General features: G+C 44.6%; 1 protein-coding gene and 2 long non-coding RNA genes across 3 annotated transcripts; 2 read left to right on the top strand and 1 right to left on the bottom strand.

The window, feature by feature from the left end:
- Positions 1-20709: 20709 nt before the first annotated feature.
- Positions 20710-99399, bottom strand: LOC120995080 (pregnancy-specific beta-1-glycoprotein 5-like). Its single transcript, XM_040424073.1, has 8 exons — positions 99296-99399; positions 80437-80800; positions 55147-55413; positions 54591-54848; positions 33982-34116; positions 31494-31543; positions 29268-29300; positions 20710-21002 (listed from the first exon to the last, which is right to left on the bottom strand). The coding sequence occupies exons 2-8, from the start codon at positions 80777-80779 to the stop codon at positions 20955-20957; spliced, it is 1134 nt and encodes a 377-aa protein (XP_040280007.1). The 5' UTR covers positions 80780-80800; positions 99296-99399; the 3' UTR covers positions 20710-20954.
- On the top strand, positions 57712-58194 carry LOC120995093. Its single transcript, XR_005777525.1, has 2 exons — positions 57712-57761; positions 58016-58194. It is a non-coding gene; the product is annotated as an uncharacterized LOC120995093 (long non-coding RNA).
- Positions 76131-79315, top strand: LOC120995088. The gene is made up of 3 exons (XR_005777524.1): positions 76131-76263; positions 77306-77311; positions 79303-79315. It is a non-coding gene; the product is annotated as an uncharacterized LOC120995088 (long non-coding RNA).
- Positions 99400-122666: the final 23267 nt, after the last annotated feature.

The following is a 122666-nucleotide window of genomic DNA, read 5'->3' as shown; positions in this document are numbered from 1 at the left end:
TGATTAATGGTAAAATCCTTGACAGTTTAGGGCAGTGAAATCACTAATGGTAAAGTCCCTGGTTGTCTTGGGTGAATTACCTTGCCAGACTCCTGCAATGTCCCCTGCACTCATCATACAGATGTATTTATGTCTCTTGCGTACATATCATCAACATATGCTACAATGCTTTACAGATGTCATCACTCACAGTGCCCAGTGGGGCTCACAATCTACACTCCCTGTCAGTTTGTCTTTAAAATGTGAATGGAAACAGAGGAAACCCAAGCAAACATTCGGAAAACATACAAACTTAATGCCAATCTTGATCGGATCCTAAGCCAGGACCGGATCACATGCACTGCCTTATCATGCTAGTATTCTGGTTTAATCCTGAGACATCTGTACCTGAAGGCAGTGGAGGGTGGAAGTCCAGATGATGTCAGTGTTGAGCAGTTTGGCCAATCCTGCGATCGCCCGCCTCATAAGGTAGAGGCGGGCAACCCAGTGAATCTTGTATGTCCACCAGGCTGGAGAGTTCTGGGGAAGCAGCACATGACCCCACGACTCTGATGCCTACTGTACTTCTAAGGGGGATGTAAGATGGTTTTTTAATTAGATTTCCTTTATTGTCGCAGGGGGTTAGGCCTAAGAAAGTAGCAGCTATGATCCGTTTTAAGGAATTTATTAAGCAAGGCTAAATTGGGGGCGACACATACTAAATTGATGTGCCAGTTCTGGATTTAAGAAACCCATTGCTGAGGAATCGCCATCTGTACTTAGGAGTATGAAATGTACAATCATGGATGAAACTCAAACTATAGACAAGTCTCGAAGACAAACCATTTCTTGCATGCCCTTTTTGCAATGTGTTTTTAGCTTTTCTTTTTTTTTTTTTTTTTTTTTTTTTTTTTATTAACCATTTTTTCAGGCATTTTTCCTATAGGATTCTCGGTGGAAGTTGAAAAATCTTTCCCAAAACTCCTTTTTTAAGCATACATTAAAAAAAATGCTAAAACACTGCAGCACAAAAGGCATTTTAGTTTTCCTTCAAAATCACAATCAGTTTATTTGGCCAAATAAGTTTGCACTTACAAGGAATTTGACTTTGCAATTGCTTGACAGACACAAACAAAACAGTACAAGGACAGACAGTATGGATAGTGCAGGGCAAGGACAGCATGTACGTTTTAGTGGCAATAAACAGGGAGAAGTGTTTGTTTTCAGTTCTATGCTGTAATGCTTTCAAGTCATAGCAGCTTTAACGTGGTTCTGCATTAAAGGGATTCTGTCATGACATTTGAGGCCTATAACCTAAACATATGAACAGGTCCCTACTAATAACCTGAATCCGAAACTGTCCTTATTAAATGTGCCTGTGGCTCTATTAGCTCATAAAACAGGTTTTTATAACCTGTCATTCACCTACCTAAGGTGCCCAAGGGGACGTCGCTTCATACAGGGTGCCCAGCTGCAGCCATCTTCGTCTGGTGCCCAGCACCGCCTTCCCACTAGAAATCGCCGCCCTCCCTTTCTATAGAGCCGCCTTCCTCACCTCAGCACCGCCTCCGAAATCGTCCGCTCCCTCAGCCAGATCCCGTGCGGCTGTGAGAGGATGGCTGCAATAGGGCGGTCAAGGCAGGTTTGAGCGAAGTGCGCCAGACAGCGCATGCGCACTTCGCTCAACAAGGCTGCTGCAGGAGTCCGCACGGGCACATCAGGTTATACCTAGTGCGCACGCGCGGGATCTGGCTGAGGGAGCGGACGATTTCGGAGGCGGTGCTGAGGTGAGGGAGGCGGCGCTGAGGTGAGGAAGGCAGCACTATAGAAAGGGAGGGCGGCGATTTCTAGTGGGAAGGTGGCGCTGGGCACCAGACGAAGATGGCTGCAGCCGGGCACCCTGTATGAAGCGACGTCCCCTTGGGCACCTTAGGTAGGTGAATGACAGGTTATAAAAACCTGTTTTATGAGCTAATAGAGCCACAGGCACATTTAATAAGGACAGTTTCAGTTTCAGGTTATTAATAGGGACCTGGCCATATGTTTAGGTTATAGGCCTCAAATGTCATGACAGAATCCCTTTAAGCAAGACAACTGCCTGAGGGAAAAGGCTGTTCCTGTGCCTTGAAGTTTTAGTAGCCACTGAACGGTATCTCACTCCTGGAGGCAGAGGCTGGAAGATGGAGTGAGCAGGGTGAGATGGGTCTGAGGCAATCTTAGCCGCTCTCTTTCTGCACCTGCCAGCGTGAAGATCCTGCAGAGAAGGTAAGCTACAGCCAATTATCCTTTCCGCTGTTCGGATGATGCGCTGCAGTCTTACCTTTTCTAATACTGGGCAGGAGCCGAACCATACAGTCATAGATGATGTCATGATGGATTCGATGATCGCGGTGTAGAACTGCACCATACATTTTTGTGGTAGGCCAACTTTTTCAGCTGCCGTAGGTGGTACATCCTCTGTTGCGCTTTCTTGATGATGGAGACAGTATTGTTGTTCCATTTTAGGTTGTTGGAAATTGTGCTCCCAAAAACTTGAATGACTCTCTTCTTTTTACTGAATACTTAGAATAGGTGTTTTTCTTTTTAGCAGTTTTTTTTTAACTAAGCCTAAACAAAAATGCTTAAACACAGAAAAACAGCATGCCAAAAATGCTTTGTAATGAGTTTCAGAATTTGTTATAGACTTTTCAGTAATAGGAAAAAGAAGGTGGAAAAAAACACAGCAAAAACTGCACGAAAAGTAGCAAAAATGCCAAAAAAATTCTGTGTGAAAGCTGTCTAAAAGAAGCCTAACAGGTGATGCTGGACATGACCCTGAGAAGTTTTCATCCAAAAAATAAATGTTTCCATTCACTTAGATTATGCAGAGATTTTTAAAGCTTAGTTAGAAAAAGTACGTATGTTGCATTATGTACAGTATAATAAATAATTTTTCTTTTACCTCGATTACGATGCCTAACAAATAATCGTAGTGTCAGAAGTCTGAATCTACCAGGTTTAAAGGAGTTCTCTGTCATATTTTCAGTGTGCTTACCCTAAATGTGTGATCGGAACAGGTCCTACCCCTGGGACTCCCACAATAAACTGAAATAAAGGGTTGAAGCACTCGCCAGAGAACAGCAGCCCCTTCACTGCATCATACAAGAGCCGTATCCGTACCAGTGTTGTGTGCCAGGGGCTCAGCCCCATTCACTTGAATGGGTGGTGTTGCATTACCAGGCTCAGTCTAAATTTTTTAAAGAACCTACTTCATTTTTGTTTTGCTGTTGATGTGGGACTTCGCCCTGATCCAACACTGATGGACTTACAATAGGTCTTCATTATAATATCCTAAAACACTAATTACAATTGTTGCTATTGCCCTTTTTGTTTGCCTTTTTAGAGCATATAGATATAATAGAGAGCCGGGGCGTAGCTAAAGGCTCATCCCCCCCCCCCCCCCCCCCCCTTCCCTCAGTGCTTTGTGGCCAGGGGCAGGGAAGCACAAACCTTTGTGCCATCCAAGGCACCCCCCCCATGCCAAATTCTTGACCTAACCCCTTCCCTCCAGCCAGAGGTGTAACTTGACCAGGATGCATTTTCTATAATACCAGTGTCTTCTTATGCAGCACAAGGGTCTTTGGGCCCCCTCAGGCTCCTGGGCACGGTAGTGACTGCTACCTCTGCACCCCCTATAGCTACGCCCCTGATAGAGAGGGATCTGTCCCTCTGGACTCCCTTATGTTATCCAGTTCAGAGAACCACTGCAAAGAGCCAATCCTGTTCTGAAGCCCTCATCATTGGTATACCATACTCCTGCATTCGGTAGGATATCCAGATTTCGGCAGCTGTCCAGCATTCCCGGGTGGCTGAGGTATGTCCCGATTCCTACTGTATCTGCATCCTGAGTGTAGAGATATGTTATATGCTGTGTATGGCCTATTGGGGTCTCACTACTTAGATATTGGTACAACTGTATTATTGCAACTCGTTGGTTGTAGTTCTTATAGCGGCCACATGTGTAATGGCAGCTAAGATGTACACCTAATAAAATGTCTGCTACTAACTACAGTGTGTGAGCATCTGGAGCAGGACCAACTAATAGAACACCGAGGATCCCGTCAGCTCCCTGCTTCACTGCTCACTGACCTGTGCTCTTCACAGCAGGAGGCGCATTGAGTTTCCTTGGTGTTGGGGAAAGCGTAATGGGCTCCCTTTTTTTCAAGGGCAAAACTACTATGTGGGGGCACTAAGGGCAGGTCTACACCTCCAATTAGGCCAGGTGAGGCGATCGCTAGAGATAAGTGGGAAATTAGCGCTTCCATTGTGGAAGCGATCCTCTCTCTATGTTCAACTGTATCGCCGACAACAATACAGTTGGATGATGCTGTGGGGCACTGGAGAGGCTTCCCCTGTCGCGGTGTTCCCTCTGATAGGACTAAGGTCTAGTGCCTGTAGCTTATCAGAGGCCAGCGCAGGCGGCATGGCATGGAGGTAAGTATGCGAGTTTATTGGCACCATCATGCTGTTTGGCCAACATGGGAAAGGGAAGAGAGCAGCACTATGGGGACATCTACTGGAGGCACTATATAGAGGCATTATATACTGGCACACATTATGAGGGCACTATGGGGAAGGGGGGAGAGGAGCACTACAGGGGAATTATATAGGGGCATTCTATACTGGCACACATTATAGGGGCACTATGGGGAAGGGGGAAAGGAGCATTATGGGGGTTATCTACTGGGGTACTATGGGGGCATTACCTCAACTGGGGGCATAAAGGGTTTTTGTACTGGCTTATAAGGGGGCATTTTTATAAGGGGGCATTTTCTATTATCACACATAAGGAGACTTATTGCCACTGGGGGACATTATAGTGGCTTTATTACTACTGGTGGACTATGGGGAAAATGAATATTAGTATGTGCACTATGGGAGTATTATTACTTCTGGGGCACAGTGGGGACATTAGTGCTGTTGGGAGCACTGTAGGGGCACTATTACTAGTAAGTGCGCTCTGCATGAGAATTATTACTATTGGTGGGACTTTTGTGGGGCACTATTACTGTGGGGGCACCCTGGCACATTATCAGTTTAGCCCAATTATTTTATGTGGACATTATGTTTACACTATTAGTGTCAGGGACACTATTTTTTGTGCACAGTTATTTTTGTAGATAGTGTCTATAGACCTGGATTTTCAAATCAATCTGCAAAAAGAAAAAAATTGCTCCATAAATTGCACCAAAGAACTGTAAAGTGACAAAAAGAAACATATTAGTATTCATAACCATTCATTGGGAAATGTTCTCTGTCCAAGTGTCATCATCTATGCCTGAGCATAATTAGCAAATCAATTGGGAAGGTATTGAAAGACCGCTAGTAGCATGGTGTGGTAGAAAATATGAAGGTGATGTATAGGGCAAACTGAAAAGTATGTATTAGCATCATAGTCCTACTAGAAAGGAAAAAGGTTAGACCAGGGAAATGCAAGATCAACATCAACAAGTACATTATCAACTTGCCTTGTTAGCTAATTTCTAGCTCTCTTGCAAAAGATCAGATAGCTAGTTCTAGCTAAAAGCAGGCAGATTTTTTACTTGACAATGAACTCGTTCTACTCATCTGCATACTTTACCTAAAGTGCATAAAAATTCTTACATGAATTATCCAGTGTAAGGTCTACAACTGCCCAGCTGTGTGAGCTTCTTAAAGTGACGATACATAACTAATCAATGTATTAGATTACAGCAGGGATGGCCAACCTACGGCTCTCCAGCTGTTGTAAAACTACAATTCCCACCATGCCCTGCTGTAGGCTGATAGTTGTAGGCAGTCTGGGCATGCTGGGAGTTGTAGTTTTGTAACAGCTGGAGAGCCACAAGTTGGCCATCTCTGGACTCTAGAGAGTTTGTGCTTATGAAGGTGGCTCCGAGTAGAAAGACTACTGTGTCAGGCGTTAGATGTGATGTCTGAGTGGTTCTCCTTTAAAGAAACAGTCACAGACTGCGTTGGTTGAAATAGAAAACTTTTACTTTTCCATTTTTCAAACATTTATTGATAACAGTTCTTAGTTGACGGACAGAAGCTTGATAGTTGCAGTTCACTCTAGTTGCCACTGTATCTTGAATGTTTCAGGAAATACTTCAGCAGTCTTCAGAAGACAACCACTATATCTATATCTCTAGCTCACCAGTCTCTTTTAGCTTCATACTGTAGATGTCTTCAGGTTGGCATTTTCTTTACGCAAATGCTGACATCACACTGTTTTTTAGAACCTGGTGGGAGTAAATAACTGAAATTCCATTTTATAACACAACTTGCTGTGCATGCACAGGAAGAGAGACACTTCTGCTCTGACCCCATCTTTAAGATACTTTCCCACCAGATCTCTCCTATCACACCCCCATTCAGTCCACCTTGTCTCAAGGCTGAACCACCCAGACCAAACTATAGGTCTCAGGACAGCCAACCTGCTGCTACACACTGGTCACCCATCTAGGCTGTCATACACAACCCTTCCTGACTCAACTGTAGACACCCCTGGGTTTAACACTACCCAACTTGCATTGGCTCTCTCTTAAGCTGATGTCTCTCATAGCCTCAACAGACCTCTCAGAACTTATCTATCTCCAGGCTGCTGGCTCACTGTCTGCTCTGACTGATACTAAAGGCCTCCCATGATGATGTCAGGATGACAGCACTGACCTGTGTGACAGGTGACCTAGTGTGCAGCATCTGTGCAGGCCCCATTTCACATGTTTTGACCTCCAGCCCAACATCTTCTATGCCGTAGAAAAATGCTCCAGTGTCTCATCCCACTGGCTGACTGGGAACTTAAAGTAGCCCTGATTTTTTTTTTTTAAAGTGGTCCCATGTTGTAGGTTGGTCCAAATTGACAGAAGATGGGGCAACAGAAGTGTCCAGCAATGCCGTAGTGCAGATCAAAATACCATCCCAGCAGATCCAAAAACAAAAATGCTGCACAAAATACTACCTCAGCAGAACCAAATACCACAGTGCAGCCTACATTTATTAATGCTGAGAGCAACAGATCTTTACGTACCTGTCTGATGTCCCAGAAGAAGGCTTGGGTGGCCCTCTGGGCATCGGTCCACCAAGAAATTTACCTGTAGGATCTATGGCCAGTACACCCATGGATGCTCCACAGCAAATAAACCCACTCTGGCCTCAAGTTCACTGATGCTCCTCCAATAGACAAGCCCCAAGACTAAAACATCTCTCAGGCCAATTGCCATTGACTCCACACATGGACCATCCACAACGAGCCACTTGTGACCAAGAAAAACCTTTTATGAGCTCTTCTCTGCCGCTTCTATTATCATTGCGGTGAAGACCTCCAGGCTCAGAACACTGTCCAATAATCACAAAAGTAAAATAACTGCAATACCACATGTGCCATTTACCTGATAGCCTGCCGATTACAATATGTGAGTTGCAACTCAAATGAAATAAAAACACGAGTGAGGAAGCATATTATTTATATACACTCACCTAAAGAATTATTAGGAACACCTGTTCTATTTCTCATTAATGCAATTATCTAGTCAACCAATCACATGGCAATTGCTTCAATGCATTTAGGGGGGTGGTCCTGGTCAAGACAATCTCCTGAACTCCAAACTGAATGTCAGAATGGGAAAGAAAGGTGATTTAAGCAATTTTGAGCGTGGCATGGTTGTTGGTGCCAGATGGGCCGGTCTGAGTATTTCACAATCTGCTCAGTTACTGGGATTTTCACGCACAACCATTTCTAGGATTTACAAAGAATGGTGTGAAAAGGGAAAAACATCCAGTATGCAGCAGTCCTGTGGGCAAAAATGCCTTGCGGATGCTAGAGGTCAGAGGAGAATGGGCCGACTGATTCAAGCTGATAGAAGAGCAACGTTGACTGAAATAACCACTCGTTACAACCGAGGTATGCAGCAAAGCATTTGTGAAGCCACAACACGCACAAACTTGAGGCGGATGGGCTGCAACAGCAGAAGACCCCACCGGGTACCACTCATCTCCACTACAAATAGGAAAAAGAGGCTACAATTTGCACAAGCTCACCAAAATTGGACTGTTGAAGACTGGAAAAATGTTGCCTGGTCTGATGAGTCTCGATTTCTGTTGAGACATTCAAATGGTAGAGTCCGAATCTGGCGTAAACAGAATGAGAACATGTATCCATCCTCTGATGGCTACTTCCAGCAGGATAATGCACCATGTCACAAAGCTCGAATCATTTCAAATTAGTTTCTTGAACATGACAATGAGTTCACTGTACTAAAATGGCCCCCACAGTCACCAGATCTCAACCCAATAGAGCATCTTTGGGATGTGGTGGAACAGGAGCTTCGTGCCCTGGATGTGCATCCCTCAAATCTCCATCAACTGCAAGATGCTATCCTATCAATATGGGCCAACATTTCTAAAGAATGCTATCAGCACCTTGTTGAATCAATGCCATGTAGAATTAAGGCAGTTCTGAAGGCAAAAGGGGGTCCAAACACCGTATTAGTATGGTGTTCCTAATAATTCTTTAGGTGAGTGTATATATATTTATGGGAATGGGAAATGTTCTTTTTATTGTATACTAGCAGGATGACTCTGCTTTAGAGTTGAGCGGACACCAGGATGTTCGGGTTCGGCAGGTTCGGCTGAACTTGAAAAAAAAGTTCGGGTTCGGGAGCCGAACTTGACCCGAACTTGAACCTGAACACCATTGAAGTCAATGAGGACCCAAACTTTTGGCCACTAAAATGGCTCTAAAATAGCCCTGGAAAGAGCTAGGGGGCTGAAAAAGGCAGCAACATGTGCTTAAGAGCATGACAAATGCTCTGCAAACAAATGTGGATAGGGAAAAAAAAAATAGAAATGTAGGAGGAAGAGGTTACGGAGGCGGTGAATGGGTGGATGTGGCCGTGTAGGCTCACGTGGCGGTCTAGGTGGAAGCGGCGGCGAAGGAGAAATAGGTAGCCAACACAGATGTGTGTTATTTTGCATTTTTACATAGGGGTATCCCTCAAAATATTGGGACATATAAAAATAAAAAACAAGGATGGATGGTTGACACTGTTAGAACTGTCTATTCTGCACAAGGTACAGACAAGTCCTGAGGGATCCAAGCCTGGTTCATTTTAATGAACGTGAGCTTGTCCACATTGGCTGAGGACAGGCGGCTGCGTCTGTCTGTAATGACGCCTCCTGCCGTTCTAAACACACGTTCAGAGAGTACACTGGCTGCAGGACAGCACCTCCAAGGCATACAGGGCAAGCTCTGGCCATGTGGACAATTTGGAGACCCAGAAGTTGAATGGGGCAGAACCATCAGTCAGTACGTGTAGTCATGTGCACAGGTACTGTTCCACCATGTTGTTCAAATGCTGCCTCCTGCTAACACGCTCCATATCAGCAGTTGGGGCCGGTTGTTGCGGCGAGGTGACAAAGCTTTTCCACATGTCAGCCATGCTAACCCTGCCTACTGAGGTGCTGGCGCTGACACAGCTGCGTTGGCGATCTCTTCCTCCTCCCCTGCCTTCACCTTGTGCTTCCACTTGTCCCCCGGCGTCAGTCGGGAATGCTCTCAGGAGCGTGTCTACCAGCGTGCGCCTGTAGTCGCGCATCTTCCGATCACGCTCCAGTGAGGGAATTAAGGACGGCACATTGTCTTTGTAACGGGGATCCAGCAGCAGGGTCGGCACCACCTGTAAGGCGACCTAGGGCGCAATTTAGCAGGGGGCGTGGGCCCCGTGCGGTTTAAAAAAAAAATGCGTTGCCGCAAGTTCTTTTTTTTAAGCACGGCGGCGGGCGCAGCCTGAAGAGAGGGACTCACAGTCACAGGAGGGAAGCGCCTCTAATGTAGCGTGGCCGAGCTCTGTTCGGTCCGCGGTACAGGAGCTTTTGTTTCCTGTACCCGGCCGGACTGACAGGAAGTGCCAGAGCTCGGCCACGCTACACTAGATGTGAGGGGGAATGAGAGTGACAAGGGAGGGGGAGGAGTAAATGAGAGTGACAAGGGAGTGGGGGGGGATGAGAGTGACAAGGGAGGGGGGGAGTAAATGAGAGTGACAAGGGGGGGAGTAAATGAGAGTGACAAGGGAGGGGGGGAGTAAATGAGAGTGACAAGGGGGGGAGTAAATGAGAGTGACAAGGGGGGAGTAAATGAGAGTGACAAGGGGGGAGTAAATGAGAGTGACAAGGGGGGAGTAAATGAGAGTGACAAAAGAGGGGGGGAGTAAATGAGAGTGACAAGGGAGGGGGGGAGTAAATAAGAGTGACAAGGGAGGGGGGAGTAAATGAGAGTGACAAGGGAGGGGGGGAGTAAATGAGAGTGACAAGGGAGGGGGGGAGTAAATGAGAGTGACAAGGGAGGGGGGGAGTAAATGAGAGTGACAAGGAAGTGGGGGGGAATGAGAGTGACAAGGGAGGGGGGAGTAAATGAGAGTGACAAGGGAGGGGGGGAGTAAATGAGAGTGACAAGGGGGGAGTAAATGAGAGTGACAAGGGAGGGGTGGGAGTAAAGGAGAGTGACAAGGGAGGGGGGAGTAAATGAGAGTGACAAGGGACGGGGGGAGTAAATGAGAGTGACAAGGGGGGGAGTAAATGAGAGTGACAAAAGAGGGGGGGAGTAAATGAGAGTGACAAGGGGGGGGAGTAAATGAGAGTGACAAGGAAGGGGGGGGAGTAAATGAGAGTGACAAGGGGGGGGGGAGTAAATGAGAGTGACAAGGGGGGGAGTAAATGAGAGTGACAAGGAAGGAGGGGAGTAAATGAGAGTGACAAGGGGGGGGGGGGTAAATGAGAGTGACAAGGGAGGGGGGGAGTAAATGAGAGTGACAAGGGAGGGGGGGAGTAAATGAGAGTGACAAGGGAGTGGGGGAGAAGAGAGTGACAAGGGAGGGAGGGGGAAGAAGAGAGTGACAAGGGAGGGAGGGGGGGGAGTAAATGAGAGTGACAAGGGAGGGGGGGAGTAAATGAGAGTGACAAGGGGGGGAGTAAATGAGAGTGACAAAGGAGGGGGGGAGTAAATGAGAGTGACAAGGGAGGGGGGAGTAAATGAGAGTGACAAGGGAGGGGGGGAGTAAATGAGAGTGACAAGGGGGGAGTAAATGAGAGTGACAAGGGAGGGGTGGGAGTAAAGGAGAGTGACAAGGGAGGGGGGAGTAAATGAGAGTGACAAGGGACGGGGGAGTAAATGAGAGTGACAAGGGGGGGAGTAAATGAAAGTGACAAAAGAGGGGGGGGGGAGTAAATGAGAGTGACAAGGGGGAGAGTAAATGAGAGTGACAAGGAAGGGGGGGGGGGTAAATGAGAGTGACAAGGAAGGGGGGGGGAGTAAATGAGAGTGACAAGGGGGGGGAGTAAATAAGAGTGACAAGGGGGGGGGGAGTAAATGAGAGTGACAAGGAAGGGGGGGGAGTAAATGAGAGTGACAAGGGAGGGGGGGAGTAAATGAGAGTGACAAGGGAGTGGGGGAGAAGAGAGTGACAAGGGAGGGAGGGGGAAGAAGAGAGTGACAAGGGAGGGAGGGGGAAGAAGAGAGTGACAAGGGAGGGAGGGGGGGAGAAGAGAGTGACAAGGGAGTCCCCAGAGCCAGACTGCAGCCAGAGACCAGATCATCTTATTGTCCTGGTGGTAAGTAGACAATGCAATATGTTTATTATGTAATTGTTTAGTTATTAATACTACATTGGAAACTAATTTACCTCACATTAAGGCTCCATTCATATGTCCGCAACGCGTTTTGCGGATACACGGAGCCACAGATCCGCAAAACACGGAAAGCGGCAATGTGCGTTCCACATTTTGCGGACCGCACATTGCAGGCACTAATTGAATATGCCTGTTCTTGTCCGCAATTGCGGACAAGAATAGGACATGTTCTATTTTTTTGCGGAACGGAAGTGCGGACCCGGAAATGCGGATCCGCAATTCCGTCTCCGGGCAGCACATCGTGCTGCCCCATAGGTATGAATGGGTCCGCAATTCCGTTCTGCAAAATGCAGAACGAAATTGCGGACGTGTGAATGGAGCCTAAAAGGACACTATAGTCCCAGAACCACTACAGTTTAATGTAGTGGTACTGGTGTCTATAGCATGTTCCTGCAGAGAACAGACACTGTGCAGTACTGGTGTTAAAGGAGCACTATAGTGCCAGGAAAACAAACTCATTTTCCTGGCACTATATAGTTGTTAGGAGTGGGGCGTCCTCGTGTCCCCGTCCCACTGGGCTGAAGGGGTTAAAACCCCTTCAGCCACTTACCTTTCTCCAGCGCCGGCACTGGGAACTCTTCTCCCCGATCCTCCTCTCTGCTGCGCATGCGCACGCATTCAAAACTATGTTCCGCGTCTTCCCACTGTAATTTTCACAATGAGAATCGCGGAAGCACCTCTAGCGGCTGTTAGGGAGACAGCTACAAGAAGCTTGATTAACCCTAAGGGAAACATAGCAGTTCTTTTAATTTAAATGCTGAGAAAGGGGTGGAACATATGTAATGCCATGATATGGGCAGATCATCTGATAAGGGGGGGGGGGGGGGTCGGGGCCGCAATTTTTATCTTGCCTAGGGCGGCAAAAATCCTTTCACCGGCCCTCTCCAGCAGGGTGGCCACCCAGTAGTCAGCACACGTTAAAATGTGGGCTACTCTGCAGTCGTTTGCGCAGGCACTGCAGCATGTAGTCGCTCATGTGTGCCAGGCTGCCCAGAGGTAAGGACAAGCTGTCCTCTGTGGGAGGCGTATCGTCTGCGTCCTCCGTATCCCCCCCAGCCACGCACCAGTGATGGGCCCGAGCTGCGTTGGATGCCACCCCGCTGTGAACATGCTTCATCCCCATCCTCCTCCTCCTCCAGTAGTGGGCCCTGGCTGGCCAAATATGTACCTGGCCTCTGCTGTTGCAAAAATCCTCTTTCTGAGCCACTTTTAAAAGACTGGCCTGAAAGTGTTAGAGATGACCCCTCTTCCTCCTCCTTGTCCTGGACTACATCCTCTTCCATCATCGCCCTAAGTGTTTTCTCAAGGAGACATAGAAGTGGTATTGTAACGCTGATAACGGCGTCATCGCCACTGGCCATGTTGGTGGAGTACTCGAAACAGCGCAACAGGGCACACAGGTCTCGCATGGAGGCCCAGTCATTGGTGGTGAAGTGGTGCTGTTCCGCAGTGCGACTGACTCGTGCGTGCTGCAGCTGAAACTCCACTATGGCCTGCTGCTGCTCGCACAGTCTCTCCAGCATGTGCAAGGTGGAGTTCCACCTTGTGGGCGGTGAGCGGGAAGGCCGAAGTTATGCTGTAGAGCAGACAGCCGAGCGTTGGCATGATGAGAATGCCGGAAGCGCGCACAGACGGCCCGCACTTTATGCAGCAGGTCTGACATGTCGGGGTAGTTGTGAATGAATTTCTGCACCACCAAATTCAGCACATGCGCCAGGCAAGGGATGTGCGTCAAACCGGCTAGTCCCAGAGCTGAAACGAGATTTCGCCCATTATCGCACACCACCAGGCCGGGCTTGAGGCTCACTGGCAGCAACCACTCGTCGTCTGTTGTTCTATACCCCGCCACAACTCCTGCGCGGTGTGGGGCCTGTCCCCCAAACACATCAGTTTCAGAACGGCCTGCTGACGTTTACCCCTGGCTGTGCTAAAGTTGGTGGTGAAGGTCTGTCGCTGACCAGATGAGGAGGTGGTAGAAGAGGAGGAGGAAGCCGAGTAGGAAGAGGAGGCAACAGGAGGCAAAGAATGATGCCCTGCAATCCTTGGCGGCGGAAGGACGTGCGCCAAACAGCTCTCCGCCTAGGGCCCAGCCGCCACTACATTTACCCAGTGTGCAGTTAGGGAGATATAGCGTCCCTGGCCGTGCTTACTGGTCCACGTATCTGTGGTTAGGTGGACCTTGCCACAGATGGCGTTGCGCAGTGCACACTTGATTTTATCCGATACTTGGTTGTGCAGGGAGGGCACGGCTCTCCTGGAGAAGTAGTGGCGGCTGGGAATGACGTACTGTGGGACAGCAAGCGACATGAGCTGTTTGAAGCTGTCCGTCTCCACCAGCCTGAATGACAGCATTTCAAAGGCCAACAGTTTAGAAATGCTGGCATTCAGGGCCAGGGATCGAGGGTGACTAGGTGGGAATTTACACTTTCTCTCAAAACTTTCTCCCCTCCCCCTCTCAGACCAAAATCCTCATGCGTTCTCAACCATTCTTTCTTCAATAGCCCCTCCAGTCCATAAACAAGCACACCCTTGGAGGAACCTCAAATATCTCTCTATTCACACACTCGCTGACTCCGCTGTCCACCATATCTTCCCTTCATGACGCTGACACAGCTGCAGCCTTCTACAACAGTGTTTCCCAACCAGTGTACCTCCAGCTGTTGCAAAACTACAACTCCCAGCATGCCCGCACAGCCAAAGGCTGTCCGGGCATGCTGGGAGTTGTAGTTTTGCAACAGCTGGAGGCACACTGGTTGGGAAACACTGTTCTACAACACAACCACAATTAGTTCAGCTCATGCCTCAGTCATCCCCTCCCATACCTGAACCTGTGAAATCATCACATGAAAACAAACTGTTCTCCACTTCAGATCTGTACTCACCTCCTCTAAACAGGACTACTTCACTACTCTCATATCATCTCTTTCCCACAACCCCAACTAATTGTTTAATGCTCTGCAACTCTCTACTTTATCCTCTGGTGCCCCTTTCCAAATCCCTCATCTCTCCTGAGAACTCTGCCTTATATTTCAAATATAAAATTGACAAAATCCAGAAAGCTTCAACCAACAACCCTGCAACCCATCTACAAAACCACTCAGTGCTCTTTCCACAACCCAATTTACCACCTGTTTCCTTTATCCAATCCTATCCTACCTCATCCCCAACCTCACCACTATAGTTATCCCTGTCCTAACCCACCTCTTAAACCTATTGCTAACCACTGGTGTCCTCCCTTCCTCTTTTAAACATGCCACCATCACACCCATACTCAAAAAGCCCTCCCTGAACTGATCCTCTTTATCTAGCTATCACCCCATCTCACTACTCCCATTTGCATCAAAACTCCTAGAACAACCCCCCTCACCTTTTGATCCACTACAATCCAGCTTCCTACCCAATCACTCAACTGAAGCTGCCCTAACCAAAGTCAGCAACGATCTGCTAGCTGCCAAAGCACATCGTCATTACTCTATACTCCTTCTTGACCTGTCCTTTGTCTTTGACACTGCCTTTGATGTTGCAGACCATATCATCCCTCGGTATTAGAGACCTGGCCCTCTCCTGGATCTCCTCGTACCTCACCAACAGAACCTTCATGATTTCCTATTCATACAACACTTCCTGTCACGCTCTCCCTCTGTTGGCGTCCCTCAATGCTCTGTGCAGGGTCTCCCAACATTCTGCAGCTTATAGAGTCCCATGGCTTACAATATCACCTCTGTACTGAAGACGCTGAAATCTACCTCTCTGGCCCAGATGTCACTTCTCTTCTATCTAGAATCCGAATGTGTCTATCAGCTATATCTTCATTCTTCTCCTCCGCTTCTTATAAGTCAACACAGAGAAAACAGAATTCATCATCTTTCCACCATGTCACTTGGCTCCCATACCAGACCTATCCATTACAGTTAAAGGGGTTTTCTGGGTTCAGAGCTGAACCCAGACATAGCCTCTTCACTCATTTAGCATGTCTGAGTGGACCATTGGAGCATTTCTTGCTCCGATGCTCGCCCTGTGCTGCATAGCACAGAGCAAGGTCTGTTTTCTTTACTGCCGGTGACATACTGGGCTTCACATGAGTATGCTAGGAGAAGACTTCACTAGTACAAATTGGCATTCTATAGCCTTGCCCTAGGCTGTTTTAGAGCCTAGAGCAGTGCTATAGACCACCTATTTGTGCCAGCTGTCACTGGTATCACTGCTAGGTGGAAGCTTTTGCCTAGACTAGGGAGTATGTAAACAAAATAGACCTTTGCCTGCACTATGCAGCGCAGGGCAAGGGGGAGCATTCGAGCAAGAAATGCTCTGATGCTTCACTGAGACATGCTAAATGAGTGAAGAAGACATGCTGAACACAGTTCAAAACTTCAAAGTTCTGTGTTCAGCACCAAAGACAACACATTGAACATGTCAAATAGCTGTGTATCACAGGGAACGATCCCGCTTGTTGTTGCAAATTTCTGTGTTGATAACTTTTGAACCACAAGAGCTATTGCAAATCTGATTGTGGCAATCGATTTCTGATATGCTACATGACCCCTTTCCCATTGGAAAAAATTTGCCCATGATCTAATATGGCGGCTTTCAAGATGGGGGCCATGTTCCGGACATAGTCTAAAAGATAGGTCCCCTCATCCAGTACTTGCTAGGGTATTCAGATATTTAATTTTCCCTTTCATTTCTGAAATAAAAGGATGCCCTGCGACTTTTGACTAACCCTGTATAGTAGGATGTTGGGTAATTAATTATCATAGAAGAAATTCCCCCTACTGTATATCTAAAAGGCACATAGCAAAATAGGAAACATAGGAACATGACCAGTGTTTCGTAAGTCTGAAACGCTGCAAAAGCCATATATAAACGTTCTATTCACACGCGATCACACAATCACACGTTCAGGCTATGGATTCTTTTAGAGCAACAAGGTGGACTTATAAAGTTAATATAGAAAATTGTAAGGCAGCTCTCACCTGCAGTGGTTGAATCACCTATGGTGCACGGATGCCGCACCTGGATGCGGTGAAAATCCAGAGAACAAAGAAGAGAAATCCGGCTCACTTCAGGTGAAGTATAATAGCTTTTTATTTCAGCGAAGTAAAATCCGTAAGCAAGTGTACATGAATCAATCGACGCGTTTCAGACCTCTTAGGTATGTGGGTCCTTCCTCATGACAAACATGTGCATGAAATGGGAGCACCTCCTTATGTATCCCAGACTAACCCCAGGTTAATGAGTATCACCTGGGAGGAGGAGACACAAGGGGGTGTTCCCATGCAAATTGACAAAGCTAAAAAAACTTTTAGACCAAAATCAAAGCAAACGTGAAAAAGAGACTGAGGTATAAATGCTGCCATTATAACAATAATCATAGTAATGGGTAAAAATCAAAATTCAAAGAGAGCAATAGTCATAGGGTCAATGCATATACAAAAAAGAAAAGAAAACGCCATGATCTCATGTCAATATTGTAAGATGAGATCATGGCGTTTGTTGAGCCCATAAGGCTGGCGAGATCCTAGCTGGAAGATCCAGAAGGCCTCCCTGTTAAGGAGTTTCCTTCTATGATCTCCCCCCCTAGGCGGCAAATAAACCCTTTCTATACCTTTGACTTGTAAATGGGACACATCTCCTGCATGTGCAATTGCAAAATGCAGGCTGGCTGCAGAAACATTCCGGTCTTTATAATGTGGCACATCGGATATGTGTCTGCGGATCCGATTTTTTAACGGATTGGTGGTGCAGCCCACATATAGCAAAGAGCACATTGTACATGTGATAAGATAAACCACATGTTTGGTGTAAGATTGGATGTTATATACTTTTCCATTAGTCATGGATTTGAACGTTTTCTCAGTGGTCATGTGGTGACAACAAATACATTTTATGTGTCCACATTTAAAGTTACCTTTATGTTGTAACCAAGTGGCTTGTGATTTTTTTCCCTCTGAGAAAAATCTAGGTCTGATAATGTTGCCTAGGGTGGGTGCTCTCTTGGCCACACACTTAATTCCGTTAGACACAATATCAGACCAGTCGCCATCAAAATTGAGTACGTGAAAATATTTTTTCATAATTTTACATGACAGAAAATTCTTGGCTGTATTGTGTAACGAAATAAGTTGCTTGTTTGCTGTGGTCAGTATCCGCTGGTTGTCTAGATACCGTGGACTGTTTGGGAAAAATGAGGGACTGTCTGTTCATTTTTGAAACCATTTTGGTGGCATGTTGTATATTCATGCGTGAATAGTCCCTGCGTAACAATCTTTCAGTTATATTAGAAGCTTCCCTTTCAAAAGCCTTCTGATCGGAACAATTCCGGCGGGCACGTATCAATTCACCCTTGGGGATACTGTGGATGGTGTGGGAGTAATATAGTATTCCCAGCAAGTTGTTTCCGGTGGGTAAACGTGTTAACTTTGTGGGCGGAGACCTCCCCCCTCAGGCACAGATCCAAAAACTGGATCTCAGTTTGATGAGTGTGAAAAACAAATTGTATGCAGTCCACCTTGGAATTGAAATATTCCATGAGCTCCGGTATGGACGCCACATCGCCAGACCATACCATCAGCAGGTCGTCGATGTAGCGTCCATACCAGAGCAGGCAGTCCAGGAGTGGAGAGGTGTCGATGAGGAGAAAGTGGCCCTCCCACCATGCCATAAATATATTTGCAATGGAGGGAGAGAACTTGGCCCCCATCGACACCCCCGACACCTGGAGATAAAAATTCTCACCAAACAAAAAATAATTGTGCCAGAGGAGGAAGTCCACCACCTGAACAACATACTCCGTGAAAGTTAATATTTACCCAAAAAAAGTGCAGTGCTAACAAACAAAAAAAAACAGACAAAGCGAGACAAAGTAAAAATAACGTGCACAAACAGTAAGAGTAAAATAAATGGGAGAAAATACAGTAATAAGAAGCTTACTGTCCCCGGGAGAAGGGGAAGAAATGGGTACCCGTCAGCTAGGCTGTGACTCTCACATGGTGTAACACTAAAATATGTCCATGCAACATGGTTTTCAGTTTCCTAACAGCGTCATGATTGCACCATGTGGTCGTACCCTAAGAGACTTGCTGAAAGGGCTCATGCACACAACCGTATATATTGTGCGGTCTGCAAAACACAGATCCGCAAAAAATACGGATGGCGTCCGTGTCCATTCCATATTTTGTGGAACGGAATCGCCAGCCCCTAATAGAACAGTCCTATCCTTGTCTGTAATACGGACAATAATAGGACATGTTCTGTTTTTTTGTGGAACGGACATACGGAAACGGAATGCACACAGAGTACCTTCCGTTTTTATTGCAGACCCGCATACGGTCCACAAAAAAACCCAGAATGGACATGGAAAGAAAGGAAACTTGTAATCAGAAAATGATGTATTGTTTAGGCTATTTTCACACTCGCAAACAACAAATTCAGCTCACCCTGTATGTCGCATTCCCAGCGCACGGATCCAACCAGGTAGGTCTTGTGTTAGCAGTAAAAAAGGAAGCTTGATCCAGCACTTGATGAAAATTGATCACATACAGTGGACCCCTCTGCACACTGGTCACCCTTTAGTTAACATGTTTCGACCACTTTTTGGTCTTGGTGTGCAGAGGGGTCCACTGTATGTGATCAATTTTCATCAATAAAGCTGGAGCAACTATCCCACAAGTGATGGATCAAGCTTCCTTTTTTACTACTTTCACACTCGCGTTTGGTGCGGATCCTTCATGGATCTGCACAGACGGATCCGTTCAGATAATACAACCGTCTGCATCCGTTCAGAACGGATCAGTTTGTATTATCTTTAACATAGCCAAGACGGATCAGTCTTGAACACCATTGAAAGTCAATGGAGGACGGATCAGTTTTCTATTGTGTCATAGAAAATGGATCCATCCCCATTGACTTACATTGTGTGTCAGAACGGATCCGTTTGGCTCAGTTTCGTCAGACGGACACCAAAATGCTGCAGCGTTTTGGTGTCCACCTCCAAAGCGGAATGGAGACGGAACGGAGGCAAACTGATGCATTCTGATCCTTTTCCATTCAGAATGCATTAGGGCAAAACTGATCCGTTTTGGACCACTTGTGAGAGCCCTGATTAGATCCCACAAACGGAAAGCCAAAACACCAGTGTGAAAGTAGCCTTAAATCAATCCTGAAGTTTTTGCACTGGCCAATGAGCCTAATAACAGGCATCACTTCTTGGTCTGTACAGATCACTTTTTAAAGGCTATGTATACCTTTGGGGGTGTTTTAAAAAAAATAATATTGCATCATATTCATTTTGAAATACAAATCTTTCAGTTAGCCTTTATTAAAAATGTTGAACCCTTGTCTCTGTGCAGCCTTGAGATTCTCTAGTAGTAGGCTCTGTATTTTTACTGATTTCCATCAGGCAGCTCAGCTGACAGCTCCTTATCTCTCACTTCTCATTTTAGCTCAATTCTCATCTTACTTATTGTGTTTAATTATTCAATTAGTTGTTTATGACCATTTGTTAATTTAGAGGCAAGGTTTATTAGATGACCAGTGCAAAGTGAAAGTACCATTCACACAGATAGAAAAACAGTCAGCCCTTTGTAACAAAATGGCTCAATATTTTTCAAAAAGACCAATTGAAAAAAATGATGTTTAGCCCAAAATAAGTAAAATGCAATCATAAACAAATTGCCCCCAAAGGTGTACATAGCCTTTAAGCAATCATATCATTATTATCACATGCAGGATTGCAATGACAGATATCACCTCTGTATAGGTAACACAGGATCCACCATTTATAATGGGTAATATCCCAGCTTAACTACTCCCTCCTGACCTCTGTACAGGTCACAGAGCATGCCTACAAAACTCTCCCATAGAAGTCAGTGTGTCCCCTCCAGACTATTGCGTCTATAGCCCATGGGGCTGCCGTAAAGCATAAATATCACATTAAGAACAGCTCACACAAGATGGTGGTCCCCATAATCATGTACAGGAAAAATAATAAAAAATTTACAATCAGAAAATAAAATGAATGTAGAAAAAAAATAGTCACCATCTGGTTTTAACTGTCAGAAAAAAATCTAGGTTACATATTTCCTTTTAACTGTTCCTTAGCCTATACAAGTAAAATGAAGTGACGGCTTTCTAGACCCACATATGACTTGGGAAGACGATGGTGGTCAGGGTGGACTCCAGTCAGTGTTCAGATTTGGCTCCGGTCATCATTAACTTCTGCGAATACATATAATACATACTGTATATTGTTGTACGAGAGCGATGGTAGTCTCTTATGGTTTCATTTCTGTGTATATGTCCTCAGTTGTAGACTGCAAACCCTGTAAGATAAGCTTGTAGAAATTATTAACCCCTTAAGGACACAGACAATTTTTATTTATTTTTTTAACTTGCAATTCAAAGGCAATAACTAGAGATGAGCGAATTTCTTAAAAGTTCGATTTGGCTGATTAGCTGAATTTCGTCACGAACCACATTTTTTTAAAGTAGCGACTGCAACTACAGGGAGCTGCGATAGCGCCGCCTCTGTCATTGTACCCGTCAGATGCCGCATTCATACACGACAGCATCGCCGGCGGATGGCGGCATCTGAGTGTAAAGTTAACAATGAAAAAAATTAAATCAAACTTACCGCCTCCATTTGCTCGCGATGGGCCAGCCGCCGCCATCTTGCTTGAAGATCTGAGCCGAAAACCGGTGCGGCGCGAGATTACGTCATCACGTCGGCTGGCGTGGTGATGTATGACGTCATCACGCCGGCCAGCGTGATGATGTAATCTCGCGCCACATGAGATTTGAATTTTTTGTTTTTTTATACTATAGGGTGGGCCATTTATATGGATACACCTTAATAAAATGGGAATGGTTGGTGATATTAACTTCCTGTTTGTGGCACATTAGTATATGTGAGGGGGGGAAACTTTTTCAAGATGGGTGGTGACCATGGCGGCCATTTTGAAGTCGGCCATTTTGAATCCAACTTTTGTTTTTTCAATAGGAAGAGGGTCATGTGACACATCAAACTTATTGGGAATTTCACAAGAAAAACAATGGTGTGCTTGGTTTTAACGTAACTTTATTCTTTCATGAGTTATTTACAAGTTTCTGACCACTTATAAAATGTGTTCAATGTGCTGCCCATTGTGTTGGATTGTCAATGCAACCCTCTTCTCCCACTCTTCACACACTGATAGCAACACCGCAGGAGAAATGCTAGCACAGGCTTCCAGTATCCGTAGTTTCAGGTGCTGCACATCTCGTATCTTCACAGCATAGACAATTGCCTTCAGATGACCCCAAAGATAAAAGTCTAAGGGGGTCAGATCGAGAGACCTTGGGGGCCATTCAACTGGCCCACGACGACCAATCCACTTTCCAGGAAACTGTTCATCTAGGAATGCTCGGACCTGACACCCATAATGTGGTGGTGCACCATCTTGCTGGAAAAACTCAGGGAACGTGCCAGCTTCAGTGCATAAAGAGGGAAACACATCATCATGTGGCAATTTCGCATATCCAGTGGCCTTGAGGTTTCCATTGATGAAGAATGGCCCCACTATCTTTGTACCCCATATACCACACCATACCATCAATTTTTTTGTCCCAACAGTCTTGGAGGGATCTATCCAATGTGGGTTAGTGTCAGACCAATAGTGGTGGTTTTGTTTGTTAACTTCACCATTCACATAAAAGTTTGCCTCATCACTGAACAAAATCTTCTGCGTAAACTGAGGGTCCTGTTCCAATTTTTGTTTTGCCCATTCTGCAAATTCAGTGCGCCGATCTGGGTCATCCTCGTTGAGATGCTGCAGTAGCTGGAGTTTGTAAGGGTGCCATTTGTGAGTAGCTAATATCCGCCGAAGGGATGTTCGACTAATGCCACTCTCCAGTGACATGCGGCGAGTGCTACCCTGTGGGCTCTTGCTGAATGAAGCTAGGACAGCCACTGATGTTTCTTCATTAGAGACAGATTTCATGCGTCCACATTTTGGCAAATCCAACACTGAACCAGTTTCACGAAACTTAGCAAGCAGTTTGCTAACTGTAGCATGGGAGATGAGTGGTCTCGTAGGGTGTCTTGCATTGAAATCTGCTGCAATGACCCGGTTACTGCGTTCACCAGACATCAACACAATTTCTATCCGCTCCTCACGTGTTAACCTCGGCGACATGTCAATGGCTGTAAACAAAGAGAAACTTGTAAATAACTCATGAAAGAATAAAGTTAAGTTAAAACCAAGCACACCATTGTTTTTCGTGTGAAATTCCCAATAAGTTTGATGTGTCACATGCCCTCTTCCTATTGAAAAAACAAAAGTTGGATTCAAAATAACCGACTTCAAAATGGCCGCCATGGTCACCACCCATCTTGAAAAGTTTCCTCCCTCCCATATACTAATGTGCCACAAACAGGAAGTTAATATCACCAACCATTCCCATTTTATTAAGGTGTATCCATATAAATGGCCCACCCTGTATTTTAGGTTAAATCGATTCGCTGAGACAAAGCACGAGGAAATTCAGTTTCTAGGCAAATCGAATTTATCCTGAAATTCGGATCGAATTCCACTTTGTGGGATTTGGATTCGATTCGCTCATCTCTAGCCATAACCTTTTTATTTTTCCATTGTGATAGCTATATGAGCACTTGTTTTGTTTTTTTGCTGGTTGAGTTGTATTTTATCTTTGTATTGTATATTTTGTAAGTGACATAACTTCACTTTTCAGGTCAGCACGATTATGGCAATGCCAAAATTATATATATATTTTATGTTTTTATGTCAACTGAGCTGTGTGGGGGCTTGTTTTTCACTGGACAAGTTGTATTTTTCATTGTCGCTATCTTAGGGTACATACGACTTTTTGATCACCTTTTATTGCGTTTCTTGTGAGGCTGAATGAACAAAAAAGAGCAATTTTACCACTATTTAATATTCATTGGGATAAACAATGTGGTCATTTTATTGTATGGGTCATTATGGATGACTCAGTTGTATATAATTTATTATTTTTTTACATAAAGAAGTAAAATAAAGACATTTTCTTTCTTAATTTTTTATTTTTCCAAATACTTTTAAAATCTTGTTTTCTCTTGGACATACAATCCTCTAATTGCCCATATAATACAACACTTCTGTACTGCATTGTATCATGTCAGTTACAATAAAACTGACATAATGCTTATTAAGTCCTTCCAAAGGCAGGGCCTTATAGGCATCCATACAAAGCAGGCCTTCGGCCCATTCTTAGGCCTCAGGCTGTCATAGCAAACCCTTGCATCGCAGGGACTGCAGCTAGATGGAGTGAGAGTGTGAGCCCTCTCTAACCACTTACGGTAGATGCCGTGGTCAGCATTGACCATGACATTTAAAGCGTTAAATCACAATATATCAGAGTTTTCTCTCATCCTGGCCAATAAAGCGAGGTGCCAGCTTTGTAACTCAACTGGCATCTGCAAGTGGTATCACAAGCATAGCTCCTGGGCCTGTACCATCACAGAACCATAATAGTACATCAGTGAGCATTAACTACTTTCCCACCACAATTTACTATTGTGGCAAAGAACGGGAAGGGGTTAACAAATTAGCACTAAAACCACAAAAGTCTAAAACCTGAGATAAAGTGTAAAATACTTAAAGAACAACCCTTTGTTCTGGCTAATGAAGGGGAGTCCCTGTGTCCATACAACCTAATAGGACACGTACAGAGGGACTGTCCAGAGTGGACAAGTGGAAGGCTGAAAAGTCAGCCTGAATTTGTGGGAGGGGCATATTACCTTTTTAAGCTCCAGCCCCCAGCTCCTCAGGGCGCTTCTGTTCACACGCTGGATAGGTAGTACCACAGCTGCTGCCGCCTTGTACGTCGCAGTTTTCTCCCCAGGGAAGGTATCGTATGCAGGCACTTCTTGTTCCCTACACTGGGCTCCCCGAGCAGCAGGCTCCGGCTTCCGGCTTCCGGTCACGAGGTCGGCGTGCGTTCCAGCTTGGAGCGCACGCCGGAATTCACTCTAGGCCAGGCGGTCTCTCCACGGTCAGGCGGCTTCAGGACAGGTAAGCGCTGTCCCCATAAGCTATTTCCCCCCCACAGGAGCCCTCCGACCCGGGCCCCCATGTTTCAGGCTTCCGGTCGCGGGTCCGGCGTGCGTTCCAGCGTGGAACGCACGCCGATATCTGCTCTCAGACCCGGTCCCCGCTACCCACACACGGCTCGTCCCGCAGTTTACCCCCAACCATGACGCAACCAACTACTACTAAGCCCACCACTCATGTCACAGCTACCACATAACTCCCCCCAAGCCATCTTCACATGTCTCCCGGCTCTGGGGGAGGCCGGCGCGTGCGTTCCAGCATGGAACGCACGTCAGATAAACCACTACCCCACATATGGTATAGGTAGGGGTGTCCGCACGTCAATATTCGCTCCAGAGCCGAGCGCTTCGCCTCGCTCATGCGGCGGCGGGATGGGCAGGGTACGGCCTGCTGGTCACCCCCTCCACAGGGCTTCACCCGTCTCGTCCTCTGGCTTGGGCGCAGTCGCAAGGCCGCCGTGCGTTCCAGCGTGGAGCGCACGCCGGAACCCTCGTCCAGGCCTAGGCTTCCGGTCACATGACCAGCCTGCGTTCCAGCATGGAGCGCACGCCGGAATCCTCGCACAGGCCTGGGCTTCCGGTCTAATGCTCGGCGTGCGTTCCAGCGTGGAGCGCACGCCGGAATCCTCACTCAGGCCCGGCAGCTCTAATCGGCCAGGCGGCTCCAAGGCAGGTAGGCTCTGTCCCCACTGGGTTGCCCCTTACAGGAGTCTCCGGGCCCCATGTCCCGGGCTTCTGTTGATCGAGCTAGCGTGCGTTCCAGCGTGGAACGCACGCCGATAGCTGCTCCCACATCAGGGTCTCCCCCTCCACAGGGCTTCACCCGTCCCGTCCTCTGGCTGGAGTTGTTTGGCGTGGAACGCACGTCAGACAAGTCCATATACGAAGTAGGCAGGGGTGTCTAGCTCCTGAGCAACAACTGTTCATGTCTTTAAGCCGCCTTTTTTTAAATTGTGGGCACAAAAAAAAAGCGCACACCCGCCGTACCGTGGTGGGATGAAGAAAAAGTTATCCTCTGTCCCCACTCTTAGGGGATCAGGGAGAGGGCTCCTGGGTCCCCGTTAGTCCTGGTAGGGCACTAGATTTAGTTCTGAGGCCGAAGAGAGCTGGGGGTCTCACCAGGTGTAGGTTAGGTCTTTATCGCACCCCATACGCGATCATCCGTCACTAATCGTTCACTGCAATAATCTGTCGGCCTTACTATTAGGTCTACGGCCCCCAGACTGGCACCCCCGTCAAAACAGGCCACACGCGGCAAGCAGGGGTATCTAGCCCCTGGGCAACGACGGCTCATGCCCACGGACAAAAAAAAAAAAGAATAAAAAATATATACAATGAAATCGGTAGGTTCCAATCACCAGCCATTTCATACGCACTCCCGCCGTGCCGCAGCAGGAGGAAGGCAAGTCATCCTCGGTTCCTCATTTAGGGGGAGGGCCCCGGGTTCCCTGCTGGGTGGAAGGGACCTAGTTTCAGCTCGGCGTTCAAAGAAACCGGGGTCTCACCACGAGTGGGCCAGGTCTTCATTGCACGCCATACCCATTCAGCGGTCACTAAACGCTCACTGCAGTCATCTATTCTATGGTGGCAACAGTGCCATGGGTTATATGTATGTACTTCACGTTATATGCTGCTGTCTCATCTACTAGTTCGCCAGGCTCACACCTACTTCTGTCTCCTGGATCACCCAGGCTCACACCTACTTCTGTCTCCTGGTTCGCCCAGGCTCATACCTGCCTCTGTCTCCTGGTTCGCCCAGGCTCATACCTGCCTCTGTCTCCTGGTTCGCCCAGGCTCATACCTGCCTCTGTCTCTTGGTTCGCCCAGGCTCATACCTGCCTCTGTCTCCTGGTTCGCCCAGGCTCATACCTGCCTCTGTCTCCTGGTTCGCCCAGGCTCATACCTGCCTCTGTCTCCTGGTTCGCCCAGGCTCATACCTGCCTCTGTCTCCTGGTTCGCCCAGGCTCATACCTGCCTCTGTCTCCTGGTTCGCCCAGGCTCATACCTGTCCCTGTCTCCTGGTTCGCCCAGGTTCATTCCTACTTCTGCCTCCTGGATCGCCCAGGCACGCACCTACCTCTGCCTCCTGGATCGCCCAGGCACGCACCTACCTCTGTCTCCTGGTTCGTCCAGGCTCATACCTACCTCTGTCTCCTGGTTCGTCCAGGCTCATACCTACCTCTGCCTCCTGGATCGCCCAGGCACGCACCTACCTCTGCCTCCTGGATCGCCCAGGCACGCACCTACCTCTGCCTCCTGGATCGCCCAGGCACGCACCTACCTCTGCCTCCTGGATCGCCCAGGCACGCACCTACCTCTGCCTCCTGGATCGCCCAGGCACGCACCTACCTCTGCCTCCTGGATCGCCCAGGCATGCACCTACCTCTGCCTCCTGGATCGCCCAGGCACGCACCTACCTCTGCCTCCTGGATCGCCCAGGCACGCAACTACCTCTGTCTCCTGGTTCGTCCAGGCTCATACCTACCTCTGCCTCCTGGATCGCCCAGGCACGCACCTTCTTCTGTCTCCTAGATCACCCAGGCTCACACCTACTTCTGTCTCCTGGATCACCCAGGCTCTCACCTACTTCTGTCTCCTGGATCACCCAGGCTCACACCTACTTCTGTCTCCTGGATCACCCAGGCTCACACCTTCTTCTGTCTCCTGGATCGCCCAGTCCCGTCACCCTCCTCAGTTATGTTCTCTTTTCCTTCCGAACCTTATGATTTGCCCTCTCAGGAACGTGTCCTGATCGTTCACTTATGCGACATTTGGATCAAGGTCAGGTGACCCAACACATTGATACAGGTAGTAACCTCTAAGCCAGGTACGTTGCCCAGACCGACTCAAACCTTCTCGTAGGCACCAGTCGTACTACGATCCGATCTCATATCCCTCATTGCTCACGCCAGGAACCTGGTTCAGCACTCCCTCTCCCCCAATACCATCAGGAACTACCAAGCCGGTGTCAGGGTTTACGAAGGTTTCGCCAGGTCCCACCCGCAGGTGGCTTGGACGATGTCTCCTACACCCTGGCGGTTATAACCCACTGTCACCGCAATCTCAGGCTGTCATTCAATACCATCAAGCTGTACCTAGCGGGGAGACAGCACTGCGCAATGCTTCATAACCCGAATGGAGGTTCCATTTCTTCAGTGCAGGCGGTAAAAGCTGCCCTTAGGGGAATCCAGAAGTGCGGGGACGTCCCTCCCGCCCGTGGGCAGCCTGTCTCCGGCGAGATGTTTAGGCGACTCTCGTCCGCGCTGGATGGATTTCCTTTTTGGCCACTCTCCTAGTTTGATTATTAAGGCAGCCATGTATCTCGGGTTTTACGGGTTCCTCAGGCCAGGTGAGTTCACCAGCACCTCCCCTAAACGTCAGGGGTCGCAGGTGCGACAGTTGTCCTGGGCCCGTGTCCATTTCATCCTCTGGCTCCCTTCCACGAAGGCCAATCAGCATGGACCTCCCTCGGAGGCCAGGTTTTAAAACCACCAACGGTTGGTGGCCAGTCATGGTCCCCCGTCAATTGCTGGCCCTGTTGCAAGTTGCCTTCCCAGAGGCCCCGCTGCTTCCTTGGCGTGGGGGGGGCCCCTGTCGTCAATCTAGTTTGTGTCCCACATCAGAACGCTGGCCTCAGGTCTCGGTTATAACCCGCTGGCCATCACAGGACACTCGCTCCGAACCGGAGCCGCATCCTCAGCATCAAAAACGGGGTCCCGGCGCACGTGATTAAATGCATGGGTAGGTGGCGCTCTTCTTGCTTCACGAGATACATCCCGAACCCGCATGTTGAGATTTCCCAGGCATTTTGTAATCTTGCTCTCTGGGTGGTATTAAAGGCTTTTGGTCACTTCTCTGCTCTCCTCGTTTATTTTGCCCACTACTAGGCTTACCCTCGCTCCTGGCTTCTGGCACAACACAGCCAGCTAGGTCAGGGGAAGCGCTTCACCCACTCATCACAGTTAAGCCTCTCCCATAAGTGGAAGGCTGAAAAGTCAGCCTGAATTTGTGGGAGGGGCATATTACCTTTTTAAGCTCCAGCCCCCAGCTCCTCAGGGCGCTTCTGTTCACACCCACCCACCCCCCCTGTTCTCAAACACTCCCTTTAGGGTACGCCCACTACTAGGCTTACCCTCGCTCCTGGCTTCCGGCACAACACAGCTAGCTAGGTCAGGGGAAGCGCTTCACCCACTCATCCCATATCTCCCATAACTCTTTTGTTACAGCTCATCATGTGGCCAGGAGTGGTACTACAGTACAAATTCTGATCAAGGTAAGTTTTGTTTTTCCCATTAGCCTTCTTGAAGTATAGTTTGACATCCAATAGTTCCATTGAATTTAGACATTTGGCAGTCTGGCCATCTGGGGCCCCCACAAACCATACACATATGTCTAATCTGCCATAAAATGCTGATATTGTGAAAAAAAGGATCTAAATCTATATTTACTGTTCACCGCTATGAATAGTAAAACTGGAGGTCAAAAATCCTCTACTCACCATATAAAATGATTCTTCCTTTGGTTGTTCTTTCTGCAAAAGTAAAGCAACATGGAAAGAGAAAGGATTTGATGGTGTAAAATTATATTGGTGGAAATCTATTATACTCATCATATCGATATAGGAAGTGGTATATTACTACTAGTACAGCTTTTTCGGTTTGTAATATACAATATTGATCTGGGAATCTGTAGGAGTCAAGAATAAGTTTTCCACTCTATGGTACATTGGTCTACACTAGGTGGTTTTTGCTTCCTTTGACTCACCTGGGGTTTTCCGGGATTTTAATATTTATGGCCTATCCTCAGAATAGGCCATCAATATCTCATTAGTGGGAGTCTCACATCCTGCAACCCCCACCGATCAGATGTTTCAGAGTAGCTCTGGCCACAGAGGTCGGCATTGGAACTACGCAGTTCCATTCATTGTCAAGTGGACAGAGCTAGTAATTGCAGTGTTGCTCCCATTGAATTGAATTTGAGCAGCACTATAGTTACCAGCTCTGTTCAGTGCTTAACTTTTGGCAGTCGGAGCTACTCTGAAACATGTCATTGTCCGGGAGCGAGGCGTCGGACCCATGCCGATTAGATATTGACGCCTTATGCTCAGGATAGTTTTCAGGATTAAAGTTTCAGAAAAATCTTTTAAGTATATAGGATTGGGATCGAACATCAAAAGCATAAAAACATAAAGATATAAGGTACCACATTTTCAGTTCGCTCTTGAAGTTTATAGCTATTGCTATTGGGTTGTCATGTGTTGAACAAGAGAAACAATATGGGTTTTTAATTGGAGAGGTTTTCCCGGAAAATAGGGTCAATATGGGTAAAAAAATAAAATAAAAATACTCGTCCTCAACAATCTCCTAATGCTCCAATGCTCCTCACTACTTCCTGGTCTTAGACTCGACACACAAGAAATTGCTTGGACTGCCACAGTGTTGACCGCAGCATCTGAGCAGTCAGTTAGACAAAGGAAGAGCACTCCCCCAATTGGCACCCCCCAACTTAATGGCTGGCTGATGATCGTTTGCAATGCCTTTGTCTTTTAAAGGCCCCTAGGCCTGCCATGTTACAGCTCCTATTACACCCTGTCTCTGGCCAGGTGTAATAGAATACTGGTAAAATTGCTATTCACACAATACAGACGTCAGGAAAAAAAAATCCCCAATGCCAGAATTCTTGTTTTTGGTTACCTCACCTCCTCCGCAAAAATGAATTACAAAGATGATCAAAAAGTGGATCACAAAAATGGCATCAATAAAAATGTTCCACAAGAAACAAGCCCCCCACACAGTAGAAAAATAAAAAAGTTATGGGTGTCAGAATATGGCGACACAAAGATATATTTTTAAAATAGATTTTTAATTTTTCAAAAGTAGTAAAAGGGAAAAATGATAAAAAATCTGTATAGCCGTTAGGGATGAACCAAACATCTGAAACATCCGAAGTCGATTTGCATAAAACTTTGTTAGAATACTATACGGAGCAGGAGCTCCGTACAGTATTAGAATGTATTGGCTGTATTCTATAGTTAAAAACCTTTTACCGAACTCGGTTTCGGTTCCAAGTGGTACCTTAGAACTGAACCCAACTTCGGTAAAAGGTTTTTAACAGTAGAAATTAATTTCTGAAGTTATTACCCGAAGTCTTGCGAGACTTTGCAAACTAATAACTTCGGCTCATCGGAGCCAATACATTCTAATACTGTACGGAGCACTTGCTCCGTACAGTATTCTAACAAAGTTTAATACGAATCGACTTCTCACAGCTTAGTCTAGGTCATGTGACATCACGTTCATTGGTCATATGGCCTAGGCGCAGCCCTACAGAGTAGAATGGGGCTAAGATGCGATACCAAGCACAGACACTATACAATGTGCAGTGCTGTGCTTGGTGAGCAGGGAGTAGACCACAGCGCTCACAAGAGCACTGTGTGTTCTCAAACAGCTGATCGGCGGGGGTCTCTCATTAATCAGATACTGATAGCCTATCCAGAGTACAGGTCATAAGTATTTAAGTCTTGAAAAACCCTTTTAAATTGTTCCATTCAAAAGAATAATAAAATAAAATAAAACAAGCCTTCGTATGGCTATGTTGACAGACAATAAAAAAAGTTATATCTTTTTGAAAAGATATTCCCCTGGAAAACCCCTTTAATATTTGAATGCAAACCAGCTTCTATGAAAGCATCACAGAGTGCACTTTATAAGACATCTTCACCTACCTTCACATTTTCATAAATGCAGAGAGGTTCTTGTCTGTTCTCCGATGACTCTGAGGATAGATCACAAGAAGCAATAAGAAGGCATAATGTAAGCAGCTGATAATTTATCTTCAAGAATTAGTTCTAAGGACCAGTTCACATCTCTGCTGGAGGCTCCAATTGGGGCCTCTGTTCCAGATTCCACCAAACAGAGTGGACCCAAAATTCCTGCATGCAGAACTATTTTTCCTGCTAAAGCGGTCACCTGACTGGAAATCGAATAGACCCCATTATCGTCAGTGGAGTTTTTTGGGCTTCATCAGTTTTGTGCAGTTATCTTCATTCTAGTAGGAACTCTGCTTTTCAGATATAAAAATCCTAATCCAACAGTTACAAAAAATGAAATGTAGCCAGCCAGCAGCCACAAGTGGAGTGGGATAGGTGCTTACTCCATGCAGAATTTTTTTAGTTCAACGCATGCAAATTAGTCCATACCAGATAAACCAGAGACACTCATCTGTAGACAGCAAAGGTGAACGTGGACGCAGACATTAAAATAATTATTCCAGGACTAACATTATCCACCTATCCATACTATAGGTGATTAATATATGATCACTGGGGCTCACTGCTGCGATCCCACATTGATCGCTAGAAACGGGCATCGCGAGCTTCTCCTCACTACATGACCACAGTGAGGAGTGATGGTCACACATGTACCCTGTCGCTCCTCTTAATGTCTATGAGGATGATGGAGATAGCCAAGTACAGCATACATTTTTTTTTGTGGGATAACATGTTGACCCATGACCCTCATTCTCTGGGTCAGTACGATTACAACGATACCACATATGTATAGTTTTTTTTATGTCTAATGGGTGTAAAAATAAATGTAAACTTTGAAAAAAAGAATCTTTTTTTACATCACCATATTCTGACCTACTATAACTTTTTTTTACTCTACTGAACTGTGTGGGGCTTATTTTTTGCGGGACAATCTGTCGTTTTTATTGATACTATTTTTGAGTGTGTATGACTTTTTGATCACATTTTAATACATTTTTTGGGGTAAGAGAATTAATGAAAAAATGGCAAATCGGCCATTTTGACCCCTTTTTTCCGTTATGCTATTCGCTGTATTGTAAAAATATTTTTATATTTAAAAAGTATGGGCATTTTCAGTCGCGGTGATAGCCATGATATTTATATTTTTGGTTATTTATTTACAGAAAGGAGGGTGATTTAATCTTTTATATATATATATATATATATATATATTTTTTTTTTAATTTTCTACTTTTTTGTAATGAATTTGAAGCTCGTATTTGAGCGTACAAAATTGATTTTTAAATTTTGAACAATCATGGATTTTTAAAATGCATTTATTAATAAGTATAGCACATTTCTTATGTTGGCCTGCAGAAACCCGTTGCACGTGCGAGCGGGCGACATGTTTGCCTATCGCTCCAGATTGTACATGTTCGCTGCTGGTAGTGAAAGGGTTCAAGTAAAATAATTACCTGCTGTTTGTGCTTCTCACTGTGCTGATAAAGCAAGCATGGCACAATAATGGCGGATCTCAACCCTCTCCACAGTGCTCCTCTCCTGCCATTCTAAAGCTTCAACAGCCATTGGCTTCTCAAGTCCGCTGGTGTTCTATGCAGGATGGGAAATTAAAGGGCCCACCCTGGTCGTACCATATAACTCACTCCCAAACCGTCCATCACCATCACCCTCTGTGTCCAGCACTATCTGCCCCCCCCCCCGCACCAGCACATGCACCAGCAATCAATCAGAACCCCCCCAATATATACATCAGCTAGCAAAGCCCCCCACATGCCCCTGACAGTGCCTTCAATAATAGTAATGCCCCCATAATTCCCCCAGTAATAAGGCCCCTATAGTTCCTGCTATATTCCCCCATAATTATGACGCCCATATAGTGCCCCTGGTAATAATAATGTCCCCACACTGTCCACCATTAATGTCCCTATAGCACCCCCAGTAATGTCCCTATAATGCCCCCAGTAATGTCCTCCCATTGACCCCAGTAATGTTCATCACCCCACTGCCCCAGTAATCTCTCTATAGTGACTACAGTTATTTCCCCCCAGTCTCACTCACTGGTAGCGGGACCCAGCACTGTCACATTCCATCTACTTGGTCAGGCACTTATCAGGCCCCAGCGCTGCCCTACTAATAGTAGTCACATATGACCCGGGTGGGCGCTTAGTTTGTGAATACCACTAGTAGGGCAGTGCTGAGACCTCATAGATGCCAGAGTGGGTGGATGGAACTGTGCTGTGGTCAGCGATCTGAATGTGGCTCGGCATGAAGTACAGTGACAGTGCTGGGCCACGTTACGGACCTGGTCACAGTCGTTATGCCCCTGCCAGCATGAATGGCAACGCTGGCCTTCAATTGAAAACGATGAGAGGTCCAAGAGAACATGCCCTTATTCTTTTCAACCTATTATCCTGTTAGTAAACATGTCAGGATTTTATCTTACCATTCATCCTCTTCGTCACATATTTCCAACAGCAGATAATTCCGATAATAATTAGTACAACTCCTAAGATTATGGCGAAAGCAAGTCCAAGGATAAGTCCTAAGGAACTGGAGTTTGAAATTGGAATGATAGATTCTAGAAACAAAAAAAAATGCCAAAAATAATAATAATAATAATAATAATATTATTAGTAATAATAATTATCATCATTAAAAGGTAACCTGTCACACTGAACATGGCGTATGAGCTGCCGGCAGCACGTTATAGAGCAGGAGGAGCTGAGCAGATTGATATATACCGGTAGTTTCATGGGGAAAGATTCAGTAAATCTTTTATTTCATTCATTTATATTCCTGCTCATTCTGGTCTTTGAAGTTGAGGAGGTGGTCCTACCAGTGATACAGGGAGATACACAGACTGCAACAGGCCCCTGTGCAACAACAGTAAAACGTGCTGCAACAACAGTATAACGTGCTGCCCCTTGATCTCCAGCAGCACATCACTGGACACAATAGGAAGCTGTTTTAAGGTGACAGTGGGCAGCTTTACTAACTGGGCCCTTGTGTAGCCTCATAGGTCACATACATGGTATATTTGCGCATGTAAAATCGGAAAGTACATGCAATCCACCTGCAGTAAGGAATACATTGTTACTTCACAGCAGATCCTGCGCTCTCGCTCCGGTTTTCCCCGCAGGGCTCCAGCAGTGTTGTCATGTCAACAATATGTGACTACTGCCTCTTCAGTGCACTGCTGACTAGAGATGAGTGAATTTTTCAAATCGAATCGTGTTTAAAAAATGGCCATTTCCTGGCTGCAAAGAGCCTCTATAATGGTGTAGAACACTGTGCCTTGCAGTAACACGCATAGGGAGTCTGCTGTGGTAGTGAAATAATAATGTGAGTCCGTATGACATGCAGATGACAGGCGTCGCTCTTAAAATCACTGCATACTTCACCAAATAACTCAAGTATGAACTCAGCCTTAGGCTGCGTTCACACGGGCGAGATTTCCGCATGGGTGCAATGTGGTAGGTGAACGCAATGCACCCGCACTGAATCCCGACCCATTCATTTCAATGGGGCTGTTCAGATGAGCGGTGATTTTCACGCATCACTTGTGCGTTGCGTGAAAATCGCAGCATGCTCTATATTCTGCGTTTTTCCCGCAACGCAGGCCCCATAGAAGTGAATGGGGTTGCGTGAAAATCGCAAGCATCCACAAGCAAGTGCGGATGCGGTGCGATTTTCACGCACCGTTGCTAGGAGACGATCAGGATGGGGACCCGATCATTATTATTTTCCCTTATAACATGGTTATAAGGGAAAATAATAGCATTCTGAATACAGAATGCATAGTAAACTAGCGCTGGAGGGGTTAAAAAAACCAAAAAAATAATTTAACTCACCTTAGTCCACTTGATCGCGTAGCCCGGCATCTCCTTTTGTCTCCTTTGCTGAACAGGACCTGTGGTGAGCCTTAATTACAGGTAAAGGACCTTTGGTGACGTCACTCCGGTCATCACATGATCCATCACATGATCTTTTATCATGGTGATGGATCATGTGATGACCGGAGTGACATCACCAAAGGTCCTTTACCTGTAATTAATGATCACCACAGGTCCTGTTCAACAAAGGAGACAGAAGGAGATGCCGGGCTATGCGATCAAGTGGACTAAGGTGAGTTTTTTTTTTTTATATTCTTTTTTAACCCCTCCAGCGCTAGTTTACTATGCATTCTGTATTCAGAATGCTATTATTTTCCCTTATAACTATGTTATAAGGGGAAATAATAAAATTTACAGAACACCGATCCCAAGCCCGAACTTCTGTGAAGAAGTTCGGGTTTGGGTACCAAACATGTGCGATTTTTCTTACGTGAGTGCAAAACGCATTACAATGTTTTGTACTCGTGCGGAAAAATCGCGGGTGTTCCCGCAACGCACCCGCACATTTTCCCGCAACGCCCGTGTGAACCCAGCCTAACTGGTCAATGTTAGCGCCAAGAAGAAGCGCGCTCCTTTTACACCATCGTCAGCTGATTCCACATAGATGTCTACAGAACATGTTTTAATAAACGGTTATACAAGCAGAGCCCCCCGACAGAGTGGAGAGGGTGTCAGCAGAAAGTTTGTGTTGACGTCACTGATTATTTTGCCCTCCCTCTGATCCATCAGAACAATAACCGAATGAACCAAATTTTATTATCCTTTCATTGGTGAATTTTTTTTTGTGAAACAGGCTTTTTTGGGAAAATTGATGGGTGATTGTAGACCTCCTTTTGCTGAATGGAACTAATTACGTCGTCGTTGGTCCTGCAATAAACATAATGATTAGGGTTGATTTTTGGACCCCGAACATTTCAGTAAAAGTTCGGGTTCGGTGTTCGGCGATTTCTTAGCGCTTTTTGAAAGGCTGCAGAGCAGCCAATCAACAAGCGTTTAACCTTAGAAGCCATCACCTACTAATGGCATAGCTGTGATTGGCTAGTGCAGCATGTGACCCAGCCTCTATATAAGCTGGAGTCACGTAGCGCTGCACGTCCCTCTGCTGTAACAAGTGTAGGGAGAGGATGCTGCTGCTGTGAGGGAGAGAATAGGACAGAATCTTTAATCAAAACTGCAATTGAACTCAGCGATCTACATAGATTTAGTTGGGTGGGTGCAGTGCACAATCTTTTTACCCTGCCCTGAGCCCAGTGACAGAGAAAAATAACTTTTATCCGTCTGTTAGTTAGGTGGGCGGCGGTGGCCATTTTATGCAAGCTCAGTGCACCAGCAGAGCATATGTGCTTTTGTGACATTTAAATCCAAGCTTGAAATACTGCAATAATAATCTGGTTTTAAAAAAACACCCTTTTTTGGCAATATCCTACATCTGGTGCCTTTGCAGCATTAGTCAGTGTGCAATTTAAGCTAGAAATACAGCTATCATTTTCTGGGTTTTTAAAAACACCCTTTTTGGGCAAAATACACATTTTTACAGCCCTTGCTGTATCTGCACGTGTGAAATTCAAGCGTTATATATTCTGTTAGTAAAAAAACACCCTTTTTGGGCAAAATACTTACTCTTGCAGCCCTTGCTGCATCTGTTATTGTTATAAACAAGTTTGAAATACTTCAATAATTTTCTGGCTTTGTAAAAACACCCATTTTTATCAATAACTTTCATCTTGGGCCTCTCCCGCATTAGTCAGTTTGCAATTTAAGCTAGAAATACAGCTATAATTTTCTGGGTTTTTAAAAAAAAACTTTTTTGGGCAAAATACACAATTTTACAGCCCTTGCTGCATCTGCAAGCGTTATATACTGCTGTCAAATTTTGTTATTAAAAAAAAACACCCATTTTGGGCAAAAAACTAGATTTTGCAGCCTTTGTTGCATATGTCATTGTGAGATACACCCTTTAGATACTGTGGTTCTATTCTGCTATTAATAAAACACCCCTTTTGGGCAAAAATCTTTAATTGCGGCCCAGTTTGCATCTGTACGTGTGAGATATACCCTTTACATACTGTGGTTCTATTCTGCTATTAATAAAACACCCATTTTGGGCAAAAATCTTTAATTGCGGCCTAGTCTACATCTGTATGTGTGAGATACACCCTTTAGATACTGTGGTTCTATTCTGCTATTAAAAAAACACCAATTTTGGGCAAAAATCTTTAATTACGGCCTAGTCTGGATCTGTATATGTGAGATACACCGTTTACATACTGTGGTTCTATTCTGATATTAAGAAAACACCCCTTTTGGGCAAAAATCTTTAATTGCGGCCCAGTCTACATCTGTACGTGTGAGATACACCCTTTAGATACTGTGGTTCTATTCTGCTATTAGCAAAACACCAATTTTGGGCAAAAAAATGTATTTTGCAGCCTTTGCTGCATATGTCATTGTGAGATATTCTGCTATTAATAAAACACCCATTTAGGGCATGATCCTAAAGTTTAGAAATATGAGGAGAGCGTCAAATAAAGGACATGGTCCAGGTCGTGGTGCTGCTGGTGGAGCTCCTGTTGCAGGGAGAGGATGTGGTCGATCTGTGCCAGCTACACGCACAAGTGAAACCCCTTCCTCAGGTGCGAGTAGGCGACAGAACCTGCAGCGGTATTTGGTCGGGCCTAATGCGGCTTTACGAATGGTGAGGCCAGAACAAGTACAGGCAATAGTAGATTGGGTTGCTGACAGTGTTGGCACCTGCAGCCGATGTCCATCAGTCTTTCACCTCACCCCCTTGCAAATCAGACAAGCAGTTTGAGCCCCAAGTCATGCAACAGTCTCTTCTGCTTTTTGATGACTCTGTTAGCAGGGTTTCCCAGGGCCATCCACCTATCCCTGCCCCAGAAGTGGAAGAGATTGAGTGCACCGATGCCAACCAGTTATATTTCAAGATGAGTACTTGGGAGGACCATCGCAGTACGTCTCGGATGATGACGAAACACAGGTGCCAACTGCTGGGGCTTTCGAAAGTGTGCAGACTGACAAGGAGGGCAGGGGTGAAGACTGGGTGGAAGATGATGTGGAAGACGATGAGGTCCTCGACCCCACATGGAATCAACGTCATGCGAGTGACCTGTGTAGTTCGGAGGAAGAGGCGGTGGTCGCACAGAGCCACCAGAACAGCAGAAGAGGGAGCAGTGTGCAAAAGCGGAGCGGCCGTCCCCTAGACAGTACGCCTGCTACTGCCCACCGCAGCAAGGGACTGAGCACACCAAAGCCAGCTCCAAGTTGTTCCCTGGCGTGGCAGTTCTTCAGACAATGTGCTGACGACAAGACACAAGTGGTTTGCACGCTGTGCAATCAGAGCCTGAAGCGAGGCATAAACGTTCTCAACCTGATCACAACCTGCATGACCAGGCATCTAAGTGCAAATCACGAGCTGCAGTGGAGTAGACACCTCAAAAACAAAGAAATGTCTCTGGCTCCTCCTGCTTCCTCTTCTGCTGCAGTCTCGGCCTCTTCATCCACCTCTGGAGTGACAGTGCCACCTGCCACCCGCAAACAGAGGATCTTCCAGCAACACCACCATCTGGGTCACCAAGCATCTCTACAATGTCCCACAGAAGCGTTCAGCTCTCCATCTGCCAAACACTGGAGAGGAAGAGGAAGTACCCCACTACCCACCCGCGATCCCTGACCCTGAATGCCAGCATTTCAAAATTACTGGCTTTTGAAATGCTATCATTCCGTCTGGTGGAGACGGAGAGTTTTAAAGGCCTTATGGCAGTGGCTGTCCCACAGTACGTCGTGCCCAGCCGCCACTACTTTTCCAGGCGAGCCATCCCTTTCCTGCACAACCAAGTAGGGGACAAAATCAGGTGTGCACTGCGCAACGCCATCTGTGGCAAGGTGCACCTCACTACGGATACGTGGACCAGTAAGCACGGTCAGAGACGTTATATCTCCATAACAGCACACTGGGTAAATGCAGTGGCGGCTGGGCCAGAGGGGGATACCAGTTTGCCGCATGTCCTTCCACCACCGAGGATTGCAGGGCGCTTCAGTTTGACTCCTGTTGCTTCCTCCTCCTCCTCCTCCTCCGCTTCCTCATCCTCTACCGCCTCCTCATCCAGTCAGCGTAACATCTTCAGCACAGCCAGGGGTAAACGACAGCAGGCAGTTTTAAAACTTATTTGTTTGGGGGACAAACCCCACACCGTGTAGGAGCTGTGGACAGGCCTTGAACAAAAGACCGATGAGAGGTTGGTGCCAGTGAGCCCGATATGTCAGAGCTGCTGCATAAAGTGTGGGCTGTCTGTGCGCGCTTTCGGCGTTCTCACCCTGCTGCTGCTCGCCTGTCAGCACTGCAGCGTAACTTCGGCCTTCCCGCTCACTGCCTCATATGCGACGTGCCCACAAGGTGGAACTCCACCTTGCACACGCTGGCCAGACTGTGCAAGCAGCAGCAGCCGATAGTGGAGTTTCAGCTGCAGCACACACGGGTGAGTCGCTCTGCGGAACAGCACTACTTCACCACCAATGACTGGGCCTCCATGCGAGACCTGTGTTCCTTGTTGCGCTGTTTCGAGTACTGCACCAACATGGCCAGTGCCGATAACGCCGTTCTCAGCGTTACTATCCCACTTCTATGCCTCCTTGAAAAAATGCTGCTGGCGATGATGGAAGAGGATGTGGCACAGGAGGAGGAGAAGGAAGAGGGATCATTTCGTAGGGTTTCCGGCCAGTCATTCACAAGTGGCTCCGAGGGTGGGTTCTTGCACCCACAAATGCCAGGTTCACAATTGTCCAGCCAGGGCACAGTTCTGGAGGATGACAAGGTGGAGAATGAGGAGGAGGAGATGGAGGAGGAGGAACCTTGTTCACAGCAGGGTAGCACCCAGACCAGCTCATGGCCATCACTGGTGCGTGGATGGTGGGATACAGAGGACACAGAAGATACACCTCCCACAGAGAACAGCTTTTCGTTGCCTCTGGGCAACCTGGCACACATGAGCGATTACATGCTGCAGTGTCTCTGCAACGACCGCCGAGTTGCCCACATTCTAACTTGTGCTGATTAATGGGTGGCCACGTTGCTGGGACAACGTACCGTCCTTAATTCCGTCACTGGAGTGTGATCGTAAGATGCGCGAGTACAAGCGCACGCTGGTAGACGCATTGCTTGTGGCATTCCCACCTGACAGCGGGGGCACAGTGGAAGCACAAGGCGAAGACAGAGGAGGAGAAAGAGGTCGCCAACGCAGCTGGGGCACCGCCAGCACCTCAGAAGGCAGGGTTAGCATGGCCGAAATGTGGAAAATCTTTGTCAGCACGCCACAACAACCAGCACCACCAGCTGATATGGAACGTCTTAGCAGGAGGCAGCATTTCACCAACATGGTGGAGCAGTATGTGTGCACACGCCTACACGTACTGAATGATGGGTCTGCCCCCTTCAACTTCTGGGTCTCCAAATTGGGCACATGGCCTGAGCTTGCCCTTTATGCCTTGGAGGTGCTGGCCTGCCCTGCAGCCAGTGTATTATCTGAACGTGTGTGTTTAGCATGGCAGGGGGCGTTATTACAGACAAGCGCAGCCGCCTGTGCACAGCCAATGTGAACAAGCTCGCGTTCATTAAAATGAACCAGGCATGGATCCCACAGGACTTGTCCGTACCTTGTGCAGCATAGACATGTATACCGGCCTTACCCAGCTATTGTTATACTACAGCGCAATTGCTCATTGTTATATTTTTGATATTTCACACTCTTTTGGAATGTACCCTAATTAAAAAAAATAATAATTAAAACCAAAAAACAGTGTTGGCCACCTCGTCCTCCTCCACTGCCGCCTCCACCTACACCGCTACGTCCACCACCTCCTCAAACTCCTACTCCATATGGAACTCCACCTCATAAATCAAATATTTTTTATTTTATTTGTATGTATTTTATTTTATGTCATTTCACTACTTTGTCAGTTACATTTTCTGGTGAAATACACCAATTTTTGGGTGTGATGTACCACTGCTGTACCTATTAGACTGGTAAAAAAAATAATAATTGTCAGTTACATTTTCGGATGAAATTCACAAATTTTTGGGTGTAATATACCCCTCCTCTACCTAGTTGACAGCTTAATAAATTTCAATAATTTTTCTTTTACATTCTTGGGTTGACATTTTACAATTTTAGACGTGAATAAACCCCTGCTCTGCATAGGTGACAGGGAATAAAATTTCAGAAATTCTTCTTTAACCACCTCAGCCCCCAGTGCTTAAACACCCTGAAAGACCAGGCCACTTTTTACACTTCTGACCTACACTACTTTCACCGTTTATTGCTCGGTCATGCAACTTACCACCCAAATGAATTTTACCCCCTTTTCTTCTCACTAATAGAGCTTTCATTTGGTGGTATTTCATTGCTGCTGACATTTTTACTTTTTTTGTTATTAATCGAAATTTAACGTTTTTTTTGCAAAAAAATGACATTTTTCACTTTCAGTTGTAAAATTTTGCAAAAAAAATGAGATCCATATATAAATTTTGCTCTAAATTTATTGTTCTACATGTATTTAATAAAAAAAAAATGTTTGGGTAAAAAAAAAAAATGGTTTGGGTAAAAGTTATAGCGTTTACAAACTATGGTACAAAAATGTGAATTTCCGCTTTTTGAAGCAGCTCTGACTTTCTGAGCACCTGTCATGTTTCCTGAGGTTCTACAATGCCCAGACAGTACAAACACCACACAAATGACCCCATTTCGGAAAGTACACACCCTAAGGTATTCGCTGATGGGCATAGTGAGTTCATAGAACTTTTTATTTTTTGTCACAAGTTAGCGGAAAATGATGATTTTTTTTTTTTTTTTCTTACAAAGTCTCATATTCCACTAACTTGTGACAAAAAATAAAAAGTTCTATGAACTCACTATGCCCATCACGAAATACCTTGGGGTCTCTTCTTTCCAAAATGGGGTCACTTGTGGGGTAGTTATACTGCCCTGGCATTCTAGGGGCCCAAATGTGTGGTAAGGAGTTTGAAATCAAATTCTGTAAAAAATGACCAGTGAAATCCGAAAGGTGCTCTTTGGAATATGGGCCCCTTTGCCCACCTAGGCTGCAAAAAAGTGTCACACATCTGGTATCTCTGTATTCAGGAGAAGTTTAGGAATCTGTTTTGGGGTGTCTTTTTACATATACCCATGCTGGGTGAGATAAATATCTTGGTCAAATGCCAACTTTGTATAAAAAAAATGGGAAAAGTTGTCTTTTTCCAAGATATTTCTCTCACCCAGCATGGGTATATGTAAAATGACACCCCAAAACACATTCCCCAACTTCTCCTGAGTACGGAGATACCAGATGTGTGACACTTTTTTGCAGCCTAGGTGGGCAAAGGGGCCCATATTCCAAAGAGCACCTTTCGGATTTCACTGGTCATTTTTTACAGAATTTGATTTCAAACTCCTTACCACACATTTGGGCCCCTAGAATGCCAGGGCAGTATAACTACCCCACAAGTGACCCCATTTTGGAAAGAAGACACCCCAAGGTATTCGCTGATGGGCATAGTGAGTTCATGGAAGTTTTTATTTTTTGTCACAAGTTAGTGGAATATGAGACTTTGTAAGAAAAAAATCAATAAAAAAAAAAATCATCATTTTCCACTAACTTGTGACAAAAAATAAAAAATTCTAGGAACTCGCCATGCCCCTCACGGAATACCTTGGGGTGTCTTCTTTCCAAAATGGGGTCACTTGTGGGGTAGTTATACTGCCCTGGCATTTTCCAGGGGCCCTAATGTGTGGTAAGTAGGTAAATGACCTGTGAAATCCGAAAGGTGCTCTTTGGAATGTGGGCCCCTTTGCCCACCTAGGCTGCAAAAAAGTGCCACACATGTGGTATCTCCGTACTCGGGAGAAGTTGGGGAATGTGTTTTGGGGTGTCATTTTACATATACCCATGCTGGGTGAGAGAAATATCTTGGCAAAAGACAACTTTTCCCATTTTTTTATACAAAGTTGGCATTTGACCAAGATATTTATCTCACCCAGCATGGGTATATGTAAAAAGACACCCCAAAACACATTCCTCAACTTCTCCTGAGTACGGCGATACCAGATGTGTGACACTTTTTTGCAGCCTAGGTGGGCAAAGGGGCCCATATTCCAAAGAGCACCTTTCGGATTTCACTGGTCATTTTTTACAGAATTTGATTTCAAACTCCTTACCACACATTTGGGCCCCTAATATGCCAGGGCAGTATAACTACCCCACAAGTGACCTCATTTTGGAAAGAAGACACCCCAAGGTATTCGCTGATGGGCATAGTGAGTTCATGGAAGTTTTTATTTTTTGTCACAAGTTAGTGGAATATGAGACTTTGTAAGAAAAAAAAAATCATCATTTTCCACTAACTTGTGACAAAAAATAAAAAATTCTAGGAACTCGCCATGCCCCTCACGGAATACCTTCGGGTGTCTTCTTTCCAAAATGGGGTCACTTGTGGGGTAGTTATGCTGCCCTGGCATTTTCCAGGGGCCCTAATGTGTGGTAAGTAGGTAAATGACCTGTGAAATCCGAAAGGTGCTCTTTGGAATGTGGGCCCCTTTGCCCACCTAGGCTGCAAAAAAGTGTCACACATGTGGTATCGCCGTACTCGGGAGAAGTTGGGGAATGTGTTTTGGGGTGTCATTTTACATATACCCATGCTGGGTGAGATAAATATCTTGGTCAAATGCCAACTTTGTATAAAAAAAATGGGAAAAGTTGTCTTTTGCCAAGATATTTCTCTCACCCAGCATGGGTATATGTAAAATGACACCCCAAAACACATTCCCCAACTTCTCCTGAGTACGGCGATACCAGATGTGTGACACTTTTTTGCGGCCTAAATGCGCAAAGGGGCCCACATTCCTTTTATGAGGGCATTTTTAGACATTTGGACCCCAGACTTCTTTTCACGCTTTAGGGCCCCTAGAATGCCAGGGCAGTATAAATACCCCACATGTGACCCCATTTTGGAAAGAAGACACCCCAAGGTATTCAATGAGGGGCATGGCGAGTTCATAGAAATTTTTTTTTTTTGGCACAAGTTAGCGGAAATTGATTTTATTTATTTTTTTTCTCACAAAGTCTCCCTTTCCGCTAACTTGGGACAAAAATTTCAATCTTTCATGGACTCAATATGCCCCTCACGGAATACCTGGGGGTGTCTTCTTTCCCAAATGGGGTCACATGTGGGGTATTTATACTGCCCTGGCATTCTAGGGGCCCTAAAGCGTGAGAAGAAGTCTGGAATATAAATGTCTAAAAAATTTTACGCATTTGGATTCCGTGAGGGGTATGGTGAGTTCATGTGAGATTTAATTTTTTGACGCAAGTTAGTGGAATATGAGACTTTGTAAGAAAAAAAAATAAATTTCCGCTAACTTGGGCCAAAAAAATGTCTGAATGGAGCCTTACAGAGGGGTGATCAATGACAGGGGGGGTGATCAATGACAGGGGGTTGATCAATGACAGGGGGGTGATCAATGACAGGGGGGTGATCAGAGAGTCTATATGGGGTGATCACCAGTCATTGATCACGCCCCTGTAAGGCTCCATTCAGACGTCCGTGTGCGTTTTGCGGATCCGATCCATCTATCAGTGGATTCGTAAAAATCATGCGGACATCTGAATGGAGCTTTACAGGGGGGTGATCAATGACAGGGGGGTAATCAATGACAGGGGGGTGATCAGGGAGTCTATATGGGGTGATCACCACAGTCATTGATCATGCCCCTGTAAGGCTCCATTCAGATGTTCGTGTGCGTTTTGCGGATCCGATCCATCTATCAGTGGATCCGTAAAAATCATGCGGACATCTGAATGGAGCTTTACAGGGGGGTGATCAATGACAGGGGGGTAATCAATGACAGGGGGGTGATCAGGGAGTCTATATGGGGTGATCACCACAGTCATTGATCATGCCCCTGTAAGGCTCCATTCAGACGCCTGTGTGCGTTTTGCGGATCTGATCCATCTATCAGTGGATCCGTAAAAATCATGCGGACGTCTGAATGGAGCTTTACAGGGGGGTGATCAATGACAGGGGGGTGATCAGGGAGTCTATATGGGGTGATCACCACAGTCATTGATCATGCCCCTGTAAGGCTCCATTCAGACGTCCGTGTGCGTTTTGCGGATCCGATCCATCTATCAGTGGATCCGTAAAAATCATGCGGACGTCTGAATGGAGCTTTACAGGGGGGTGATCAATGACAGGGGGGTGATCAGGGAGTCTATATGGGGTGATCACCACAGTCATTGATCATGCCCCTGTAAGGCTCCATTCAGACGTCCGTGTGCGTTTTGCGGATCCGATCCATCTATCAGTGGATTCGTAAAAATCATGCGGACGTCTGAATGGAGCTTTACAGGGGTGTGATCAATGACAGGGGGGTAATCAATGACAGGGGGGTGATCAGGGAGTCTATATGGGGTGATCAGGGGTGATCAAGGGTGAATAAGGGGTTAATAAGTGACGGGGGGGGGGGGGGGTGTAGTGTAGTGTGGTGCTTGGTGCAACATATTACTGAGCTACCTGTGTCCTCTGGTGGTCGATCCAAACAAAGGGGACCACCAGAGGACCAGGTAGCAGGTATATTAGACGCTGTTATCAAAACAGCGTCTAATATACCTGTTAGGGGTTAAAAAAAATCACATCTCCAGCCTGCCAGCGAACGATCGCCGCTGGCAGGCTGGAGATCCACTTTCTTACCTTCCGTTCCTGTGAGCGCGCGCGCCTGTGTGCGCGCGTTCACAGGAAATCTCGGCCATCGCGAGAGGACGCGCCGGCGCGTCCAGGAGGAATGAATCAACCACCTCCAGGACGCGTCTGTGCGTACAGCGGTCCGGAGGTGGTTAATTGATGCGCGCCACCTCCTTTCAACCAATACTTAAACTTTAACAAGTTGTACCACATTTGCACTTCAATAATTTGTCCCACGTTTCCGCTTTACTCATTTGGCCAACATTTGCGCTTCAATAATTTGTCCCACATTTCCGCTTTACTCATTAGGCCCACATTTGCGCTTCAATAATGTGTCCCACATTTCCGCTTTACTCTTTTGGCCAACATTTGCGCTTCAATAATGTGTCCCACATTTCCACTTTACTGTTTTGGCCCACATTTGCGCTTCAATAATGTGTCGCACATTTCCGCTTTACTCTTTTGGCCTACATTTGCGCTTCAATAATGTGTCCCACATTTCCGCTTTACTCTTTTGGCCCACATTTGCGCTTCAATAATGTGTCCCACATTTCCGCTTTACTCTTTTGGCCCACATTTGCGCTTCAATAATGTGTCCCACATTTCCGCTTTACTCTTTTGGCCCACATTTGCGCTTCAATAATGTGTCCCACATTTCCGCTTTACTCTTTTGGCCCACATTTGCACTTCAATAATGTGTTCCACATTTCCGCTTTACTCTTTTGTCCCACATTTGCGCTTCTGTAATTTGTCCCACATTTGCGCCTCAATAACTTTTCCCATATTTCCGCTCGATCCCAATTTTTTTTTAGAAATTTATCTCCCTTAAATTTGGTCTCTTTTTCTCACGCTCCCTCTCTGGCGTGGAACCTTGATTCGCCGATAACCGTGATCAACATGGTAGGCTCAGAAAAGAACATCGAAAGTTGATAGAGAAGATATCCAAATGGATGGTGTATGTCACTGGGGCACCTCTACATAGGTGACAGGAACATAAATTTTAAAAAAATCGTCAATTAGATCGTCAGGTGACATTTTTCAAATTTTGCCGGATAGAAACCCCTGCTCTGCATATTTGACAGGGTATAAAATTTAAGAAATTCTTCATTAATTGATGCGTGACACATCCTTTCATTCAATGATTAAACTTTAAAAAGTTGTCCCACTTTTGCGCTTTAATACTTTGTGACATATTTCCACTCTATAATTTTAAATTTGATCGCCACACATAAAAGAACATCGAAAGTTGATAGAGCAGATATCAAATTGGATCGTGAACATCACGGGGACGTGCGACATGGTGGGGCAGTAAGTATGCACCCGCCTACACGAACTGACTGCAACTTCTGGGTCTCCAAATTGGGCACATGGCCTGAGCTTGCCCTTTACCCCTTGGAGGTGCTGGCCTGCCTTGCAGCCAATGTATTGTCTGAACGTGTGTTTAGCACGACTGGAGGGGGTTATCACAGGTTATATTTCCCAATGTTTTGGGGTGTACCCTAATTTAAAAAAATAAAAATAAATTTAAAACCAAAAAGCAGTGTAGGCTACCTCCTCCTCCACCGCCGCTTCCACCGCCTCCTCAACCTCCTACTCCATATGGACCTCATCCTCCTAGATCAAGATCAAGGATATTATTTTTTATTTTTACGTATTTTATGTTATATAAAGTAATTTCCCTATCCACATTTGTTTGCAGAGCACTTGCCATGCTCTTAACCACATTTTGCTGCCATTTGCAGCCCTCTAGCCCTTTCCATTACTTTTTTCAAAAGTTCGTGTCCCCATTGACTTCAATGGGGTTCGGGGTCAAGTTCGGGTCCTGAACTCGAACTTTTTTCTGAAGTTCGGCCGAACCCGTTGAACCCGAACATCCAGGTGTCTGCTCAACTCTAGTAGAGATCCAAGAATTATGTTGGAGGAATGTAGTGTATGCAAGCTATGTGCGACCCCTCTCATTACTCTCACGCTGTTCTGCACCTGGTTTGCCTGGGCGAACAGAGTCACACTAAAGGCTACACTACACTAAAGGCTTTTCAACATATAACATCGGTTCATACAGAACAAAGTCGACAATCACCCATCAGTTTTCCCAAAAATAACAAAAGGACTCCGTAGGCATACACATCAGAGGAAGCTGAAGCTGGTTGCCCCAATTTTAATTCAGGAGCAGTAAACAGCGGTAGGCAAATAGAGGTGGCTGAACTCCGCTGCTCTGTATCTCTTGTGAAGTCATTAATGTCTCCAACTATGCCCCTTTCGCGATTTACAGCAAATACATTATTTTCATGTAGAGATCCAAGAATTATGTTGGAGGCATGTAGTGTATGCAAGCTATGTGCGACCCCTCTCATCACTCTCACGCTGTTCTGCACCTGGTTTGCTTGGGCGAACAGAGTCACATTAAAGGCTACACTACAATAAAGGCTTTTCAACACGTAACATCGGTTCATACAGAACAAAGTCGACAATCACCCATCAATTTCCCCCAAAAAAGCCTGTTTCGCATAATTTTTTTTACCACTATGTAATTTGGTCCATATCACAAAAACGGCTTTAGAACATATAACTGCACCACTGAACGGTAATTAGGCCCAATTTTTTTTTCCCTTGTACACTACACAAAAGTCTTTCCTTGTAATAAACCCTGTTAATGGCTGTATCAAACAGCACTTGCACCCCAATTACAAGAACGGTTTGCTGGAATGAAAGAGCTCTATAATGGCAATTTGGATCCCCAGTCAGTGCAACAAGGTGTAATAGGATTGTTCCTATTAGCCAGGCTGTAACTATTGAACCCTGTTCTACATAAATGCTGTGAATGATTCCTCCCTATCCCGGTCATCCGGCATCTATTCTCCCCCTGAAGGATTATTTTGAAAGTGTATAGAAGCCACACGGGGCCCCCATTCTGTAGATTTATCATGGAGACACCAGATTTTATAATAGTACATTGCACTGCTATGCTAATAATTTAGAGATGCTTAGCAAATACATTTTGAGCCCGTCTGCCGCACGCCAAGGCGATCTCTATAAGACGGGTCCTAACACTAAAGCTCACCTGTTGGGTGCCATAACAGCGACCATGAAATTCAGGAAGTGTAGGTCCCACATGCATGCTGGGCCCCTTTTGGTTTATATGTCTGAGGTGCCAAAATGGCCTCCAATGAATCCAGGGACTGCAAATACCAGCATGCATGCTGAGCAAACTATGTACTCATGCTAATTAAAATCAGCCCATGACGCAACACAGGCCACAGGAGTGCACTACCAAATAGGAGTCAGCCACTACTCCCATACAAACTACAAAACAAAAGAGGGGGGTCAGCACATCCCAATGCGCAGGTGCACGTTGCTATGGCTGAAAATATATCAAACACATAGTGCAACAGCACTCTACAAACCAAATAAAGTACAAAGGTATATTATATTGCACTGCTATGCTAATAATTTAGAGATGCTTAGCAAATACATTTTGTACAAAATTATTTGAGCCCGTCTGCCTCACGCCAAGGCGATCTCTATAAGACGGGTCATATAAACCAAAAGGGGCCCAGCATGCATGTGGGACCTACACTTCCTGAATTTCATGGTCGCTGTTATGGCACCCAACAGGTGAGCTTTAGTGTTAGGACCCGTCTTATAGAGTTAGCCTTGGCGTGACGGGCTCAAATAATTTTGTACAAAATGTATTTGCTAAGCATCTCTAAATTATTAGCATAGCAGTGCAATATAATATACCTTTGTACTTTATTTGGTTTGTAGAGTGCTGTTGCACTATGTGTTTGTTATAATAGTACATTATTACATAAAGAAAAAAATATATAATGAAGCCCCTTCATCACCCGGCTCCCATGTGCGATCTGCTACATCATCATCGAGTACTGTCTGCACGTCACTGATGTCCTCTGGGTCAGGAGCCTGACCGCTTGCAACACCAGATCTCACGCCACTCTCCTCATCCCTACTTGCCCGCCTAGTGGAGGAAATGGCGGATATCTCCTTCACATCTTGGTTTGCCAGTAGCTGCTGACTGTCTTCTAGTAGCTCGTCCTCACTGTATAGTGGAGCTGAGCCCACAGCATACAATACTTCTCTGGCTGAGGGAACAGCAAAGGACAGAGGCAGGTTGAGGACACGTGGGGGCACAGGGCCTGCTCCCGGGCCATGCCAACTAAGGGATGTGTCTGATGAGCCCACTGACTCTTAGCTGGGGGTGTCTGATGTCACTTGCGACAAAGTCGAAGATATAGTCAACCATTCAAGAACCGCTGGGTTGCTGGTAAAGACCCGACCACTAGTTGATATCGGGAGCTCAGGCCTCTCGCTGTAACTCCTGCTGCCACGCCCCTTTACTCTGCTGCAACCTGTGCCTGAGCCAGAAACATTTAGGCCTCTGCCACTCCCCTGTGCCCCTGGCACTTTTTCTGTCTGACATACTGTTAGATCAAATAAATAAATAAAAAGGAAATTAAAACACCCCAAAAAAGTCTGTAATTTTCTCACTTCACCATACAACGGCTAATAAGCCCTTTTCCCCCCACTAATACATGCCAAAAAGGGCTGTCATTTTCTCACTTCACCACAAAATGGCAAATACTTTTTTGTGCCACTAATACACGCAAAAAATGGCTTTAGAACATATAACTGCACTGCTGAACGGCAAATATATTTTGGTTTTGCCACTAATACACAACAAAAACGGCTTTAGAACAGATAACTACACAGCTGATCGGCAAATATAGTTTTTCTTTTTCAGCTAATACATGCCACAAAAGGCTTTAAAACATATAACTGCAGAGCTGACCGGCAAATATATTTGTTATTTTTTTCGCTAATACACGCCACAAAAGGCTTTATAACACATAACTGCACCGCTGACCGTTAAATATATTTTTTATTTTGCCACTAATACACTCCACAAAAGGCTTTAGAACAGATAACTGCACCGCTGATCGGTAAATATATTTTTTCTTTTTCCGCTAATACATGCCACAAAAGGCTTTAAAACATATAACTGCAGAGCTGACCGGCAAATATATTCGTTCTTTTTTTCGCTAATACACGCCACAAAAGGCTTTAAAAAATATAACTGCACCGATGACCGGCAAATACATTTCTTATTTTTCCACTAATACACGACAAAAATGGCTTTACAACAGATAACTGCACTGCTGACCTGCAAATAAGTTTTTTCTTTTAACGGTAATACACACCACAAAAGGCTTTAGAACAGATAACTGAACCTCTGAACGGCAAATATATTTTTGTTTTGCAACTAATACATGGAAAAAATGGCTTTAGAACAGATAACTGCACCGCTGACCGGCAAATATATTTTTTCTGTTTATGGCAATACATGCCACAAAAGGTTTTAAAACATATACAGTAACTGCACCGCTGAACGGCAACTATATTTTGGTTTTGCCACTAATTCACAGCAAAAATGGCTTTAGAACATATAACTGCACCGCTGATCGGCAAATATATTTTTGTTTTGCCATTATTACACGCCAAAAATGGCTTTAAAACAGATCACTGCACCGCTGAATGGCAAATATATTTTACTTTTGCCACTAATACACGCCAAAAAGGGCTGTAATTTTCGCACTTCACCACACAACGGCTGATAAGCCCTTTTTTCCCACTAATACATTGCAAAAAATGCTTTAGAGCATATAACTGCACTGCATAAGGGCAAATAACATGCAGAAATATTTCCTTGTAATAAACCCTGTTAATGACTGTATCAAACAGCACTTGCACTCTAATAAGAACGGTTTGCAGGAATTACAGAGCTGTATAATGGGAATTTGTTCAACATAAACGCTGTGGAATGATTCCTCCCTATCCTTTCCATACACCTTAAATAATCTTTCCCTGCACTTGTAAATCACTTTTTCAGCACAATGAAGTGTTTTTTTTCTAGCACTGTCCCTAGCGCCTGCTGACGTCTGTCCCTGCACTCAGTACACTGGTAAATTGCAGAATCTAAGATGGCTGCCGCTATTTATAGGGCTGTGACATCATAGGACAGGCTGGCTGCTGATTGGCTGCATGCATGCATGGCATTATGGGTGATCCCGCCTTACCAGAGTTCCTTTCTCCATGTCCTCACATGTGCAGCAGCCATTTTAGGAAAAAATGCGATTCGTTACCACGAAGTGCAATGAGCAGGACCGTGGTACGGTTACACAGACGCCAAAATATGCAATGGCTGGGTCAGGATATGGGTATAATAGTCTATAGTTTTGTTTGTGACGCCAATTGCAGCGTACGGAGGGTACTAACGCAGGGCCCTTTAAGGTGTTGTAACTTATGTACCAGGTTAGGAATGCCAGAGTGGTGTAATGTCTCTGTATTTTTGTGGTAATGGTGTCAACGGTGTCTCCTACCTGGGTACGGCTGGACTCCTGGATCCTGGCTGACTTGCAATAAAATGAGTGTGGTGCTAGTAGGAGTAATAGAGGGATTTGCAGCAGTAATTGGGATCCATACCTTGGGTAAAGTTCAAACTTGTCTTTACTGGTTGAAGCTTTCGTCCAAGCAAGATACAGCATTAGTCTTTGATCCCAGCAGGTATTGGCAATGGTTGGCAGGAAGTTATCTTCTGCTCTATCATGTACCTGGAGCTTTTACAGGAAAAGGACGTCTGCTTTGTAGCTCTGTAATGTGGCAGGAATTTGGCTTCTGCGCTTTCCATCTTCTGCTGTATGGGGACTGACTAGCTGAGGAGGAATATTGCTTCTCCTAGGGTCTCTGGACGGTACTCACAGCTATCTTCACAGGGTATGCTTCTTCCTGGAACTGGAGTTGACTGCTTGCTTCTACCAGCTGAGGCTGCAGGGCTCAGACTGGGGATGATAATCAATGTCTCAGCCGAGACAAGATCCTGGCTTGGATCCCTATATCTGGGAGCTCCTAGCATGCACACCCTTCCCCTAGCAGGGGGTGGGTTACACACTAACTTAACTTCCTTCCCTCTCCATGAGGCAGGATATGGGAACACCCACTCTGCTCACAGAGGGGGGAGTTAAACTGGAATGTACTATTCCAGTTCAGAAACACTAAACTGAATTAACTCCTTGCTGACACATTGCTGCCACCTGCTGGTGAACATGGAAATTACAGCAATATACATGTAACAAGGTTTACAATGCACATTTGTGAGGATGTTATGTGAAATTACATGAGATGACAAAGTGAACACTCTTAAAAGATTGTAGCAGGGTAAAAGAGTTTCGTAACACAACTCTGGGGTGTTACAGAAGCGTGAGGAAATTCGGCTTCGGTGCGAATCAAATTTTTCCTGAAATTCGGATCGAATTCCACTTCGTCAGCTTTGATTCGCTCATTTTTACTGCTGACGCCAGTGATTGGCTGCAGTGGTCACATATTGTCAACGTAATGTCACCACTGCAGGCGTGTAAACAGAACCCTGGCCGGAGAACCCAAGCTTCAGCATGGGAGCTGTCAGGTAAGTAGCAATCTATTCTTTATTGTAGGTCAATCACAAGTGTAGTTTTGTTTCCTCCTAAAACAGGACAACACCTTTAATGTCTCCAGGTTCTACAGTAATCTAGGTCCCAGTAAGTAGAGCCCCAGTTAGATATGGACAGGAGGTTGTCCTGGTCTTATGCCAGTGGCTTCAAGGATTGTAAGAATAAATAGGCTTCATGCACAATTTGAATAGTTTGAGTGGCAAAGACAAAAATGACACACAATATAAAAAATACTGTCAACAGATACAAATAAGACATACAAAAAAAGCCTAAAGATTGCAAGAAGATGCCAAAAGATACATGCAAGATATGCAAAGAGGATATCAGCAATATAAAAAGAAATTAACAGGCAATACAGTTATTTAGCTTCCATAAACAGGGGCAGTGTTAGACTCTGGTACCCGAGGATCCTCTGGTGGGCCCAGGCTCTGATACCATAGTAGTATCTAGAGCTGCCTTTAGAGCCAGTCATTTGACACTGGGGTTTATTTATTTTAATCAAAATATGTTTAGACTTTATTGATGATATGGGGTTTGGCCACTGAGAACAGTTTCCTCTGGTGGGCCCAAGGAACCCAAGTCTGACCCTGATCACAGAAAGTCTGCTATTATACATTGTACTATTGAGCACCCAGAGTTACAGTGAGAGTTGTGCCGAACCCTGGAAACTCACAGTTCTAGGTTGCATAGTGATTCTTTATGTAACCAACGGGGTCTTGATCACCTCATTTCCTTATCAGTTATCATGTATTTGTGCATGTCATGAGATCTTCCCTCAGGAATTCCTTCTCCTTGTTGATAAACATTTTACCTTTCCTTTACATACAGACTTTAAAATGTGACCATATTTCTGTTTTCTGAAGATGAAAAACAGCTCATAAATAAACCACTGATAAAACAATCTTACCTGCAGTGATATTCACATATTCAGAAGCAGTAGCATTACGGAGAGTCACCAGGTTTCTCACAACACACGTGTATATTCCTTGGTCCTCCGTTACAGCGTTACTTATACTATATTTGTTTGTCTTTTCCTCTGATATTTTGTCATTGACTTTCCATTGGTAGTCAGTAGGTGGAAAAGAATCAGCAGAACATGACAATGTGATAGGATAACCAGGCCTCACAAATAATGTACCTTCTATGTTTGCCTTATCAGGGCCATCTACAAAACAAAAGAACAGCAGGTTCAAAAATGTAAGCCTCATTACTATAATCATAAGGTACTGTAACTCTTTGCTGAAGTAATGATTCCAAAACTGTTTTCTACCACATACAGAACTTCTATGAGGCCAGCCAATGATGGATATTCCCTTGAAAAAGTTAACTGTAGCTTGGAGACGTTCCAAAACCTCCACGTAATGATGTTTGTAAAGTTTTGGTACATTCCCAGCATTATACCAACCTATCTGTGATGTCTACAGTCTACGAGGCACACAAGTTCAACTATCTTGGATACTCACAGGCGACATTAACACTGTAGGGATCACTGAGTTCCTTATGGTAAGAATCCTGGGCTTCACACTGGTATTCTCCTGAGTCTTCTCGTTTTACCTTGGAGAAGGTGAGAGTCTTGTTATCGCCAGTTAATTTCATTTTAGAGGAGAAGCGAGTTCCACGCCTGGTCCACGTTATCAGCACAGCACGTGAGATAACACAAGTTAGGGTGAATGGGTCATTTTCCTTGGGTTGAGTGGTAGAGGCTGTGATCATAGGCTTAGTGACTGGCCCTGTAGATTGAGGAATATAGGGGACAATTGTCATATATTGAATTTCCTATTTAAAGGAGAATAGTTAAAAGCTTGCAAAAGATAGTGAGGGTAATTTATTATGACTTGTTATGCCAGTTTTAGGGCCCCCTTTCAGGACTTTTTAAACTCTCATGTGGCTAAATTCGGGTGCACATGGCGATTTTATGCTGTCCTCAACAGAGAGGTGGTGTGGGGGAGTGTTGGGGACTGGCATAAATGTTACGGTAATTGAAATCTACTCCAGTCTGGGTTGGAGTAGCTTTCAAACTAGGAGCAAGCATTGCCGGGGGATGTGCCTATTTTATGTTGAGGCCTGCTCATAAAGTTATAAATTAAGCACATCCTCTGGCAGCACAAGGGATATCAAAGGCCAGTGTCATACACCAGTCTTTAATAAATTACACCCAGATTATCTCAGAGTAACTTTTAAATATCACATAAGAGAATTTTGAGTTAAGACAACAAAGTCCTTCATGCAGGACCTTTATGGAATAGCCAGAGCAGAGAATCTACAAGAAGAGTCTCTCCATTATGGCATTGCAAGCCCATTAAGTACTTGCTTCCACATTCCTCCAAAGCTTACCACTAATTGATGGCAGTCCTAGCCGCAGGACATTCTGTGATCTGGAGCATACTGAAGCTTTACAATCAAGGTGAGTTGGCTCCTCTCCAGTGTCGGGGAATGGGTTGTCAGCTCCAGCTCCTGGCAGTTGATGTGAAGCACAGGAAAATATGGTGCAACAAGGACACCTCTAAAGCTCAGTGTAATACAGACAAAGGCAAGGTTTTTGTCTGTTTTGAAGGGCCATTAGGGACCCATCTCTTCTTTTCTTTGTAAAGTTTAATTTGTATAAGGCCAGGTCAGATGATTGTAAGAAAGAGGACAAGAAGAAACTTCAATACTTATTGATTACTTAAATTTTTGGCAGTTGGCTTCATTTTGGCTAGTATAATTGGCACAGATTCAGAACACAGTTCCACTCCTGCACCTGGGAACTTTTGCATAACGTGTCACAAAGGTGGAAAGGTCTTGGTAGGAAACTGGATGGTTTACTAACCCATGTCATGAATTGTTAAAGGGAGCCTGTGACCATATTTGGGGCCACTAACCACAAGCATGCTGTTATATGGCCCCAACCCTACCCATAGCAAACCCACCCATCCCCGCAAAAGAAAGTAAATGAAATTCAAACTTGCCAGAAGAAGAGTCTTGGACTCTTCAACAGCAGGAATGAGTACATGCACACTGTGGTTGAGGATGGTGCACCTCCCTTCACTGTGCATATGCCCTATGAGCAGTAAAGAGACATGTACCATCCTCAATTTCATTGATGCAATACGCCTATACCCAATGCCACTGGAGAACAGTTCCAAACTCTCCTGGAAAGTTTGACTTTAACTTAACTAGAATGTTTAATACTGATTAGATACTCATGTAGAAAATTCCTGCTATATATCAAAGGAGTTACAGAAAGCTAGGAATTAAAACTTAACTTTTAACCTCTTAGGGACACGTGACGTACCGGTACGTCATGATGTCCTGGTACTTAAAGACACATGACGTACCGATACGTCATGGGTGGCCGTGATCGGAGGGCCGTGATCGGAACTGGGTGCCTGCTGAGATCAATCAGCAGGCACCCTGGGACAATGTGCGGGGGGGTCCCGTGACCCCCCCCGTATAGGCAATCGCCGCAAACCGCAGGTCAATTCAGACCTGCAGTTTGTGGCGTTTACAGGAGTTGCAGCGGGCGGTCGGCGATTCCATCGGGTCCCCGTGCGGCTGTAATGGGGACCCGATGGCATGGAAGGCAGCGCGATGCCTTCCTTAGGCATCGGTGCTGCCTTCCCGTGAAGAGCCTGTCAGATCCAGCTGCCTGGATCTCACAGGCAGGAAGCTGTATGAGTAATACACAATGTATTACTCATACAGCCAATTCATTCCAATTCAGAAGTATTGGAATGCATTGTAAAAGGGAATCAGACCCCCAAAAGTTGAAGTCCCAAAGTGGGACAAATAATAAAGTGAAAAAAAAGTTGAAAAAATTATGTTTTCCCCCAAAATAATTAAAAGTTTCAAGTAAAAAACAAAAAACAAAATGTAATTTCCCCCAAATAAAGTAAAAAAAATTGGTAAAAAATAGGGAAAAATAAATAGTAGACATATTAAGTATCGCTGCGTCCGTATCGACCGGCTCTTTAAACATATCACATGACCTAACCCCTCGGGTGAACACCGTAAAAAATAAAGAATAAAAACGGTGCTAAATAAACCATTTTTTTGTCACCTTACATCACTAAAAGTACAACAGCAAGCGATCAAAAAGGTGTATGCCCACCAAAATAGTACCAATCTAACCGTCACCTCATCCCGCAAAAAATTAGCCCCTACCTAAGACAATTGCCCAAAAAAAAAAAAAAAATATGGCTCAGAATATGGAGACAATAAAACATCTTATTATGTAAAACTTAATTAAATTTAAAAAAGTATACATATTAGGTATCACCGTGTCCGTAATAACCTGCTCTATAAAAATATCACATGACCTAACCCCTCAGATGAACACCGTTAAAAAAAAAGTCATATGCACCCCAAAATAGTGGCAATCAAACCATCATCTCATCCCGCAAAAAAGGAGACCCTACCTAAGATAATCGCTCACAAACTGAAAACTATGGCTCTAAGACTATGGAGACACTAAAACATGATTTTTTTTGTTTAAAAAATGAAATCATTGTGTAAAACTTACATAAATAAAAAAAAGTATACATATTAGGTATCGCCGCATCCGTAATAACCTTCTCTATAGAAATATAACATGACCTAACCCCTTAGGTGAATACCGTAAAAAAATTAAAATAAAAACGGTGTAAAAAAAGCCATTTTTTGTCACCTTATATCACAAAAAGTGTAATAGCAAGCGATCAAAAAGTAATACATAGCCCAAAATAGTGCCAATCAAACCGTCATCTCATCCAGCAAAAATCATACCCTACTCAAGATAATCGCCCAAAAACTGAAAAAACTATGGCTCTCAGACTATGGAGACACTAAAACATGATTTTTTTTGTTTCAAAAATGAAATCATTGTGTAAAACTTACATAAATAAAACAAATAGTATACATATTAGGTATCACCGTGTCCGTGACAACCTGCTCTATAAAAATACCACATGATCTAAGCTGTCAGATGAATATTGTAAATAACAAAAAATAAAAACGGTGTCAAAACAGCTATTTCTTGCCTCACCAATAGTGTAATATAGAGCAACCAAAAATCATATGTACCCTAAAATAGTACCAACAAAACTGCCACCCTATCCCGTAGTTTCTAAAATGGGGTCACTTTTTTGGAGTTTCTACTCTAGAGATTCATCAGGGGGGCTTCAAATGGGACATGGTGTCAAAAAACCAGTCCAGCAAAATCTGCCTTCCAAAAACCGTATGGCATTCCTTTCCTTCTGCGCCCTGCCATGTGCCCGTACAGCAGTTTACGACTACATATGGGGCGTTTCTGTAAACTACAGAATCAGAGCCATAAATATTGAGTTTTGTTTGGCTGTTAACCCTGGCTTTGTGACTGGAAAAAAAATATTAAAATGGAAAATCTGCCAAAAAAGTTAAATTTTTAAATTTTATCTTTATTTTCCATAAATTTTTGTGGAACACCTAAAGGGTTAACAAAGTTTGTAAAATCAGTTTTGAATACCTTGAGGGGTGTAGTTTCTAAAATGGGGTCACTTTTTTGGAGTTTCTACTCTAGGGGTGCATCAGGGGGGCTTCAAATGGGGCATGGTGTCAAAAAAAACAGTCCAGCAAAATCTGCCTTCCAAAAACCGCATGGCATTCCTTTCCTTCTATGCCCTGCCGTGTGCCCGTACAGCACATACGACCAGTTTCTATAAACTACAGAATCAGGGCAATAAATATTGAGTTTTGTTTGGTTGTTAACCCTATTAAAATGGAAAATCTGCCAAAAAAGTGAAATTTTGAAATTGTATCTCTATTTTCCATTAATTCTTGTGGAACACCTAAAGGGTTAACAAAGTTTATAAAATCCGTTTTGAATACCTTGAGGGGTGTAGTTTCTAGAATGGGGTCATTTTTGGGTGGTTTATATTATGTAAGCCTCACAAAGTGACTGCAGACCTGAACTGGTCCTTAAAAAGTGGGTCTTTGAAAATTTCTGAAAAATTTCAAAATTGTCTTCTAAACTTCTAAGCCTTGTAACATCCCCCCAAAAAATGGGGCAAAAAGTGAAAAGTACTAAACAAATTGGTCCAGAAAAAACTACACAGTAACAAACTGATAATCAAACCATAAAAAGCTAACGATACAGTTAAATCTGGTTGTTAATACATTAAATATCCGAAGCATCTATTTGCACACACATCAATCAATACACGTGATCAGGCCTAAAACCCAAGAAACATTGATTGTAACAGTTCCCAATCTGATAGAAAAATGTGTAATAACCCAGTAGACCATGTAGATGTTAATCCATAGGCAGTTAATACGCATCCGTGAGACAATCAATTGATAGTTTCAGACATCAATACTCAAAACTATACACATAAAATTGATAGCTGGCCCAAGACAAATAGAGAAACCCTCAGGTATAGATGTATACAATGCCATATTACCTGAGGTATAGTCAAGAAAGCCTCAATTAATTAATCCCGATACATAATTAAGCGGGGTACATATATTTGATTCATAGCTCAGGACAAATAAAAAGGTGTAGCCTGAAAGCCCAGTATATACAGTAGCAATAAAAAATATGTGACCCCTTTGGAATGATATGGATTTCTGCACAAATTGGTCATAAAATGTGATCTGATCTTAATCTAAGTCACAACAATAGACAATCACAGTCTGCTTAAACTAATAACATACAAAGAATTAAATGTTACCATGTTTTTATTGAACACACCATGTAAACATTCACAGTGCAGGTGGAAAAAGTATGTGAACCCCTAGACTAATGACATCTCCAAGAGCTAATTGGAGTGAGGTGTCAGCCAACTGGAGTCCAATCAATGAGATGAGATTGTAGGTGTTGGTTACAGCTGCCCTGCCCTATAAAAAACACACACCAGTTCTGGGTTTGCTTTTCACAAGAAGCATTGCCTGATGTGAATGATGCCTCGCACAAAAGAGCTCTCAGAAGACCTTAAGAATTGTTGACTTGCATAAAGCTGGAAAGGGTTATAAAAATATCTCCAAAAGTCTTGCTGTTCATCAGTCCACGGTAAGACAAATTGTCTATAAATGGAGAAAGTTCAGCACTGCTGCTACTCTCCTTAGGAGTGGCCGTCCTGTAAAGATGACTCAGAATGCTCAATGAGGTGAAGAAGAATCCTAGAGTGTCAGCTAAAGACTTACAAGAGTCTCTGGCATATGCTAACATCCCTGTTAGCGAATCTACGATACGTAAAACACTAAACAAGAATGGATTTCATGGGAGGATACCACAGAGGAAGCCACTGCTGTCCAAAAAAAAAACATTGCTGCACGTTTACAGTTTGCACAAGAGCACCTGGATGTTCCACAGCAGTACTGGCAAAATATTCTGTGGACAGATGAAACCAAAGTTGAGTTGTTTAGAAGAAACACAAAACACTATGTGTGGAGAAAAAGAGGCACAGCACACCAACATCAAAACCTCATCCCAACTGTGAAGTATGGTGGTGGGGGCATCATGGTTTGGGGCTGCTTTGCTGCGGCAGGGCCTGGACGGATTGCTATCATTGAAGGAAAAATGAATTCCCAAGTTTATCAAGACAATTTGCAGGAGAACTTAAGGCCATCTGTGCACCAGCTGAAGCTCAACAGAAGATGAGTGTTGCAACAGGACAACGACCCAAAGCATAGAAGTAAATCAACAACAGAATGGCTTAAACAGAAGAAAATACGCCTTCTGGAGTGGCCCAGTCAGAGTCCTGACCTCAACCCGATTGAGATGCTGTGGCATGACCTGAAGATAGAGATTCACACCAGACATCCCAAGAATATTGCTGAACTAAAACAGTTCTGTAAAGAGGAATGGTCAAGAATTACTCCTGACCGTTGTGCACGTCTGATCTGCAACTACAGGAAACGTTTGGTTGAAGTTATTGCTGCCAAAAGAGGTTCAACCAGTTATTAAATCCAAGGGTTCACACACTTTTTCCACCTGCACTGTGAATGTTTACATGGTGTGTTCAATAAAAACATGGTAACATTTAATTATTTGTGTGTTATTAGTTTAAGCAGACTGTGATTGTCTATTGTTGTGACTTAGATGAAGATCAGATCACATTTTATGACCAATTTGTGCAGAAATCCATATCATTCCAAAGGGTTCACATACTTTTTCTTGCAACTGTATCTTAGGTCAATACATATATATAGATGAAGCTAGGTAAATAATTAAGCTCGGTACATATATTTGATTCATAGCTCAGGGCAAATAAAAAGGTGTAGCCTGAGACCCCGGTATATATCTCAGGTCAATACATATATATAGATGAAGCCCGGTACATATCTAAGCTTGGTATATGTATTCAATTGCTGGCCTTAAGTATATGGAGTATCCCTACAGTGCTCAACAACATTTCCGAGGGTCTATTTAAGAGGCCGCAATAGGTGAATTCCGATCCAAGAAAACTGCTGGTCACAAAAACCTTTCACTTGTACAGTGGATGTTCAGCTGCCATGGCGATAGCGACGTGGTCCACCTCGATTGCTAATTTATTTTTAGTTGCCACTAAAAAAACGTAATAACAAGCAATCAAAAAGCGCAATTTACTCCAAAATGATACCAATGAAAAAGACAAGTCGTCCCCCAAAAATCAATCCCTCGCACAACTCCATATAAAGAAAAATAAAAAAGTTATGGGTCTTGGGAAGTGGCAATGCAAAAACACTTTTTTCTCTACAAAAAAAGGGTTTCATTGCAAAAAAGTAGTAAAACATAAAAAACTATATGTATTTAAGATATTATGTTATTTATACCAAAAAATTAATGCTGTAAAAATTTTTATGTAAAAACGCTGTGGCAGTATTGCTGTTTTTCCCATCTCCCTCCCAGAAAGAGTTCATAAAAGTTACCGTAATCAGAAAGTTATGTGTACCCCAAAATGGCGCCATTAAAACCTACAACTTGTCCGCAAAAAACGAGCCTTTATAAAGCTATATAGACAGAAAAATAAAAAAGTTATAACTCCTGGAACGCGACGATGAAAAAAGGAAGAAAAACTCTTGGTCAGTAAGGCCCAAAATAGGCTGGTCACTAAGTGGTTAAGCTTTTAAACTCAATTACAGCAGTAGCAAATAATACCAGGGATTACACGGACATACATAGCTATGGATAAACATATGATTCATGGTGTTAACAAATAGTGTAAATTTTAGTCCAGCAATTATAGATAGATTATATTTATATAATGGGTCAAGAAGTAAATACTACTACAGTCCAACTACGAAGTTAACCCTTATAGAGAGATTATTCTTTAATGGTAATTATACACAAACTGACGTACACTGTTGTCCTATTGTAAATGAATCCACAAAAAGGCTAAAAAGGCATCTGATGTACAGTTGTGTTCAAAATTATTCAACCCCCAATGCTGTAAAGGACTTTTTAAAGAACCAAATGCAACTAAAATGACATCAATTGTTTTTGTAATACAGTATTAAATGTTTTTTTTGTGATTTCTTCATTGACACAATTATTCAACCCCTTAACCTCTTAAGGACATAGGGCGTACAGGTACGCCCTTGTGCCCTGGTACTTAAGGACACAGGGCGTACATGTACGCCCTGTGTATTTTCGATCACTGCCGTGCGGCTGGCAGTGATCGGAACCCGGTGCCTGCTCAAATCATTGAGCAGGCACCTAGGCTAAATGCGCGGGGGGGGTCCCGTGACCCCCCCATGTCGGCGATCGCGGCAAACCGCAGGTCAATTCAGACCTGCGGTTTGCTGCGATTTCTGAAGTTTCTGGTCGCGGGGATCAGAAACTTTATATGCCTAAAAAAAAAGTTTTATTCACCCCCCCCCCTGCACCCCCGAATGATTTTTATGGTGGCGGGAGGTGCAGGGGGAGGGTTGCGGGCGGTGTGGGCGGTGCGGGAGACGGGCGGTGCGGCAGGCGGGATCGAGATCCCCCGCCCGCCTCCCCTTGTATAATCGTTGGTGTCTAGTGGGGATACCAGGGTGCCAGCACATTGCTGGCACCCTGGTATAAACGGCTGACATCTGCGATGCGATGTCAGCCGTTTAACCCTTTCCATACAGCGGTCCGTACGGACCGCTGTATGGAAAAGGTTAACAGCGCAGGGAGCTCCCTCCCTCTCCCATCGGGGGGCTGCTGTGCCTTTGCAGCCCCCCGATGGGGAGGGAGAGAGCCCCCAGAGAGATCCCCTCCTTACCCTTCCCCGTCTGCGAAGTTCTGAGCAGTACTGAGCAGACGGGGAAGGTTCCCATGGCAACAGGACTCCTCTCAGGCGTCCTGCTGTCCATGGTGCTGAACAGATCTGTGCTGAAAGGCATAGATCTGTTCAGTGTAAGTAAAATACAGTACAGAACAATATATATTGTACTGTACTGTATTATACAGACATCAGACCCACTGGATCTTCAAGAACCAAGTGGGTCTGGGTCAAAAAAAAGTGAATAAAAGTGAAAAAAAAGTAAAAATCAAAAAACACATTTATCACTGATAAAAAATGAAAAAAATAAAATTCCCTACACATGTTTGGTATCGCCGCGTCCGTAACGACCTGATCTATAAAACGGTCATGTTACTTTACCCGAACGGTGAACACCATAAAAATAAAAAATAAAAAACTATGATGAAATTGAAATTTTGCCCACCTTACTTCCCAAAAAAGGTAATAAAAGTGATCAAAAAAGTCGCATGTACGCCAAAATTGTAACAATCAAACCGTCATCTCATCCCGCAAAAATCATACCCTACCCAAGATAATCGCCCAAAAACTGAAAAAACTATGGCTCTTAGACTATGGAAACACTAAAACATGATTTTTTTTGTTTCAAAAATGAAATCATTGTGTAAAACTTACATAAATAAAAAAAAAGTATACATATTAGGTATCGCCGCGTCCGTATCGCCCGGCTCTATAAAAATATCACATGATCTAACCCCTCAGATGACCACCGTAAAAAAATAAAAATAAAAACGGTGTAAAAAAAGCCATTTTTTGTCATCTTACGTCACAAAAAGTGTAATAGCAAGCAATCAAAAAGTCATATGCACCCCAAAATAGATGCCAATCAAACCGTCATCTCATCCCGCAAAAAATGAGACCCTACTTAAGATAATCGCCCAAAAACTGAAAAAAACTATGGCTCTTAGACTATGGAGACACTAAAACATTTTTTTGGTTTTAAAAATGAAATCATTGTGTAAAACTTACATAAATAAAAAAAAATTGTATACATATTAGGTATCTCCGCGTCCGTGACAACCTGCTCTATAAAATTACCACATGATCTAACCTGTCAGATGAATGTTGTAAATAACAAAAAAAAAAAAACGGTGCCAAAAAAGCTATTTCTTGTTACCTTGCCGCACAAAAAGTGTAATATAGAGCAACCAAAAATCATATGTACCCTAAACTAGTACCAACAAAACTGCCACCCTATCCCGTAGTTTCTAAAATGGGGTCACTTTTTTGGAGTTTCTACTCTAGGGGTGCATCAGGGGGGCTTCAAATGGGACATGGTGTCAAAAAAAACCAGTCCAGCAAAATATGCCTTCCAAAAACCATATGGTGTTCCTTTCCTTCTGCGCCCTGCCGTGTGCCCGTACAGCTGTTTACGACCACATATGGGGTGTTTCTGTAAACTACAGAATTAGGGCCATAAATAATGAGTTTTGTTTGGCTGTTAACCCTTGCTTTGTAACTGGAAAAAAAATATTAAAATGGAAAATCTGCCAAAAAAGTGAAATTTTGAAATTGTATCTCTATTTTCCATTAAATCTTGTGCAACACATAAAGGGTTAACAAAGTTTGTAAAATCAGTTTTGAATACCTTGAGGGGTGTAGTTTCTTAGATGGGGTCACTTTATGGAGTTTATAATCTAGGGGTGCATCAGGGGGGCTTCAAATGGGACATGGTGCCAAAAAAACAGTCCAGCAAAATCAGCCCTCCAAAAACCAAACGGCGCACCTTTCACTCTACGCCCCGCTGTGTGCCCGTACAGTAGTTTACGGCCACATATGGGGTGTTTCTGTAAACAGCAGAGTCAGGGCAATAAAGATACAGTCTTGTTTGGCTGTTAACCCTTGCTTTGTTAGTGGAAAAAATGGGTTAAAATGGAAAATTAGGCAAAAAAATGAAATTCTCAAATTTCATCGCCATTTGCCAATAACTCTTGTGCAACACCTAAAGGGTTAACGACGTATGTAAAATCAGTTTTGAATACCTTGAGGGGTGTAGTTTCTTAGATGGGGTCACTTTTAGGGAGTTTCTCCTCTAGGGGTGCATCAGGGGGCTTCAAATGGGACATGGTGTAAATAAACCAGTCCATAAAAATCAGCCTTCCAAAAACCAAACTGCGCACCTTTCACTCTACGCCCCGCTGTGTGGCCGTACAGTAGTTTACGGCCACATATTGGGTGTTTCTGTAAATGGCAGAGTCAGGGCAATAAAGATACAGTCTTGTTTGGCTGTTAACCCTTGGTTTGTTAGTGGAAAAAATGGGTTAAAATGAAAAATTAGACAAAAAAATGAAATTCTCAAATTTCCTCCCTATTTGCCAATAACTCTTGTGCAACACCTAAAGGGTTAACAACGTATGCAAAATCTGTTTTGAATACCTTGAGGGGTGTAGTTTCTTAGATGGGGTCATTTTTGGGTGGTTTCTATAATGTAAGCCTCGCAAAGTGACTTGAGACCTGAACTGGTCCCTAGAAATTGAGTTTTTGTAAATTTCGGAAAAATTTCAAGATTTGCTTCTAAACTTCTAAGCCTTATAACATCCCCAAAAAATAAAATATCATTCCCAAAACAATTCAAACATGAAGTAGACATATGGGGAATGTAAAGTCATCACAATTTTTGGGGGTATTACTATGTATTACAGAAGTAGAGAAACTGAAACTTTGAAATTTGCAATTTTTTTTCTAATTTTTGTTAAATTAGGTATTTTTTGGTGCAAAAATTTTTTTTTTTTTTACTCCATTTTACCAGTGTCATGAAGTACAATATGTGATGAAAAAACAATCTCAGAACGGCCTGGATAAGTCAAACCGTTTTAAAGTTATCAGCACTTAAAGGGACTCTGGTCAGATTTTCAAAAAATGGCCTGGTCCTAAGGTGTAAAAAGGCTGTGTCCTTAAGGGGTTAAAGACTACCACTCTTAAGAACAGAGGTTCATTCAAGTGTTTTCGATCAGGTATTGAAAACACCTGTGGATGTCAAGGAGCAGCAATCAAGCATAATAAGCACCAATTAGGCAGCTTTAAAAGGACTGTGATACTCAGCTCCTTCTAGACATTTACTGGTGTGTTTACAAACATGGTGAAGTCAAGAGAATGGTCCTGGAAGACAAGAGAAGAGGTGATTTCTCTTCACAGGAAGGGCAATGGCTATAAGAAGATTGCAAAGATGTTAAACATACCAAGAGACACCATAGGAAGCATCATTCGCAAATTCAAGGCAAAGGGCACTGTTGAAACGCTACCTGGTCGTGGAAGAAAGAAGATGCTGACTTCCACTGCTGTGCGCTACCTGAAGCGCAAAGTGGAGAAAAGTCCCCGTGTGACTGCTGAGGAACTGAAAAAAGATTTGTCAGATGTGGGTACTGAAGTTTCAGCTCAGACAATAAGGCGCAGACTGCGTAATGAAGGCCTCCATGCCAGAACTCCCAGGCGCACCCCCTTGCTGTCTCCAAAGAATAAGAAGAGTCGACTGCAGTATGCCAAAAGTCATGTGGACAAACCACAAAAGTTTTTGGATAGTGTTCTGTGGACTGATGAAACAAAATTAGAACTGTTTGGGCCCATGGATCAATGCTATGTTTGGAGGAGGAAGAACAAGGCCTATGAAGAAAAGAACACCTTGCCTACTGTGAAGCATGGCGGGGGGTCAATCATGCTTTGGGGCTGTTTTGCTTCTATAGGTACAGGGAAGCTTCAGCGTGTGCAAGGTGCCATGAATTCTCTTCAGTACCAGGAGATATTGGATGAAAATTTGATGCAGTCCGTCACAAACCTGAGGCTTGGGAGACGTTGGACCTTTCAACAGGACAATGATCCCAAGCATGCCTCCAAGTCCACTAGAGCATGGTTGCAGATTAAAGGCTGGAACATTTTTAAGTGGCCATCGCAGTCACCAGACATAAATCCGATTGAGAACCTCTGGTGGGACTTAAAGAAAGCAGTTGCAGTGCGCAAGCCTAAGAATGTGACTGAACTGGAGGCTTTTGCCCATGAAGAATGGGCGAAGATACCCGTAGATCGCTGCAAGACACTTGTGTCAAGCTATGCTTCACGTTTAAAAGCTGTTATAACTGGAAAAGGATGTTGTACTAAGTACTAAGATTGAATGTCACTTGGGGGTTGAATAAAACTGATAATGATGTGAGCACAGAAAAGACATTTGTGGTTATTTTATTATAAATGTTATATTTGTCTGACTTACAAGTGCCTCTTTGATTTAATTGTAAACAAGATGACTGAAATGATCAAAATCAATGTCAAACTGGCCAAAACACTCAATATCAGTGGGGGTTGAATAATTTTGAACACAACTGTATGGGGAACCTCTCCCTAAATGCATGCCCTAAAGCTAAACCCTCTGCCCAGGGACGGCCCCTAAAGGTGGGGACTCCCTGTCCTCGATCCTTGGCTAGCGACTCCTAAAGCGCCCTAATTATGAGTGGGCTGATAGTTAAAAGTCTCGAAGTGGATTCATACATGGACAGACAGACAAGACAAACACAAAAAAGTGCCCAGTGTATACAGCCCTAATGATGTACTGACAGCAAAAGGTACATGGTGCACCTGACTAACTATTAAAATACACCCTACTATGATAATGTTTGTTATCACAGACAAATTTAACAAATAGTGTGTTTAAATGCACACTGTGCCATTGCATGGGTACCGTATTTTTCGCCCCATAAGACGCACTTTCCCCCCCCCCCAAAAGTGGGGGAAAAGTGCCCCTGCGTCTTATGGGGCGAATGCTGGCAATTTACATCGCAGTCTGCGATGCTGCAGCCTCACAGACTGCGATGTATTAGTGAGGAGGGAGGAGGGTCTGTAGTAGGCGGGGAGAGCGGCAGGGCCGTGCAGGCACTGTACTCTGGCCCCGCAGCTCAGCATGTACTGTATACGTAGTGTTAATCATCATATCTAAACTGCGCTCCCCCTGCTCCCCATGTGTACCATACTTACTGGTACACGTCACGCTCCTGTAGTAAGCACTAGCAGCTAGCAGGCAGGCCGGGCTGCAGGCGGCCGTAACTCACTGAGGTCACGTGCCTGCTCCGCCTACTTCATTCATAATGCCATCCACAGATTCCCCCCCATCATAATCCAATCCACAGATCCCCCCACCATCATAATGCCATCCACAGATCCCCCCCACCATTATAATGCCATCCACAGATCCCCCCCACCATCATAATGCCATCCACAGACCCCCCACCATCATAATGCCATCCACAGCTCCCCCCATAACAGTGCCATTCACAGATCCCCCACATAACAGTGCCATCCACAAATCCCCCACCCCATAACAGTGCATCATCCACAGATCCCCCATAATAGTGTCATGCACAGACCGCCATTAGTTCAAACCCACCAAAAGCACACCTTTTGGTAAAAAATATATTTTTTCTTATTTTCCTCCTCAAAAACTTAGGTGCGTCTTATGGGCCGGTGCGTCTTATAGGGCGAAAAAATACGGTTAATTCCTTTTTATATCAGAAGGCTTTCAAAATTGTTCCCTTATTAGGGGCAAATTTTGGTTAATCACATACGGTGTTATGGGGAAAAAACAGTGGATTGTTGGGACCAAGCACCCATAAATTATGCCTCAATGCAGACAGATCTCTGCTCACGTTTATACACACACATGCATCAGAAGAAATAGTGGCTTGTTCTGCACAAACGTCCCAAAATTATTAGTGCTGGGCGAGCATGCTCGGCCGAATACTAGTTTGGCTCGAGCATCGCGATGCTCGGCACATCGCGGTGTTCGGCCAAATACCGCGTGTGCTTGAGCTCGATGCTCGAGTCTCCTCCCCGCACGTTTGTTGGCTGCTACGCAGCCAATAAACGTGCAGGTAAGTGCTGCCATTCACTGCAATGCCATAGCAATGCTGGCTGCTGGCATTACAGGGATTGGCTGGCCGGAGCTCGTCATCGGGTGATATATAGCACCCGTTGACACGTGTTCGGTTCAGTGTTACGGCTCATGTACACGACCGTGTGCTGCCTGCATACGGCAGGTCCGCAATACACGGGCACCGGCCGTGTGCATCCCGCATCACGGATCGCGGACCCATTCACTTCAATGGGTCTGCAATCCGGGAGATGCGGAACGGAGGCACGGAACGGAAGCCCATGGAAGCTTCTGTTGGTTTTCTGTCCGTGCCTCAGCACCGCTAAAAAGTAGCGCATGCACTACTTTTTTGCGGTGTGGACAGATCACGGACCCATTCAAGTTGAATGGGTCTGGATCTGTCTGCGGCCGCTGCACGGATGTTGCTTTGCATCGAGGACCGCAAATTGCTATCCCCAATGCATGGAACGGCCAGCACACGGTCGTGTGCATGAGCCCTTAGTCAGGGAGAGCTGGAGAGCAGAAGGGTGAGATAGTGTAGGGATTGAAATAGCAATATTTTGGTTTTTATACTTGTTATAGACCCAAAAGTCCTTTTAAGGACTATTGTTGTGTGTGGCAGCAATATATATTTTTAGCGCAACCTGCGCTAAATTGCTAAAACTTGTTAGAGACCCAAAAGTCCTTTTATGGACTATTGTGTGTGGCAGCAATATATATCTTTAGCCCAACCTGCACTACATTGCTAAACTTGTTAGAGACCCAAAAGTCCTTCTAAGGACTATAGTTGCATCTGGCAGCAATATATATTTTTAGCGCAACCTGCACTAAATAGCTTGCAATTGTTTGGCCGCTGCAGACAGTAACATTATCTGTGCTACATCTCCAGTGTAACGTGTGCGCAGCCTAAAAATATCTGTGACATCCAGTGTACTTTTTCCATAGACGGTGTCCGCTGCGGACAGTTACATAACATGCGCTACATCTCCAGTATAACGTTAGCGCATCTGAAATATCAGTGATATTCAGTGTCACTTTTTTCGCGGCTGGTGACAGCAACCAGTGATGGCCAGTTTGTATTGTTCGCCCGTGAACATATGCGGGCTGCCATTTTTTTTCACAAGTCTGGCTAGACACAGGTAAGCCCTTACCTGTGCCTGTGTGCGAGCCGGTCTGAAAACAAATACGGTCAGCGGGAGCAGGCAGTTCCGAGAACAGCCACCGGGGGCCTTCATCGGGCTGTTCTCAGAACTGCCTGCTCCCGCTGACCGCACTTGTTTTCAGACCGGCTCGCGCACAGGCAAAGGTAAGTGCTTAGCTGTGCCTCGCCAGACTTGTGAAAAAAGGTGGCAGCCCGCATATGTTCGCGGGCGAACAATGCGAACTGGCCATCACTGACAGCGACATTATCTGCGCTACATCTCCTGTGTAACGTGTGCGCAGCCTAAAAATATCTGTGACATTCAGTGTACTTTTTCTGGAGTTACATTACCTGCACTACATCTCCTGTATAACGTTTGCGCAGCCGAAATTTCAGTGACATTCAGTCAAATTTTTTTGCTGCTGGTGGCAGCGACATTACCTGCGCTACATCTCCTGTATAACGTTTGCCCATCCTCAATATCAGTGACAATAATTCAGTTGAATTTTTTATTAGCCGCTGTTGACAACGACATTACTTGCGCTATACCTCCTGTTTATCGCGTGTGCATCCTAAATATCAGTGACATCATTCAGTGTAATTTTTTTATTAGGCGGTGGTGACAGCGACATTACTTGCGCTATACCTCCTGTATAAAGTTTGTGCAACCTAAATATCAGTGACATTTATTCAGTGTAATTTTTTATTAGGCGGTGGTGACAGCGACATTACTTGCGCTATACCTCCTGTATAAAGTTTGTGCATCCTAAATATCAGTGACATTTATTCAGTGTAATTTTTTATTAGGCGGTGGTGACAGCGACATTACTTGCGCTATACCTCCTGTTTAACGTGTACGCATCCTAAAAATATCTGTGACATTCTGTGGACTTTATTTGCGCATACACTTACAAAACCTGCGCTACTGTACGTGTGACATACTTGCAAGCATATATACCATTTAATATGAGCAAGGCGAGCAATAAGGGACAGGGAAGTGGCCGTGCTGCTGATGGTGCACGCAGAGGCCGTGGCCCTGCGCACGGTAAAACAGTGCCTGCTGCCAGAGCACAAGAAACACACTCATCCACGATACCTAGCTTCATGCCCCAGTTTGCAGGGCGGCACAAGACACCACTCTCGAAGTCAGACCAGTGCGACCAGGTGGTCGGTTGGATTGCAGCAGATAATTCTTCCAGTCGGTTAAGCACCACCCTGTCTTCCACAAAGTCTAGTCTCAGTAGTCAAGAGTCTGGTCAACAGAATCCTCACCCTGATACTCCTTCCACCCACCATGGAGAGTCTTGGCAAACAAGTGATCCCACAATCGGATATTCTGAGGAACTGTTTTCATCGCCATTCCTTAATTTGGGCCTCTCGCCAAGCCTGCTTGAAGAGGGACATGAGGAGATCTTGTGCCCTGATTCCCAAACTCTAGAGCATCCACAGTCAGAAGAAGATGACGGTGGGGAACAGCCATTAGTGTTTCACGAGGTGGATGATGATGATGACACACAGTTGCCAATAAGTCAACCGCAATTAGTGTTTCAAGAGGTTCATGATGAGGATGAGACACAGTTGTCAATAACTGAGGTTGTTGTTAGGTCAAGTCAAGAGGATAACCAGAGTGAGGAAGTGGAAGAGGAGGTGCAGGACGATGAAGTCACTGACCAAACCTAGGAAGGTGGCAAGCTGTTGAGGAAAGCAGTACAGAGGGGGAGGGATCTGCAGCACTGCAACAGGCTGGAAGAGACAGTGGGGTGGCAAAAGGGAGAAGGCGGGCTACACCAAACAGGCCCGCAACTGTTTCCCAGAGCACCCCCTTGCGGCAATCTCCCTTGCCAAGGGGTAGGTGTTCCGCAGTCTGGCGCTTTTTTGAGGAAACCTGTGCCGTACCAAAATGATCAGGGGCGTGAACACTACCAATTTAACCACCTCCAGCATGAACTGCCAATGGCATCAAAGCACCCTAACAGGTGGGCCGAACGCCTGGGTCTACAGCCAGTGTCTGCGGGTCACTTTACTGCCTCCTCTTCCCCTGTGTTGTGTGCTGGCCAATCCCCTGTCCAAGACACAGGCCCGGATGCCTCCCGCCATGCACCTGGACCTTCGCAAGCACCATCATATAGCACATCCACTTCTGTGTCCCAGCGCAGCGCACAGATGTCTATATCCCAGGCGTTTGAACTAAAGCTCAAATACCCAGCCACCCACCCACAGACCATAGCACTAAATGCGCACCTTTCCAAATTGCTGGCCCTGAAAATGTTGCCATTTAGGCTTGTGGACACTGATGCTTTCCGCAGCCTGATGGTGGCGGTTGTCCCGCGGTACTCTGTCCCCAGCCGCCAATATTTTTCATGGTGTGCAGTCCCAGCCTTACACCAGCATGTGTCCCGTGACATCACCCGTGCCCTGATCAACACAGTTATTGGGAAGGTCCACTTAATGAATGACTCATGGACAAGTGCTGTTGGCCAGGGACGCTACATTTCCATGACAGCACACTGGGTGAACGTGGTGGAGGCCGGGAGCGAGTCATACCCTGGGATGGCACAGGTGCTACCGACGACAAGGATTGCGGTCCCTACTTCCATCAGGGTTTCTGCTGCCATCTACGTTAGTGGCTGCAACCCCCCCTTCTCCTTCTCCACCTCCTCCTGCACTTCCACCTCTGAATTATCATCTTGCAGCACCAGTCAGACATCAGTCAGTGGCTCGAAGCGGCTTAGCACTGCAGTGGAGAAGCGGCAACAGGTCGTGCTTAAACTGATCTGCTTAGGTGAGAAACAGCACACCGCCGCAGAGCTGTGGCAGGGGATAAGGGACCAGACTGAGCTGTGGCTCTCGCGACTCAACCTACAACCAGGCATGGTTGTGTCTGTTAATGGCAGTAACTTGGTGGCGGCTTTGGAGCTCGGCAACCTCACACACATACCATGCCTAGCCCACGTGTTCAACCTAGTGGTTCAACAGTTTCTCAAAACCTACCCCAATTTGCCTGAGCTACTGGTGAAGGTGCACCGTGTGTGTGCCCATTTCCACAAGTCATCCACAGCTTCCGCCGGTCTGGCAATGCTGTTGCAGCGCTTGCAATTGCCAGCTCGCCAACTGTTGTGCGACGTGAGCACATGCTGGAACTCCATGTTCCACATGTTGGCCAGGCTTTGTGAGCAGCAGAGGGCAGTAGTGGAATACCAGCTACAACATGGTCGCAGTTGCGGCGGCGGGGCACAGGGAGATGAACGCTTCCATTGTGGAAGCGCTCATCTCCATAGTCATCTGTATCACCGTCCTCAGGACAGTGATACAGATGGCTGTGCTGCAGCGGGGTAGGGAGAGGTGTGTCCCTTTCCCTTCCTCTGATAGGCTGCAGGCACTAGGCCGGTGTGTGCTGGCCAATCCCCTGTCCAAGACACAGGCCCGGATGCCTCCCGCCATGCACCTGGACCTTCGCAAGCACCATCATATAGCACATCCACTTCTGTGTCCCAGCGCAGCGCACAGATGTCTATATCCCAGGCGTTTGAACTAAAGCTCAAATACCCAGCCACCCACCCACAGACCATAGCACTAAATGCGCACCTTTCCAAATTGCTGGCCCTGAAAATGTTGCCATTTAGTGCCCCTCCCGAGACCAGGCTCTGGATCCGCCACTGCTCCACATGTTCATGTCCCTCACTTATATCTTCCCGGAGTGTGGACTTTAGACAGGACTTTACATAAAGGCAGACCCCTCCCCCTCTCCGGTTTTGACGATCCTTTCTAAACAGACTGTAACCTTGTACATTGACTGCCCAGTCATAGCTATCATCCAGCCATGTCAGTTATTCCCACTATGTCATAGTCCTCCTCAGACATTACTCATTCCAGTTCCCCAGTTTTATTAGGCTTCTGGCATTAGTATTTATACAATAAGGAGGTTTATGTATATTTTTTACCCTACACCTTTCCTTATGAACTGTTCTAGTCCCTCCTTCCATTCCTCCCCCAGTTCCATTACCTCACCCCAGGTCTCTATCTGCACTTTCTTCCCCGCCTATATTGTAATTACCTTCCCCCCAGTCCCTAGTTTAAACACTCCTCCAACCTTCTAGCCATCTTCTCCCTAAAAACAGCTGCACCATCCCCAATGAGGTGCAGCCCATCCCTACGATAGAGCCTGTAGCCAACAGAGAAGTCGGCCCAGTTCTCCAGGAACCCAAACCCTTCCTTTTTACACCAGTTCTTGAGCCATTTGTTAACCTCCCTAATCTCCCGCTGCCTTTCTTGTGTGGCTCGTGGTACAGGTAGTATTTCGGAAAACACTACCTTTGAAGTCTTTGCCCTGAGCTTGGGACCTAAATCCCTAAAATCATTTTAAGAATGCTCCACTTACCTCTAACTTTGCCATTGGTTACAATGTGGACCATGACCGCTGGGTCCTCACCCGTCCTTCACAGTAATCTATCGACCTTATGCGTGATATGTCGAACTCGAGTGCCAGGAATGCAACACACTGTTCAACGATCCCAGTTTTTGTGACAGATAGCCGTATCTGTACCCCTAATAATTGAGTCTCCCACTACCAGCACCTATCTGGCCTGCCCTGCTCTCCTGGTCCCCTGCTTACTGGAGCTGACATTCCCCTGACTGGCAGAGGAAGTGTCTGGCTGCAGCAGTGAACTAACATCCCCCTCATCTGCCAACCTTTCAAACTTGTTGGGGTGTGTCAGATCCGGGCTAACCATCCTGGCACTCTTTCCTCTACCCTATTTTCTAAGTGTTATCCAGCTACCTACCTCACTTTCCTAGACCTCCATGCTACCACCCTACCCCGCATGCACTCAATGAGCAGCAAACTCTTTTCCAGACTGCCAATGCTTCTCAGTGTCGAAACTCGCTTGTTTAGATACACGATGTGTGATTCCAAACTGGAAAAATTACTTACATTTTGAACCAAAATATGCACCCTCAAACAGCTGTTCCAGGCAGGGGTCTATCTATCATGCAAGGCATTTGCCTAGGGCGGCACTTGCCAATGGGGCGGCAAAATGCCTTGTTTGCTTAGTGATAGTTACACAATATGCTAAATATTTTTTTTGCCCCTTGTCCGATCCGATCCTTCACTATGCGAGCGGCATCGCCGGCGCCGCATAGTGAAGGAGTTGAAAGACTTACTTCCTCCTCCTCCTGACTTCCTCCTGACCTCCCCTGCCTTTTGCGTCCGCGTGTTGCCGTCGTGATGTCACATGGAGATGGAGTCACGGGCCGGCATTGCTAGGGTGAGCCTTATCTCCTCCAAGTGCAGAACAGATCCTGCACACGGTCACCGTGAACACTGAGGCCAGGCCCCGGCCACCAATGCACTGATCCCTGAGCCTGCTGTTTTCAAAAACTGTAAGTACTTAAATTACAGTAATTCACTAAAAATCAATTACTTAGTTGTTTTATATTAGGGGGTGCCTGAGTTTAGTCTTGCCTAGGGCAGCACAAAACCAAGATACACCACTGGTTCCAGGTCTGCATACAATCTTTGACAAGATGCACACTGGACTGCGCTGTCAATAATGGAACACATACTAATGGGGATTACGCAAGAAAAGAGAAAGAAAAAATACAATACAACAGTGAAATGATAAGCAACTGACCTACTGTAGTCCCCTCCTGAAGTCCCTGAATCTCAAGTCACACACTGAATACAAACGCACACTTGAAATCAATGACACGAATGCACACAAACTCGCATTTCTTGGTCTGCTTGTATAGGTGCTGCTCCCAAACAACTTAAAACCAGACTGCAGTTTTTTTTTGTCCTTGGGGTCAGGGAACACAGTATGCGCTGGAGAAAGGCCAGAGTCTAGGTATGACTGAAACTGGGTGTTGAGGCGCTACGTCTCTGTTTGCTGATTTGCTTCAGCATGGCACAGCACATGAAAAAATTCATGTTGATGATACTGAACTGGCTGCTGCTGCGACTTCTGCTCCTTGTAGTAGCAGAGACGGCATTAGGTGGGTCACTCAGGGGTGGTGGAGAGGGACCTCAGACAAATGGATGGCAGTCTGCTAGCCCAATGTAGTGGCAAGCTGCGTGCACAGTGTTTCTTGGTGCTGAAGCAATTTGGCCTCCCTTTTGGCAAGAGGACAACATTACGCAATTTTGCTTTCATTGCAAGGCTCTAACAGGATGGCCAGGGGCGTCGTTAGGTCAAAACATTCAGGCCTGGAGCCCCGGATGTTTTGTTCAGCTGCCCCGAATGCAGTGCCGGCGGGGGCCCCCGGCCCGCGGCGCCGCCTCCAACTAATTTATTCACTTCACTTGCCTCTGTGTAATCTCGCACAGGCGCACTGGCAGAGGCATCGTCGAGCGAAGTGCGCATGCGCCGTCTCTCAGCGCACCTCGTTCGACGATGCCTCTGCCAGTGCGCCTGTGCGAGATTACACAGAAGCAAGTGAAGTGAATAAATTAGCTAGGAGGTGGCGCTGGGCGGGGAGGGGATCTGTGGATGACAGGGGGATCTGTGGATGACATTTATGGGGATCTGTGGTGAATGACACTTAGGGGGATCTGTGGATGACATTTAAGGGGATCTGTGGTGGATGACACTTATGGGGGATCTGTGGATGACACTTATGGGGATCTGTGGATGACACTGTTATGGATGATCTGTGGGGTTGCCCAGACGGCTAGGCCCTTCACTGTAGTTATTAACCCCATTCAGAAGTCCCCCTTTCACTGAAGGGGGGACTGCTGAAAGGGGTTAATAACTATTGTGAAGGCCCCCCCCACCCGGTGGTGATGAGGGTGTGGCTTCATGGGGTGGGGGCGTGGCTTCACATGGGCTCATGCCTCGGATCTCTTCAGACTCTAGCAACGCCCCTGAGGATGGCTATCCAGTAATCATCAGGCTGCTTCATGTGAATGATACGGCTGTCATTACGTAAGCAAGGAAGCATACCGCTTGCTATTCTGGCCAGCATGCCAGAGGACCAAGTTCTTTTCGACTTTGCCACCCACTGAGATGTCTGGGTGTCATGATCATCATCAGCAGAGTCATGGTCATTCTCCACCACCTCCTCCTCTTCCCCCATTGGTAACTCCTCATCCTCCTCCATGGAACTTCCAAGCACCAATGTAAGAAGATTTGATAGCTTCTCAAAAAACGGACATGCAGGGCTCGGCACAAACATGATAAGGGCCCATTCACAAGACTATATTTTTCTGTCTGCATCCGTTCCCCAATGTTACGGATCGATGCGGACCCATTCATTTTAATGGGGCTGCAAAAGATGAGAACAGCGGATGTGATTTCGCGGCACTGCAAAAAAAGATAGAACGTGTCCTGTTCTTGTCTGTTTTTGCGGACAAGAGTATACATTTCTATCACAGCAAAATGCAGAATGCACACAGCCGGTATCAGTGTTTTGCAGATCCGCAATTTGCGGCCCACAAAAACGGATATGGTCCTGTGAATGGCCCCTAAAAGAAATTACAAGCAATGATGTCTCAACAAGAACATAATGTTGTGAATTTGTCCAATATGGAATTTATCGGATGTGAATACCAAGTACTATCGAAAGGCCTGAGCTCTGTTCCCAATAAAAAGCTTTGACCTTTATACTGCACTACTTGATGTTAATTATTTTGTACAAGGCCTTATGGTGAAACATTTTTTTCAGGCAGTGTCAGAGGATAGTACAACTTACTCACAACAATCTTTTTCCAATAGAAACACATACAGTACAGACCAAAAGTTTGGACACACCCTTCTCATTCAAAGAGTTTTCTTTATTTTTCATGACTATGAAGGCATCAAAACTATGAATTAACACATGTGGAATTATATACATAACAAACAAGTGTGAAACAACTGAAGATATGTCATATTCTAGGTTCTTTCAAAGTAGCCACCTTTTGCTTTGATTACTGCTTTGCACACTCTTGGCATTCTCTTGATGAGCTTCAAGAGGTAGTCCCCTGAAATGGTCTTCCAACAGTCTTGAATGAGTTCCCAGAGATGCTTAGCACTTGTTGGCCCTTTTGCCTTCATTCTGCGGTCCAGCTCACCCCAAACCATCTCAATTGGGTTCAGGTCTGGTGACTGTGGAGGCCAGGTCATCTGGCGCAGCACCCCATCACTCTCTTTCATGGTCAAATAGCCCTTACTTTCAAAGTTTTCCCAATTTTTCGGCTGACTGACTGACCTTCATTTCTTAAAGTAATGATGGCCACTCGTTTTTCTTTACTTAGCTGCTTTTTTCTTGCCATAATACAAATTCTATTCAGTCGGACTATCAGCTGTGTATCCACCTGACTTCTCCTCAACGCAACAGATGGTCCCAACCCCATTTATAAGGCAAGAAATCCCACTTATTAAACCTGACAGGGCACACCTGTGAAGTGAAAACCATTTCAGGGGACTACCTCTTGAAGCTCATCAAGAGAATGCCAAGAGTGTGCAAAGCAGTAATCAAAGCAAAAGGTGGCTACTTTGAAGAACCTAGAATATGACATATTTTCAGTTGTTTCACACTTGTTTGTTATGTATATAATTCCACATGAGTTAATTCATAGTTTTGATGCTTCAGTGTGAATTACAATTTTCATAGTCATGAAAATAAAGAAAACTCTTTGAATGAGAAGGTGTGTCCAAACTTTTGGTCTGTACTGTATAACAACCTGTGTTTCAAGGAACAGATTGCACTAAAATCCCTATTTGATCTTGACCCCTACTACAGTGATGAGAGTACAGTAAAGTGAAGCTACCGTTGCCTAAAAATCTTTTATCCTATTCAAACGTTGCTATGGATCCATTCCAGACACTTTATTGGCAGGACATAAAGGACTTATACAGCACATCACTCCAGTTCTGTAAGAACTGCCCTGAATAGAATTCAAAACAATAAAAATATAATAATACCGAGCTGCTCGTGACCGTGAGTGTTTGCGCACAATGCCGGCACTATATAGAGAATGCCTATTCTTGTCTTGGCAGCTGAAGGCATCTGTGTTGGTCCCATGTTCATATGTGCCCGCATTGCTGAGAAAAATGATTTTATCATATGCAAACAAGCCTCTAGGAGCAACGGGGGCGTTACTGTTACACCTAGAGGCTCTGCTCTCTCTGCAGCTGCAGCTACCTGTGCACTTTAAATGACAGGACCAGGTGTGATCACGTTTACACTGCCATATTCTGCAAATTAGAGGGCGTGACAGTTACAGAGAGAGCTGAGCCTATTGGTGCAATGACAACACCCCCGTTGCTCCTAGAGGCTCATTTGCATATATGAAAACATATTGCTGAGGACACATATGATCATGGGACCAACACAGATGTCTTCAGCTGCCAACATGTAACAGGTCAGCCAGTGTCATAGGTACAAAACTGCTGACAGATGCCCTTTAAGAGAAAAAAAAATCCACAAAAACACCCATCGATCAGCTATTGATTGCCTATGCTGAAGTTAGGCCATCACTGAGTAAAGGCTGGACAACCCCTTTAAAGTTGAATTGCATAATAAACAAGAGACACAGTATGAATTTGTAACATGCAGAAAGGTGGAAATTGATACTTACCATTCAAAGTCAGAGTCACATTTAGGCTCTCATTTTCATTCCCTGAATACAATATATTCACTATATATGTTCCCTCGTCTGTGATCTGAAGATCCTTGATGAGTAATGATCCATTAGCGAAATGTGTGAAGCTACCTTCATTGTACATAGGTCCAGGAAATGAAAATGAGTTTTCAGGAAAATAAACTAGGATTTGATATTCATGCTCTGCTCTTGGTCCTTTATACCAAGCGACACCAAGAACTGTATATTTAAAGTCAGTGATACTCAGCATGACGGACTCATTAATGAATGGATACGGAGGGATCAGCTGAATACCAGTCATTGCACTGGTCACATCCATCGTGACGATGAGGAGAACTGAAAGAGAAAAAAATCTTTAGTTTCTCTTATTTTTATATAATCTGAAAGCCTTTCAATAAAACATAAGCACTCATTATTGACCAGGTTCATAACTTGGTGGAAAGCTAACTGTGGAATTTGCCACTTTACCTAGGATAGGGCAATTTGCTAGGGCAGAAAACTGAACCTTTGCCCTGGGTGAAAGAAACCCTAGATATAGCTCTGACACCACTCCAGGAGTTATGAAACCTCTACCATCTGCTGGTTTTCTCAGAATTCCTGGTTATGGAAATTATTAATCCACCACTCCCCTCTTTTCTCCTCCACCTCACTTTTCTGTAGGTTTGCCACCTTTTCCAACAAAAAATACCGGCCAAGTTAAGTCACACCTCAAAGGGGGTGTAGTTGTGTGGGCGTAGCTTAAGTCTCTATGTTCCCCCATTAGTTCCCCCCAGTAATATTAATGCCCCCATTAGTGCTCCCGAGTCCCTAGTAATATAAATGCCTCCATTAGTGCCCCCCAGAATTAATAATGCCCCCATTAGTTCCCTCAGTAATAATAATGTCCCCATTAGTGACCCCCCAGTAATAGTAATTCCCCGATTAGTGCCCCCAGTAATAGTAATGCCTCCATTAGTGTCCCAGTAATAGTAATGCCCCCCTTAGTGCCCCCAGTGCCAGTAATGCCCCCATTAGTGCCCCCAGTAATAGTAATGCCCCCATTAGTGCCCCTAGTAATAGCAATGCCCCCATTAGTGCCCTCAAGTAATATAATGCCCCCATTAGTACCCCCTAGTAATATTAATGCCTCCATTAGTGCCTCCCAGAATTAATAATGCCCCCGATTAGTTCCCCCCAGTAATAGTAATGCCCCCATTAGTGCCCCCAGTACCAGTAATGCCCCCATTAGTGCCCCCAGTAATAGTAATGCCCCCATTAGTGCCCACAAGTAATATAATGCCCCATTAGTGCCCCCTAGTAATATGAATGCCTCCATTAGTGCCTCCCAGAATTAATAATGCCCCCGATTAGTGCCCCCCAGTCATAGTAATGCTCCTATTAGTGCCCCTAGTAATAGTAATGTCCTCATTAGTGCCCCCAGTAATAGTAATGCCCCCATTAACTAAACCAAGAAAATAAATACCACAACTAGACCGCACCATCCAAAATAAAACATTGATTTATTGGCACAGGGAGAATGTAGACCCATGAGTGAGGAAAGCAGAAAACCTCACGCGTATCGCTAGTGCATAGACTAGCTTCCTCAGAGGTCCATGTAAATATGCATTGGTGTTTCAAGGTTATTATAGTCTTCATAATTGATTAATAATTAAGTATAGCTGTGGTCAGACCAATAGAATACTAAAGGAAGAAGGAATCAGGAGAAGGCGCAAATAGGCGTTACATGAATGCTCCCCGATGCATGGTCCAAGCGCGGAGTACAGACGCCGTTAAAAGCCGGCATGTTGGATGAGCAGCGCGCATGCGCAATATGGCGCCCAAGCGGAAGACAACGACGCGATAAACGCTCCAATGGGCGGAAAAGCACCACAGCCTCGACGTCACAACAGAGCGCCAAACCGCGCATAACACCCTCCAATGAATCGCCAAAGCAGAGGCAGATACTATTAATTCTGGTGTCCGAGCGGGGTACAATGATCCAAAGCTAAGAGCAATCAACAGCCAATAAATAAAGCTATTGAATTAGTGTCCAAACATGATTCAATATTTTATATGCCCGTTTCGAGAAAGACTCCATGATCATGTGTCAAATACAGTTATTAAATGAACAAAATGTGCATATCATAAAACATGATGAGACGTGATCAAAATATATTATACCTATATATACGTGATACACAGTGCATGATAAAGGAAGATAAACAACATAATCATAAACATTATATAATGATGATAAAAACACCTATCCCCCTAACATGATTCTCAGACAAAAACAAGTTATGAATAATTACATAAATAAATAAAACTGTCGTGAATTTCATTAATAACCTATTGGTTTCATTTATATTATTATTCACCTCATTGTACCCTGAGCACACCATACCAGTATTTATATGTCCGAGTGGTTGAGTTATCCTTATAAAGTAATAAATGAATAAATAAATAAAGCTCTATAGTATTTATGCTCAATAAAGAATATAAACAATCAATCCAGACTCATATCCACACTCATACCCTCTGTCTCAAAGCTCGACGAACCAAGGGGATGAGGGACCATGCACCAGGGAGGAAGGGGCCAAGAAAAGCAAGCGCAAAATAGGAAGAAGACAGTTAGATACATGTATGGACATTATATAAATAGTCAATAATTAATGCAAAAGAGAAATACATTTTATATATATATACTCCATCATAATTTAAAAAAAAATGTAATTCCATAAAATATCAAAAATACCAAGATACCCAAGTAGGGGACGACGACTATAAAGTTGTGTGTGCTCCAGTGACCAATGATTATTAATTGTTAAAGTGCTAAGTGCCAAGTGCCATACTATATGCATATACACTGCGTGCAGAATTATTAGGCAAATGGAGTAATTTTGACCACATCATCCTCTTTATGCATGTTGTCTTACTCCAAGCTGTATAGGCTCGAAAGCCTACTACCAATTAAGCATATTAGGTGATGTGCATCTCTGTAATGAGAAGGGGTGTGGTCTAATGACATCAACACCCTATATTAGGTTGGCATAATTATTAGGTCAACTTCCTTTCTTTGGCAAAATGGTGTCAAAAGAAGGACTTGACAGGCTCAGAAAAGTCAAAAATAGGTGAGTATATCTTGCAGAGGGATGCAGCACTCTTAAAATTGCAAAGCTTCTGAAGCGTGATCATCGAACAATCAAGCGTTTCATTCAAAATGGGTCAACAGGGTCGCAAGAAGCGTGTGGAAAAACCAAGGCGCAAAATAACTGCCCATGAACTGAGAAAAGTCAAGCGTGCAGCTGCCAAGATGCCACTTGCCACCAGTTTGGCCATATTTCAGAGCTGCAACATCACTGGAGTGCCCAAAAGCACAAGGTGTGCAATACTCAGAGGACATGGCCAAGGTAAGAAAGGCTGAAAGACGACCACCACTGAACAAGACACACAAAGCTGAAACGTCAAGACTGGGCCAAGAAATATCTCAAGACTGATTTTTCTAAGGTTTTATGGACTGATGAAATGAGAGTGAGTCTTGATGGGCCAGATGGATGGGCCCGTGGCTGGATTGGTTAAAGGGCAGAGAGCTCCAGTCCGGACTCAGACGCCAGCAAGGTCGGAGGTGGAGTACTGGTTTGGGCTGGTATCATCAAAGATGAGCTTGTGGGGCCTTTTCGGGTTGAGGATGGAGTCAAGCTCAACTCCCAGTCCTACTGCCAGTTTCTGGAAGACACCTTCATTCAAGCAGTGGTACAGGAAGAAGTCTGCATCCTTCAAGAAAAACATGATTTTCATGCAGGACAATGCTCCATCACACGCGTCCAAGTACTCCACAGCGTGGCTGGCAAGAAAGGGTATAAAAGAAGAAAATCTAATGACATGGCCTCCTTGTTCACCTGATCTGAACCCCATTGAGAACCTGTGGTCCATCATCAAATGTGAGATTTACAAGGAGGGAAAACAGTACACCTCTCTGAACAGTGTCTGGGAGGCTGTGGTTGCTGCTGCACGCAATGTTGATGGTGAACAGATCAAAACACTGACAGAATCCATGGATGGCAGGGCTTTTGAGTGTCCTATGCAAAGAAAAGGTGGCTATATTGGTCACTGATTGTTTTTGTTTTGTTTTTGAATGTCAGAAATGTATATTTGTGAATGTTGAGATGTTATATTGGTTTCACTGGTAAAAATAAATAATTGAAATGGGTATATATTTGTTTTTTGTTAAGTTGCCTAATAATTATGCACAGTAATAGTCACCTGCACACACAAATATCCCCCTAAAATAGCTAAAACTAAAAACAAACTAAAAACTACTTCCAAAAATATTCAGCTTTGATATTAATGAGTTTTTTGGGTTCATTGAGAACATGGTTGTTGTTCAATAATAAAATGAATCCTCAAAAATACAATTTGCCTAATAATTCTGCACTCCCTGTACATATAGACAAACAGTGAACAATAATATATGTAAGGGAAACAGGAAGAAGAAGTCCACAGCTCAGTAAATCCTGCATTCCTGTGTCATGAAGCCTTTAAACCTTCATGGCAATGCATATTTACATGGACCTCTGAGGAAGCTAGTCTTGCACTAGCGATACGCGTGAGGGTTTTCTGCTTTCCTCACTCATGGGTCTACATCTCCCCTGTGCCACCACTGTGTTTCTGATAAGTATATAATCCAAGAGATTGTAGGCATTTACTATTATTATTTTTTTGCTATCTTTGATGATTGTATATATATATACTGATTGTTTCCTTGGTGGCTTTGGATGAAATTTTGTACGTGATTTTACCCATCAGTGGGGTTTTGCTCCATGTATCGATGTTTTTAATGAGTATGTTTCAATAAATCATGTTTTATTTTTGGAGGTGCGGTCTAGTTGTGGTATTTCTTTTCTTGGTTTAGTTCATGTTTGTTTTTTGATACCAAGGCCAGCACTCCCCCATTACATTCATAGATGTGCCCCCTGCTGTTAGTAATGCCCCCATTAGTGCCCCCTGTAATAGTAATGCCCCCATTAGTGCCCCCAGTAATAGCAATGCCCCATTAGTTCCCCCAGTAATAGTAATGCCCTCATTTGTGCCCCCAGTAATAGTAATGCCCCCATTAGTGCCCTCAAGTAATATAATGTCCCCATTAGTGCCCCCTAGTAATATTAATGCCTCTATTAGTGCCTCCCAGAATTAATAATGCCCCCGATTAGTTCCCCCAGTAATAGTAATGCTCCCATTAGTGCCCCCAGTAATAGTAATGCCCCCATTAGTGCCCCCAGTAATAGTAATGCTTCCATTAGTTCCCCACAGTAATAGAAATGCCCCTATTAGTGCCCCCAGTAATAGTAATGCTCCCATCAGTTCCCCACAGTAATAGTAATTCCCCCATTAGTGCCCCCAGTCACAGTAATGCTCCATAGTGCCCCCCAGTAATAGTAATGCCCCCATTAGTGCCCCCCCAGTAATAGCATCATAGTATCTGTATGACCGTTACCATGCCAGAGTGGTCAGAATGGCAGGTCAAGTCCTGGGAAAAAAAGTGTGGGAACTCACCCAAGATCCACTGCAAACACCCCCCAAAAAAAAATTCAGTGCAACATTTATTGTAAAGTGCCAGTTTACACAAATAGCTGCAAAATTAACATGAAATAAACATGGAGATCCCAGTGCCAGCTGCCTTGCTGGTGGACGATTGGCATATACTTCTGCTGTGGCCCACAGCATAAGTATATGCCAATCGTCCACCAGCAAGGCAGCTGGCACTGGGATCTCCATGTGTTATTGGTCAGTTAATATATCAGGGACCCCCTGGCATGGGGCCTGGGCATAGCTAAGTGGCAAACTGGGTGATCCATAGGCAGGACTGGGTGGCTGCCCTCATCCACCAGCCCGTCCCTAATGCCAGTCAATACCCCCTTAGGAAATCTCTCATCAGATGTGAGCGCAGCAGCGATCGATCAGCCAGGATTAATGTGCACAGTGGGAGGCCTCCCTTAGGCAAGTGACAAACTGGCCCCCCTTATTCTTAGGAAAGTGACAAACTCAGCTCTGCTACATCTACAATGAGCAACTACAAAACAAATGTAATGCCAAACTGCAGTTCCTCTATGTGATGCCTTGGATAGCTTCCACTGGACCCACAGGCTGTGGGTTCCAGTGGAAGCTATCCAAGGCATCACAATCACATAGAGGAAACTGCAGTTTGGCATTACTTTGTTGTAGTTGCTCATTGTAGATGTAGCAGAGCTGAGTTTGTCACTTGCCTAAGATTAAGGAGGGGGGGCAGTTTGTCACTTGCCTAAGGCCAGGGTAAGGGGGGGCCTCCCACCCAGGCTGTGCACATTAATCCTGGCTGATCGATCGCTTCTGGCCTGCTGCTGTGCTGCCTGCAGTCACATCTGATGAGAGTACTGACTGAGATAAAGGAGGGGGTATTGTCTGGTCTAGGGCTGCTGGCCACCGGCGCTCCCACCAGGCGGGTTAAGGCCCCCGGACTCATTTAGGGACAGTCACAGACACTTAGACTGGTCTGGACCGGACCACCAGGACCCCGGTCCGGTCGGATGGTCCAGCCACGCTCACCTCAGCAGACAGTCAGGCAGTCGCAGGCTCAGGATAGGAGGAGGGGAGCTCTCAGCCAGGAGGGGGGGGGAGTCAGTCAGTCAGTGAGTCACTCGCAGCCAGCACCGCTGCACACAGCTTCCTCTTCCCTCCTCAACTGAAGCCGCTCTCCCTCCCTCCTCACTTAGCCTGCCCTGCACAGTGCGTGTCACGCAGGGCCTCGCCTCCGCTCCGCCCCCTGTGAATCTGATTTCACCGCTTCCCCTCCTGGTCCTTTTGCCCTGAAAGGGAACGGCGTTCCTGCCATGAAAAAAGTGCAGGAACGCCGTTCCCATGCGTTCCCCCTCGACTCGACCCCTGGTTTGACACCCCGCACCTTCACTGATCAGCTGCTTTGGGCAGCCAACTGCGTCAGAAACTATACAGTGTATGGAGCTGGAAGCTGAAGGTTCCGTACACTGTAGTTTCTGATGCTGGTGTACTGAAGCTCAGTTCCCGTTCACTTGAATGGGAACTGGACTGCAGTACACCTGCATAGCGCCTATACAGTGTGTCTTTCTGCCAATTCCGTATACTGTATAGTTCTGGCCAACAAAAGCTGACCAAAACAGCTGATCAGTGGGGTGTCGAACCCCCATTATTTTGATATTGATGACCTCTCCTGAAGGTCGATATCTGTAGCTTGGAAGCCCCTTTAAGATAATTTGGAGAACTGAGATGTAGTTTGTGACTTTTTTTTATTGAAAATTTATTTCACTTAAAAAAAGGGAAATTCATCAGAAATCTGGGGCATTGCACTTTGCATCCATGCTTGCCTGGGACGTGTTTGACACACACACGCAAACAAATTGGGTGGAGCGGGAGCCCATACTAAGTTTTGCTGTAGGGCCTTATGAGATCTGGATGTCCCTGAACCTGACTAGTGGCAATGTCAGTGAAGTGGAAAATTTGCCCTCATCTAATCCAGTTTATTCCAGTGTTTGAGATGCTCTATTTTGTAACAAGTCTTGCAGCTGTGTAAACTGGACAGGATGTTTTGATCCTCCATATCTCCATTCACTGAACGCAAGCAGAGATCTTGAAAACTGTGGAAAATTCACACTTCCCTTCAGTAGAGATTCCTGAGCATGCTGCCAACAAAACATGGCACAGTTCTGGAGCAGTGATCTCTCAGATCTCAACTGGTTCGATTCACCTTGAATATTAGTTAAAGGAAACCTGTCTTACTACGAAAGAGAAAAATAAATTATAAAGCAGGCCAGGCCGTTCACCAATAGCCATCAGGGTGGTACTGGTGTGGTGACTACTCATGATGACCTGCGCTATGCCCATTCTACCTTGATTGATATCCAACTTGGCAGAGCTAGTACTAACTTTACATGCCCAGCAGGATGTCAGTCAAGCAGGAGAAGCAGGGAGATGTGCTCATGTGAAGGACCGTGCAGTAATAAAAGGATGGTAAGGCAAAATCAGACCTCAGCCATGTTAGCCCCCCCCATATCAAAATTTTTGAACAAAACATATGCAGTTGGTTAGATCTTTGTTAGATCAGGTTAGATCAATTGTTGTTTGCGTTAGATCTCATACAGAAGTAGAGATATTAACAGTTATTTGCAGGGGAGGCTAACCCGTCATCAATTAGCTATTTTGGAAGATATTTGTTAGATCAGGTATGATCAACTAGTTGTTTTGTTAGATCTCACATAATTACATACGTATTAAGTGATTAATGACGTTATACCAAATATCCATAATATCTCTGTAATTAAATGAGATCTAACGTTGAAACCACTTGATCTTACCGGATCTAACGAAGGCCTATTAACCTGAATCAAATTTTACCTGAAAATTGCATGTGGGGGGGGGGGGCTAGCCCCCCCTCATTAATCACTTAATAAGTCTGTAATTATGTGAGATCTAACAAAACAACTAGTTGATCATACCTGATCTAACAAATATCTTCCAAAATAGCTAATTGTTTGGTCAATTTTTTGATAAGGGGGGGCTGATGACGGGTTAGCCCCGCCTGCAAATAACAATTGATCTAACCTGATCTAACAAAGATCTAACCAACTGCATATGTTTTGTTCAAAAATTTTGATATGGGGGGGCTAACACGGCTGAGGTCAAAATCAGTTACCTTGTGTGGTTGTGCAGATAGGCACAACACTTGGAAAGGGAGGAGTGAATAGGTTTCTCATGGGCTTGCTGCACGAATGTCCAACCCAGAAGAGGCCAAACCATGTGATGCAGTCGTAGTTTAACCACTTGCCATCTGGGCCATTTGCCCCCTTCCTGACCAGGTCTAATTTTGCAAAACTGATATATCTCACTTTATGTGGTAATAACTTTGGAACGCCTTTATTTATCCAAGTCATTCAGAGATTGTTTTCTCGTGACACATTGTACTTCATGATAGTCATAAATTTGAGTCAAAATATTTCACCTTTATTTATGAAAAAATCCCAAATTTACCAAAAAATTTGAAAAATTAGCAATTTTCTAAATTTCAATTTCTCTGCTTTTAAAACAGAAATTGATACCTCATAAAATATTTATTACTTAACATTCCCCATATGTCTACTTTATGTTGGCATCATTTTGTAAAATGTCATTTTATTTTTTTAGGACGTTAGAAGGCTTAGAAGTTTAGAAGCAATTCTTCAAATTTTTAAGAAAATTGCCAAAACCCACTTTTTAAAGACCAGTTCAGGTCTGAAGTCACTTTGTGGGGCCTACATAGTGGATACCCCCATAAATGACCCCATTATAGAAACTACACCCCTCAAGGTATTCAAAACCGATTTTACAAACTTTGTTAACCCTTTAGGCGTTCCACAAGAATTAAAGGAAAATGGAGATCAAATTTTTTAATTTCACTTTTTTGGCAGATTTTCCATTTTAATCCAATTTTTTCTTTAACACATCGATGGTTAACAGCCAAACAAAACTCAATATTTATTACCCAGATTCTGCGGTTTACAGAAACACCCCACATGTGGTCATAAACTGCTGTATGGGCACACGGCAGGGCGCAGAAGAAAAGGAACTCCACATGGTTTTTAGATGCCATGTCCCATTTGAAGCCCCCTGATGCACCCTTACAGTAGAAACTCCAAAGAAGCGACCCCATTTTGGAAACTAGGGGATAAGGTGCCAGTTTTATTAGTACTATTTTTGGGTACATATGATTTTTTGATCATTCATTAAAACACTTTATGAGGCAAGGTGACCAAAAAAATGGTTGTTTTAGCACAGTTTCTATTTATTTATTTTTACAGCGTTCACCTGAGGGGTTCAGTCAAGTGACATTTTTATAGAGCAGATTGTTACGGACGTGGCAATACCTAATATGTATACTTTTTCTCTTTTATTAAAGTTTTACACAATAATAGCATTTTTGAAACAAAAAAATTATGTTTTAATGTGTCCATGTTCTGAGAGCTATAGGTTTTTTATTTTTTGAGAGATTTTCTTATGTAGGGGCTCATTTTTTGCGGGATGAGGTGACGGTTTTATTGGTACCATTTTGTGGGACATACGCATTTTTGATCACTTGGTGTTGCACCTTTTGTGATGCAAGGTGACAAAAATTGCTTGTTTTGACACAGTTTTTTTTTTTTTTTTACGGTGTTCATCTGAGGGGTTAGCTCATGTGATATTTTTATAGAGCTGTTTTTTACGGACGTGGCAATACCTAATATGTATACTTTTTTTTATTTGTTTCACTTTAACACAATAATAGCATTTTTGAAACCAAAAAAATGATGTTTTAGTGTCTCCATGTTCTAAGAGCTATAGTTTTTTTATTTTTTGAGAGATTTTCTTATGTAGGGGCTCATTTTTTGCGAGATGAGGTGACGGTTTTATTGGTACCATTTTGTGGGACATACGCGTTTTTGATCACTTGGTGTTGCACCTTTTGTGATGTAAGGTGACAAAAATTGCTTGTTTTGACACAGTTTTTTTTTTACGGTGTTCACCCAAGGGGTTAGGTCATGTGATATTTTTATAGAGCTGGTTTTTACGGACGCGGCAATACCAAATATGTCTATTTTATTTTATTTTTTCTATTTTTTTTTTATTCCTTACTTGGGGACTTTTTTTTTTTACATGTGAAACTTATTTTATTTTATTTTTTCAACCCTTTATTTATTTATTTTTTATTTTACACTTTTCGTCCCCCATACGGTCATACAAGACCTCTGGGGGACATTTACTTCACTTTTTCTTTTTTTTTTCACTGTTGATTTCTCCTGTAACTGGGGCTGTACAGCCTCAGTGCAGGGCTGATCGAGGTCTGTGAAAGACCTCACACAGCTCCTGCACTCTCCGGTCCCGGCGGTCACATGACCGCCGGGCCGGAACAGGAAGCGCATAGCGCTTCCTGCTCTGCATACACAGCGCTCGGAGAGCGCTGTGTATGCAGCGATCCAGAAGGCAGGGACACCTGGGCACTGTCCCTGCCTTCTCTCTGGGTTGCCCTGCTGTCACTGACAGCGGGCAACCCGATCAGCAGCTGCACGATTAGCGTGCAGCTGCAGTTTCTGAACGGACGTTCTGGAACGTCCATTCAGAAATAGAGATCCACCCATAGGACGTTTATATCCTATGGGCGGACGGAAAGTGGTTAAAGGGAACCTGTCACCTGGATTTTGGGTCTAGAGCTGAGGACATGGGTTGCTAGATCACAGCTAGCACATCCGCAATACCCAGTCCCCATAGCTCTGTGTGCTTTTATTGTGTAAAAAAAAGGATTTTATTGATATGTAAATGAGACAAGTAAGAAGTCCAAGGAGCTGTTACTAACGTTTCCGGAGCCCAGCCACGCCCACTGTGAAGGAGCCCAGCATCACCCCGCATTGTCCGAATCTCCTCCTTGCTCCCCGACGTCACAAAGCTGGAGCGCCGTGCTGGGCTCCTTCACAGTGGGCGTGGCTGGGGTCAGAGTCAGAGAAAGCTGGACTCATCTCTGAAGCATGGAGGAGACAGGAATCTAAGGTTAATTTACCTATTTATAAAATCGTTTTTTTGACACAATAAAAGCACAGAGAGCTATGGAGACTGGATATTGCAGATGTGCTAGCGGTGATTTAGCAGCCCATGTCCTCAGCTCTATATCCAAAATCCAGGTGACAGGTTCCCTTTAAGAAAAGTCTGTATGCTGCTCGTATCAGGGATGTCACAAGAAGGTTTTAGTAGAATCAGATGAATCCTTTATTGGATAAATTACGCGTTTCCTAGCAGGATGTGCTGATTCAACTGATATGTTCTTGAGACATCCCTGATACAAGCAGCGAGCAGACTTTTCAGGCTGTCAGTCAAGGCAGAATGGGTGAACCAGAACATAGTAACTGGTGACCACACCAGTACAGCCTAGATGATATGGTCACCACACCAGCACTGCTCAGGCGATATGGTCACTAGACCAGCAGAGCCCAGATGATATGGTCACCACACCAGCAGAGCCCAGATGATATGGTCCCACTACTTACAAAGAAATGCGCTTCATGACGAAGTAATTCATAACAAAGTGATTTTTTTTTTAAAATTCAGCGAAGCAGCCAAATAGAATTTTACTTAACCCATCTCTAGTCACCACACCAGCACAGCCTAGATAATAGGGTCACCACCCCAGCACAGACTAGATAATATGGTCACTACACAAGTACAGCCTAGATGATATGGTCACCACACCAGCAGAGCCAGCAGAGCCCAGGTGATATGGTCAGCGCTCCAGCACAGCCCAGGCAATATGGTCACCACACCAGCACAGCAGTATCACGGCTTGGAGGTTGTTTGCCGTGATACTTTCGCCGCGAATGCTGGTTGCTGGTGGCAACGTGTTGCTGTTTATGCATGTGTGTGAGCTTTCCCTTTTAGGTTGTTTCCCTTCCCTTCTGGTGAGCTCGGGGTTAAGGTGTGTGCTAGGTGGAGCTGGGTGTGACATCTTGGCTCTTATAGTCTTGGTGTTGAGAGCCTGAGGTCTGATTTACTTCAGCCTTTATTGGGGCTGGATGCAATGCTCCTTTCTGGGAATTTCCAGTTGCCCTGTCCTTGAGGGCCACCTTGTGGGACATACTGTCACGGTGGGGAGTGGGGGAAACTGCTCAGCGTCCAATGCCTAAAATTAAAGAAAGCCACTAAGCCTGGAAGCCAGGATAAGGGAGAAGGTCACGTTCTATCGCCACCCTCATCCTATCCCTGACCTCCTAACCGCATGAGCGAACCCAGATGGTAGGAGGGCTCATGCACCGTAACCTGGGCCCTACTGACCCTATCGGTCCCTTCAATATGGAAGTCAGAAATAAGAGACGGACGATTGGGGGCATGGCCTGAGCGCAAGATGGTCGGACGTGTCTAGCTGAGCTCCATCACTGTCGCCCTAACTTCGCAGTTATCCTGAACTTACCAACCGCAATCATATCATCCACGGAGGAGAGAAGACCGGGACGTTCCCGCAGAACCGGCATGGCAAGTAACAAGGCGCTGTCGGCGGCTGAGAAACTCAGAGAGTTTGCTCAGTCTGATTACCAAGAGGGCGCAGGCCCTGGGCCGCTCGCGCAAGCCGCGACCTCCCGGAGTGCCTCTCCTGCTCCCAGTGAGGACAGCGCGCCAGACACCGAACCCTCCCTCAAACAGGTGACCGATCAACTACTCCAGGCGATAGCTACCTGCCGCTCCTCATCTATGATAAGCGTAACCTGTGATACTCTGCAGACTTACTGCTATAGAAGGGCAGAAATATGATTGTAGGTATAGGGATGAAGGGCTCTCCCCTTAGATAGGTGTATTTAGATACTACGAAGTTAGGGCACCAGTTCTCTGCATGCTACTTAAGTTAGTTACAGTGCGAAGGGTTAAACTAACCAATAGCACACCCCGTATACTGTTGTGCCACACAGGACCTACCACCGAGTATCCCGTTGCATGTGTGTGATGCCCCGGATGCCTGGTGCTAGATCTGCCTTTTAGATGGCCTTTAATGAACCATTGTTAAATGTTTGGATTTTTTTAGTTCTTAACTACCATTGTATACTTACCTATGTACTATCAAATCATGTGAAAGGTATAAAGATATATGACCGGAGGTGGCAGTATGTATCAGAGTGTAGGGAGCGATATGCATATGCCATGATGTTACAATGGCAGACATAAGGTTAATGTCTTGGAATGTCAGGGGCCTTGTGAGTGTTAGGAAGCGTACCATGGTGTTCTGAGTGATCAGTCAGTTCAACCCTCATATCTTGTGCCTACAAGAGACCCACTTACTCCCTGACAAGACTAGGAGATTATGTAAATCTTGGATACAATGGTCTCGCCACTCATGCTACTCTAACCTGGCTAGGGGAGTTTCTCTTATGGTTCATAAATCCCTAAGATGGGAGGTGGAGAAGCTACAGATGGACAATGCGGGAAGGTATATTTTTGTGGCAGCATATATTAATTGCATACTATATGTTATACTGGGGATCTATGTCCCTCCTCCTTCATCCCTCCAAGTAATACACCAGGCGATATGTTTCGCGGCCACTTTTCCCTCAGCACGGATTATATGTATGGGGGACTTTAACATGACCCTACACCCCCTACTGGACAGGTTTCATGGTGAGGATCAGCCACGAGGGAGTGCTCAATCCGAATCACCATTGTCCAAATTGATGACGGGGGTGGGGTGGGTGGACTTATGGCGCCTTAAGCACCCTGATGATCGTACTTACTCATGTCAGTCAGCTAGCCATAACTCCTTGTCCCGCATTGACTATGTCTTTGGTGGCTCCACAGTGTGTTCACTCCCTTATCGGGTGGAGTATGGTGCCATAGGGGTTTCGGACCATAACCCTATCCTACTATCTCTGTTGATGAATGTGAGGGGTATGGGGCGCTCCATGAGGGTGCACCCCTTTTGGCCTACATTGTTCCCGCCTTCGGACCGTATTCCGGACCATCTGTCAGTGTTTTTGTCCGACCACGCTTCTTATAATGATGGGTCAATGGTGTGGGAGACGCTGAAGGCATACTTGAGAGGGTGCTTGAGATCCTCTATCTCCTTTATCAAACGTAACTCTGCTAAACAAGAAAAAGACCTAGCTGAGGATGTGTGCTGAGATGGAGAGGCTGTATGTTGCGGACCCAACGCCCCAGAATAGGGAGAGGTGGTTACAAATCGGAAGACGCTACCTTACTTTATTACAGGAAAAGGCCCAGCGCAAAATGTTCTTTATTAAGCAATCTTATTTTGAACTAGGCAATCAGTCTAGTAAGTTGCTGACACATATCGTTCACCAGAATCAGGCATCTCCTGCTATCCTGTGTATTAGAGATGGAGAGGGCATTATAGTAGTGGAACCGGAGGCCATAGCTCACCGTTTCCGGGAGTTTTATCAAGACCTGTATGAGGCCCGAGTAGATTATAACAAGGAGTCTGTTAATACCTACCTGCAGGAGTTAGAATACCCCAAGCTCTCGCAGGAGATGGCTCAATCTCTGGAGGGCCCATTATCGGATCGGGAAATATTAGAAGCCATTAAGTCTCTGGCGAATGGGAAATCCCCTGGCACGGATGGGCTACCCCTAGAAGTGTACTTTAGATATATTGACCAATTAGTTCCTCCTTTATTGCAAATGTATCATGACTCCTTTTCGAAAGGCACCCTGCCGCCTTCACTATACGAAGCTACCATTGTGATACTCCTCAAGCCAGGCAAGGATCCAGTTGATTGTGGATCATATAGGCCCATATCGCTATTAAATCTGGACTACAAAATCTTGGCTAAGATTTTGGCACAGCGATTGAATGGGGTAATTTTAAACCTTATTCACCCGGATCAGTCTGGATTCTTGCCTGGTAGGTCCACAACGGATAATATCCGTAGAGTGCAGGTTGTCACCCAAATAGGCCTTCAATGGGGGAGTCAGTCGGCCCTGGCATCTCTGGACACAGCCAAGGCCTTTGACTCGGTAGAATGGCCATACCTACTGGCCGCCCTGGAATGCTTTGGAATAAGTCCCGCATTTATTAGATGGATATCAATATTGTATAAACGACCTTCGGCTGGTATTCTGGTGAATGGTATGTGCTCGGCGAACTTTGATCTGGGCAAGGATGCCCGTTGTCGCCACTACTATTTGCTTTAGCGATCAAACCTTTAGCTATCCGTATTAGATCTGATGCTCAATTCAAGGGGATAACTATAGGTGACCAAGAGGACAGAGTGGGACTATACGCGGACGACATGGTACTGTTTATGTCAGATGTGGAGTCTACGCTACCCAGTGCTACTGATATCCTTGAAACATTTAGTCATATTTCCGGTCTTAGGATAAATTGGTCTAAATCTGTTCTATTTCCGCTATACTCCCTACCCTCATCCTCTCTAAATACTGAACTACCTATAGTATCTGAATTTAAGTATCTAGGGATCCATATCACCAAAGACGCGGCCTCTTTCCATACTCTCAACATACAGCCTCTCCTGAACTATAGTGCAGACAAACTTAGGGTATGGGGTGGTCTCCCACTATCCGTCCCAGGTCGAATAAATCTGATTAAATTAATCATACTACCTAAGTGGTTATATGTGTTAGAGCATGCACCTTTTATTGTTCCAAAAAGATATTCCAGCGTTATAAGTCACTAATGTCTCAATTTATCTGGGGTAATAATAGACCTAAGTTATCCATTGACGTACTATGTCGCCCTAGAGGAAATGGAGGTATGTCCTTGCCTGACTTATATTTATATTACCTGGCAGGATAATTGAGACAGCTAAGGTCATGGATCTCCTCGGAGAGTGTTCTGATTAGGGCAGAAAGGCAGTTGGCTGCATTTTTGGATATCTCCTCATTGTGGCCAGTGTTGGAACAACCAAAACTCTTTAGCCGAACACTCTTGCCCGTACACAAATTAGCCATTCAGGTGTGGGATGCTGGTAATAAGATGCACTCTTATATAGGACTAGACCCCAATATACCCTTGTGGGAGAACCCTGTTTCCCTCTCTTCATACTGGGATGGATAGGCAGTTCTGGAAGGATCATGGGATAACCGTCCTGGGTGACCTATATTCCAATAATGTGATTAACACCTTTGAACAACTGAAAGAACGCCATAATCTACCTAGAACTACATTTTTTAAATACCTTCAAATACGACATGCTATGAACACCCACTTTAGGGATATCACAATAGCAATCTCTGACTACCCACTGATCGGTGTCATACGCTCCCAAGGCCCCAAGGGATTTATCTCTGCTCTTTACACTCACTTGCTGAGTACCAAGATGCATAAGGCCCCCCTCTTGGTATTATCTAAATGGGAAACTCTAATACCGGGTATCACAAATGAAGAAATTAGTGACCTATTAGAATCTCCTGTATTGGTTTCCCCATCCATAAATAATACATTTATACAGCTATGTATTATTCACCAAAGTTACCTATCGCCCGTCCAGTTACAAAAAATAGGCAAATTGTCACATTCTAGGTGTCATAGATGCGACTCGGAAGGGGCAACTTTCTGGCATCTTATATGGGACTGCCCGTATATACAAACCTTTTGGTCTGACATCACAAGCTTTCTTTCTACGCTTACACACCTCCCGATAGCACAAACCCCACAAGTATGCCTGTTTGGTATACTTGATGAAGAGTTATATCCTCACCATGTTAGAATACTCTTGAGGGAGACATTGTTTCTCGCACGGAAAGCTATTGCGATTCGTTGGATGGGCGATAGACGACCTTCTCTTAACCAATGGAAAGTACTTGTGAATAATGTGGTATCCTATGAGAATATTGTATTAAAGAATCGGGGTTGTCCTCAGAAATTCAGTAAAGTATGGGGACCCCTGGTTTCATTTACTGAAAACTAAGTATACAGCCCCTAGATTATCGGATAATCTTAACTCAATATAGGATGAGATGGTTTTGTACTCACTACAAGTATGTGCTCTGTCAAACATGATTGCTCTGTTACATGTTTTACATACTTGAATTGTCATCTCACCTTTATTGATATTGTATGTATATGGTACTGATTATGTATTTGAATGTCTCATTGACCTTCCTGTATACTGATGTTCTTTGAACTTCTCTGATGATTCGTTCAATAAAACGAGTTTTAAAAAAAAGAGACGGCTGATTCATCCACAAAACGGTTAAATCGGAGTCTCCCACAGGCCTAGTAACAAGGAGGAGACATCAAGCAACAACAAAACTGCAGGTAAGTGTCCTGTGCCCAGATGACCACAGACAACAGAACGCCAAGATCACTTACCAGAATCCACAGCATGCTCTCTTGTAGTTCCCCCTCCGGGGAACCCCAGGGACCCCCTTCCAGAGGTACAACAAACAGGACATGTCTAGCAACCATGCTGGATCATCCACACCATAGACAAACCACACATGGAACAAGCAACTAGACAAGCATTGAACCCATAAGTGAAGAACCACACATAACAATAATGGGGAAGGGTAGACATAAGCAAGGACCTCGATGTCCCACAAGGTGCCCCTCAAGGACTGGGCAGATGGAAAAGCACAAGCTCCACAAGACACTGAAGACAATCTGACCTCAGGCTCACAACTCAGAACAATAAGAGCCAAGAGGCCACACCCAGCTCCACCTTGCACACACATTAACCCCATACACACCAGAAAAGGGAAGGGAAACAGCCTTAAAGGGGAGTGCACACGCATGCAATAACAACACGTTGCCACCGGCAGCCATCATGCACGGCGATAGTGTCACGGCAAACTACCACCAAGCCGTGACACCCAAGATGATATTGGTCACCAAACTAGCATAGCTCAGTCGATATGTCACTACACCAGCACAACAAAAGTGATATGGTCACCACACCAGCACATTCCAGATGATATGGCCACCACAAGAGCGCAGCCCAAATGATTTGGTTACCACACCAGCACGGCCTAGATTATATGGCCACCAAACCAGCACAGTCTAGATGATATGGCCACTAAATCAGCACAGCCCAGATGATTTGGTTACCACACCAGCACAGCCCAGATGATATGGCCATCAAACCAGCAGAGCCCAGATGTTATGGTGACCACACCAGGACAACCCAGATGACATGGTTACCACAGCATGATAGAATGGTATTTCTAACATAAAACAGCATGTCAGCAGTTTCATCACATGAAGTGATATATATGAAGGAATGCTTCTTACGGGTTTATAGTAACAACACATAGCTACTGGCAGAACAGTCAATTGCTAATAATCACTGATTTATAAAGGCAGCACTGCATATATGTGAAACTTACACTGTTTTATAATTCCCTCATAGCCAGATGATGGAGTGTTGTGAGACCCTTTGTAGATTTTATCATAAAATTAGGAAGTGGCATGTGAAATACAAGCTGGCATTCTTGAGTAAGTCTTATTAAGCAATGAAAAAAATCTTTGAAATATGCTTCAGTGTGGTGTAAGGTGGCCCCTCTACATACACACAGACCGAAAACTTAACCCTTAGGATACCAGAGGTTTTTTAGTTTTTGCGTTTTCATTTTTCTTCCCTATATTCCTTGAGCCATAACTTTTTTATATTTACGGTCACATAGCTGTATGAGGGCTTATTTTTTGTGGGACAGGTCATGCTTTCTAATGCCACCATTAATTATGAAAGAAAAATCCAGAACACCTTCCCATAAATCTAAAATATACCTTTTAATAATCTCTTAAAAATAAGCTCAGATCAAGCTCAAATCCCATGGATCAAGACAACATATATACAATAAGAATGCTTAATATCTCAGAACAAAAAAGTTCGCCAGGGTTACTCACGGTTTGCTGAAATAGCCCGATGTCCCTTCTTTAAGGATAGGAAGGGGACTCATCCATGAGTCAAGTGTTGAGGAGGAACTTGTTGATAATATCACTGATGGTAATTCCAGGGTAATGCAATATGTAAATAGATAGATGAAAAGACCTAATATCTCCCTGTGTGTCCCTTACTAGACCTCAACCCAGAGACACCCATTGGTGGTAGGGGTTCCCTGTCCTCGTACCTAATCTGATTATGCCTATAAACCCCTATCCTATACAGATAGAATGATAAAGATGAGTACATAAAAGCATACCATTAAAGGACAAACAAAGTAACATAAAACACAAATTCCCGACGCTGCGTTTCCCCAGTCGGTATAAGATCACGACCGGTTCGTCAGGGAAAGATAATACTTAACCATCAGTCTCATGGTGGAGACTATTACTCAGTGCCTCTTAATCGAGACCCTTTGGGAGACTAGAGCCAGGATGCAGGCTTGGATGTTTAGGTGTCTCAGTTCTAGTTCAAAACTGGCGCCTTAAATACTGTCCTCCCATTTACTACCCCTCCCACATACACGCCCACACCATCAACTCCTCAAATCGTCTACCCTCTACTCCTTCACATGATAAATGATGTCTACCCAATGTTCATCTTATCCATACTGATAATTACCGGTTGTCCATGACGAAAAACACCCATGGTCATGAGGAAATTAACAACACGCCGTATTGGAAAGCATATGCGTTCCACGGAGCGGATATGATGCAATGTGTTAGCGTCCCAGAGCGGACATGATGTAAATTCTTAGCGCCCCAGAGTCACACACAAAGACTCCGGATGCCACTCTGAGACGCACATGCGTTCCACAGAGCGGAAGTCATGTCACCGCCGTGCTCGGAGGCTGGAAATCACATCACCTCCGTGCGTTCCACAAACCGGAAATGTACTTCCCTCAGCATCTTACACTTGCTTATGCGTTCCATCATTCGGAACCCCATTATAACAGGTGAAGCGGAGTACCAAATAGATCTTTATGTATCTAACAAATTATCCATAAATCTCCTTATGATCATAATCAAAAAAAATATTTTTTATAACATACTCCGGGATCGTAAACCTGCAGGATAAGAAGGCACAATTGGATGGGAGTCTATAGAGGGGAGGGGGCGTGCCAAAGGGGGTGGGGGTGGGAGGTGGCCAGGAAAACACATAGTGTATCCAACTTAAGAAATACCTCAACTCATATCATTGCCCACATGACATACCATAGTGGGAACATTCATAAAGATAAGGATGATCCCATTGTGGTTTTATTATATAGTCATGGATCTCTTGCGATCGAATATAGAACAACATGGCATTTATTTCAAAAATATATAGAACCCCATTTTGAAGCTAGAAAAAAAGGGGGGGGGAAGAAGGAGCTAAATCAAAGGGTAAGGGGGAATCCATATCCGTTGTGTAAGGGATTATATCTAAGGGGATGAGGAGGAGAGAGAGAACATCCAAGTACTACAGAAAGCAACCAAATGATAGTTGTTCGTTTAGGCCATTAGGACTAGATGTCTTAAGTCTGTAGATCCATTGACATTCTTTTTGTAAAATCCTTCTGTCCCAATCACCCTTTCGTGGTGAGGGTGGGATCACCTCAATAATCTGAAATCCTAAGGAGTTGGCATTACTCCCATGAAACTCATGAATATGGTTAGCCACCGGTTTATCCCGTCCGTGTTTAATGTCTCCCAGATGTCCCCCAACTCTCCTCCTCAATTCCCTCTTTGTCTTCCCCACATAATTCATGGGGCATTGGCAGGTAATAAGATATATCACTCCACACTTTCTGCAATTGCCAAAGTCCCTCATTTCAAAAACTCTCCCCGTTGAGACACTCCTAAATGTTTTGGATGTGGTAATAAATGGACAAGCAACACACCCACTCCATCTAAACATTCCCAACGGTCTTCTTTCCAGCCACGTTCCTTCGGTCTTAGGTGTAGTATATAGACTATGTACCAGTTGGTCCCTGATGGATTTCCCCCTTCTGAAGGTGATACCCGGTCTTAGTGGGAGCACATCAATAGGGTCCCTATCAGTACGTAAGATGCCCCAATATCTCTTAAGAATTTCAAAAATCCTCTCATGGGAATTGTCAAATGTCCCAATCACTCTTATTACCTTGTCCTGTAGCTGTTTTATTAGTCTTTTTTGGGGCCCCAAAAAACAATTTCTGTCTTTGGCCATGGAATGTTTGAAAGCTTTTTTAAGTGTCTCATCCGGGTACCCTCTGCTTAGAAACCTTTCCCTTTAAGTCCCTAGATTGCGTAATAAAGGTCAAAGTATTTGTGCAATTCCTTCTAATTCGAATATACTGGCCCTTCGGGATACAATTTTTCACTGGATTTGGGTGAAAACTCTCCCAATGCAAGAGGCTGTTGGTGGCCGTGGGCTTCCTGAAGGTTTCAGTGCACAACATACCCTCCCTTTTTGAAATCTTCACATCTAGGAACGAGATTTCCTTGTTATTGATCTCACATGTAAATCTCAATCCAATCGGGTTTTGATTTAAATGATGGACAAATGACCTGAAGGAGGACCTCTGGACCATCCCATATATAAAAGATACCGTCAATATATCTTCCCCAGGAGATAATAAGGGTGTGGTTCAGGGCTCCCCCACGTCACTAAAAACAAGACGGTCCTCCCTCACCAGCCCGGAGCAAATTGGCGTAAGTGGGTTGCATAGGGGCTACCCAATCGCTAGTAGTGCCCCTGAGCTGGTGGTAGAACACATTCTTAAATAAGAAAAAAATTGTGGGTAAGTGACGAACCTAAGATGGACAGGTACGAAGGAGTTATGGGCCCTATATTGGGTGCCCCTGGTCTCCAAGAAGGAAAGTACCCGCTTTCATTCCCCATTCATGGGGTATACTGCTGTAGAGGCCTCAACATCTATAGAGGCCAACAAAGTACTCTCCTCTACAGCAGTATCCTGAAACGCAACAATAAGTTCGTTGTATCCCGGATGTAGGAGGGCAACGAAAAACAAAAGGTCTTAAGAACTTTATCTATGTAGATACTTTTTTTGAGAGAAAGAGTCTACCCCCGACACTATTGGTCTTCCTTTTAATGGGTCTGTTCCCTTATGGATTTTCGGCAGTTCATAGAAAATTGGAATTTGTGGGTTTTTTGGAGTCATAAACTTCAATTCCTCCGGGGAGATCAATTTCTCCTCAAAGGCTTCTAAAAGGATCTGATTTAGCTCATTAATGAACATATCTGAGGGGTCGCCCTGCAGACGGCCATAACATTTGGTATCGTTGAGGAGGGAGCCACACATCCAGAGAATGATCCATTATTACTATATTTCCCCCCTTGTCTGCGGGTTTCACAATAATGTGTTATCCCTCTGTAGTTCAGATAGGGCATCCTCTCTCAATTTCTGATCTTTCTGCGGCCGTATTTTCTCTATTTCTTGAGTTACTAGCCTTGAAAAAATATCAATTGCCTGAATTTTCCTGTGGGGGGGGCATTCTTTTACTTTTGGGACGTAAATCCGTGAAGGGACCCAAACCATCTTGTTGGGTTAATCCTTCATTTAGAGATAAAAGGAGTCTCGTGTCTTCGAGACAATCCATTGGGATACCAAGTCTGTGCACTCTTCCCTATCATTATTTTTGTACAACTTATGCCATCTTAATTTTTCATTGTGAAGAGGCTTAGATCTTTTATCCATGAAAATGTATCAAAATTCACAGTCGGTACAGAAGACAGTCCTTTAGAAAGGACCTCTAATTCACAAGGTGTCAATATTTTATTTGTGAGATTAATGATACATTTATCATTTATTTGCACTTTTCTTCTTTCTGTATGGGGTCTCTGTCCCTCAAATGATAGGGTGGGCCTACTTGGTCCTCCCCTCCTTTCTCTAAAAAACCCATAGATGCCTCCCCTCCCCACCAGCAGCAACAGTATCCGATGAGGAAGAGGCATATCCCCTGCCACTTCTTTGCCATCCCCTTCCTCCTCTCGGCCGAAAACCACCCCTATTACGTCCTCTATTGGGTACCTTCACCCTAGTGAGCCTCTCTGTGTCAGAGGAGTCGATGTCTGTACTGGAGTCCTCAATGCCTTTGACCTCTGATTTCTCTTTAAGAAAGTCAAATGCTCTTTTCTCCCTGAAGGTAGTCAGGTCAGTAATAAACTGTCTGTGTTTTCTTTCTTTCAGCTGTGTTTGAAAGTGTTCGACCGAGATTTGTAGAGTGGCCTCCCTCCTATTAAAGTCAGGATCACTTTTAAGTGTTAATGCTAGTTCTATCTGTTTATTTAATTTACTGCAGGTATAATTGAGGATCTCTTTCTCCTCTTCTAAAAGTATTTTCATAAATCTTATAGAGCTTTCAATGGATTCCTTCTCCCACTTCTCTAGTAATCTTGGGGAGCTAGATCTAAGGGCTGGGACTATTTGGATCCTCAGACCCTTCAGTATGATCCTGTTCTAATTATAATTCTCCAAAGTTCGTGTTTCCCACCAAGACTTCAAATTTTCTTTGTAATCAACAAATAAATCCTTAAATATTGACTTAAGTGACAAGTGGCCACTCCTCTCATGTACCCTCCTGCTCTGAAAAAACCTCCTCCTCCTCCAACCAGCTATCCGTGTTAATGGGTCCTTTGAGAAAACCTGCCATGCTCAATTATCATAAATTCTTACATACAAAAACCGCCTCAGCAGCAAATAACAACCAGGGAAGTATAGGTCAGAAAAATCCAGAACACCTTCCCATAAATCTTGCTCCTGGGCTGGTGGGAGGACCGTCTTGTTTTTAGTGACGAGGAGGAGCCCTGGACCACCCATATTATCTTCTGGGGAAGATATATTGACGATATCTTTATATTATGGGATGGTCCAGAGGTCTCCTTCAGGTCATTTGTCACATCATTAAATCAAAACCCGATTGGATTGAGATTTACATGTGAGATCAATAACAAGGAAATCTCGTTCCTAGATGTGAAGATTTCAAAAAGGGAGGGTATGTTGTGCACTGAAACCTTCAGGAAGCCCACGGCCACCAACAGCCTCTTGCATTGGGAGAGTTTTCACCCAAATCCAGTGAAAAATTGTATCCCTAAGGGCTAGTATATTCGAATTAGAAGTAATTGCACAAATACTTCGACCTTTGTTACACAATCTAGGGACTTAAGGGACAGGTTTCTAAGCAGAGGGTACCTGGATGAGACACTTAAAAAAGCTTTCAAACATTCCATGGCCACAGACAGAAATTGTTTTTTGGGGCCCCAAAAAAACTAATAAAACAAGAGTGATTGGGACATTTGACCATTCCCATGAGAGGATTTTTGAAATTCTTAAGAGATATTGGGGTATCTTACATACTGATGGGGACCTTATTGATGTACTCCCACTAAGACCGGGTATCACCTTCAGAAGGGGGAAATCCATCAGGGACAAACTGGTACATAGTCTATATACTACACCTAAGACCGAAGGAACGTGGCTGGAAAGAAGACTGTTAGGAATGTTTAGATGCAGTGGGTGTGTTGCTTGTCCATTTATTACCACATCCAAAACATTTAGGAGTGTCTCAACGGGGAGAGTTTTTGAAATGAGGGACTTTGGCAATTGCAGAAAGTGTGGAGTGATATATCTTATTACCTGCCAATGCCCAATGAATTATGTGGGGAAGACAAAGAGGGAATTGAGGAAGAGAGTTGGGGAACATCTGGGAGACATTAAACACGGACGGGATAAACCGGTGGCTAACCATATCCATGAGTTTCATGGGGGTAATGCCAACTCCTTAGGCTTTCAGATTATTGAGGTGATCCCACCCTCACCACAAAAGGGTGATTGGGACAGAAGGATTTTACAAAAAGAATGTCAATGGATCTACAGATTTAAGACATCTAGTCCTAATGGCCTAAACGAACAACTATCATTTGGTTGCTTTCTGTAGTACTTGGATATTCTCTCTCTCCTCCTCATCCCCTTAGATATAATCCCTTACACAACGGATATGGATTCCCCCTTACCCTTTGATTTAGCTCCTTCCCTTCCCCCCTTTTTTCTAGCTTCAAAATGGGGTTCTATATATTTTTGAAATAAATGGCATGTTGTTCTATATTGGATCGCAAGAGATCCATGACTATATAATAAAACCACAATGGGATCATCCTTATCTTTATGGATGTTCCCACTATGGTATGTCATGTGGGCAATGATATGAGTTGAGGTGTTTCTTAAGTTGGATACACTATGTGTTTTCCTGGCCTCCTCCCACCCCCACCCCTATTGGCACGCCCCCTCCCCTCTATAGACTCCCATCCAATTGTGCCTTCTTCTCCTGCAGGTTTACGATGTCCCGGAGTATGTTATAAAAAATAATTTTTTTGATTATGATGATAAGGAGATGCATGGATAATTTGTTAGATACATAAAGATCTATTTGGTACTCCGCTTCACCTGTTATAATGGGGTTCCGAATGATGGAACGCATAAGCAAGTGTAAGATGCTGAGGGAAGTACATTTCCGGTTTGTGGAACGCACAGAGGTGATGTGATTTCCGGCCTCCGAGCCCGGCGGTGACATGACTTCCGCTCCGTGACAGAAACTCATTTTTGGTGTCAGATACACCTGCACTTCATCTGTGACATGGAAATATAATAGTTAATCTGTCTGTTAGTTCTGTGGGTAACATAAACCCATTTTTGGTGTGAGATACATGAGCACTGCATCCGAGACAGGGAAATACAAGAGTTAATCTGTTCTGTGGGTGACAGAAACCCATTTTTGATGTCAGATACACCTGCATTGCATCCTTGATAGGGAAATAAAATAGTTCATCTGTCTGTTAGTTCTGTGGGTGATATATACCCATTTTTGGTGTCAGATACAACTGCACTGCATCTGTGACAGGGAAATACAAGAGTTAATCTGTTCTGTGGGTGAGAGAAACCAATTTTTGCTGTCAGATATACCTGCATTGCATCCGTGACAGGGAGATAAAATAGTTAAACTTCACAACCAACGAGTGGGCCTCCATGCAGGACATGTGTGCTGTCTTGTGTTGTTTCGAGTACTCCACCAACATGGCCAGTGCCGATGATGCTGTCCTCAGCGTTACTATCCCACTTCTATGTCTCCTTGAAAAAACGCTTCGGGCGATGATAGAAGAGGATGTGGCACAGGAGGAAGAGGAGGAGGAGGGATCATTTCCATGGTTATCAGGCCAGTCGTTCACAAGTGGCTCGGAGGGTGGGTTCCTGCACCAACAGTGGCCAGGTACACAACTGTCCAGCCAGGGCACAGTTCTGGAGGATGAGGAGGATGATGATGATGAGGACGAACCATGTTCACAGCAGGGTAGCACCCAAAGCAGCTCATGGGTATCACTGGAGTCTGGCTGGGGGCATACAGAGGACACAGATGATACACCTCCCACAGAGGACAGCTTTTCGTTGCCTCTGGGCAGCCTGGCACACATGAGCGACTACATGTTGCAGTGCCTGCACAACGACCGCCGAGTTGCCCACATTTCAACCAGTGCTGATTGCTGGGTGGCCACCCTATGGGATCCCCACTACAAGGACAGCGTGCCATACTTAATTTCTATACTGGAGCATGACCAGAAGATGCGCACACTGGTAGACACGCTGCTGGTGGCATTCCCACCTGACAGTGGGGGCTCAGTGGAAGCACAAGGCGAAGGCAGATGAGGAGGAAGAAGTCTCTAACGCAGCTGGGGCACCGCCAGCACCTCAGAAGGAAGGGTTAGCATGGATGAAATGTGGAAAAGCTTTGTCAGCACGCCACAACAACCAGCACCACCACCTGATAAGGAACGTCTTAGCAGTGTCACGGCCTATGGTGTGCGCTGTGACACTGTTGCTACACTTGCAGTTGCCCGCGGCAACGTGTTGCTATGTGTGCATGCGGTGGCAGTGTCTCGGCCTTCTGGGTGATTGCTGTGACATGGTTGCCATGCATGTTGTTGCCTGCGGCAACGTGTAGCTTTCCATGCTTGTGTGTGGACTTCCTCTTTAAGTGGCTTCCTCCCCTTGTCTGGTGTTGGAAGGGTTAACTCCCTTCCTAGTGTTTTAACACTGGGTTTATGGTAGGACGGCTCATACTCAGGATTCCTAGAGACCCTAAGTCGCCCTGGTAATCCCTCACCAAGGAGCAGGGGAGAGACGACCTGTTCATCCCAGTAATGGAGGAACAGGAGTCTCTATCTGAGGCCAGGCTGCAAGGAGAGGGGAACACATACAGCTATAGAGATGGCAGGTAAGCGAGACCAGTAACACACTTACCTGCCACGGACACACTGACTGGAACCCGTGCACAAGTGCTGGTGTCCCCACAAACATTAAGGACACAGCACATGTAACATCCTGAAGTATGTCACTAAACTTCTTTATCCCTGCTACAATAATGTCAGGTGTATATGTGTATTTCCATCTAGTGTAATCTAACTGTGCATTGCCATGATATGTATTTCCAGTTCTGTATTATATATTTGCTGTAATTTCAATGTACACCAGCAGGTGGCAGCAGTATGTAACAGGATCTTAGCCAGTTTAGTATTGCTAGATTGGAATAGTTCATTCCAACCTAGCTCCCCCCTCTTTGAGGAGGAGTGGAATGTTCCCACATCCTGCCTCATGGGGAGGAGAAAAGTTCTAGTTAGTGTGTACCAGCCCCCTCCTTGGGGAAAGCTGTGTTGGTAGGAGCTCCCAGAAACAGGGATCCCAACCTAAGATCCAAGCTTCGGCTGAGGCCCAGGATCACTCTTCCCAGCCTGAGTCATCTAACTCAGCTGGTTGACAAAAAAGCTGCCATCTACAGAACTATAGATCTCCAGGAAGAAGACATCACACCCTGCGAGCAGTCCTGTGAGTACAGATCCAAAGACCAGGAGAAACCTAGTACCTCCTCAGCTAGTCAGGCCCAAACTAAGCAGACTACAGACAGAGCAGAAGATAGATACCTGCCAAATCTACTAGGCATATGTATAAGAAGCAGAATAGATATAAATTCCTGCCACATATTGCCAATACCTGCTGGGACCCTAGACTATTGCTGTAACTTGTATGGATCAAAGCTGCCATTCAGTAAAGACAAGTTGGATCCTATTACCTGTTTGGATCTCAATTATTCCTCCATTACTCCTACTGACCACACTAAATTTTATTGCAAGTGAGCCAGGATTCAGGAGTCCAGCAGTACCAAGGTAGGAGACACGGTTGACACTACCATATCTGCTACACAGAGACATTATCCCCCTCTGGCATTCCTTACCTGGTACGTGAGCTATTACATCTTAAAGGGCCCTGCTACAGTACCTGCGCAAGCTGCGATTGGCGTCACAAACTATTACACATATAAACTGACCCACTGCATAGCATCCCCACTGACCCAGTGTCCTGCTCATTGCACACACACCACAAACCACACAGGGACCCAGGACACCCATAGCTGCAATAAACATAAGACACCATAAAAACATCTTCTATGACCACAAAGGCTCCTTGCTTGGCGCCTTCGGAAGAGGGCCCAGCATGTGTCGCCTGCCATTTTCTGGTGCACATGCTTATCCTCCGGAGGGAGGGTGAAAGGCGAGACGCTGTTAACAGTGCGGTTCCCTGTGACAGTTGGTTGCAGTTGGTGTGAACCGTCACTGGTGTTTGCGTCCCTCCTCGTCCATTCCTCAGTGGTTCAGGTGCGTGTGTTGTGTGCTGGATGCATTCCTTGGTGTACTGGCTGTGTGCTGGTTGGGGATGCATGCCGGCAGCGACCTGCTGTGAACCGTGTCTGAGGTGGACGCAGCGTTCAGTCCAGTTTCTCTGGGCTGTTGGTGGCTGGTGCCCTGGTTCCTGTTTATTGTTCCTGGGGCTGGCGGCAGTCTTAGAGAGACATCCTTGCTCTGACGCTGATCCTCTTACTTTCCCCTACACCCCCTGTCCTGTTGTTTTTTGGGTGTTCTGTTTAGTTCCCCTTTTTTTTTGGTGGGGGGCTTTGAGGGGTGGGAGTGTCACGGCCTATGGTGTGCGCTATGACACTGTTGCTACACTTGCAGTTGCCGCGGCAACGTGTTGCTGTGTGTGCATGCGGTGGCTGTGTCTCGGCCTTCTGGGTGATTGCTGTGACATGGTTGCCACGCATGTTGTTGCCTGCGGCAACGTGTAGCTTTCCATGCTTGTGTGTGCACTTCCCCTTTAAGTGGCTTCCTCCTCTTGTCCGGTGTTGGAAGGGTTAACTCCCTTCCTAGTGTTTTAACACTGGGTTTATGTGTGTGTGGGTGAGGCTGCTTGGTCTATTTAGCCTCTGCTGGATGCCTGAAGCTGAGGGGTACTCCAGCCATGGTGTATGCTGGAGTTATCCTCCTGGTCTTCATATTCCATCTGTCCAGTGAGGGCCACCCTTGTGGTCATAGAAGATGTTTTTATGGTGTCTTATGTTTATTGCAGCTATGGGTGTCCTGGGTCCCTGTGTGGTTTGTGTTGTGTGCTGTGTCCTTAATGTTTGTGGGGACACCAGCACTTGTGCACGGGTTCCAGTCAGTGTGTCTGTGGCAGGTAAGTGTGTTACTGGTCTCGCTTACCTGCCATCTCTATAGCTGTATGTGTTCCCCTTACCTTGCAGCCTGGCCTCAGATAGAGACTCCTGTTCCTCCATGACTGGGATGAACAGGTTGTCTCTCCCCTGCTCCTAAGTGAGGGATTACCAGGGCGACTTAGGGTCTCTAGGAATCCTGAGTATGAGCCGTCCTACCATCGGGGTCCGCTCATACAGTGAGGAGTCAGGGAAAGGATTAGGGACGCAGTAGGAGGTGACCTGCTCCCTTATTACTCCTTTTGGCCAGGCTGATCCCCTTTTTCCCTTTGACACCGCACGGTGGGGGGTTTCCCCCACTCCCCGTCGTGACAAGCAGGAGGCACCGTTTCAGCAACATGGTGGAACAGTATGTGTCCACACGCCTGTATGTGCTGACTGATGGGTCTGCCCCATTCAACTTCTGGGTTTCCAATTTGGGTGCATCGCTTGAGCTTGCCCTTTACGCCTTTGAGGTGCTGGCCTGCCCTATTGTCTGAATGTGTGTTTAAGACGGCGGGGGAAGGGGTGATCACAGACAAGCGCATCCGTCTGTCCACAACCAACGTGGACAAGCTCACGTTCATTAAAATTAATCAGGCATGGACCCCACAGGACTTGTCCGTACCTTGTGCTGAGTAGACAAGTATACCGGCCGCACCCAGCTATTGTTTAACTCCAGTGCACTTTCTCTTTGCATTCTCTTTTCCATTTCCCAATGTTTTAGGGCCTTCCCAAATTTTAAAAAATAATAATAAAATAAAAAAATTGAAAAATGAAAAAAAAAACAAAAAAAAAACCAGTGTTGGTTACCTCCGCCTCCTCCACAGACGCTTCCACCTACACCGCCACATCCACCGCCTCCTCAACCTCCTACTCCACTTTGACCTCCGCCTCCTAGTTCAAGATTTTTATTTGTATTCTACGTTATTTTAAGTCCTTTCCCAATCCACATTTTGCTTCCTTTTGCAGCCCTCTAGCCCTCATGACGACTATTTGCAGCACGCCAGACCTGCAGGGTATAGCGAAGCGAGGTCGCGGTTATGGGCAATCGAGGGTTGCTCACTGTATGGGAGAACCCTGGGCAGGCATGCGGCAGTGAAGGAGAGGTAGACACAGTTCCTCTGGGGCACACTCGGTATGTAGGGACCAGGCCTGATGGTAGATGAGGTGCCCTGGATGTTACAGGTATTTTGAGTGCCTGGGGCAAGGTCCCTGTTGGAATCATGACGCCAGTGCCTTAACGGTGGCACACCGATTTATAGTTGGAATAATTGAGGTACACAGGTGGTATAGTGAACCAAACGTTGCTTTACTTAACAGTCCAACTTTGTACATGCAGATGGTAATACAGTCCTTTAGATCACAGCTTTACAAGCAGGCTTTATTCCACAAGATGGCAGGTATTGATTATGCAAGATACTCAGAGGGTAAATCCACAACACACTCAGAATCAGGTTGTACCTTTCCTCAGAAATAGCGTACACTGTTCCTTTCTAGAACTCCTGTCTGGTTTCAATCCCAAGGCCCGGATGCCTAAATGGTGACTTAAATCCTTGGTATATATATATCTTCCTCTCGTATTAAATCCTTGCTTTGCTTCCTATATAGCATCTGCCCATCAGTGTTACTTATCTTTGCTTGTAGTATCCTGACTTGTCTTGATAATGACTGTGGGTTTCTCCCAGGAGGTTCTGTCCTGTAACTGGGGTGCCTTCAGAGCTAACTAAGGCTCTCTTGATCCGCAGGTAGGCTAGGATCCCTCTACTAGCCTCCTGGTAACAACTAGTAGCCTGGGCTGTCTAGCTGCATGTCAGGAGGAGGCCCCCAGCTTGTCCCTGGCTGGTGCCTTCTAACTTCTGTCTCTGCAGACTCCTGACTCTGAACTCCCTCTCCCTGTCTGGGCCTGGACATTTATACTAGGGGCTCCCTATCTCCCTCTAGTGTCTGGGATGTCTAACTACACCCAACTAGGCCTGCTAAGCATTAACACAGGGGAACATTGCATATAAAAACACATTGGAAAATACATTAAATGCATAATAAAATATAACATTTCTGTTCCTTGTGAGTAGGAGTACACGCACACCAATTGACCCTTGTGTAGTGCCCACGCCTATCTAGTGGGACACTACATATTTTACAGCCATTTCAGTGCACCAAAGTTCCGGTCCCTATTGACTTCAATGGGGTTCGGTATCGAGTTCGGGTCCCGATCCTGGCGAACCCGAAAATCGACGGGTCTGCTAAACACTACTTACAACATAAAATAGACAATACACAAGCTTTGCCAAAAGCCAGGACTGCAGGCTGACTTTCTATCCATAAGACAGATGTAGTCAGTATACCTTGCAATGGCAGCATTGTGTACAATAAGACATACAAGACATTGTACATTGTTAACTATTTAGGCTCGTGCCTTGTCATAAATTAGACAAATCTAATGGCAGCACAAGAAAATAAGACCAGCCTACAAAGCTGTCTTAGTAAATGTGCCCCATTGTACTTCATGTTAGCGATAAGTTTGAGCCAATATTTTTTATCTTTAGTTATTTAAAAAAATTCTAAATGATTAAAAATGTATTTTACAAACTTTGTTAACCCTTTAGGTATTTCACAAGAATTAAAGAAAAATAGAAGTTTCCTTTTTTTTTTTTTCAGATTTTCCATTTTAATCCATTATTTTTCCTGTAACATAGCAAGGGTTAATAACAGAACAAACCTCAATATTCATTACCCTGATTTTGCAGATTGCAGAAACACCCATATGTGGCCGTAAACTGCTGTATGGGCACACGGCAGGACTCAGAAGGGAAGGAGCACCATGTGGTTTTTGAAGGGCTAATTTTGCTGGAATGGTTTATGGTCACCATGTCACATTTGAACAGACCCAAAGGTACCCCTACAATGAAAACTCCCAAAAGGTAACCTCATTTTAGAAATTACACTCCTCAAGGAATTTTGAGGTGCTTTGACCCCACAGACATTTCCTAGGTTTTAAAAACACTTGGCTGTGTTTTTTTCAATAAGATGTTGATTGAGCCCCAGATTTTTCATTTTCAGAATGGGTAACGGAAGATGAAGCACCCCAAAATGTGTCATGCATTTTCTCCTGAATACAGCAACACCCCATAAGTATTCATAAACTGCTGTTTTGGCACACTGCAGGGAAGGGAAGGAGAGCCATATGGCTTTTGCAGGGCAGATTTTGCTGGAATGGTTTTCGGGCACAGCGTCACATCTGAAGAGACGCTGAGGTACCCCTACAGTAGAAATACCCAAAAAGTGACACAACATTTTCAAGAGAACACCTTTCAAGGAATTTATTGGGGAAGGTAAAAAACGAGCCCCTACACAACATGATTGGCAAAAAAATAAAAGAAATGTAGCTTTCAGAAAATGAAGACACAAAAACATGGGGGGAGGCGTGTCCTTTATCAAACTGTTGTGAAGTAGATCTGGATTAGTTGCCTATAGCAACCAATCAGATTCCTCCTTTCATTTTCCTAAGGAGCTGTCCTAAATGAAAGGTGGAATCTGATTGGTTGCTATGGGCAACTAAGCCAGTTCTACTTTACACCAGTTTGATAAATGACCCCCATGAATTTTGCTTTCAAAAATGCTTTATTATGTAAAACTGAAGCAAAAAAATTAAAAATACACATATTTGGTGTTGTCGCGATCGTTTCAACCTGCTCTATAAAAACAACACATGATCTATCCTGTCAGGAAAACTCCATTCAAAACCAAAAATAAAAACTGTGTCACAACAGCCATTTTGTGGTTACCTTGCCTCACAAAAAGGGTAATATTGAGCAATCAAAAATCATATGTACCCCAAAATAGTACCAGTAAAACTGTCACCTTATCCCGTAGTTTCCAAAATGGGATCACTTTTTGGGAGTTGCTGTATTGTACTACATTGGAACTGTCAGATCAACTATGAGATCCACGGTGGGGGCTGGGCCTCATAGGCTTCCATAGGTAGCGGGCTCAGAGGCCTTTGTCAGCATTAGCTGCCATCACCAACCCACGATTGCATCACGAGGAGCCGATGGGGTGAGAGAACAAGCTCCCTCCCTATGTTAACTTCTTAGATGCTGCACTAAGCATTTACTGCAGCATTTAAGGGGCTAATCCACTGGCAATGGAGTTCCCAGAAATGCACGACTTTTCAGGGCAATTTAAGCACTTTCAATTTGGGTTGGGTTTATTCGTACCCAGATTGAATGTTCCGATAGATTCATTGGAATAGTACTCAAAATGAATTTCGCTATCCAGACTGGATATGAATATAGCAGCGAAGGAAAGTATCAGATCTATGCTGGATTTCAGGTTCTAAATGTAAACAAGCCTGTTCCCATTCACTAGCTGCAAGCAGAGATCTTTCATTTAATTGCATAGGTGTTTTGAAATGTAGAACAAGCAATAGCTGCAGAGAGTAGTGTTGAGCGAACTTGTGTTTTAAGTTCGGCGTCTAAAGTTCGGGTTATCGAAGAATCGCGTTATGGATTCCGCTACCACGGACCATACCGGAATTTAGAATCCATAACGCGATTTTTCAATAACCCGAACCCAAACTTTAGACGCCGAACTTAAAACACAGGTTCGCTTAACACTAGCAGAGAGGAAAATGTCCAGGACTCTGGTGCCCTCACGTGGTGGAATTGCAGTATTACAGCCATAGTATGTTAGCTCATTGCCCCAGTACCCTCAATTCTTCCTCTGTTGCTGGTAGCATGGGCATAACTGCCAGGGTAGGAAATCTAACATCAACTGTGGGGTCCAAAAATTATAGGGGCCTATTTCTACCCAGATATAATGTGCAGTTAGTGGTAACTATGGAAGAGGACTTGTAATACTGAATGCAGTCCCATCCATTAGCCTATGTCCATGGTATTATTCATGTTAGTTATAATACTATGTTATGCCTATACCCTGACATCATATGTGTAATATACTTGCATGCAACGTCACTATTTGTTCTTTTTGTTGTGAGGTCATAGGTACATGGTGATTTTTTGGTGTTAATCATCTTTGGGCTATGATATCATGTTGTGCAGTAATACTGCATTGTGACATGGCTGTTGGCTGTGACACCACTGTGAGCATTATCCCTGTACTGTGACATCACTGCGTGGATTATCCCATTATTGTGAAATAACTGTGTTAATTATTCTTGCATTGTGACATTAATGCACATTATCTGAATATTGTGACATCACTCACGTGTTATCCCTGTATTGTGAAATCGTTCAAATTATGTATTGTGACATCGCTGTGTGAGGTACCCCATTATGATGACATAACTGTGTGCATTATGCCTGTACTATGACATCAATGCACATTATTATGAATATTATGATATCACTGTGTGCATTATCCCTTTATGGTGACATCACCGTGGGTTTTATTCCTGAGCTGTAACATCAATGTGTACATTATTCCTGTGATATCGATGTGCATTATCTCAATATTGTGCCATCACTGTGTGCATTAATCCTGTACTTTAAAATCATTGTGTACATTATCCCCTGTTTCGTGACATTACTGTGCATTATTCCCATGCATCATTAAACTTTCCATACTTTGAACTTGCTGCTGAAGGTGGTGAAGTGGGGTCCCGTTCCAAGTTTTGTTATGAGGTCCCATGGCTGTCAGCAGATTTGTACCTATGACACTGGCTGACCTGTTACATGTGCTCTTGGCAGCTGAAGACATCTGTGTTGGTCCCATGGTCATATGTGCCTGCATTGCTGAGAAAAATGATTAGTTAATATATGCAAATGAGCCTCTAGGAGCAACGGGGCGTTGCCATTACTCCTAGAGGCTCTGCTCTCTCTGCAACTGCCGCTCCCTCTGCACTTTGATAGGGTAAGATGTGGTGATGTTTTCACTTCCTGTTCCTGTCAATTAAAGTACTGAGGATGCGGCAGTTGCAGAGAGAGTGGAGCCTCCAGGAGTAATGGTAACGCCCCCTTTGCTCCTAGAGGCTCATTTGCATGTAATAAAACATCATTTTTCTCAGCAATGCGGGCAGATATGAATATGGGACCAACACAGATGTTTTCAGATGCCAAGCGCACATGTAACAGGTATGCCAGTGTCATGGGTACAAATCTGCTGACGGATGCCCTTTAAGAATGTGTTGGGGATGCTGATGCACCTGTATGTCACAGGGGTTGAGGGAATGTATGGACCTGCAGCAGGTGCCAATGACAGGGTACCGTAATCCTGCCGAACCCCATAATTTAACCCATCAGGTGCCAGGATGAACACCAATCGTGGCACTTGTGAGATAAGGAAGAGGGATGCAGCTCCCTCTGTCTTTCGATTGGAGCCCCCGCAGTGAAATCGCGGGGATCCGATCATTACCATGGCAGCCTGGATGCTGCTGAAGCCTTCCAGGCCTGCCATGGTAAGTTTCCTGCTGCTCTGTATGCGAGGCACAGCTCAGCAGAGACAGTGTCAGAATCCTATCCACTTTAACCACCTCAGCCCCCAGTGCTTAAACACCCTTAATGACCAGGCCACTTTTTACACTTCTGACCTACACTACTTTCACCGTTTATTGCTCGGTCATGCAACTTACCACCCAAATGAATTTTACCTCCTTTTCTTCTCACTAATAGAGCTTTCATTGGTGGTATTTCATTGCTGCTGACATTTTTACTTTTTTTGTTATTAATCGAAATTTAACGATTTTTTTGCAAAAAAATGACATTTTTCACTTTCAGTTGTAAAATTTTGCAAAAAAAAAACGACATCCATATATAAATTTTGCTCTAAATTTATTGTTCTACATATCTTTGATAAAAAAAAAATGTTTGGGTAAAAAAAAAAAATGGTTTGGGTAAAAGTTATAGCGTTTACAAACTATGGTACAAAAATGTGAATTTCCGCTTTTTGAAGCAGCTCTGACTTTCTGAGCACCTGTCATGTTTCCTGAGGTTCTACAATGGCCAGACAGTACAAACACCCCACAAATGACCCATTTCGGAAAGTACACACCCTAAGGTATTCGCTGATGGGCATAGTGAGTTCATAGAACTTTTTATTTTTTGTCACAAGTTAGTGGAAAATGATGATTTTTTTTTTTTCTTTTCTTACAAAGTCTCATATTCCACTAACTTGTGACAAAAAATAAAAACTTCCATGAACTCACTATGCCCATCACGAAATACCTTGGGGTCTCTTCTTTCCAAAATGGGGGTCACTTGTGGGGTGGTTATACTGCCCTGGCATTCTAGGGGCCCAAATGTGTGGTAAGGAGTTTGAAATCAAATTCTGTAAAAAATGACCTGTGAAATCCGAAAGGTGCTCTTTGGAATATGGGCCCCTTTGCCCACTTAGGCTGCAAAAAAGTGTCACACATCTGGTATCTCCGTACTCAGGAGAAGGTGGGGAATGTGTTTTGGGGTGTCATTTTATATATACCCATGCTGGGTGAGAGAAATATCTTGGTCAAATGCCAACTTTGTATAAAAAAATGGGAAAAGTTGTCTTTTGCCAAGATATTTCTCTCACCCAGCATGGGTATATGTAAAATGACACCCCAAAACACATTCCCCCAACTTCTCCTGAGTACGGAGATACCAGATGTGTGACACTTTTTTGCAGCCTAGGTGGGCAAAGGGGCCCATATTCCAAAGAGCACCTTTCGGATTTCACAGGTCATTTTTTAGAGAATTTGATTTCAAACTCCTTACCACACATTTGGGCCCCTAGAATGCCAGGGCAGTATAACTACCCCACAAGTGACCCCATTTTGGAAAGAAGACACCCTAAGATATTCCGTGAGGGGCATGGCAAGTTCTAGAATTTTTTATTTTTTGTCACAAGTTAGTGGAAAATGATGATTTTTTTTTTTTTTTTTTCATACAAAGTCTCATATTCCACTAACTTGTGACAAAAAATAAAAACTTTCATGAACTCACTATGCCCATCAGCGAATACCTTGGGGTCTCTTCTTTCCAAAATGGGGTCACTTGTGGGGTAGTTATACTGCCCTGGCATTCTAGGGGCCCAAATGTGTGGTAAGGAGTTTGAAATCAAATTCTCTAAAAATTGACCTGTGAAATCCGAAAGGTGCTCTTTGGAATATGGGCCCCTTTGCCCACCTAGGCTGCAAAAAAGTGTCACACATCTGGTATCTCCGTACTCAGGAGAAGTTGAGGAATGTGTTTTGGGGTGTCTTTTTACATATACCCATGCTAGGTGAGATAAATATCTTGGTCAAATGCCAACTTTGTATAAAAAAATGGGAAAAGTTGTCTTTTGCCAAGATATTTCTCTCACCCAGCATGGGTATATGTAAAATGACACCCCAAAACACATTCCCCAACTTCTCCTGAGTACGGAGATACCAGATGTGTGACACTTTTTTGCAGCCTAGGTGGGCAAAGGGGCCCATATTCCAAAGAGCACCTTTCGGATTTCACAGGTCATTTTTTACAGAATTTGATTTCAAACTCCTTACCACACATTTGGGCCACTAGAATGCCAGGGCAGTATAACTACCCACAAGTGACCCCATTTTGGAAAGAAGAGACCCCAAGGTATTCGCTGATGGGCATAGTGAGTTCATGGAAGTTTTTATTTTTTGTCACAAGTTAGTGGAATATGAGACTTTGTATGAAAAAAAAAAAAAAAAATCAGCATTTTCCACTAACTTGTGACAAAAAATAAAAAATTCTAGGAACTCGCCATGCCCCTCACGGAATACCTTGGGGTGTCTTCTTTCCAAAATGGGGTCACTTGTGGGGTAGTTATACTGCCCTGGCATTTTCCAGGGGCCCTAATGTGTGGTAAGTAGGTAAATGACCTGTGAAATCCTAAAGGTGCTCTTTGGAATATGGGCCCCTTTGCCCACCTAGGCTGCAAAAAAGTGTCACACATGTGGTATCGCCGTATTCAGAAGAAGTTGGGGAATGTGTTTTGGGGTGTCATTTTACATATACCCTTGCTGGGTGAGAGAAATATCTTGACAAAAGACAACTTTTCCCATTTTTTTATACAAAGTTGGCATTTGACCAAGATATTTCTCTCACCCAGCATGGGTATATGTAAAATGACACCCCAAAACACATTCCCCAACTTCTCCTGAGTACGGCAATACCAGATGTGTGACACTTTTTTGCAGCCTAGATGCGCAAAGGTGCCCAAATTCCTTTTAGGAGGGCATTTTTAGACATTTGGATACCAGACTTCTTCTCACGCTTTGGGGCCCCTAGAATGCCAGGGCAGTATAAATACCCCACATGTGACCCCATTTTGGAAAGAAGACACCCCAAGGTATTCAATGAGGGGAATGGCGAGTTCATATAAAATTTTTTTTTTTGGCACAAGTTAGCGGAAATTGATATTTTTAATTTTTTTCTCACAAAGTCTCCCGTTCCGCTAACTTGGGACAAAAATTTCAATCTTTCATGGACTCAATATGCCCCTCACGGAATACCTGAGGGTGTCTTCTTTCCGAAATGGGGTCACATGTGGGGTATTTATACTGCCCTGGCATTCTAGGGGCCCTAAAGCGTGAGAAGAAGTCTGGAATATAAATGTCTAAAAAAATTTACGCATTTGGATTCCGTGAGGGGTATGGTGAGTTCATGTGAGATTTTATTTTTTGACACAAGTTAGTGGAATATGAGACTTTGTAAGAAAAAAAAATAATAATTCCGCTAACTTGGGCCAAAAAAAATGTCTGAATGGAGCCTTACAGAGGGTGATCAATGACAGGGGGGGTGATCAATGACAGGGGGGTGATCAATGACAGAGGGGTGATCAATGACAGGGGGGGTGATCAATGACAGGGGGGTGATCAATGACAGGGGGGTGATCAATGACAGGGGGGTGATCAATGACAGGGGGGGTGATCAATGACAGGGGGGGTGATCAATGACAGGGGTGTGATCAATGACAGGGGGTTGATCAATGACAGGGGGGTGATCAGGGAGTCTATATGGGGTGATCACCACAGTCATTGATCACGCCCCTGTAAGGCTTCATTCAGACGTCCGGATGCGTTTTGCGGATCCGATCCATCTATCAGTGGATCCGTAAAAATCATGCGGACGTCTGAATGGAGCTTTACAGGGGGGTAATCAATGACAGGGGGGTGATCAGGGAGTCTATATGGGGTGATCACCACAGTCATTGATCATGCCCCTGTAAGGCTTCATTCAGACGTCCGGATGCGTTTTGCGGATCCGATCCATCTATCAGTGCATCCGTAAAAATCATGCGGACATCTGAATGGAGCTTTACAGGGGGTTGATCAATGACAGGGGTGTAATCAATGACAGGGGGGTGATCAGGGAGTCTATATGGGGTGATAACCACAGTCATTGATCATGCCCCTGTAAGGCTTCATTCAGACGTCCGGATGCGTTTTGCGGATCCGATCCATCTATCAGTGCATCCGTAAAAATCATGCGGACATCTGAATGGAGCTTTACAGGGGGTTGATCAATGACAGGGGGGGTAATCAATGACAGGGGGTGATCAGGGAGTCTATATGGGGTGATCAGGGGTGATCAGGGGTGATCAGGGGCTAATAAGGGGTTAATAAGTGCCCGGGGGGGGGGTGTAGTGTAGTGTAGTGGTGCTTGGTGCTACTTTACTGAGCTACCTGTGTCCTCTGGTGGTCAATCCAAACAAAGGGGACCACCAGAGGACCAGGTAGCAGGTATATTAGACGCTGTTATCAAAACAGCGTCTAATATACCTGTTAGGGGTTAAAAAAACACATCTCCAGCCTGCCAGCGAACGATCGCCGCTGGCAGGCTGGAGATCAACTCTCTTACCTTCCGTTCCTGTGAGCGCGCGCGCCTGTGTGCGCGCGTTCACAGGAAATCTCGCGTCTCGCGAGAGGACGCGCCGGAGCGTCCAGGAGGAATGAATCAACCACCTCCAGGACGCGTCTGTGCGTACAGCGGTCCGGAGGTGGTTAATAGATCTCTATTAGGGTGAATAGGACAAGGGATAAAAAGATCCCAGGTTCTAGCCCCCTAAGAGGGCTAATATTTATTAAATGAAAAAAGTTTTATTTTTAAAAGAACAAAAAACATTAAAATATTAAAAGTTTAATTCCCCACCTTTCCCAATTTTATATATAAAAATCTATTAATAATAAAAAAAATGAACATATCAGGTATCACCACGTCTGAAAATGTCTGAACTATTAAAATATTTTTAAAGAATTCCTGTACAATGAACGCCGTAATGGAAAAATATAAAAAACACATGATTTGCAATTTTTTTGACAAAAATTGAATAACAGTGATCAAAAAGCCACAGAAATGGTACCAATAAAAACTACAGTTCATCCTGCAAAAAATGAAAGGAAATGAAATGAAAATGCAAAACCAAAAACGGGTCTGGTTAAACCTCAAATGACTGAACAGATCTTCGTGTAAAAATGACGCCTTCCAGAATGAATATCACCGGGGAAAGCAGGGAATGCTGGTAGATTTGAGCTCTGAAGCTAGCAGAAAAAATGAATTCAACTCAAGATGCATATACTAGAAGTGCAATGTCTTAGAAAGTATCCTTTTCTTTTGTGAACCTTAAAGGGTGAGGGTAACAATAACAGCTCAGTAAAGTGCCTTTTCTATATTCACCACTCATCGACAGTGTCTTTATGGGTTAATATCCATGGAGCTGACAATAACAGTAAACTATTCATTGGCCTAATATAGCCGAGCAGGCCGAGGATGAAATACTGCAACAAACAGGAAAGGAAGCGTGCAAAAATGGAGTCCTTATTATGGGGATTTTAACTATCCCTACATTGAAGAGGTTGTCCTATCTCCATCAAATATGCCATAAATGCCCGATTGGCATGGATTCTACCTCTGGGACCCTCTAAAGAAGAAGAAGAACCTGTCGTGAATGCAGAGGGGGCCGCTCATGACTTTTAGAAATTCCATAGTGGTGAATGGGGAAAATTGCACATGCACAGCCTCCTCTCCGTTTACAGCAACATGTGATATTACTCCCTTACTGACATAGAAGTGACAGAGGTGGGACCTGCACTTATCAGGCATTTATGGCATGTCCTAATGTCCCAAGTATCTAATATATAATATCTATCTATCTATCTTATTGCTATGTTATGTCATTGTGTAACAGAATTACTGCCACCATGTGATTGGTTGACCAGATGATTCGTTAAAGGGGTTCTCCAGGAATTAAGAAAATGAAAATACTGAAATATTATTTTATTATAAATATATTCCCAAATACCTTTCATTACTTATAA

This window comes from Bufo bufo, chromosome 1, assembly GCF_905171765.1.
Source record: "Bufo bufo chromosome 1, aBufBuf1.1, whole genome shotgun sequence".
NCBI lineage: Eukaryota > Metazoa > Chordata > Amphibia > Anura > Bufonidae > Bufo > Bufo bufo.
The sequence above is the reverse complement of the archived record's forward strand: the minus strand, read 5'-3'. Positions and strand labels throughout refer to the sequence as shown.

Bases quoted from the DNA above. Each gene is read 5' to 3' on its own strand.
- LOC120995080 (XM_040424073.1), bottom strand. From the start codon at position 80,779: ATGGATGTGACCAGTGCAATGACTGGTATTCAGCTGATCCCTCCGTAT. The intron at 31,544-33,981 runs GTAAGATAAAAT...ATCTATCCTCAG, and splicing joins TGTGACGAAGAGGATGAATG to AGTCATCGGAGAACAGACAA. The intron at 29,301-31,493 runs GTAGGTGAAGAT...TTACTTTTGCAG, and splicing joins GCATTTATGAAAATGTGAAG to AAAGAACAACCAAAGGAAGA.